Source organism: Pyrus communis, chromosome 7 (genome assembly GCF_041283825.1).
Source record: "Pyrus communis isolate YQ-2024b chromosome 7, ASM4128382v1, whole genome shotgun sequence".
Lineage (NCBI taxonomy): Eukaryota > Viridiplantae > Streptophyta > Magnoliopsida > Rosales > Rosaceae > Pyrus > Pyrus communis.
In genome coordinates, this window is record NC_142571.1 from 26,508,456 (window position 1) to 26,625,849 (window position 117,394).

The following is a 117,394-nucleotide window of genomic DNA, read 5'->3' on the forward strand; positions in this document are numbered from 1 at the left end:
AAAATATTTTGAGGATTCCAAAAACATTTGTTTCAAGATTAATTTACATTATTAATAAGGATTGATTTCGAAAATATTTTTTTTAAAACCACTTTCAATCATTTAAAATCATTTTTTCAAACGAATTAAAAGAATAAAAGCGAGTAATGTATTATGTGATTTATTGTATTCTAGATATAACTCAACCATAAAACCAGGATAAACTGAAGGATACAAAAGAATTAAGAGATCAATCAGATCACCCTAGCTAGCTATCTATAATTCGTGTAACAAGTATTTACATATCTAATTGGAAATTAAGAAAGAGCCAAAAATCTATGAAAAGAAAAGAAAAGAAAATAAGAATCTGCTAACAGATGAAAGGAACAAGAAACGCAGAGATACCAAATCTTCTTCGATCTGTATCACTTGAAGTGTTTAGTTCTTGAGGTCGTTGGTTCCTTTGCTGGGTCCAGAAGGCGGCTTTGTTCCCTTGGGAAGAAGATTCAAAAGCAGGGGTCCATACTTTGCAGCTGCTGCAGCACCAAATCTTGGAGTTTCAGCAGCAGAAGCTTGAATATTACTGTCGTATGTGTGGCATGGTAGCACTTGCTGTTTCTGTGACCGTGGAGGGTTTTCTGGCAATAACGTAAGGTGGCCGTTCAAGAGCCTAGCGGATGCAGAAGAAGTTAGCACCGATGCGAGCACCACGAGGAAAAGGAGCAACACCATTTTTGCCATTAAGGTTTCTGTGAAAGGTTTTGGAGGATATGAACTGGTTTGGAGGGAAGTAATGGGACTGGAAAAATGAGAAGCAGCGGGTGGTGTGAGTATGTAAGCCAAATGAAGCTGCTGGTTTGCTTTTGGGTGCAGTGTTGAAGAAGATGTGAGGTTTATGGGGATTTTATATGTGAAAGTTTGGCCGAAAGCGCGTGGAGAGGACGGGGAGTGGGAGAGGAGGTTCCCGCGATGACAGACCAGATGAGATGCGATCGGCAAAACGTCAGCTGGAGGGAGGTTTTGACCGCGTCAGAATTTGCCAGCTTTTGGTTCCGTCAAACAGTCCGCGTCCGAAGTAAGCGATTCTTCCCGCCCACGTTAGCCCCACAGTCATGAACTCACATCACACCAGCCTTTTCTTTTCTCTTCACAAATTGTATTTCTTGACATTTGGGCCGGAGGGTAGGTAGGGAAAACTGGTTGCCAGGCCTGCTTTGAAAATTTATTTCCCATGACCCAAGAGAAAATCTCAAAAATGTCCGCGAAGAAATGAGCGAATTCTTCTGACTAGCTGACCTAATTTTATGTGTGCATTCGAGTTCAAGACGAATGACATAGAAATTGTAAAAAGAAATTGAATTGCAATGGAAGGGGTTTGACCAATCAACAAGAAGTCTATAAATAATGGGTGTTGCTTAGAAGTGGCATTTGAGTCTTGTCACTACTTGATTGGATTCATATGGAGCATAAGTGTGACCCAATTGGAGATAACATTAGAGCAGAGACTTGCTTGACTCCATGACCCTCACCTTACCTAACCCATTAATTATTTCAATACGTTTTAGTTTGGAGGTAGGGATTGAAGGAATTAGACCGCGTTGATGTCACAAACAACATATTGAAATTTGAATCCAACTACTTTTTCAAAAGTGGAGACACTATGAAGGTTCAAGCTCAATTCCAATATATGTGCAAATTAGTCTCCGAGATGCATTCATTTATTTCCTAATTGAGCATCTCTAATGGGAGTCCCTATTTAGGGACTCCTACTACCATTTTTGAATACTTATTTAAGGACTTAAAAGAAATCTTTGTGTCCTTAAAGGAATATTGCCTCCAATGGGAGAGTCCTTATAGTATAATCCCTAAATTTGAGGGTTTTACAATTTTATGCTATAATTTGATCAGGTGCACTTTTTTTTTGTTTATGTTAACATTATGTTCTCGTAAAATATTTTTGTGAACATTTTAACTAAAAAAAATTCAAATTCTGACACTATTTGTTTTTTCTTCACAAAAACGTAACTAAAATGAGGGAATTAAGTATGAGTGAACTGAGTATAGGAGATGAAGTTGTGGTAAGTTTTGGTTAGATAGTTCGGTATTTATAGGGATGATTAGAGAACAAAATGAAAGTGTAACCCAAATTGAAAATATTAATATTTCAACGGGGGCATTATGAAAAGAGAAAACAAAAGAATTTGAAAACCAACATGAGAAAGTAACCTAAATTGAAACGGTTATTTAATTGGAACTGTTGATTTTTCAATAGTAAAAATATTTGAAAAACATGAATCAATATGGATCCTCCATTTTAACGGTTGAAAAAAAAAAAAAAAAAAAAAAAAAAAGACAAAGTCAAGTGACTGGGATCCATGCCTGCTTTTCCACTTAAATTTTCATATTGGGTCCACTATTTCAGTCCCTATATGTATATACACCAAGTATCCGGCGAGTCTCTATACTTTAGGGACTTACTTTCCGATCCATTAGAGATTCATTTTGTCCCTATGTTTGTTTTATAATCATTTAATATGATGGTTGTCCCTATATAAGAAATCCACTGAAGATGCTCTAATAATGTGACGAGCTTTCTTGGAGAGTGACGAGCTTCAGATCACTTCATCTTTACATGAGCTTTCTACAAATATACCTCATATTGGACGTATCTAGAAGATGCTAAGTTTTGCTGCATATGGTCGCTGAAGCTTCTTCTTCTCACATCTTCCTCCAAGCAAACTTTGTAGCAGGCTTGCATGTTTTGCTCTCCATTTGGGAGGTGATTTTACTTGGTTAGATGAACCTCCTACTCTAATTTGTGATCTTGTTGAGGAGAATATCTCTTTCCTTGTACTAAGTAGACTTTTTCTGGATTTGAATGAAATTTATGCCGTCTTTTATAAATAAATAAAACAATTTGACGATTTCATCACAAATATCAAAACTATGAAAACCTCCCAATTAATCGCTCACAAAATGGATACTCGATATATCATCAGTCATATTATTAGTATTATGTCAATATTACATTTATGTGGTTTCATTATAGATGCGCGTAGGCATATTTTGGCAACATGTTGTCAATAGTGTCTTGATATGTTCTCAATAGATGTTGTCGGTAATGTCCATCGATATGTTACTGAATTCTTCCGAGGAATTGTTATTGGCACTCCAAAAATCTCATTTTGCATTCCAAACTTTCTATAATTAGTAAGAAAATTACACTTGTGAGGAGTTATAATAAAATTTTTGGTGTTAATAACAGTTACCTTCTCCAGATAATCGACTTCTACACGGAGGAAGTGGTGTCAATTTATCTGAACCCATTTGGCAGATAATTAGCATCCATACCCGAATTGAACACATAATTTTGCCTACATGTCATTCCCACGCAGTTGTTGCGTCATATTCACGACAATCTTGGTCTTAATGTCTAGTGTACAAATGATATGTTAGGAAATTAAGGTTAGAAGTTATCACTATATTTTGGACGTTAATATGGAAAGAATGCGTAGCACATTCATTTCAAAGTAAACTATATATTATTTTATGTTAATTAATAATTGGAGATTAGGAAATTAAGTCTTCATCAATAAGTGATCAGTTTTCACGCTTAATGAGATTAATGAAACTTTTGTTGTTGCTGTTGTGTGAAGAATTTTCAATGTTTTCGAAATACGAGATAGAACGTCATGTTATTATATGAGTAGAGAAATTTTTTTTTTTCAAGAATTAATCTACTTGTATAATAACATGACATATATGTTTGTGTTTCAAACACATTAAAAATCCGTCGTTGTTGCGGTCAATGGCAGGGTTGGACTGGTAACCGAGAGTGCATGATTAGCTATTAATCAAAAAGTTGAAAACTATAGTAATTTCTAAAGGAAGAAGAAGGAGAATAACGGAGAGCTACCCAATGACTTGGAAAGTCATCCTGAGGGGACATTAAACTAACCTCAGTCCCCCACTCCCCCCTTTAAACCCCCTCCTAATCTTATCGATTTATTGTAAAGGATGAGAGGAATTTAGTCTAATCAATATTATTCTTTTGACAATCTTTAACTTTGTCCCCATCCACATCTTTATGTATACACGCAGACTATGGGCGACTGTCGTTTGAGATAAAACCTTATTGGTTGCGTGCTCAGATGAAGGTGTGCAAAATTACTATGGTGGTTTGGATTTCTGTATCTCCTCCTTTTGCAATTCTGATTGTGTTTTGTTTTTGCTTTGTTGGTATATAAATTATTTCGTTGCTGGTCATCGGGCGGTGGACATAGTTGGTGGGTTTGGTTGTTTCTTTCGTTGGCAGAGTATTTTTGAAGAAATTTAAATGAATTGTTTGTGGATCTTAGATGTTATGAAATTAAGATTTGTTTTTTTTTTTTTTTTTTTAATTTGGGGTTTGCATGTGGTTCAATTTCCTAGTAAATAAGGTGTTGTTGGGTTTCTACTCATGCGTCTTGGGTTCAAAACTCTCCCTTTATATATCTTGGGGCCTATGTTTTTTGTTGGTGCTAACAATGAATCCATTGACCTGAGCAATGGAATGGCAAGGTACACGGTGATTGTGGTGGTGACGATTTCTGTCAACGGACAAAGTCTGATTGGTCCTTTATGTGTTTTGCTTGGGTTTCTTTGTCTTTTGGCCTAATTACAATTTATTTTTATGTTTATTTCCTATAACTTTTTTTTCTATCAATAATGTTTTTGTTTGACAAAATAGTAGACTTAAATTGTGAGATTTGTTACATACCTAGAATTAGTGTTAGAATCGGTTCAGATTTTGAACCGACCTGCCCAAACCAAAATTGAATCGGAGGCAGATTGTCTGCTCACTTGTTTGGGTGCCCTTCCCATCCCCTCCTATTTGTGCGATCACGGTTAAGCCACGTCAACATTTTATATTCTTATTGCTTTTTGTCTTATTATCTCTATTAAAAAATTAATATAAAATGTTGACGTGGCTTAACCGTGACCGTACAAAATAGAAGGGGATGGAAATGACACCCAAACAGAAAGGCAAACAATCTGCCTCGAATCAACTATTGTCATATTGACTAAATTGAAACATTATGGCTAAACTAATGACAAGACATTGATGATGCTTTAGTGGTTTGTTGTCAAACGCTCATGAAAAGAGGTCTAGGGTTCAAATACTCATGGCTCTTACTTTTTAGAGCGTCTTCAGCAGTTACCTATTGCTCTCGCAATTGGGTTGAACTGCCTTGCTGTCCAAAGAAAATGGCTCCGCCGGTGAACAAAGGAGGGGCAATTGGGTGGAAGGTAGGAGCCCTTGTTGCTGTCTTGCCAACTGACGTCGAGGCTTACGCCCGTGTGAATTCCAGCAGAGCTAAACGGCTCAAATTTAATCCACTTACAACCGTTGGATTTTTAATCGTCTGTTGATCAGGACCGTTGAAAAAAAAAAATTGGAAAATTTTGATGTTGTGCCACTTGCCGCTTTGTGAAGCCTCTAATTCAAAAAAATTGAAAATTTTAACGGCTAGGATTAATCCAACTTTAAAAAATCCAAAAAATTATAAAATTATCAAAAAAATTATGTGTTAAAAAAAAAAAAAAAAAAAAAAAAAAACTTACAAAGTTCACACTTAAAAAATCTTACAAAATTCAACATACTTGCAAATTAAATAAAAAACTACGACGATAATGACATGTGGAGGATAAGCAAATAATACATTAATATATATATATATATATATATATATATATATATTTAGGTAGACCCTTTATACACAGGGATCCTCATTTTTTGAAAAAAAATGGAGATTAGGTGTGGGACCCACTCCACATCGAATTTCAACGATCCGAAGTGTCTATTTTGTTAGTCTCGATTCATAGATCATCCTTGCAAAAATTCAATTCAATCCGAAACCATTTGCCAATTTAATTATCAAGATCAAATTTCATTGTTTCTTATATAACAAAGTATTCGTTTATTTCTTTGAACTCAATTAGATGTCTTAAATATTTCTGATTTGGCTAATATTTTGCAAGGATGATCTATGAGGTACAACTTGAAACATAGACAGTTCGGATCATTAAAGTTCGATGTGGTGTGGACTCCACAACTAATCCCCATTTTTATAAAAAAAAATGGGGATCCCTTTCCTTAAAGACTTCCTATATTTAGGAATAGTAATCATCATTTCCCTTGCTCTTCCTCCTTCCAAACAGATAGAATTGTACAAAGGCAAATACTGTAAATAGTAAGGGCAACTTTATTGCCCTAACCTTCTACTAACGGGTGGAAATACTCTTAAGTTTTGACGTATTTTCTATAGTTTCTGTCAATTGGAATGAGTTGATGGCTCAAGGTATTGGATGTTGGTTCAATATGTTCGACCAAATTGGTTCAGTTACAAAATCGAATGAAATTGAGCGCTTACCAAATATACGACAAACTAAGTTGGTCAATATTGTCACTTAGTATTATGATCTAGTGGTATTTCTCTTCACTTGTAAGTGAGAGGTTTTATGTTCGATTCTCGCTAAAGGCGAATTTGAACCACATTATTGCCAGCCCATTGTGAGGCTAAGCTTACCCCTTCTTCCTTGTGTAGATAATATCGTTTGTTCAAAAAAAAAAAAAATCGGTCAATATTTTTTATTTTATTTTTTGAAAAACCTAGATGGTATGTGAAAAAATAGGTCAATACGCTCAATTTAGTAAATTTTCAATTCAAAATTCCAGCACTACCTTCAAATACATTTCTTTTTCAACACAAACTAATTATGCAATACTTAAATCAATAGTTGTACATACAACCAATTAATATTTACGTTACCCAAATTAAGATCGACCTGAAGCAACCATGAAAATCAGTTCCCAATTTCATAATTCTCACAAGATCCCACGTTACGTATATTTATTGGAGTCATGCACTTACTCTTTACACTGAAATAAATTTCAACTGAAGTAATAGTTCAAAGAATTAAATAACAATTTACCCATGTACTAAAACCCTAATACATATGATTATGTCAGTGCAAATTGAAATTTAATTAATTTATAAGAGTGCAATTATATCATCATGCTGAGTAATGAGCACTGTTTGGCGCACAGACAAAAATCTTAACAAAGGTTTTCCTTTCTGTATAAGCCATCAAATTAAATAACATCTATCTTCTCTGCATGAGCTATCTCATGGTCCCCAGTAATAATTAACATACTGTGGTCAAAGGCATAACAAATTTTATCAAATCATACTTTTAAACCATTTTTCTGTTTACCAAAGAATAAAGAATTTAAAAGGAGCCGATTTACAAACGAGCTGATCTGAGCCAAGTTCGAGCATGAAAAAATCATTAATACTGAACTCAAGTATAATATTATGAGCCTTTTTCGAATAATATCACCTAACTTGAGCTTGAGCACTTCGCTACTCGATTCAGCTCGACTCGGCTCAGCTCGGCTCGATTCGTTTGCATCTTTACTAGTGCATGTCTCTACATCAACCTTATATGCGTTGGTCCGCAGGCCAACTTTTTTATGAAGCTTTATCTCTGTCCAGATTGGATGACATGACATTGACACCATGATGGTTCATGCACTAAATTAATAAATCAAAATCATGAGCATATGGCCTCACCACCTATTAAAGCGGTGCATGTCTCGCTTGTTCTTCTCCCTTTTCGACTCTCAATTGCCATCGATTCGTTGAAAAATGGGGATGAGGAAGTTGTTCAATCTTCTGTTCATTTTTCTTGTTCTTCTTCTGCCTATGGTTGCAACGATCAGGCACAGTAATAGCAAATATCAACCTCCGGGCGCCATGATTCTAAAAGCGTCGCGAAAGCGTTTGATTATGGAAGATTTTCCCGCAGAAGCTGATGATTATAATGGAAATGGTGGAGATAACGACTATTATAGACGGTACGGCGATGTTCCGAGCCCCGGTGTCGGTCACTGATCGATCGTGATGTGAGTTTGCTCTGATGTGCGTTTTAAATTTCTTTCAAGGGTTTTGTTTTCCTATATATATGTACCACCTTTTTTTAGTACACAGTGACATGTATATTTTCCCACTAGGAGGAGCTCCACATGAAGGATCTTGCTCTTTTATCGTGATAGGATAGTGACCTCGTATACGAGTTCAATATGAGGACATTACTTATCCCGCTCCATAAACTGTAGAGCGAGATCCCTCTTAAGAAGGGTCTTGTGTATACATATACGAATTGCTTATTCTTTTCTAGTTAGGCTTGATTTTCTTCTTCTTCCCCTCTATATGTTTTGTAATATATCGTCTGCGAGTTCTTGGTGTCAAATAATGAACATGATGTCACAGATGTATATCCCAAATATGTTGTATATGTAAGAAATACATTATTTTGTAATAAGAGAGTTTCTCGTGGAGCCTTGGAGTTTGTTGAAGCAACAATTTGTCTTACTTTAATTAGCTTATTCGATTATAACCAAACAAATTAAGGCTACATAGCCTTGGAGCTGCAATAACGATCTTGGATTTGTGTCCGTTGGATCTTTGACGCCATATTTTTTTTCGAGGTTACATAATTTTACCTTGAAGACCATAGTTTTAACGACCAAAGAAAAAAAAAAAATCTGTTATCCCACATCGGCCAGTGGAGATAGGAATGTTCTGTTATTCCAACGATGATCAAATCGATTACAGTAGAACATGTAGGTTCAATTCAGTGTACAAAAACGCACTCACAATATTAAAGTAAACCAAACCATTGTTAAACGGGTTGGATTGGACAGTTAATTATAATACTTGAGTGAACACTCATTATATACTTGTTATCTATGTTTTTAATATGTTTTAATACTTTACAATATATATGTCGTTATGTTGTGCAATTTATATATCTCAATACAATTATGTATTTTTATAAGTATAAGTAAACATTTATTTAGATGTTGTCTACCCCCTAGCGGTTTTTTTTTTTTTTTTGTAACAAATGATATTATTTATACTAAAGGAGAGGAGGTGGGCTTAGCCTCACAATAGGCTAACAATAATGTGATTTGAATATTTAGAACATTGGTTAAAAAAAAATAATAATAATAACCACTAGGGGGTAGACAACATCTAAATACTACTTATACTTAAAAAAATATATAATTACATTGAGATACATAAATTGCAAAACAGCGACCAATACTTTTAATTTTTTTACTTATACTTTAATTACATAAAGAGATAAGTTTTTCAATGACGAGTTTGACGTAGTTTTTTAGTCATCTATACATATCATAATAATAAATAACAACACTTTTTAGAACATTGATTATAATATGAGTGCCAATAAAGCGAATATTTCAAAAATGTAAAATATAAAATTAATATATATATATATATACACAAATTACAACAAGAATAAATTATTGATGCTACGTGTCGAGCATATTGCATTGAAGAATGAGGATCCCCTGCATGTTTTTTATCATGCAGCAATACCATACAAGGTTTTTTAATTTAACTTATCAAATAATTCGAATAGTCAAATTAAGATTTCAAAGATTTTAAAAGAGTTTAGAAGATTGCTCCAATATTTTAAATCCTGTATGTAATTTTCTAGAAACAACTACGTCAAACTGGTCATTGAAAAACTTATCTATTTTCTAAAACCCATAACTTTGTAGATTAAAAAAAGTTTAAGACTCACTAAACCAGACGTTGATTCCCATTTTTAATGTCTCATGTAGGACACGACCAATACTTTAGTTTCCTTAAACAATTCTTAATTTCTTGGAACGGAATCAATCTTATCCACGTTCCACTTTGTATAATTTTAATCATGTACATACATCATATAATATTGTCGCTTTACTGTTGAGTGAATAATATTGAGAGAAAAACATTCGAAATGGTCAGTTGGTCGACACACTTTTAAAATAGTTAATACGTTTTTTGTGAAACTACTTTTGAAATTAATCTTTAACAAGAATGAAAGTGAATCTTAAAAAAACATATTTTTAAAACTCATAATTTTTTTTTTTTTTAACTTATACATACTACGATTTGATAATATTCTTTTTCGTTTAGAAGTGCGAGGTATCAAATTAGATTTTCTATTATTTTGCTTAACCAAACTCTTCTACTCCCTAATATAAACATATCTATGTACTAAAAACAAAAAAAACTCATAATTTTTTTTTTTAAATCACTTTCAATTATTTAAAAAACATTTTGAAACGGATCTTTGATATGTAATGCACCCAAATCTGCCACGACTCACGGTCACAAGCTTTTCATTCCACTCAAACACACATCAAATGCATCCCCTATCGAACCGAATAAACATTCAAATCTTTAATCCATCTGTGTACTGCTTCAGTTTACTTGACAAAGCCTGCTAAACACCCAGTTGCCAGTTGCTGTCACCCCACTCAGGAAAAGTGTGAGGCTCGGCTCCAGCGCTCTCAAGTATAAAACTCATGTTTTCGTGAAAGGATTTGTAGCTTAGTTGGTTAAGAGCGTTCAACCATGCACTGGAGGTCGTGAATTTGATTCCTGTTCTCTCGTTATGCTGTGTGAAAAGAAAGAAAAAAAAAAAAAAAAAGCTCATTTTTTGTTCTCTGTCTGCAGATCTATGCTGATTTGCTGGTGTGAAAATCTTAGGTAATTTTAGTTTGTAATCTGTTTGTGTAAATGCGAGCAATATCTCATTTTCGTTTTGTTATTGACTCCACTATTTTTCTCTGAGTCCTCGATATTCTAAACTACTGTAATTTACGAGATAGAAGTTCGAACTTGAGTTAGATACATTGACTGCTAACTGCATAACTGCTAGATTTAAAGTTATTTAACTTATTCCTTGAATTTCAAGCTCAAATTTTGACTGTATTGGTGGGGGGTTATAGTTAGGAAGGCAGTCTTCCAGAAAATAGCTGATGCAACCAAAATGTTGTTTAGCTAAAATGGAAAAAGGTCAAAGTGGGTCAGAAAAGGGAAAAGTCCACAAAGGCCACTCCCAGTGGCTGATGGAAAATCTGAAATGACACAGCCTTTCAGCCCTTCATGTTGTATGTCTCTTCAAGGGTTGGGAAAAAGTTAGCTCCTTTGAGCTAGCATTAGCATGTTCAGAAGTACTTGATTTCACATGGGTTTGCCAATTGCCTGTAAATTTTGACAGTCCTTGTTTGCAAAGATCTCTTTTTTCTCTGGCATTTGGGCAAATCTTACAAGTCTCTGGAAATTAACTTTTGGTATGCTCTTGGTTTTGTTTGTTGTTTTCTTCCGTTAGCTGCAAACCCTTTTGTTTATTTATTGAAAGAGTGACAGTTTACCTGTATTTTTGGGGAAAATTTGTAAAGACACAAGCTTTCATGGTTTACAAGCAAAAGAAAATGAAGGGTTTTAGCACTTATAAATGAAATTCTTTAAATAATCGAAGGTTGAGAGTGAGAGAGAGAGAGAGAGAGAAAGAGAGAGAGAGAGAGGGAAGTGATGAGATAGTGGCTATGAATCTGAGATGAATGGTCCTTGAAATCAGCTTTATTTGCGTGGGCACCAGTTGCCTGATCTTTCTTTTCTTTTGGGTATATGCAACGCTTCTTTACTGATTCACGTGGCTATGCCTTTGTTTCCATTACTTTTATTTGGTCATCTGCTGATTTTCTCCAATTTCCATATGTTTTTCTTGTGACAAATGCAAAGTTTGTTCTATCAAAAAACAAAAAAAAAAATTAAAAAAAAAAAAAAAAAGGAAATGCAAAGTTTGATGTCACATGCACCACAGTTAAATTCAAGTTCATCTTTGCCCTATAGAATGTTGACAGCAAGGTCTCACTGTTTTTTTTCCTAACCCTACCAACCATGGAAGGTTGAGAAGGGTAAGACAACAGTGACAGCACCTGCATATAGAATGAATGAGGGTCCCTTACATTAATGTGACCTTTATCTGAAGAATTCTAGTGCAGCTGATCACCAATTCTTTTTTATTTTTTGGCTTTTGGGTTTTCATCCCTTTTGAGATTTCGTTCCTATCCTGGAAATTTGCAAAAGATTTCTCTGTCAGCTTTCAAAAATTTGGTGGGAATGTGATTGCAGGTATGAATGCCATGTGGGTTTATTGGAAAGTGTGTGAATATCTTCTTGAAAGTGTGATTGTTCATCCCATGAAATCTATAAAGCTGTGGATTTTAAATATTTGGATTTTGCAGAATCTGCACTTTGAGTTAACCAATGAAACCTGTACTGTTTCAATGCAGATCTGCAAATAACTGCTTCCAACTGAAGAAATCTAGCACTCAAAGTTGAAATTTTACCAGAGCCATGGATCTTGAGAGAATTAAGTGTTGGGACGCTTCAAAGGTTAGTGCTGTATCTTCATTGTGCTTATGTTCATCAACCCTTTCGATGTTTCTGGCTGGTTGTGATGGTATAAGTCTATAAGCAAAACAATTTATGTTTTATAAAGTCGGTGAGTGATTTTACTTTAGCAGTTTGGTATGTTGAATGTTCCTAGAATCGACCCGAATTCTCAGAAGTTTGTATGGTGGACTGAATTTTCAGAAGGATTCTTGGAAGAATGTTATGCTCTTGGCCTACCAGAGCCTTGGAGTAGTGTATGGTGACCTGAGCATTTCCCCTCTCTATGTTTACAAGAGCGCATTTGCAGAAGACATTCAACATTCGGATACGAATGAAGAGATTTATGGTGTACTTTCTTTTGTCTTCTGGACTCTTACTTTAGTTCCGCTGGTCAAGTATGTCTTTATAGTCCTTCGAGCTGATGATAATGGAGAGGGTAAGTACTAAACAAGCAGTGTACAATGCGTATATCTTGTATAATTGTATTTAGGTTGTAACATTTGGTGCATGATTTTCTGCAGGTGGTACATTTGCACTGTATTCGCTGATATGTAGGCACGCCAAAGTAAGCCTTCTCCCCAACCGCCAGCTTGCTGATGAGGCACTTTCTACTTATAAATTGGAGCACCACCCAGAGAAGGAAAAAAGTTCGAGGGTGAAAGTTGTACTCGAGAAGTGCAAGACCTTGCACACTGCCTTGCTAATTCTTGTTCTTCTTGGAACTTGTATGGTAATTGGCGATGGAGTGCTCACTCCAGCAATTTCAGGTAGAAGGCATTTCGTTTTGAAGAATCAAAGATGTAGGAATCCCTTCTGGTTTGATGACTAATTCATGTCTATGCTTTATTTTAGTCTTTTCTGCGGTGTCTGGCCTGGAATTATCCATGTCCAAGGAGCATCACCAGTGTAAGCAGTCTCACTCCTACTCGATTTTCCATTTCCAGTCGATAGGAGCGTAGGATTAATCAATTATTGTTTTCTTAAGGTTTGTATATGGTGAAATGTCAACTTTACTTTGATTATACTGATGTACATAAATTTCACTTGCCAATTTTCAGATGCTGTGGTTCCAATTACTTGTTTCATATTGTTGTGTTTATTTGCACTTCAACACTATGGCACCCATCGAATCGGATTCCTTTTTGCACCAGTGGTGTTGGCATGGCTTCTGTGCATCAGTGCTCTTGGCTTGTATAATATAATCCACTGGAACCGGTATGTCTATCATGCTCTGTCTCCGTATTACATGTTCAAGTTCTTGAGGAAGACAAGGATAAGTGGCTGGATGTCTTTGGGTGGAATATTGCTGTGCATAACAGGTAACATCGGAAAATAATTATCATATTCCCCTATATACATCTTGTCATGTTGCTTGTCCTGCATATTGATGAGTTGTGGAAAATGTATTGCATAAAGCATAAGTATGCCAGTGCGTGTCAGATCCAATACGGTAGAAGGCATTGAACATGGAATTCCAGAAAACCTGAACTGAAAATTTCACAGAACTGACATTCACATCCTGAAATGATTTGACGGTAAATGAATGCAGACGAAAAGAGAGAAACCAAGTAAATGCTAATGGTATGTGTGACTATGTGTGCAGGCTCAGAGGCAATGTTTGCTGATCTTGGCCACTTCTCATATAATGCCATTCAGGTAATTCATACCGTCCTAGTAATATCTTCTCTATGCATCGCCAATGCTGATTTGCACACTGATAATGGAAGTTGCAAACCCCTTCATTGTGCAGGTTGCTTTTACCTTTTTGGTTTATCCAGCTCTTATATTGGCATATATGGGGCAGGCTGCTTACTTATCGCAGCATCACCACAGCAGTCACCAGATCAGCTTTTATGTCTCGGTTCCAGGTACGTGTCATTATTGTTCTAAAGGCAGGAATATATCCAGCATCTGTAGAAATAGAATCAGATATGCTGCTACTTGAGAATTGGATGATTTAGTTTGCACTGTACTACGAGGAGTTCTAGGATTCATACAGCGGTGGTTTTCTAGGATTCATGCCGTAATCTTTTAGGATAGCTATTATACTGTAATTGTCTACTTTATATATTTGTTATGGAAGATGTATCAGCTCTTCATTTTTTGGGACAGAAACTGTGAGATGGCCTGTGCTTGTACTAGCCATTCTTGCTTCTGTTGTGGGAAGCCAAGCAATCATCAGCGGAACATTTTCTATCATAAACCAGAGCCAATCATTAAGTTGTTTTCCGAGAGTCAAGGTCGTCCACACTTCTGACAAGGTACATGGGCAGATATACATCCCCGAGATCAATTGGATGCTCATGATCCTCTGCATTGCAGTGACCATTGGATTTAGAGACACAAAACACCTAGGAAATGCTTCTGGTAAGTTACCCTTACATATTTTGCTAGCTAGGACTATAAATTTGATCTTAAAGCCTGCTAAATTTCAAGACACGAATGCATCCAAGAGGAAGATAATTAATCACTTTTGTTGCTTGAAGTACAAAGCGGTTGTTATTTTTTATTGCAGGGCTAGCAGTGATGACGGTTATGTTGGTTACCACATGCCTCACCTCCTTGGTGATTGTCATTTGTTGGCACAAGCCACCTATTGTAGCCCTTTGCTTCCTAATCTTCTTTGGCTCCATTGAATTGCTCTACTTCTCAGCTTCGCTCACCAAGTTCCGAGAGGGTGCCTGGCTTCCCATCCTTCTTGCGCTGTTCCTCATGACTATCATGTTTGTATGGCACTATGCAACCATCAAGAAGTATGAATATGACCTCCACAACAAGGTTTCATTAGACTGGCTTCTAGCTTTGGGTCCAAGCCTGGGAATCGCTCGGGTCCCTGGCATTGGCCTAGTGTTCACAGATCTCACCTCCGGCATTCCTGCTAACTTCTCCCGCTTTGTAACCAACCTCCCTGCTTTCCACCGCGTCTTAGTTTTCGTGTGTGTAAAATCAGTCCCTGTCCCTTATGTGCCACCTGCTGAGCGATACTTGGTGGGTCGCGTTGGTCCTGCAGCTCATCGGTCCTACAGGTGCATTGTTCGTTATGGATACCGTGATGTCCATCAAGATGTTGACTCCTTTGAGACAGAACTAGTTGAAAGGCTGGGTGATTTCATCCGATATGACTGGTGTCGAACACAGAGAACTAGCTCCTGCACTGAGGATAATGCATCAAGGTCTACTGACACAAGCGAGTGTAGACTAGCTGTCATTGGAACAGTAGCATTTTCTGGTGCATCAGCTTATGAGATGGAGGAGACTCTACCAGCAAGTGTATCTGTTGGTTTCCCAACTGTAGAAAGCATAACAGACGTTATTGAGATGGAACTGGTTGAACGAAGAGTGAGGTTTGCCATCGACGAGGAGTCTCAGCCTGACACCCAGCCTGAGAATACAACGCTGATACGCGAAGAGCTTGGGGATCTCTACGCAGCTCAAGAGGCTGGGACTGCATTTATACTGGGGCACTCACACGTTAAAGCGAAGCAAGGCTCGTCATTTATGAAGAGATTCGCCATTAACTTCGGTTATAACTGCCTGAGGAGGAATTGCCGGGGCCCAGACGTGGCGCTGAAGGTCCCGCCGGTGTCTCTTCTCGAGGTTGGCATGGTTTATATTGTGTAGACCAGACGGACATGTTACCTACCGAAATAGCTTTGTCTTTGTTTCACTCATGTCATAGTCTCATTGATGAAATTGGCTACCAGAAAATTGTAAAGGTTACTCTTTTCTTGAGTGGATATGAGGCTTGACCCGTTATGATTTTGTGCCATTTCTAATTTTTATCAACATGAAAGTGTTTTGTCTGAAGCGTTTTTATTAGAAACACGTTAAGCTTATTTGCTTGTATGCCCCTTTTTTATGAAATTTTACTTTTATCCCGAACTTGTAACTGTATGACTATGGCTCTTGTGGTTTATATCTTGACCTACGTAACCTCCTCGTCAAGTTGATTGGAAAAAATTGTAAACGAATGTATAACTGACCCAAAACCGATGCCCTTGTTCCACATCATTCTACATAAGTATAGAAATTACAAACTTAATTATATTCTTAGCACAAAGCCCTATATATACAAATACAATCATGTATACTTGGCAGACAAGTAAGGATCTTTACAAATCAGGAATACAATCAAAATTAGATTACAATATTAATTCATAAACCTTAGGATAGAAGGTTTTCTTGGACAAGAATGACTCGACCACTAACTCAACAGGTAATACAAGATTGAAGATGGATGCGAAGAATATTTGAAAACGCTCCACAAGGCAAGAAGTTTGGCCCGAAAACACATTTGTCGAATGAAAGAGACTGATAACATGATTGCCAAGTCACTTGATACAGACTCATTTGTAAGATCTAAGAAAGCCTTTTGAGAGGCGACAAGTTTGGATTGTAGAAGAAGATACTGTTGTTTAGATAGACTCTTTGTCAAGAGATCTGCAAGTTGATCCAATGATAGAATAAAATGAACTTTGTGACTTACGAGTGCCAAACTTAACACGTTCACGAACAAAATGATAATCGAACTCAATATGCTTTCTGCGAACATGAAACATCGGGTTGACTGTAATGTACATAGTATTGAAATTATCACAGAAAATTTAAGTGGGCAAAATTAATGAGTTTCTTGTTTTACTTTATAAAATAAGATAACGTTGATCACGAAATGAAAGCACCAAAAGTAAAATCACACAGTAACCGAAGTTGTAAGTTATGGGAGGAAAGTGAGACTTTCTTTAAAGCAAGGGGCACATAAACAAAACCTTAGTTTTTTATTGGCCATCAGTTTAAGATTCTATAAGATACTTCATGTTTGGATAGAATGACTGCTATGACAAATAGCCACGTAGTATTATACAAACCACCAGGACTTTTGAGTGGCATTCATGCCATGCGTTCACCACAACTAGCCATTATTTAATCCTCCAAACGGGCAAAATGTTTCAATCATTCACAAAAAACCCTCCAACCAAACGGAGAACAACCAATTAATCCAGACATGGGAGTACTAATAAGAACACTTCCTCTGAGCTCTCCGCATAGAAATTTTGCTTCTAATTTTGGAGCTGCAGAGAGATTGCCTAACGGTGGATTCATCAGCAGGAGCTCCTCCTTTCAGTTTAGAGTGCTGGCCAAAACAGAGAAGGGGGAGAAGGAGGAAGAACCAAAGAAGGAAACCAAACAGTCTTTCTTCAGCAGTGTGACAGAAGCACTTGATTTTTCTCAGACCAGGTCTGCAGAGGATGCTATGCTTATTGAAGAAGCTAGGGATGCCACTAAATCCGGAGAGAGAATGTCCAGACAACAGGTATAAATTAATCACCTTGAATTCATGACCTCCTTCAATTTCCATCTCAACTTTCAATTTGGTTTTGAGCTTTTTAATTTTTTGTAACTTGCCAATTTGCCCCTACCGTCACATTTATCACATTTAATATTAATTTCTATCATTTGAACGGCAAATTGACGCATTCAACGAAATTAAAAAGCTCATTACCAAATTGAAAAATCAGCGGGCAAATTCGAATAACACATTAAGTTTAGAATGGATTTTTATTTTTTATTTATTAATTAAACCAGAATGCTTATGTGAGATTGCTGATAGATTTTTCTTATTTTCATGCAGTATGGGGCTTTGAGAAGGAAAATTGGAGGGACATACAAGGATTTCTTCAAAGACTATGTTGAGGGTATGTAGCATTAGCAATTTCAAACATTCATATATTTTCTGCAAAGAAATTTAGAAATATACGCACAAATAAAACAGATTACAAGCTTTTGATTAGACGAGAACTAGATGGACAATAAATAGATAATAAAACTACTATAAACTTTAGTCTATATACAACTTATTGTGTGTTTAGCGTGTCTAAATTCTACTTTTATTAAAAGGTTGTAGCCAGTTCATATGTGTGTTTCATCATATTTTTTGTTTTCGGTGATGTTTTTTTTGTTTTTCTCTTCATGGGTTTTGGCTTCGTCCTCGCATTTGTATTCTTTTATTTTTGTTTTTCTTTATTTAATAAATTTTGGAGATAGGGGACTGGGTCGTTATATTAGGGAGTTAGCCAATTTTAATTGCTCTTAGTAGAAGAAAAAAAAAGTAGTCTACTTGTAGTTGATGACTAATCCTAGGACCTTGGTCCTCTCTTTCCACCTTGTGCGGGTTTAGAGAGTAAGACTTCTATTATTGTAGTCCGACGACCGAACCCTTAGGTAGTTCGACTTGCCTCTCCATTATCATTCTTTCAATAAAAAAAAAATGTGTATTTAAAAAAATTATTGAAATGATTTTCCTAATTTGGATAATTGTTCTTGACTTGGTACCAGTGGATGGGCAATATGTGGAGGATGGCTGGGTGGACAAGACTTGCAAGGTTTGCAAGAAAGACACGGGTGGCGAGGCCAGGCAAGTGGACAAGCTTGGAAGATATGTTCATGTAGCCTGTTTGGAGAAATCAAAATCCGGCAATTTTTTCACCAGACTTTTCTCCGGATGATTTATTAAGGGATAATTAGGCTCAGCACTTTGCTCTGTACATCTCAGAGATATGCCAGAGAACGCCTAAACTGGCGATGTGGTGTCGTTTTCAGATACGAAAATATATTATTTCAGTGCTGGATACATAGACGATTTGAGGACTTCTGTTTCAATTTGTTTAGCTGTGATTTATGGCCATTTATAAATGAAATTATGCAGCTATGTAACAGTTTAAGAACCAAATGGATACGTATACGATGCGGGTAGCACGACCAACCAAACCTATATATGTACGTTCGACAAAGAAAACCCAAATAGGTATATATATTACCTACGTTTTACATTCGTTCCTTCTTGGATTTAACCGCGGCTTAGGCCATGCATAGTGGGACTGTCGGAACTCTAGGTTTCTGAGGTGCATGATTTAGGGCCTCAAAAATACATTTGAAGATTTAGGGAAGTTTTAGGCTTTTAGTAGTTTAGGTTTTCCTGGTTTGAGTTGGAAAAACTAAACTACTAAAAACTAATAAGGAAAACTTTTACCCACTACTATAAAAGGGGATATCATTGGCGGTTTAAAACCGACAAGAAACACCAGTTACTGTCGGATATTTGGTAAAAATCCGACATTAGATCGTACAATGTCGGATAGAGTAACGACACCAATACTACCGTCACCAAAAGGGTAATGAAAAATTCGGTCTCAACAAAAATGGAAAAGTTTTCGGTTTTTAGTAGTCCTCAATATTTTGTCAACTCGGTCTCAATATTACAGTACGAAACTTTCCCGTTTTTGTTAGTAAGGTTTGATATTATATAATGTGTAGTTTAGAGTTGTCTTTGCAAATTGTTGGTAAGGTTTGATGTCATATTTTCATTCAATCTTTGCAATGGCCAGTAACTTTCCACTGCTTTGTCTCGTCTTCTTCGTGGCGCTTTCGACAGCATTCGGTTCTCCAATTGGAGTATGCTACGGAATGCTAGGCAATGACTTGCCACCACCAAAGGAAGTAATTTCCGTGTACAAATCCAACAAAATCTAAAGAATGAGACGACGTATGATCCTAACCAGGAAGCGCTCCAGGCCCTTCTTAATTCTGACGTTGAAGTCCTAGTCGGAGTTGGTAATGAGGAACTTCAACAACTTGCAAGTACTGAATCCGCTGCTGAGGACTGGGTAGAAACGTACATTAGGCCTTATTCACCGCAAATCAATTTTCTATACATAGCCGTAGGCAACGAGGTCGTCCCGGAAGAGGTTGCAAAATACGTCCTCCCAGCAATGCCAAACTTGCACAATGCATCGAGCTCCGGGGGTCTTGACTCTATTTAGCAAATAAAGGTCTCGATGGCAGTTGCATCGTCAGTACTGGGTGAGTCTTACCCTCCCTCGGCTGCAAAGTTTTCTCAAGACACCGCGGAGTACATGGTTCCGATTGCACAATACTTGAACAGCTTTGGGGCACCATTGCTAGCCAATGTGTACCCTTACTTTACCTACATTGAGAAACCCTAGCGACGTTTCACTGCCTTATGGCTTATGCATTGTTCGCTTCAGAAAGCGTTGTTGTTACGGATGATGGTCTGAGTTATGACTGTTGAATAATTGGCCAAGTGGCCAAGTGGACAAGTCCAAGAAAACTTTAGATTAAACAAACCAAAAGTGAGGAACACCTTCCTTGTTTTAGGGAGGAAAATAAGGGAAATGTTTGGTTGCTTTTGAAAAAGGTTTTGAAACAACACCCGTGAGTTTTGGTTTTTTTCATAATAAAGGGTTTGGTTGCTTTTCCATTCGGTTGTGTGGAAACAAGAGAGAAGGGAGATTTGCAGAGAGTTTTGCAGAGAGAAAGAGGGCAGAGAACAAGGGGTGCCACATCCCCCATTTGAAAAGAGCTCCTCTCTTCGGTTAATAATCATTCACCAAAGTAGTTGTTGTTGTAATAGCTTTGAGCTATATGTATAGAGAAGAAATTATTCATTATATTTCTTTCTCTATTTGTTTCTTTGGTGTGTGAGAGTTATTGGGTGTATTGGGCTTTTGGGGTTGTGAGATTGCCAACACTTTGTAAACTCCCATTTGGTTGATAGTGGATTATTGGGTGAGCTCCTACTGCTCCGAGGACGTACTCCAGTTACACTGACTGTGGAGGAACCTCGTTAAAATCTTGGTGTTATCTTTTATATTTTGTTCTTGCATTTTATTTGATATATTTCCTGTGGGTTAGCTTGAGTTGGTTCCAAAATAGATTTGGTGCTATCCTAGCACAACAATTGGTATCAGAGCACTGGTTGCTCTTGGGTACTGTCTAGTTGCCAAAGATGTCAGACGGGCAAGATGAGAATCCTTTTGGAAGCAGCTCCGGGTTTGCAAGAACTACGGTGCAAAATGCAAAATTCGAAGTGGAAAAGTTTGATGGCACAAACAACTTCGGGATGTGGCAATGTGAGGTTAAAGATGTGTTGGCTCAACAAGATCTTCTTGCCGCCTTGGGAGAGAAGCCTGAAGCTATGTCGAAACTGGAATGGGAGAAATTAAATTTGTGGGCTTGCTCTTCAATTCGGTTGTGCCTTGCAAAAACTCAGAAGTATTTTGTGATGCGGGAGACTTTGGCAAGTGTGTTGTGGCAAAAATTGGAAGACAAGTATATGACGAAGAGTGCAGAGAACCGGCTACACTTGAAGAAAAAGCTCTACCGCTTCCAATACAAAGAAGGTACAAAAATGATTAGACACCTTGATGCTTTTAATAAGTTGATTGCCGACTTGTTAAATTTAGATGAGGATATTAAGGATGAAGATAAGGCCTTAATATTGTTGAATTCCTTGCCAGACTCTTATGAGCATTTTGTTACCACTATTATGCATGGTAAAGAAACTGTGAAATTTGAAGATGTGTCAAATGCCTTGATGAATTATGAAATGAGGCATAGAGATAAAAATCATGATAGTACCTCTGAAGCTTTATTTGTTAGAGGTAGATCATCGGAGAGGAGATCCTCTTCTAGCAGGAAAAAATCACAGTCTCGACCTAGAGGAAACTCTAAAGGTAGAAAACCTTTGGAAAGGGATGAATGTGCCTTTTGTCGTAATAAGGGCCATTGGAAGAAAGATTGTCCTAGATTGAAGACCAAAGGCAAAGAAAGTTCTGAAGCTAATGTTGCTGAGGTTGAAACAGATTTTTCTGATTTTGCTTTAACCACTTCCTCATCATTTGATTGTGCTACTAAGTGGGTTTTGGATACGGGTTGTACTCATCATATGACTCCTCACAAGGATTGGTTTTCAAGCTTGAAAGAGTTTGATGGCGGTGTTGTGTTCATGGGAGATGACAATCCTTGCACAACAAAAGGGATTGGTACAGTTCGTTTGAAGTTGCATGATGGCATGGTTAAAGAGTTGACAGGTGTTCGGTATGTACCGAATTTGAAGAAAAATCTTATTTCTTTGGGAACTTTGGAAGCCAAGGGCTTCAGGTTTCATTCAGATGGGCAGACATTGAAGGTGACTTATGGTGCACTTGTTGTGATGAAAGCTCCTCGATGTGGCCATTTGTATTTATTACAAGGAAGCACTGTGACAGGTGAAGCATCTGTAGTCTCAGAAAATATGGGCACATCCGATTCTGATACTACTAGACTGTGGCATATGAGATTAGGCCATGCCGGTGAGAAAGCTCTACAAGGGCTTGTGAAACAAGGTCTTCTAAAAGGTGCCACGACTTGTAAGCTTGATTTCTGTGAGCATTGTGTCTTGGGGAAGCAAACTAGAGTGAAGTTTGGTACTGCTGTACATCAGACGAAGGGCATTCTTGATTATGTGCATTCAGATGTTTGGGGTCCTACAAAGACTCCCTCTTTGAGTGGTAGACATTGGTTCGTGACCTTTGTTGATGATTATTCAAGAAGGTCTTGGGTCTACACTATGAAGCACAAGAGTGAGGTGTTGAGCATTTTCTTGGGTTGGAAGAAAATGGTTGAGAACCAGACTGGGAGAAAGATTAAGATTTTGAGATCGGATAATGGTGGTGAATACACATCCGACCCTTTCTTTAAAGTTTGCAAAGAGGAAGGGATTGTGAGACATTTTAGTGTCCGGGGAACTCCACAACAAAATGGAGTTGCAGAAAGATTGAATCGAACCTTGCTTGAGAAGGTTAGATGCATGTTGTCTCAGTCGGGTTTGAGCAAGTCGTTTTGGGCAGAGGCAGTTACTTATGCATGTCATATCATCAACCGATTACCCTCAGCTGCTGTTCAGGGTAAGACGCCAATGGAGGTATGGTTTGGAAAACCCTCTTCTGATTATGACTATATTCGTATTTTTGGTTCACCTGCTTATTTTCATGTAACTGAAAATAAACTTGATCCTAGAGCCAAAAAGGCTATCTTTCTTGGTTTTAGTAGTGGTGTCAAAGGTTACAGGTTGTGGTGCCCAGAGATGAAAAAACTTGTAATCAGCAGAGATGTGACATTTGATGAAGAAAATATGTTTAGAGACTCTGAAAAGAATGTGAAAGATGTCCAACAGGTGGAGCTTGAGAAAGTTGCCTCTAGTACTTCAAATCCTATTTCCGCTGATGTCGAAGCCACTACAAGTGAAGAAGTGGGAGACCATGAGGATGTTGAAGAAGTTGAACTTGTAGATTCTATTCAAGTTGAAGAGCAAGTTTCACCTCAAGAGTCTATTGCTAAGAACAGAGGAAAGAGAAATATTACCAAGCCAGCTCGGTATAGTGACTATGTTGCTTTTGCTCTTCCTATTATCACTGATGAGATTCCATCCAATTTTGAGGAAGCCATTGAAAGTGAGGAAAAGGAGAAGTGGTGCAATGCCATGGGTGATGAGATGAATTCTCTCTTGAAGAACAAGACTTGGGAGTTAGCTAAATTGCCTAAGGGTAAGAAAGCTATTGGTTGCAAATGGGTGTATGCCAAGAAGGAAGATGCTGATGAGAAAAGCAATGTGAGATTCAAAGCAAGATTAGTTGCTAAAGGGTATGCACAAAAGGAGGGCATTGACTACAACGAAATATTTTCTCCAGTTGTGAAGCACTCCTCAATTCGCATTATGTTAGCTCTTGTTGCACAATATGATCTTGAGCTTGTGCAACTCGATGTGAAGACGGCTTTCCTACATGGTGATTTGAATGAAGAGATCTATATGTGTCAACCGGATGGGTATAAAGTGAAAGGGAAAGAAAATTTGTTTTGCAAGTTGAAGAAATCACTTTATGGCTTGAAGCAATCTCCAAGACAATGGTATTTGAGGTTTGATAAATTTATGAGAGGCCAAAATTATTCTAGAAGTCAATATGATCATTGTGTGTACTTCAAGAAGTTACAAGATGGGTCTTTCATTTATTTATTGATATATGTTGATGATATGTTGATTGCCTCAAAGAATGTCGAAGAGATTGAGAAATTGAAGAAGCAAATGAAGAATGAGTTTGAGATGAAGGATCTTGGTGAAGCAAAGAAGATCCTTGGCATGGAGATCACTAGAGACAGAGAGAAGGGTTTGGTTTGTTTGAATCAAAGACAATACCTTGAGAAGTTGATTCGGAAGTTTGGAGTTCATGATTCAACTAAACCGGTTAGTACCCCTTTGGCTCCTCATTTTAAATTGAGTTCTCTACAATGTCCTAAAACTGATCAAGAGAAGCTACAAATGAAAAATATACCATATGCAAATTTGGTTGGTAGTTTGATGTATGCAATGGTATGCTCTAGACCGGATATTGCTCATGCAGTTGGCATGGTGAGTCGATATATGCATAATCCTGGTAAAGAGCATTGGAATGCAGCTAAGTGGATATTGAGGTATCTCCATGGTACTCGAGATGTTGGTTTATGCTTTGAGAGGGATGACTCTGGTATTGGTCATTTTGCTGTTGGTTATGTTGATTCAGATTATGCAGGTGATCTGGATGGAAGAAAGTCTACTACAGGCTATGTGTTTACTATGGCTAAAGGGCCAGTTTGTTGGAGGTCCATTTTGCAGTCGTCTGTTGCTTTGTCTACTACAGAGGCTGAATATATGGCAGTTGCTGAAGCTATAAAGGAGGCCATTTGGATACATGGGCTGATTAGAGATTTGGGGGTTGATCAGAAGCAGGTGGAGGTGCATTGTGATAGTCAGAGTGCCATTTATTTGGCTAAGTATCAGGTTCATCATGCGAGGACCAAGCACATAGATGTGCGTTATCACTTTGTTCGTGAAGTAGTTGGTGAAGGGGAGATCATTCTCCAGAAGATTCCAACTAAAGACAACCCCGCTGATATGTTGACTAAGGTTGTTGGTGTAGCCAAGTTTGTTCATTGCTTGAACTTGGCTCACATTTTGCCTATATAAAGAAGGCGTTGAGCAGTAGGAGTTTTGGAGCATTTGGCTCGGCATGAGTTGTTCTCTTGCTAGTGATTGGGAGTGTTTTTTGTGTTGATTGTGTTGGTTGGCTTATCATGGCGTTTTCGGAACTTGGCCAAGGTGGAGATTGTTGAATAATTGGCCAAGTGGCCAAGTGGACAAGTCCAAGAAAACTTTAGATTAAACAAACCAAAAGTGAGGAACACCTTCCTTGTTTTAGGGAGGAAAATAAGGGAAATGTTTGGTTGCTTTTGAAAAAGGTTTTGAAACAACACCCGTGAGTTTTGGTTTTTTTCATAATAAAGGGTTTGGTTGCTTTTCCATTCGGTTGTGTGGAAACAAGAGAGAAGGGAGATTTGCAGAGAGTTTTGCAGAGAGAAAGAGGGCAGAGAACAAGGGGTGCCACATCCCCCATTTGAAAAGAGCTCCTCTCTTCGGTTAATAATCATTCACCAAAGTAGTTGTTGTTGTAATAGCTTTGAGCTATATGTATAGAGAAGAAATTATTCATTATATTTCTTTCTCTATTTGTTTCTTTGGTGTGTGAGAGTTATTGGGTGTATTGGGCTTTTGGGGTTGTGAGATTGCCAACACTTTGTAAACTCCCATTTGGTTGATAGTGGATTATTGGGTGAGCTCCTACTGCTCCGAGGACGTACTCCAGTTACACTGACTGTGGAGGAACCTCGTTAAAATCTTGGTGTTATCTTTTATATTTTGTTCTTGCATTTTATTTGATATATTTCCTGTGGGTTAGCTTGAGTTGGTTCCAAAATAGATTTGGTGCTATCCTAGCACAACAATGACCTGTTTGATGCCATGGTGGATCGTTTTACATCCTTGCAGGAAGCAGGGGCACCCCAAGTTCGAGTGGTGGTGTCCGAGAGGGGCTGCCCCTCCGACGGGAATGGGAACGTGACAACGCCAAGCATTGCGCAAAAATACGACTCTAACCTAATGAGGCACGTGCTGTCGTCACATGGCACTCCAAGGCGGGCGGAAAAGTCCATCGAGACTTACTTGTTTGCCATGTTTAACGAGAACATGAAACCTGGTGAAGCAGTGGAGCGACAATGGGGTCTGTTTTATCCGAACAAGAGAAATGCTTATAGCTCTCTCCCACCGTCCCACGTTCTCTCTTACGCTCTTACTCTCTTTCTCTTTCCTTCAATTTTAACAACAAAGTGAAAAATTTCACACGTGTGTGGGCATATACTAGTCTTATTAATTTGAAGAACAAAGGATGGAGCTGGTAACGGGAAGTACACAGCTCAAACTGCAGTCAGATTGTGTTCTGTTTAATTTATTTTTTCATAATTCGAATGTGATTAGTCTCCAAATAATGCAACATTCTCAGATTTTTTTTAAATTTTTTTATACACACTTTGTTTGATTTATGTGTTTATCCAATTTTATGAACCGATGATGATGGAACTAAGAACAATATTTGGCTACTCAAATATGAGTAGGAACTCCTACTCAAACTTTTTTGTTGTCAATTTATAGAACTTCATGTTTATAATCAGAACCGTTCATATTATAAATCACCCTATAAAGATCACCTCTGCAAAAAATCAATTAAAATTAAGGTCGTTTAGTCATCAAACTGTTTAAAAACAAATGAACGGTATTTGTAGAAGCATTACGACCCGTCTATGTATTTGCTACAATAAATTGACTAAACGACCTTAGTTTTAATTTATTTTTTTTGCAGAGATGATCTTTTACAGTGTGATTCATAGTATGAACGATTTTTATCATAAATACAAAGCTCTGTGATTAAAATATTAAGAGTTTTGAGTAGGAGTTCGTACTTATCCTGAAGTAATCAACTATTGTTCTGGAACTAATCAAGGCTTTTGCGAATTGCTAAGCACCACATTAAATTATTAATCATACATTGCTCTTTCTATACATCAATTAAGTTCGAAGATTTCAACAACAAAATGGCAATAAAAACTAGATTTTATCGTCACGGAATAATTAGCCAATAAAATTAAATTTAACCTTGATGTAACCAAGTTAAGTTAAAATAATATATAGACTTTGATCTACTTCCAAATCCTCTTATCATACTTATATTAAATCTCAAATAAAAAGAAAAAAAACCAAAATATGCTAAGCTCACCCGAACTAAGGAGATAGATCCTCGTTCCTTTTTGTAAGGATCCTAGGGATCCTTTAATTCTGTTTTTATTGTACTTCGTACAATTATAAATTATTTTAAAATATATTATTTAAAATTAAATTTAAACAGTATCTGAAAAAAAACTAACCACACGATATACGATAAACGGACAAGATTAAAGGATCTCAAATCCTGCAAGGATCCTTATCTCCAAACTAAGACGAGCAAAAGCCAAACACAAATTAGCTTTCCCGCATCCAACGATCCAAAAGTCGTCTACGACATCCGACGATCTAAAACTCATTACACCATACTCTTTGTAAGTTGTAAGAAGATGGAGCCAGTAAACCTAGGACCAAAATGGCGGGAACAAGCACTTCTTAGCGGGAAAAACCCAACGACCTCACTTAAAAGTGCGGGAAGCCGATCCCAACCGCCACATCGAGAGAGTGACTAAGGGAGAACTCAGAGAGAGAGAGAGAGAGAGAGAGAGAATCAGATATGGTGGGAGTAGCGTACGACTGTCTGGCGAACCCTCTCGGAGCGGTCCGGTCCACTTTCGAGAAAGCGATTGCGTCGGGATCCGACCCAGCCTCCTTTGATGGCCGGGACTGGGGAGCGGTCGATCTCTTCCGCAACTTCCTCTACGATGACGGCGGCCTCTCTCAGGTCCGAACCCAAACCCTACACACTCAATTTCTATGCTTTTTGATTTGGGCTCATTTAATTGCCCTTGACAACCCTAATTGTGTATCATTTTCCCCCTTTTAATCTCTTGATTTTAGCTTCTCTGTGAAATGTCAATTAAAATTTGAAAATTTGTTCCTTGTCAAAATTTAGGTACCAATTTTGAATTCTGCAAGCATAAGATGGGTTCAGCCCAACACACTCGTTCGATTTCGGGGAATGATACAAGACATGTTGGGAAATGAATTCTATGTCGGTGCTTATAAGGTAGCTGTCTTTATCTTATGCCATCTGAGCATTTTTCTGTTTGTGCAACATAGGATTGTTAATTTATTTAGTTGCCACGAAAATAATGCGTTGTTGGTATTGAAGGATGGCTCTGTTTGGAGGACCAACAAGTTCACGGATGTTCCTCAATTCCCGGTGGATTCCACGCCGGATATGCGGTTATGGGAACGCCGAATGCTCTACTGCACCCCGGTGAGTGAGCCTATAATCAAACTCTTAGCACATACTTATATGCTTAGTGTTGGTGGCTGTGTTTGAATCTTTATTTTGTTAGGGTAATGACATTCCTTGAATTTTGCTAGAATTTTCAGTTTGGATGCGTGGAATTAACATTGTGGCTCGTTCGGTGATCTGAGTTTTCTTGTGTTGTTATCTTGTATTTGTGTTTAGGTGCCGGGACAGAATTCATGGGCTGAATCTTCTGACGGGGTGATGTTTACAAGTATGGAATCAGCAACCCAACAAAGAGAAAAGCGCCCGAGGGTGGATGTTGAAGCTACTGATGACATGGATGTAATTTCCATTCTCATAATCTGTGTAGTGAAAGGTTAATCGTGTTTTAAGTAGAAAAAGCAAACTGCATTACAATGCAAACCGCCTTATTATTGCCATCTTTGTGCTTAACTTAGTTGTATAAATTTAGGAAGTTTTTGTTAGCAATTGAGTAGGTAGATCTTTGCAAGGGTCAGGTTTCGGATGATTGGATTGTCATAATTTACTTGATAGGTTTTTTTATCGTGCTTGGTTTATTTTGTGACTTCATGAGTTGACAATTTTTGGTTCTTTACATCTGTAACATCTCATCTCTCAAGTGAAGTTTCCTTCAGCTTTGTATTGGAAAGATGGCATCTTGTTTGTGTACCTGACATAGTGCATTGAATGACAGGTCTCAGATAATGGGATTGAAGGTTCTCCTTCTACCAAAAAGCTCGTAAGTAGAACCAATTTTATTAATTAAATAAAAACATTAGTTTCCGATTCTGATGAAACAAAAACTCATCCTTCCTAATTTTCTTCATCTTTTCCAGAAAGAAAACGGACATTCTTCTCAGCAGTCAATTACTGAGGGCACCAGCTCTAGTATGATTACAGCGCTTGATGTCAACAGTGATTCGCTTCCTTGTCTTATTAAGGTACATTGGACAATTTATTATACCAATAGAAAAATTATGAACCGAGATTTGTTCTCTCTTTTAGTGAAAGCTGATGAAACTCTTGTATCCTATCAGATGTATGATTGTTTAGAATCTGACTTAAAGCTAAACGAGGTTTTTGAGTTTGTTGGAGTCTTCACTTTCGATTCAGAGTTTAAAGAGGACAAAGATGAATCAGATGATTTAACGAATGGTTTTAGTGAAGATGTGTTGGTTCACTTGCCCCCAAATAAGGTACTAGTTCTGTCTTCCATATGAAATTGTAGGTCTTCATATATAAGAAAAGACTAATTCTTGCATGTGTTGTTCTGTACTGCTTGTTAGTACTCGGTGTTGGACTGTAAGTACATTCAATTTTATACTTTTTTCACAATTTTCTCTTGTTGTAGGTACCACGTCTCCACTGTTTTATTCACAGGAAACTTGCAGTTCACGACTTCCTTCCACGTTCCCCTACAATCGAGGTGATTTTGTGCTCATTATTATCTCATATTTCCTCAAAGGACTTGTATAGTCTGTGTGTTTCTGCTATCCTGGGAACTCTAAATTTCCCCCTTTCACGTTCTTCCCTTAATTACTTTTGATATTGTGCTGACAATGCTATTACTGTCTATCTTATAGCCAAAGCCGAACTTGGTGAAAGAGATCAGGGAAGCTCTCTTGAGGCATCTTACAGCTGTTCTTGGCAATGATGGTATAGCTGCTAATTTCATGCTGTTGCATCTCTTATCCATGGTAAACGGTCCTTATCATATCTAAATATTCTGTGTTGGATACACATGATGATACTTTTACGTTATTTTTGTGCATCGTGTCTTATCTCAATCTCTTAAAACCTCTCTCCTCATCTCCTTTACATATGAGGTATATGATTTGATCTTGCTTTTCACAGGTGTATTCAAGAGTTGGAACTGTTGCTGTGGGGAAGCTTTCACTAAATCTTACTTGTTTAAGCAGAGAAAGTGCGCCTGTGTTTGGCACCCAGCTTGGCCTTGCTCTCAAGAATCTTTTACCTTTCACACAATGCATATCCCTAACAGTGGATTATCTCAACACTGCTTCTCTTGCGCCAAGAAAGGATTATGAGACGAGCAGGTAACGAGATTTTCGATTCTGTACCATAGTGTCAATTTTGTAATAGTTTTTAACTTTTCACATTGCTCCAGGCTGATAACCGGAGCCCTGCAGCTGGCTGAGGGTTCACACGTGATATTTGATGAGACCCGGCTGGAAGCTGGCATTCTTAACTCTGTCGGGGTTGAAAATGCAAGATTGCTTAAAACTTTAATAGAGTTGCAAAAGGTGATTTATCTATTCTACTATACATACTTCTATGTGTTTCTTTATGTATTACTGTTTAATGCACTAAGATTGGCAACCTGTGTATTTTGGTAGATTTGTGCCTTATGAGATTATTATTACGTCAGAGTTTATAGCACCGAAATGCACACTAAGGCATGATAACTTTTAATTTGTCCTTTTCAGGTGGAATATGATTTCAAGTTCTATAAACTGGACATGCCAGCAGACATCCAAATGCTTGTTCTTTCAGAAGGCAAATCAAACATTTTGCCAGCTGATGTTGTGTTACCTTTCCACCCTTCTTCAGTGGCTTCCACTGAAGTCACCGCAGAAGCACTAGAGGCGTGGAGATGGTACTTGGCTACTCTTAGATCATTGCCACATTCTATTGACTCAGAATTACAGAAGGTAAGAGTTGCTTTGGACAGCTTGTTACCCTGAAATTGCTCACTCCAATAGAGTTGGGAACTTAGGATTACAAATTTAGTTCAGAAGTGTTGTTCTCCATGTCTGATAAATTAATCAATCTGCCTCTGGCTGATGTCGTCGTCTGAAACCTTACAGGTGATAGAAAATGACTTGGTTGCAGCAAGGCAGGAAGATAGGACACTGGGAACCCAAGATTTCAGCAGGTTAGAGACTGAAAGATTTGCGAATTGTTCTTTCTTCTTCGAGATTCGTTAGTCATTCATTATATTCTTGCTTGTGCTTACAGATTGCTGACAATGGGTCGATTGATGTCGATGAGTTTTGGTGAAACCTCCCTATCATTGGAACACTGGCAGATGGTCAAGGAACTCGAGAGGCTACGAAGAGAGAGGCTCAAGTGAATGTATTATTTACTACTAAGATTTGTTTTTTGTTAATTTCAAGGGTTGATTAACTTGGGTAAATTGTAGCCCATGGCTGTTACCAGCCACCGGTGCAGATGTTTTTGTAAGAAAATATTGTGCCGTTAATGTTAAAATGCTGCCAATTTACATCAATTTTCAGACTTTTCAAACTCTGGAGTGGGAACACTTTCTGTTTGGTTTACTGAATCGTGAATGCCTCTTTAGGTTTTCTGATCGAATGACGAAAACACAAACTTTTATTCAAACCTAATGTGTTTAAAATTGGATCAACGAAAAGGTTGCACCTATTTGATCGGAAGGTCACAAGTTTGAGTCATAGAAATAGTTTTTTTGTAAAGCAACAGTAAAACTGCATACAATAGACGTTCTTCCCGACCCTTGCAAATTGAAGAGCCTTGATGCTTTGGGGCTGTCCTTACAAAATTGGATGTCAAAACAGCCAAACACAAGTGTTAATGTCGTTCACCCAACACTATTCAAGTTCCGGCCACAAATGAATTATATTAGTCTTATTGCAAAACGTCTTGAGAGCCATTCTACCATACAACAATATAGGTAATGTCAAATTATTTAAGAGACGAGTCAAAGGCTCACTTCAACAACATCGATATTGTTCTCAACTTAGTAATTACCATATACACTATCCGTCAAGTGTGAGATGTTATCACAAAAAAACCTCGTATTAATTAAAGTGAATATTTAAACTATTATTTCTCTTTTCCTGTGGTCAATGTGGGATTCAACAGGTAGATTGCAGTAGAGAGATGTCACGGGCGAGGCATCTTATTTCTCATGTCGGTCACTTAGATTTCAAGCACGTTGAATGCCTCTTTATTTATTCCAAGGCCAAAGCTCTTGTATTTGAATATTGTAATAGCATTAATTTACCTGGAAAATAGTAGCTGGTCACATGAGAAACTCATCTTCTCAGAGAAAGGTTCCCTGCTAATACTTTAGTCGACCAAAAATATATACTTTGAAAAAAATATCATTAATACTCGAAAGTCATTTTATAAGAGTCGAGATTTTCCTTAGATTTTTGTATTCAAAGGCGAAGAATCTTGAGATTCGGGTTGTTGAATAGAGGGAGATCTGAAATTTGATTTGTGTGAGATAGGTCAATAAAATAAGCTAATGAGAGCAATATGATTTAAAATAAATGGTCTGAATCTTCGGACCCGTTAGTTCCGAACAAAGAAATTTAAAAATTATCTCTATTCATTTTACAAGTCACATGAAGAATCCACCAAACCAAAGTATATATAATGAAGGTGGAAGTACAAATTTGCTCCATCTGGGTTCTGTACCTACTCGGGGTATGAGTAATAAAATCTGCATACCACATCCAACGGTACAAAATGCATCATCATCAAATCAAACGGACACAATCTCCTCATTGTGTGTGTATATATATATATATATATATATATAATATTATATTATAGATAGGCCTAGCGGGTGCCAATTAGCCACCTCAGCAATCAGTTGCCTCCTAAAAAAAAAAAAAACCTCCACTCTCCTCTTCCCATCCGCATACAAGGTTGTACCCTTCACCGTTCACCAGACTTTGACCGTTTTACTGCCGGAGGAGTCTTAGAATTGACTGCCCTCATATGTCTGGCCAAACTGCCAGTTCCCCGGCGCAACATTGTTGGCGGTGAGAGTTCTGCCGTCGCTGGTAGTGACTTGGAAGGAGAGGCTCTGGCCGTTGAGGTAAGAGTTGCTCTGCCAGTTCTGGCCCCAGTTCCTCGACATGGCTTGCCACCCTGTGTTGGAGCCCTTGATCGACACTGAGTGCACATCTCCTGCTCCTCCCACGTTTGTGATCAAAACCAAGTTGAAGTATGAGTGGCCGTTGATTGTGAATCTTACTCCTCCCTTCTTCACACATGAAACCCTACAAATTACCGAACAAAAGCATGTTAATTTCACTGTCTCACAAATTATACAAACTTTCAACGACAAAAATAAATAAATTTTGGGATGTGACCGTCACGTGAGACTTTTTTTCATGTCGCACTTTATATAATCAAGTGAAAAATGTCACTATGTAACGGGTGTATATCGCATTTTTTTTTGCCTCACTCGTTACGTGACCTGGTCAGTAGATGAGTGAGATAAAAAGAATGAGATCTACACCTCTATAAGTCAATCACACAGTGTCATACAGAAAAAGTTAAACTACATGGCATTGTGGTGATTGGCTTCGTATAATTTCATAGTAACGTTTCTGTTGTAAGTAAGTTTCCAGGTCACGTGTAAAAATTACTGAGGCAGTTTAAGTAAATGTTTGTTTTTTACCTTCTGAAGGAGACGGGGACAATTCCAGCTCGGTACTGAGCGATTTTCTCGAAAGCAGGCTCAGCCAAATCGAAGTGCTGGAGAGGAGGATTGCACCAGCCACCATTGTCGTTGGACTGAGCAAAGTTAGGAGGGCAGAAGTTGGTGGCGGTGACGATGATGCTGCCGGGGAGGCACCATTTGGGGTCACTATCACATTTCATCTCATAACACGACCCGCAGCTCAAGCCATCGTTGAAGAGAGCTGTGCTCAGTGCTGCAGTGTTGGTTCCGTACCCTTGACTATACAAGTTTCCATATCCACAAGCACCTCCTGCAATATCCAAATACACAACCCGATCAATATTCATGGTTAAAAATATTTACCATCTCCATCTTGGGTTTTCGGTTTTTTGTCTACAAGTGATATTCTACTTTGAACTAATCTAAACTGCAATAAGACAAATTTAAAGTTGGATCAATGTGCATCTGCTCTGGCCGGTGTGACTGCATCCACGAGTTTGGGTTTTACACATTCAAACTCAAGTTACTTCAACTTTACCACATAAAGTTACCCTAAAGTGAAAAAGTAGTGAGTTAGACTTACCCATTGTGCCAGAAGCATCACCACCACCATAAAATGTGGCATGGCCACCTTCCCATCCACCTCCATAGTCACCAAAAGTACCTTGAAGACATATATTGAGGACAAAGAACAGAAGAGCAATGGTGGAGTGAGAAAGAGTAAAAGCCATTGTTTATGTGTTTAGAGAGAGAGAGAGAGAGAGAGAGAGAGAGAGAGAGAGAGAGGAGGAGGAGGAGGAGGAGGAGGAAGTACTGAGTGCAAAGTGAGAGGTGAGTGGTTGCATTGTGATGAATTGGGGGTTTGCTTATATAGGAGAGTTGAAGGCAGTGTGAACAGAAAGAGACAAGTTTAGGCTTTGGCACCATGTTGATTACCTTTTAGAGAGAGAGAGAGAGAGAGAGAGAGAGAGAGAGAGAGAGGTAACCACATATAAACAGAGATTCATATTTTCAGGTCATATCACAAGAATCCATGTGCACATGGAAATGTTCCAGTTAGACTCACCAACTGCTATTCCCCATGACCCTACCTCCACATGCATTTCTCAACCGTTTTCGTTATTTTAGAAATACTTTTTCTACTAGTCTACGATTACTTGTGGAAACTGGTAATTTGTTGATTTTCTTCTGAATTTGCCTTGAGTTACGGAAATTAAGTCCTTCCATGTGAAAACTGGTAATTTGTTGATTTTCTTCTGAATTTGCCTTGAGTTACGGAAATTAAGTCCTTCAATTTGGGATGTTTAGGTTCGATCACAAGTCCAATTTGGTGGCTATAATTTGGGGAGAATCTTAGTTTTCCTAAGTTAAGTTCTTGTGTTTATCTCCAATCGAGCCTTGTAGCTTAGACATGTAACTAAATAGGAGTCTTAAAGTGATTTATTGTGTGAATGTTAAGTCGAGTGAGTAAGAGATTCATTGTCACCTCTTGTTGAGGTCAAATTAAACACATCATAATCTCTCATGCTCGTAGAACGAACTCACCGTCAATAAGTGATTAACAAACAGTTTAAACACCAGTTGTAAGACAGATTTTCTTGTTGGACATATGAATATCAGTATGCAGTCTTTGAAAAGTTCAACGTGTTTTGCCCTTGATCCATTAACTGCTAAAAATGCTCAAGAAATGAAGTCAACTCATTGCTACCTTTTTCCTTTGATTTGCTTAATAACTTTCTGAAAAAATCCGAAAAGATAAAATAAAAGAATCATTTGGAGAATGCAATGAACCAATGCAGAGGATCCACTGGAAAATCCGACATAAAAATCATTACCACCTTTGCGAGAAGCTCGAACTACATCAGTTCCCACGTGTGTTGATGATTTGATTTCCTCATACAGTTGCATATAAATTATCTAATTAAGGGCTTCTCTCATCTTCATTTGTTTGGCATGCCACTCCTATAAAGATTCTTCCTTTTCTGCAATCAGATTTCTCGGGCATCTCAGCATTCAAGTTTGTCTCTCCTTCTTGATGTGTGATTTCCTTTTTTACCTAATGTTTTTGGATTTTCTTTTTCGTTTGCAACTTATCTTGCAGGTTCTTACTTTTTAGGTTTTATTTTAGAAAGGTTTGGCTTTTGGAACTTAAAATCTCACCAAAAGCGGTTTCAGTTATTTTAAAAGTACTTTCAAATGAGGCCTAAGTATTAATGTGCTTGATTTGTTAGACATTAGCCAAGTTAATTAAACAACAAAATCTACTAATCTAGTTTCTTTCATTAAAACTTTAAATCATTAGAGGTGATTCATCGAATCATTCGGAAAAACCAAAGAGTATATAGATTTCTTGAACAATTTGTCGGTTGAGATTATGAAATAGAAAAGCATTGTTAAGAAAAGTGAAAATATTATAAAATTAAGAAGAAAAAAATGGCAGCTGTGTATGGGTGGAGTAATTGTCAACCCAAATAACGCACCCCAATTTGATTTAGGGTTCATCACATATAAAATCATCAACCACACACGTTGTTGCCTTCAATGCGACGAAATTAAGAAAATAAAATAAGATTAGCATGTTACTTGTTGACAATATAATCTAATCATCTCAAGATTAGAGTGCCTGGATGATAATCATTTTAAAGTAAATGCCTTTTGGTATGTCATGGTGAAAATGGTGGGAGAAGTTCAGTATGGCCGGCATACATTATTCTATTACCAGACATAATTGAGAGAAACTCATCCAAAACTAGAGCTAAAAACGCCTTATTTCGTTTGTTCTCCTTCTTCACTTCCTTCTTCTTGCATACAAGGGCGACATGTCATATTTAGAACCGCTATGCAGCGTGCTTTGTTTACTATTCTTTGGTACTTTGTTTCAGATTCTAATAATAATCAGGTGCAACAATTTATGAAGAATGTTGTGTTATTTCGTAAGTGTAGGTGATTTCAACGTTACTGCATGTGCATGTAAATGAAAAGGCTCTTAATAAATCTTTTTTTTTTCCGAAGAAAATGTTTTTCTCACTCATTTTATTATTTTGTGTTGACGGTGGAAGCAAATATTCTTCCTTTTATAATCGAGAATCTAATTATAAAAAAAATAATTATAATTTTTTTAATTAAAATTTTGAATTGTATTTGGATGATGAGCCCTACCATGTTACGAGCACATGCAATTCCCGGGCTTGGCGGTCCATTAAATTCATACATCATTTTCAGATGATTTCGGTGATCCTTTTCGGTTTTCTAAGATAATGATAAATAAGTAAAACATAGATGAAACTATTAGAGAATTTAAAAGTAAAAAAATTTGACTACGGCTTGTGGAAGATAAAAGAGAGAATAATTTTGAGCTTTACAAAAAAATAAAATAACGGGATATGCGGATTCAAATTTGAACGTTGGGGATCTCAATGTTAAAGATTCAAGTTTTTTTTAGATAAAAACATAGCACGAACATTTGATAAGCTTGTCTTCAACCAAATCATATCTCGCATATGTTAATGAATGTCGATATTTGCCGAAACAATTTGATAAGTGTTATCGACAATATTTGTTGAGTGTTGTGAACGCAACCTGACGAGTACTACCGAAAATGCTAGCATGCATTACACCTAACACTTAATAGACACTAAAAAAATATAGTGCAAAATATTCAAAGCGTTTCCAAAAACCTTCACATACTTATTTTCCAAACTTCGAATAGTTTTGGGGCCAACTTGGTACCAATAGTGCATCTGCCACATGAGATAACATCTACTAATGCTCGATAAGAATATTCCCCTCAACAAAATCATCAAACTTGTCTCTTGTGTAAAGGAATATTATGGGGATAGATTTGTCGCATCAAAATCTCTAGGATTTGTTATGTCACGTACATTTTTTTCACATATACATTTCCTATTTTTTGTGCATTAAAGTATTGTGTCTACCTTTTTTTTTTTTTTTTAAAGTATTCTTTTTGACAAATGAGATTTTATTAGATTAGATATTTGATTAGTGATCGGCAAATGCTTAACTCCTTTCTGCCATTATGTCTGCCTTTTTTAAACTCAACTTAAGTTTCTCTTCTCATAATAAAAGTAGTTTAAAATAAAATATTATTGTACCGCTAAACTTATCATGTTCCGACTCTAAAATATATTTGGAACCTATATGTTGCCGTCGGGACATCATAACATGAGGAAAAGTAAACTTGATCAAGTGGAAACCACTCCCACAAATACATGAGGAATAGAATTACAACACAACAAAATTCGTCACACAAGAGAAATCACGTCCGGTACACACAAGATAAGCACAAAATATAGTATATACATGAATAAACCCTAAAAGCTCGAATACTCAGCCCAATACCGTGACACACGAAAATCTAATAGTTAAAAGATGTTTGATCACCACCTAAATCAAACCTCTACACCATGCAAGTCAATAATATATACATTGTATAATTCATGAGCATTGTTTTTTCCTTTTGGAATACTTGAAAAATAAGTGAATAAATGGCAATAGTCCAAAGAGAGTGATGCTACACCGAATTCGGTGCAAAGTCAAAGTTTATGGCCTCAATGTTAAATATATTTACAAGTTTTTGGTTTTTGGTTTTTGGGTTTTGGTGTAGCCATGGACTTTGAGGAAGAGAGTTTCTGTAGCTGTGGACTTTGAAAAGGGAGAATATTTTGCAAGCTTTCATTTATTGTATGTGTTTGCCATGCCACTATAACATTTGAGCAATCTATTAAATAGTATTGAGGTAGATGTTTCTTTCTTCCTCTTTATTAACAATCAAAATGAAAAGAGATCATTTGTATATTATATTCTGCAACTTCAAAAACGTCATTCTGCACATTAAATATTGTCCACGATGTTCTGCATAACCAACGACTCATAAATATTATCTTACATTTTGTTTTTGTAAAAATATGGAGGAAAGTTCTATTATAAAACCAATTGGTAGTACAAAGACTAACCCAGCTTACTTATAAATTCATGCAATGTCTCTCTTCCCATCAATGTAGAATTCATTCTCAATACGCCGCCTCACGTGTAGCGAATTTTCAAGTCTAATACATGGACAACACAAACATGGAGCACATGTAGCCATTGGGTTTCACACATAGGACAACCTGCTCTGATACCATGAAGAAAGTTGAGGTTCCACTATGAAACCAATTGACAACAAGGAAATAGCCCAACTTATTTATAATTTTATGCAAATTCATACTCAAATAGTCAAATTGCTAAATAATGACTCTTTTGCAGTGTCAATAACCCTGTCTTTTAATAATTCATATACCTTTTATCCTTGTTTTCTCTTCTGGACAAAGGTAGAAGGCGCTTGAATTGAGATCTCACACAAAGGCATGTGGATATTATCCAAATGTTGAGTGTGGAGGACCCATGAAAAGTGCACTTGGGGATGTCTAATAATTTAGTCCCAACTATCCCAATTGCATAAAACTAAGCATCCCAAAAGAAAACAAAGGACCCATTTGCTTATTGGCAACAAGGATTTGAGTGGTCAATTTTTTAGGGTAGTTACTAACATGGTCTGTCATGGCAGCCACAACTAGTCCCACATGTGTTGCCAACTTCCAATATAGTGCTAAGATTGTTCAAACTAAAAGTCTCCTCCACACCAGGCATGTGCATTTATGTGGATAACTTGTAGTGTAGGCCATTGCAAACCTGGTGACATGTTACCTGTGTCTGGTATTATAAGCTCTGTTTCTTTTTGTTATATAGATTAATGAACTGATAGAATGACAATGACAGGTGACTAGGACTTGGTCTAGTGATGCTTCTTTTTCCAATACCGAATAAGGTTCAAAGTTCAAATTTCTCGTCTCCGTTTGCATAGCTCACCATAGGAAAAAGATTGGAAGTCCTTATCCTCTTCGGGTTGCGCTGTTTTTTATAACTAATCGTAGGCTAATAAGGCCTATAAATCATTTGTTAGAGGAGGGGGAGGTTGGGGAGAAAATCTTGCGTCCGACAGCAAATATGACGCCACACAAAGGGGTGGGACCATTGATCACATAGACCGGCGTTGGTCCTTTACACCCGAAAAAGGGGTCGGAATGGATCCTTCCAATTGACATTGATAATTACTTGGACTACACTTCACAATTTCGACGTGGGAGTTAAAAATCCAAAATTTAAAATTTAAAATTGTTCCGAATCAAGGTAATGTTTCATACCGTTGCGATATATCGGAAGTTAAAAATCAGATTGCATTTATCACCAGGAAAGGAAGAAGAACAAGAAGCATCAATTGTATGTTACATCAAAGCAAGTTAATTTAATTTGAGTGACAAGGGATGGACATAACAACATGGATTCCACAGCACGTCAAATTATCTACGGTTACAAACGAATACACAACACATGGGGAGAAGGGGGTTCCCCCGGCACGAAGAGCTGCATCTCTTAAAATCACATGAGCAACCCAAACAAATGACTTTAGAACTCGATAAGCATTCATGAATAACTCACGACCTAAAGCAGCTACCAAAAATTTTGGGAGCAATCAATTCAAAGAATCAAAGTCCGATAAAACAAGTTTAAACCATACCTTTGGCTGAGGTCAGTCTATGAACAATCCAACAAATAAGGTGGACCTGGGGTAGGTTAGGTTTTAAAATCTCCTGTTGCTTTCGCCGGAAGATATTGAGGGCCCTTCAGGCCTCACTAGATGAGAACCTCTGTTATTGATGTCAAGCCCCTGAAATCGGCCAATAGGATCCTGCGGCGACATGTCTGAGCAGGCATGTGACTGGGATGATGCAAGCATATGCTGATGGGGAGCTGACATATTAGGCTGGAATTGATGGAACTGTGGCATGTGAATGTTCTGGGAATCCCGTGACCCGGGCTGTGACTGATTGGGATAGAACAGGGACTGGGAATATGGAAAATGGTGCATACCCAGATTGTATGAATCAGTGTGCGTTAATTGTTCTCCAGTTGCAACCTTGAGCCTCTCAAGTTCTTTCTTCAGTGCATCATTGAGAGCTGTATTATGAGAAAAGTAGCACAAGAGTATCGGTGGTAAGCAATTGTGGTAGTACAATTGGGAAACTTAGTTTAAGAACATGGGTAAGACAACCACACTTGAAAGTACAGTTACCAGACTCAAGCAAAGGGAGATAACCAAGAACTTAAAAAGCAAATCAGTGAATTGATTGTACTCATGTTTCTGAGAGACCACATCATTAAGCGTACAACAGACGCAAAGGCAGCAGTTACTCTTGAATTTTCAATACCTCAGAGACTCAAAGAGGAGGGTGCTATACTAGATTTTCTAAATGTTGATAGCAATCGACTTAGTGCCTTTTAACTGGTATTAACCACAGAAATAGTGTTGAACCAGCCTGGACCAATCAGATGATGATCCATTGTCCACATGCATAAGAAGTAAAATGAGAAAAAAAAAGACTGAAACTGAGATCTACAATGAAAATTTGAAAGCAATTGCAAAAAATGGGTTGATGACACATACCATCACGTAATTGAGCTTGTTGTTCCATAGCTTGCACTCGAAGCTTAAGCTCTGTGTTCTCAGAAGATAAGCCTGATGTATCTCTCTAGAAAATAACACAAGAAAACAAATAAAAACTTCTCAGAGCGCAGTCAGTGAGAACAAGCAACATGCAGGTACTGAGTAAAACGTCAAACATCTCCTAACTACAAGTCCTGTTAAACGTCAAAATAATCTCTTTGAGCTGGCATGAAGCTAGAGCGTGCCACTCAACTGTATTTGTATGAACTACATTAGTATAATCAGATACGGCAAGCCATATCAGCATTTCAGTAAGAACCTGGAACAGAGTCAGCTGTGCTGATAGAGTAGTAGCTTCCGTTTGTAGCGTCTGAACTTTTCTTTCAAGTTCTGATATGTACCGGGCCTTCCTCTCTTTTGACCGAGCAGCAGACTGCCGATTTGCCAAAATCCTGAAACAATATGTACATGGTGAACTTTCTTTGAAAACACCACCACGAACTTCACTCAAATAATTAACTTTATAATTATCCAATATATTACAGATACGTGTGTCCATCTCGCCGAGTACTTGAACAAGATACATGCTATATGGCATATGCTAAGTTGTATAATGAAGACCCAAGTGTGAAGTATATCAACCCGGATACACACAACATTTTAAGATTTACATGCTCAAAGCCTTGTCAACTATTAGGATAACACTAATCATTTATTTGAGATTTCTCTTTTTCCAAAAGTATTTGAGATAGACCTTGGCCCTTTGTCTCCTCATACTTCGAATCTAGGTTTTCTTGACGAGTCAGAAGACATGAAAACTACAATGTTCCTACTAAATATCCTAACATGTTTGAAAAGCATCTTGGACATTTGTTGTAAACTTGGGAATAATGAAAGCAATTATCTTTAGGAACCATTTTTTTCGATCATTTCGGTATTACTATTGAACAACCAGCTCATAAATGGTTGTCGAACGTCTCGGTTGAGAAAGATGATAAATTCACAATGCTTCCCCAGCATTTTTGATAAAGAATGCTTCTTTAGCATTTACAATTAGGGAAATGATTTCCGCAAATCGCAGATTACGCAGTTTCAGCATCTGTATCAGTTATTTCTTTCTTATTAGCTTAATTATGATGAAGAAAACACAAAACCCTCCAAAGATTTGTTCTTTATTTCTAATCATTATTTCTAAGCTGATCATATCCAACTAAAAACGTGAACAATTTTGAGATACACAAAAATTAGGAACAAACAACGTAAGAGAAACGCAATGTCGATAGAAACAGGTTCAAGAAATACCTCTTAGCTCGCTTGGGATCGACGGTCCAGAGCTCAGCGAGCTTATCGGGAGCCATGGCCTTCTTCGCCTCTATGCTATCCAAAGACGCGTCGACAGAGTTGCTATGGCGGTGCCTCGGCCTCGCGCTCATCTCTCCACCAAATCCGCCGCCTCCCTCCGCCTGCATGGAACCGCCGGCATTCTCGGGTTTCACGTCGGAGGGTCCGTCATCGAGTTTGGATCCGAGCTTCTCCATGTCCATGTAGGTGCCGAAGATGTCGTCCTCGGAGCCGCCCAGCTCCTCAAAGCTACCGGATGGGCCGTCGAACGGGTCCTGGAGCAGATCCAGGTCGTCGGGGATCCGGAAATGGACCTCGGATTGGGTTCGACGGTGGTAGGAGCCCCGGAACGGGGCGCTCGGAGTCGTGTCTGGAAACGGCGGCCCCATGCGTGGGTGGTGAGAGTCCTGAGAGCTGGAGCTCGGATCCGGTTTCGGGTTGGCCGGATCTTGCATTTTGTCGAGTCCGGCGCTCAGAGCTCTCTCTCTCTCTCTCTCTTCTCTCTCTCCTCGCGACCGTACTAGATGTGTTGACAGTGAGTGTTCTTCACTCGAGATCAAGTTGGAGGGACATTTCGGAGCGAAACTGAGAAACGAATGAAACGGCGTCGTAGTCATGTGGATAAGACTGAAGATCAAGATAGTACATTTATGATTGTAGCCCAATGGACTCTTAAATATCACCAAACCCAACGGCTATTGTTATGTCGGACTGGATTGAACAAACTTAAATATGCTTTTTTTTAAAGAAGTTTTAACGAAAAGTCCACGGTACTGTTCACTTTAACGAAAAATCATATTTTTACATTAAAAAGTCAATTTTGATACTATTCACTTTACTCTTTATTTTGTCTTTATCATTAAAACTCAAAGTTTTCAAGTCTTTTTCATTAGTTCATTAGTTTTTTTTTTTTAAATGTCTGTATATTTCTCGTAAACTGAGTCTGGAAAGATAACATTATGGAATTCATGTCTAAATCGCATTGATTTAAAAAAAAATGATTGCTTTATTAATGAGCATAAGATAATAGATAGCGTAAAGTTATAAATATCAACGTGAATATAAAAAATTAGAGCATCATCTTTAATAAAAATCATACGGTTTGATTATCGACAAGGTTCAATTGTTTGAAATTTGGTGTGAGATGCTTGAGAAAAAGCACGAGACAAGCGATAGTGATACTACTACTACTTGTACTACACAGTGAGGCCTTTATGAGTTGCCTCCTCCTACATAACCAATATGTAAATGTTTCTTCTTCTTTTTTTCGGAAAAAGAGAAAATTCATTACAAAGAGGAACCAGTATAAAAGTTTAAAAAGGAAGTACAAAAATAAAGGGCTAAAGCAAATGGTAAGCAACAACCAAATACAATTAGGGAGGCTCAGACAAGCTTAAGGCCAGTAAAAGAAACAAAGCAACAAAAGAAAACCATCATTTCCAACACTTAATAGCAGCCCGCCGCACCCGCTTTGCACACCATGCTTGCACCAAATCCCAAACCACACACAAACCATATCTTGAAACACCAAACCAAATCTAACCCTCAACATCCAAACCGCCGACAACAACACCTGCAAAGAGAACCAAAGAATGATTTGGGTTCTTTTTATCAGTCCATTTCATATGCAAAGTCCTTCATCCTATCAACGTGAGATTCAATCTCAACAACAAACAACAATTTGGGTTTTTTTATCAATCACTTTCATATGTTTCTCTATTTTTCTCGTCATACACGACACTAGAATTGAAAATAAATACAGACGAGTGTTGATGTGTGAGGAGATAAACTTTGATAAAGCTTATTTAGGACAGTTATTACATTGCATGAAATTAAAATACAAAAGGTCGTATTTATGCGAAAAATATTCTCCAAATAACGTGGTCAGGCATTCTTCTTCTCATGCATGAGAAGTTGGATAGTTTGTTTGGTTAAAGCTCCTCCACATGTTCACCTAATCAACGAAGATGTGAAGAATTGGGTTGGGGGTGGGGGGTTGGGAAAGTCTGTGTGGTCGTTTAACATGTGTGCATGGAATGATGGAAGTTGATGGAAGTCGTATGGGTTTAATCAATCCGGGCATATACATACAGGTGTACAGCCCTAGAATTTTGAGGGCCCATTTGGACACATGGACTAGACCTGTGTGGACCCATCCCCTTCCCCAATCCTCCCAAGTCCTTTGTACGACAGTATGAATCATGAGCCACATGATTTTCACGTGCCTCTCACATGCACTTCTCCTGGTCACAAAAATCTTGGCAAAATAAATATGTCATTGTCAAAATATGGAAAGAAGAATGGGAATCCAACCCTTCATTTTTTTGGAGAAGATTTCCCTAAATTTGGACTTGACTGAAGAGACTAGAGAATGATTAATGTTTAATTTTTTATGATTTACCAATTGAAAAATATTGAGGAGAGTATCTTAAAAGTAAAACTGTCTATGAATTTTCTATCATGTCATGTTTTTTACACAATATTTTATAATATTGATATGATAATTAAAGTTAAATTATGAGGTAACAGAAAGTTCCACTTTGAGAGAGTTTCCTTAGCATTTGTCTAACCAATTACTGTGATGACATTTACTAGATGGCTAAAGAAGCCAATTACTTGGTCAAATTTGATGACAATGAGAAGTGATCATATGTCAATGGTTATAATTTGAGTTCCAAATTTTTTTCAATGCAAATAAGAGTTAACGATATTCGGTTTTCACTTACTGAAGAAGAGGATGAGTTTAAATTTTTCATGGATGACAATTGTTAATAGAGAATACGTAATTTAGTCTACAATGAATCATATGAGAATTGCCAAAAAATTATCTGTTTCTAATCCACGAACAATGAGAGAGATAATATTGTACCAACTTAACATTAATTAATTAGAAGTGGGGGTTAACTTCTTTGAGTATTATTACACAACAAATTGATTATTAATCGTCCGACAATATGCAACTTGCAAGCAAATGTCGACATTAGCACTAACATTATCTCAACAATTGCTTGTTAACATCGGCTAAGTATAGAAACAATGATTGGACTTTTCAATAAAAGGAAGAGGAGTGAAGGAGTGGGAGAAGGACTTGGTGCTTGGAATAAGAGCTTTTCTTTCTTTTTAAACCCACAATTAAATTAAGATTCGGTGGGATCGAACACTTTGGATTTTCTCCGGACCTTAGTATCTGTAGTCTAAGAATCAGAAATTTTGAGCATGTGGTTTGTGTCATAGAGGAATCATAATCCTTGATTTACATGAAGAGAACCAACAGAATGAATTAATAAAGATCATCAGATTCAATTTAAATAGTCCGAGCTGTTTGGCCTTTCGACTCTAAAGTAATCAAATATTTTAACTTTATATTTTGAATACTTTTGCTAAATAAAGCACCACCCTTTCCCCCTCCTTATTCAGCACTTTTATCCTCTGCACTGCATGTCATTTCTCTAACCACAATAATGCACGCACTGGAATTTGAAAGGACAACCATCTGAATCTCATTTGGCATCCTCCTATCTGTAATCCCCTCAGCCACATACAATCCAAATACTACAAAAACGTCTCTATAACTCCTACAAATCTGTAGAAAACACCAAACTCTCTCTCTCCCTCTCATACAATCCAAATACTACAAAAACGTCTCTATAACTCATACAAATCTGCAGAAAACACCACACACACATACTCTCTCTCTCTCTAGAAATGAGAAGGGAAAGGAGAACAAGCTTCAACTTTTGAGCTTCTGAGTTTTCTTAATCTTCATCCATGTCCTTTTAGAGTTTTGGGGTGGTTATTCTGAGGAAAAAAGGGTTATCGGGTTGTTAGTAAAAGAGATAATTTACCTTAAAGTTTCAGCCTTTTTAATATTCACCACCTCTTCCCTCATCAGTCTCACAGACACCATCTATATATGCTTTCTTGAAAGTCCTTTTATCTAATTGGAATCCTTACAGAAATTACTAGTGACCCTAAAGGCCTCTCTCTCTCTCTCAGCTAGGTAGAGTGGAGCAGAAAATAAGAGAAAGCTTTGCCCTGTACATGGGGAAGATGAATTCCCTCCTCTCAGTCTCCTTTGTCGTTCGATTTGGCGCCAAAATTCCATGGAGACGTCAAACTCCAAGCTTATTTGCCTAGTTTCACCAAAAAGGTACCATCTTTTGCCTTATCTTCAAGTAGAGGAAATTGGGTTCTCTTAGTTTCGGTGAACTGATACAAGCGATATTAGGGGAGGAGCGAAAATTGAACTCATAATTTTGTGTTGCCTGAGTTTAATGCTCTCAATCAATTAAATTGTACGTTTTAATTGACATAAGTGATATTGAAGAGGAGAAAATCGAGCTTCAAACTTCAATAGTACAAAGTAAATTTTGTTAATCAACTGAGCTACAAGTCGCTCTGGTAATTTTGGTGAATTGAAGCAACCCTTAAAAATTCATCAATCAATGGCATCTCTTCATCACCACCGTCCACGCCGCCTACTTCTAGACCCAATATCAACTACACCACCATCACCAGCCAATGGAGGCAGGACACGTGATAATCACCCCAATGAATCCAATGGGAACGGGACACGTGGCACGTACGCCAATGAAGCCAATTTTGACAGCAACATGGTCATCATCCTGGCAGCCTTGCTGTGCGCTCTGATATTTGCATTGGGACTAAACTCAATAGTCCGGTGTGCGCTGAGATGCAGCAGAAGGTTCTCTTCTGAGACACCAGACGAGACGGCGGCGCGGTTGGCGGTCACCGGGCTTAAAAAAAGCATATTGCGTCAGATTCCCATCGTGATATATGGGACTGGACCAAATATAGCTGCCACGGATTGTCCAATTTGCCTTGGAGAATTTATGGACGGGCAGAAAGTCAGGCTGCTGCCGAAATGCAACCATGGATTTCATGCCAGGTGCATTGACACATGGTTTTTGTCACATTCGTCGTGCCCGACTTGCCGCCATTCGTTGCTTGAGCCGCCGGCTGCGGGCAGTTCGGATTCGGCCGAAAATGTTGGTGACGGTGGTGCCAGACATGCTGGAAATGTATCCTCAGGTGGACAAGGTGATGTGATAATCTCTGTTGATGAGGCTGGCTAGCTTGTAGAATGCTATATTTTTGTATTTTATTTGTGGACTACATTTTAGTTGTATGAGATGCTAGGCAATGTACTTTCATGTAACGTGATATACTTGTTGTAGTATTATAAGCTAATCATATTGTAATATGATTAAGTTAATATGAATAGCAGTGTATGATTGGTTAATCAGATACCGTAATAATTGTATTCTCGTAAGGTTCTCTATTGTACAGGGGAGTGTCATATTATAATTAATAATTGATGTGGCAATCTAAAGTCTTATGTCAAATTTTGTGTTTCTCCAACCATATTTTCAAATATTATTTTTTTCATTAACGAAGAGTTTTAAATGGTTGTATTTATTAAAAATAATTGTTGAAACAAAATTTTTATTTGATGAAATTTTAGTGAAATAAGGGATTCACCGTTAAACTAACACAAAATAAATTTAGCGTTGATGTCAAATTTAATTCCTAATTACAAAGACTTCAAATCCAATCAACAAATAACATTTCGGTTTGAAAGATTTTTGAAACATGCATAGTGGCATCTCTGCCTAAGATTTGACAACACCTTCACAAATGCTCTAAGGGTGTAAATTCTATTCTTGGGCAAGTCCCATGAAAAGGTTTCCATATCAAATCACAACCCAAATTTTATTTTTAGAACTGGCCTGGTGTTATTTATTCTATATTTCAATGTGATTAGTCTAGTGTTAGTCCTCCTCATGATGTTAAAAAACATCTCAAGTGTAAATCTCCCTCCTAAGCTTAGGAGGCTGAGCCTCCTAAGCAAAGCACACGGGCCATTGGATTTTGATTTAACGGTTACAAACAGGGGACCCTTTAAAAATTATAATAATTGTAGCCGTTAGATCAAAATCCAACAGCCCATATGCTTTGCTCAGGAGGCTGAGCCTCCTAAGCTCAGGAGAAGATCCAAATCTGCTAATGAAAACGAGCTCAGGAGAAAATCCAAATCCGCTAATGAAAACGTATGCATGTTTCCTTAGCTACATTTCCCCGTTTGATTTGATGGGCAATTGTATATGGAACACAAGGAAAAGGCATCATCATTTTTGTGCTCACAGAATGGAATCACAAAATCTCTTTTTCCCCTCCTTTCTTCACCTTTTCTTGGCCCACAAGTCAGCAGTTCGATTCCTGCACTACCTCATTTCAAACCCTTGTTTTCAAGCAATGGGGAGTTGAGGGCATTTTCTTAAGCATCATTTTATCACTGGACCATCATCCCCTCTTCTTTCGAACCCGATTGATATCAAATATACCTATCTCCAAAGATTACTTTACCCTTCCCCTCACGCGATACGTCTCATGTTGGGCCTATTGTGAAGGACCTCAAAGCGTTAATGACTAGGATCACTGGAGCTTTTCTTACTCATATGTGTCGCCAACCCTATGAGATTGTTCACTGCTTAGTTTGTACTACCCTCTTCAGTGGTTCACTTTGTTCATGGTTTGAGGAACCACCAGACCTCATTACTGATCTTCTTCTTGAAGAGTGTATTGGTTTGTTTGGCTGATATCGGGTGTTTATATGTCATAAATTGTTAAATTTAACGATAAAATGTCCTTAAATAATATAACAAAGTTAAGCAGGTGAATCAAAGTCACTTTAAAAACAATGTATATTATAGACTCGGGCTTCAATCCTTTGTGGCAATTTCTTTTAGGTGTGCACTAAAAGTGTGCAATACTATGTTTATGTGTAGTGATCCACTAGCCATATATGATTAGTACATTGAATAAAGGACATGAAACGTACCGATAAGGTACATATAAAGCTCGTCACGTATGACCAATTGGATCCTTGTTCGTATGGTAGTGGACTTAGTGAGTTGTGTTGTCATGGACGATTTGTATTCTTTTATTTAGGAAGAGGGAATTGGTGAGAATGAGTATTTTTTCAAGATTTTTTTAGTCAAAATGGTTTCAGGTTTATCCACCATCAATTATTTTGGATTTTATGTAAAAAAAAAAAAAAAATTCATTAAATAAAATAAATGAAAATAATACTCTCTATTTTTGTCAAATCATTTTAGCTCATTACTTAATAAATTGAGGTTATTTTTGTCATTTTGATCATTATTTAACTAACTTTTTACGAAATGACCAAAATGATTAATGGTGGACAAACTCAGATACTATTTTTATCGGTTTCAAACATTAAAGACCAAAGTGAATAATTATATTAATTTCATGCACCATTTTGACTAAAAAAACCTTTTTAGAAATAAGTTTATAAATTACTTGTTTTAATTTTGAAATTTATATTAGGAATTTATTTTGTCACTTTAGACCAATTATATTTTCTGGTCCGATCGTATTAGGAATTGGCAGGAGGTGGCTTATCTTTTGCATGTGGTTGCATGACTACGAGGTGTTCCATTAAGTTCCAGGAGGAACCTCGTCGATCCTATTTGTGAGGATCTTTTAATCACATCCGTTCATTATATATCGTACGGTTAAAAATTATTGTAATTTTTTTTATTTAAAATTGAATATAAACAGTACTTGACAAAAACTAACCGTACAATGTACGATGAACAGATGTAATTGAAGGATCTGGCGAGGATCCTCACTCCATTAAGTTTAGTTTCTATCTTCCTAGCTTTAGTGCCGCATCAACCTACCAATTAGAGACAACCTAGTTTTGCTGGCTCCTTACTACTATGGGACAATACTTGTGTATTCACTGGGATGTGCTCAATTTACTTACTATCCGATAATGAATTAAATCTTGTCATTAGTATTACGCGATGTAGTGACATTTTTCTATATTCGTAGGCCGATTTTTATTCAAGTCTTGAAGATCATATGGATATGGTTGATAATGAATTAAATCTTGTCATTAGTACTGTGATATAGTGATATTGTTCTACATTCGTAGGTGGAAGACTGGAAAGTATCAAGTTTGCCTTTGAACACCGAGTTTAATACCTAATTATCGTTGACTCTTGGCTTTAGCCAATCATCCTTCACAATCATTGTATTAAAAAAACAATAAAATTAATTCTTGGGCTCACGTGTCGGACTTGGTCCAAGGTCCAACTCGGCCCGTATAAGGCAGGTGGGGCTGAGACTTTGAAACTGAAGTCGGCTCGGCCCAAAATAGTCCAACTCGAGCCCGACCCGAACATGGATTTAGGCCCAGAAGACCGGCCCATTTCCTAATCAACAATGTTATATTCATATAAGTTATCATATTAGTCGACCTCCATAAGCAAGATGATCAACAATGTGCTACCAATAAGTTTTCTTGATATTAATCATCAGATTTTAAGAGGTTTGAGGGCAATCAAAGGATGGAGTAGTCATTTTCAATGGTGAAGATCTTGTTCTCCTTCACGAGAGAGACTTACCTATATTAGGTACGTCACTGTGACAGTATTTCAAACTAATAACTCATTTTCATGTATGATTTTTATGAATTGAGATCTCCTCTAGATCTCACACTCCAAAGCCCACGAATCAGGCAATCTGGAGCATTCAAAAGAGAGAGAGATTGTGTGTTAGGTGAGCCAGTTAGATGACTAATGAGAACTGCAAAACTTAAATTGAACGGTCTGGATTGCTTGGTTCGGAGGCTTCAGAGTATGAGATCCAGAGAGGATCTCAATCCGTTTTCCATAAGCAAAAGACATTTGAACAGCCAGAACTCTACATATAATTGATTTTATTACATAAAACAGCACAAGAAACAGCAGGTTTTTCCACTTCACAAACTTCAAAAAGAGCCTTGCAATTGCAAATCCCCAGAACTACAGATTCAGTTAGTCTACTCACTTGGTCAACTCAGCCGAGAGAGCGTTCGCCAAGAAGGAGATGGTCGAAGGAGACACCCCTCTCGTCCCTCCCAAATACCATTTCTTGATATTCTCCACCACATTTGCATTCTCCACTTTGATCTTCGACTCTTCCTTCCCTTCAGTGCTAAACGCAATCTGCATCCACACAAAAGTACCAAGTACAAATTAAACAACAGTTAGGAACGATTTTTAACCACCGCAATTTATATCGGGAGTTTTAACGAAATACTTCCGGTGTTGTTCACTTTTAACGAAAAAAAACATTTTTATCTTTTCTAGTACTATTCACTTACACCTATTGATCGTTTTTTATTAAAACTGAAGTTTTTGAGAACTTTTCGTTAGTTTTCATATATCATATATTATTTTGTCAAGTTTCCGATGGAAGATGATTCTGTACCTCAGCAGTGTTAGAAGTTGCAGGAAAATGGAATGTGATGACGGAGTCCTTCTTGAAGTACTTTGATTGGAAGAACTCAACAACTTTCTCCAAGGCTTCCTCCTCCTCTTCCTCATATTTGTCATCAGCTGCCAATCTGTCCCTCACTGCACTCTCAAGCTGCACTCCATATTGTGACCCTTTGATCTCCTTGATGACCACAACCCTAATGAATTTCTCGACAGGAGCTACATGCAATGCACAGTTTGATCAAGGGACGAATTGGGTTGACTTAAAACTCGACAGATATTTTAAACTACTTTAATTTAGAGCGGCACGACACACTACCTGACCGACTATCACGACAGATATTTTAAACTACTCTAACTTAGAGCGGCATGGCACGCTACCTTGACCAACTAGCACGACGCACGTTTATCAAATTGGTATCAGCCAAATTAATTATGAAAAGTAAAGATTGAAACTTTACCAGAAACAAGAGCATCAAAGAAGTCATCATATTCTGCGAGTTCACTTGCCTTCTTGGCCTTCCATTGTTGAAGATGTGAAACAATTTCAGCATCCAGGTAAACCCCAATTGCTGTGAACTTAATTTGAAGAAAGTGAATCTCTATGTCGGTAATTCCTGCAAAAATCCCAATTTACCCATCAGTAATTTTTTGACTTACTTAACTTAATAAACCCAGATATGTAATTAATTAGCATGTATAAGATGAAGGCTTTACCTTGACCCAGCAGAGATAAAGGCTTGGTGGTTGTGACCTGAGGAGGAAAAGGGACCTCATCCACCATTACAACTTCAGTGCCCACTGCAAAACGCAAAGATTAAAAATTTAGCCATGAAAGATCCAAAAAAAATATATAAAAAATAAATTAAAAATAAATGGGATAATAAGCATTAGAGGGGGTATGATTAGCAATTTAGCAGAGAGGCAGGGAGCTCTTACTGTTACTGGCTTTGTGATTTGGGGGTATGATTAGCAGGAAGCTGGGGAGATGGAGGGAGGAGGTGGAAATGTTTGTCTGAAAAAACAATGAGAATGCATGTAACTGATGTTTGAAGGCTGTATATATCTTGGGGTGTGAGATTTTCAGCTGACAATTGCCTTCAAGTCTTGGCCAAGTGGTAGGTGGTACTTTTGTGGAGGTTGTTAAAGCTTGTGATCACATCTCACCTTCTCCAACTTAACTTTGCAATTGAGAAAATGATGGTGTCATCCGCGTCTTTATTTTACTTCTCACACACATCTTTTAATTTTCGATTGTCGGATTGAATAAATTGAAGAAAAAAATAATGGACAAAAATTAACAAAGATGTGTAGAAAGTGAAAAACAGTGTATAGATAACACTACTCTTATAAAAATTTCCATGTCGACCCCAAATTTGATTAGAAACTTAGATAATTTAAGATCTTTTGTATGGTAGTGGAATACGAACATGTGACATAACCAATTCACTCGTATTAAAACACATAAATTGCTTATTTATGTTATACGTCAAAGCAAATCTAATAGTTATACTTTATGATTCTGTTTAGTATTATATGACAAACTTTCCATGATTCGGATTACTTATGACAATAAATGAGTTGGTAAGGAGCTTGCAGCTAAGTTGGTTAAAAACATTCATCTTTGTACCCTATGTTCCGAGTTCATATCCCCCTCTACTTTTATACTTTTAAAAGAAGACATAAAATGAGTTCAAACTATTCAAAATGTACTTGATGAGAAATGGATCGTGAGAATTATCCTCCCAAATTCCATAGCATGCTTGGAAACATTAACACAAAGAGTGTGTCACTTGGTTTGCAAGGTACCAAGATAGCCACTTTTCATAGTCCATATTCTTTTCCAAAATTTGCTAACAAGTCCTCAATATTTACTACCTTTTCAATTAAGAATTTAGTTGGAGGGCCTCCAGCTACCCACGTGTGCTGTTCAAGTTTTACGTCCACCGTTCCTTCTACTTACCCGTCCTTATGAATCAACATCAAATATACCCGTCCACCTTCCTGTGAACAGAAGGGGCAAATAGGATATAAAATATATTTGGTTTCGTCTCGAAGTATTTTAAAATAATTAAAAGTTTTTTTGATGAAAATATTTTTGCAACCGATTTTTAGTAAAAACGTAAATGAATTCTGAAACAACATTTGAAGTGTTTCCTGAAAGAAGCATATAAGTTCCTTTAAAATGTTTTCTGTCATTTTAAAAGTACTTTCAAACGTACCCTTTATTTTTATTTTTTTTCTATTTTTTTTTTGCACACGGATTAGAATTTGATTTTTTTTTTTCCATGCACCTACGACCTACCAACTGCAACAATATTGTTGGGTGCGATTTTATGGTAGCCCACGCTTCAAGATAAATGTTTCTGCATTAGGCCCATCCTTAGGGCTAGTTTGGTATCCCAAACTAACCCTTCGATAGGCCTCCACATTGTTACAGAAGCCCAATAGCATTGCCAAATGGCGGGCTGATTCGGCTGATCCCTAACAATACCAACGAAGCAACTTATTTGGAGTGAAAAATTCAGATATGATACATTACAAGAATTGAAATTATCTGATTATAAAATGATTATCTGACTAATGATTAGTTTGAGGTTACTTAAATTTTATTAAAAGTAGCTTCTTAAAAAAGTTGGGCTCTTAATTGTATTTGGTAAATTAAAAAAAAAAATGTTCTTTTTTTTTTTCTTTCAAATTCATGGGTCCAAAACAGCAGAAAGCATAAACAGTTCTACGCATGCTTCTAATAAAAACGATTTTTTTAAGAGGCAGGTGAACAACACGAGTTAATAAAACTTTCACATTGATAATCCTACCCTCATCATTTTTTGCTAAAAGCACTTTACCAAACACTTACTTGTTTTTTTTTTTTTACAGCTATTTATTCTTACAGCAAAACATAAACAATTTTGAAAAAAAAACACAGCAACCCCAATCGAGTCCTAACTCTATTCAAACAATAATAATATTGTTTAACATGATTTCAAATGTACATGATCAAACGTTGTTTTCACCAATGATCATCGGTGATGTAAACAAAGTAGTGCCATATGATCGTGAAAATCATCATCGATGGCAGACAAGAGAAATGGACAATATTATTGGATCATTTGCATTGGTATCTCTGGCCAAAGCATGAGATTTCCAACTTTATTCCTTGGCAAATTTACGTACAATACAAGCAAAAGGCTCTTTTAGTTTCTATCTTTTATGCTTGGACGACCTTCTCATATATTAACATGCACATTTGTGCTTATTAAAAATTCAACCTTAACGCAACTTACTTGGAGCGTAGTGTTAAGCACTCTTAACTGCTTGAACTGCAAAGGTTTACGGAACTAATTAGCCCTATATATTCCATCATGTACTTAACCATCTTCTTCAATTCAGTAAACATTAATAATGGAACTCTCTTTATTACAATTTATCACAGTTTCAGCATTAACCCTAATAGCCATTTTTGCTGGATATTTCAAGTTTAAAACTTCATCTTCTTCCCTGGGCAAGAAGCTTCCACCAGGGTCATTTGGTCTTCCTCTCATTGGTGAGTCCATAAGCTTCATTAGGGCACAAAACCAGGACAAAACTAGTGAGTGGATCCAAACCCGAATCCGCAAGCATGGACCCGTCTTCAAAACCTCACTCATGGGCTCCAAAACAGTGGTTTTAACTGGCCAAGCCGGAAACCGGTTTGTGTTCAGCGGAAGTGACAATGGTATTGCAGGCAACCAAGTCGCAACTGTAGCCAAGGTTTTGGGAAAGCACAGCATCTTTGAGCTTTCGGGGTCCAGGCACAAACTTGTCAGGAATGCACTGATGAGCTTCTTAAAACCAGAAAGCGTTCAGAGATTTGTGGGTGAAATCGATTCTCTAGTCCAAAAACAGTTGTTTCAGGTAACATATGTGTTAGCTAGCTTGATACACTATTTTGTTTAAAATTAACATAAAGGAATATTCAAACTCGAAACCTCTTTCAAAATAGATGCAATCAAACGCTAGTTAACTAGATATGCATTGTTGCTTCTAATTGCAACGTCATGGACTAACGCAGTTTGCTTGATTTTCTTTTAATTATTATTGCTAAGGAGAGGGGATAGAGTTCGAAACTATTATACAATATTAGGTAATGAATAGTTTCAAACCCAAGATGCATGACGGAAATACAACACCCTATTTATTATATATTGGACAACATATATATGCACGCAATTTACTTAATAACTTTTGACTTATCATTACACAGGAGCTCGATGGCAAGGATCTGGCACAAATGGTGGGTTTGATGAAGAAAATAACATTCAAGGTGACTTGCAGTTTGTTTTTTGGATTACCAGAAGGGCCGGAGAAAGATGCATTGCTTGAAGATTTTACCATTGCCACCAAGGGTTTGTGGGCGATTCCACTGAACGTTCCGGGGACCATATTTTACAGAGCCATGCAGGCACGTGCCAGGATATCACAGGTCCTCACAAAACTCATGCAAAATCGACAAAAAGAAGAGAATAGCAAGCCCTCCCAAATGAATGACATCATCTCTGTCTTCCTCCGTTTGCGAGATGAAGATGGTGAGTCTCTCCAAGAGGAGGAGATTCTTGACAATTTCATCACTCTGATATTTGCTAGTCATGACACCACCACAATTCTCCTCAGCCTTTTTATAAGACATCTTTCCACAGACCCCAAGACTCGTAGTGAGGTGCTTCAAGGTAATGCAAACTTTGCAATCTAATTAATTATTTCATGCATCATGAAATTACATATCAAATTAAATGCCCTTAACTACTTGAATTTTAAGCTAGAAATCAGTTGTCGAACAAAATTATAATAAACTGAGGATAACACGTGTTCCCTCGTGGGGGACTTACTTGTCCCCTACTTATGATCAACGGATTTTTACTATCCCAACATCATAATCGGAGCCGTTCATTCTCTTTATTATCTTCTGAAAATTATATCCTCCAAAAATCATTCAATTTGGAGATCGTTTTGTCATCCATACTTGTTAAACCAATCAACAGCTTTGGTAACAAGTAGCATCATCATGATGAACCGTCTATTTGTTTTATGGATATGAATGACTAAAAAATCTCCAATTTGAATGATTTTTTGTGTATATGATTTTTAGATGATGATAAAGAGAATGAATAGTTCCAATTATGATGTGTGGACGATAAACGTTCGTTAATCTAAGTGGAGAGGCAAGTAATTAAGTTCCCCCATGCGGAGGGACACAAGCATTATCCTTAAACTGAATGATTTTTTGTTGTTGGAACTGAATGCTCTTAACTACATGAATTATTAAGCAATGACAAGTTGTTACATAATATTACAAATCAGGCAAAATTTTCTTAACTTATTAAACTATTAACATTATAAATCAGTTGCTATAAATCAATTGCCATATAATTACATATGAGGTTGAATACTCTTGACTACTTGAAAGAACTGGAGTACGACGGTTATCACTTATTTATAAATATTTGGCATGATCAAATAGGTTTAGTAATTTGATGTGCACGTTATATACCATGACAGAGCAAGAGGAAGTAGTGAAGGCTGTGGAAGAAAGGGATGATGGAAAGCTTAGATGGAGTGAAATCCAAATGATGAAGCACACATGGAGAGTGGCCCACGAGCTCATGAGATTGAACCCTCCAGTTTTCGGCAACTTCAAATGTGCTTCCAGAGACACATCCTTTGATGGCTTTGATATCCCCAAGGGATGGAAGGTACTATACAAGAGCTAAGAACTTCCTTGATATATATCATATGTGATACATCGTCTCGTATCAGTTTTGAACTCAGAACTTCGTCGAACAAAAGTTTATCGCACGTTATGATCCCAGGTTTTTTGGGTGGCATCTGCAACACACATGGACGACAAGATATTTGAAGATCCAAACAAGTTTGATCCATCACGATTCGCGAGTTCATCAAAATCATCATATCCACCGTACACGTACATTCCATTTGGCGCAGGTCCACGGATATGCCCCGGGCTAGAATTTGCAAGAATTGAAGTGTTGCTCATCATTCATCATCTAACTAAGAATTATTCTTGGACACCAATGATCAAGGACGAACCCATAAGACGTGAACCACTGCCCTACCCAGCCATGGGACTTCCAGTTAAGCTTCATAAAAAATAACCATATAGAGTTCCGAGCCAAGAGACGCAACCTTAAGAGTCAAGTGATTAAGAGAATTCACTTTTAACTTATCACACGCCATTTTTTATCTTACCACATACTCCTATCTATTTATGAACATCAAGTTGAATGAGCCAGAAGTAAACTACAAACATAATTAAATAAAAGTGTGTTGAAGGATAAAAAGAATGTATTTATCGTTTCCCTTTTTTATATATAAAAGGCACCATGCATGTGCTAATGCCATAATTTAGAGCTTTGATTTGTGCAAAGTCTTAGTCAATAGTCCATCATATGGGTCTTATTTGAGGGGATTGACCAAGTAAGCACCCACCCACATGCGGCCTTCCTTCAAGTGTCAACTTTCAACTACTATATCAATATTAGAGTACTGTTTTTAATTTTGTCATGATTTTCTTGTGTTGTAATTATTTAACGTATGGGGACTTTATATGTCATGTCCAAAATCAAGATATTAAAGAGGTAGACACACAACGTGATGCAATCACTAGCATATACGTTGTTACTTTCGTAATTTAATAACTTCCAACCTACGTTATATATACGTTATATATCTTTACGATTAAATTAGAATTCAGCGATAGATCAAACTAAGAGATTGAATTTTCTTTATCAATATGTTGAACCATAAGCTACTTTTCAGATGAATTTTTTTAGTATCCTTGTTAAATTGTCACAGTGTTACATCTTTCAATGATAGAAAACGTATACGAAGAAAGAGTTGGGTTCCACTTTAAAATCAATTAGCAATATAAGGAGTAATCAAATCTCTTATAAGCTCATACAGGTCCCACCTTTCATCAATGGGGGATTCATATCAACAGTGTAAACTCATCATTTATATATATCACAACATATATGGACTCGTTTAGATGTGATTTTCAAATGACCGAAACTAGTTTTAGCAAAAATATTTTTGAATTTTAAAAACACTTTAAGTATTTTTTTAATAAGCACTTTTTTTTATTTTTTTTCTCCAAAATCTACTTAAATTTTTATTACAAATTAGTTCAAAAAAATATTTTTACCATAAGAACTTCAATCATTTTAAAAACGGTTTAAAGTGAGTTCTATATTAGTAACAACATGCGACAAATACAACGTAACACTACGAAGCCTAACATATGCTATGACGGAGACACCCAATGATCCCAATTTAATGGGACACGACCTTAAATCAGCCATAGAAATATGTTGGGGTCGTACGGTCTGAGGCCAATGGAAAAAGCACAGGCCCCGTAATTCCAGGTGGATTTATTCTGTCTACGTGGATATATAAATCCCAAGAGCTATGCCAACGTGTCAATTCTCTCTGGATTCATTGGCCGAGCTTTCCACGGAGAGGATGTCCGGACTGTGCCAGCGTCCGAACTCCATGCACTTTCAACGCGCCACGTCCTCCCAGTCGCCAGGTGGGACCCTTCCACTCCTCCCTTTTATTACAAAAAGGTCCAGCACCCTTGATCTGACAAGAAGTCATCACAGCCAACGGCCCAGATCAAAAGAATGCGGTCCACGCCAAGAATTCAAACCCCGCGTCCACGTGCACCGCGCGGGGACGGAGCATCCGAGCACGCGCCCGCTCGTGCCGAACGAAATACCATTGGGAAATTCCGAATCGTCCCCCTTTTAACCGACTCTCCTGACTCTTTTGAGTCCAATTCGGACTCGGAAACGTGAAAATTATTTTCCAAACGTCAGTTTTGGATTTGGAATCCAACTTCGCCGCTCTTGGCCGCGTATATAAGAGAAACAGCTCGAGCTTCCACCATAGCAACAACCTGACTCGGATTCAAAGACGTCGGCGGCAAGAAAACGTTTTGGAAAACGTTTTCAGAAAACACTGGTTTTTGATCGGACGACGCAGTTTCTTCTGTGATTGCGAATGGCATCGGTTGGAATCCAATTCGGAGGAAATAACAGCGCCGTTCTTGATCACCGCCGTCAGAACGGTCTTTGCGTTTGCAGCCCTTCTTCCAATCGGAGCGTGTCGATGATCCGTGGATCCCGGGGGAAAAGAGGAAATTCGGTAGTGGCCATGGCGCGGGTGGGATTGGAGGCGGTGGGGCGGGAGCGGAGGGGCGGCGGTGGAAAAGGGAGCGAGGCTGCGGCGACGGCGTATGAGAAGTTGGACGCGTGGATGAGGGAGTCGGTGGTGGAGATAGTCCAGAATCTCCGGGAAGCGCCGCTGTTGGTCAATGTGTACGGGAGGAGTAGTACGGACGGTAGGCCGAGGCTGGAGACGGAGAAGCGGGTGGAGGAGGAGAATTGGGACGGGCTCAGACGTAAATGGGAGGCGGGAGTGGCGCCGTTTCCCGACGGCGTTATCTTCGTCGAAGAACTGGACGACAATGATAACGGTGGCGGTGAGGGTAACGGTAAAGATGACGGAGGGGATGCGATCACGAAGGCGTGGGGGTTAGTGGTGCAGGGGAAGGGGAAGGAGAGTGGGCCCGCCTGTTACTTGTTGAAGACGAGTAAAGTGAATAACGGATCGGGCTTCGGGCTCGGTATGGGCTTGGGCTGCACCCATTTCTGTTTGGTTCCGGTGAGCAGTTTCAGGGAGAAGGCCCAATCGCAGCTGAAGAATTGTTGGTTGTTGCAGGCCTAGGCCCAATAATGCTAATTCACATCCCCTTCCCACTCATTTGTAAATTTATACCAAATTGATTGATCTCCTCCTAGAAGAAAGCAAGAAAAAAGGGAGAATAATTCATTTAAGTTGAAACATTTAGTTCATGATTTATACAACTTATCAAGAAGAGGGAAGCAATTTACTAGAATCTCGTTTTATTTGTTTGTTTGTTTGTTTATAAGTTTAATTATATTTGAATTTACGGGTTTATTCAATTAAGATTTAGGTTTTTTGAATTACTTTTTCTGAAGTGGCACTTTGATTTTTTTTTAAGTTTTGTTCTTCACCTAAGATGCTAAATTAAACTATTCAAAGTTGGCAACAACTATATTTGTTGCCAATTCACGTTATGCCATGTAAAAATTGACATATCAGTTGGAAAATATTAATATTGTTATTGCTAATATGGACATTTTGACATTTGCGTTGGAGATACTCTAAGCATTATTTGTGCTACAAGATTGGAATTATCTTGCATTTTTGCAAGTAGTTTAAGGTCGACTAGACATGACCAATAGGATCCTCTCCGGATCCTTTTGGTGAGAATGTCAAGTATTATTTGTTTTTAATTTTGTCAAGTACTATTTGTTTTTAATTTTAGGGCAGTGATATTCCAAAAATTTCATTTGTACAAAGTATGGAGTGTATAATGAAATTTTTAGAGTGGCAATAACAAATCCCTAATTTTAAATAAAAATATTTAAAATAATTTTATACCATATGATGTACGACGAACGGATATGATTCCAGGATCCTCACAAAGAGAATCGGGATTCTGGACATGACTTGTGTTGTTTGCGACTTTACTTGCTGCAATTGGTGATGGGTTGTACAAATATTTGATAACTATGGAATGCTTTTGAGATATTGTGGATCATATCGCTAGCCCTTTCCCTTATCCGAACATTAATGTATTATTTTTTATACAAAAAAAAAAATATATTATATTGTCTTTTCTTGTGTGTTTATACAGATCTCTAGATTTTCCCGTAATCAACAATGTAATTTTTGCCATTATTTGTTGAACAACACATGTTTCTGTATAATTTTGGGTTTTAATTCTTGAGATTGGGTGGTCAATTTGAATTTTTCGCAATCAATCAATTTTAGTATTTTGTACTTTATAAATTTGGATTTTTGTATTTATTGGTAACCCGGATAGAGAAGTTTCATCATAAAATGATGAATTATTGATCAATTTGTCTTTTATAAGGAATGATGAATTATTCTAAATTACTATAATTTATTGGGAGAATATTCGAATTTGAGTTCAATTTGACAGATATATTGACTTTACCAACTGATCTAACTCACAAATATATTTGTTTTGAGAATTATTTAATACACTCTAATTAAGGTTGCTAAATACATAATTTGAGGTAAAATTATAAAGTTGTGATGCAAATAGTCCTAATTATTACAATCCACATAACCCCAACACTAAGTGAGAGGCCCTTGAGATTGAGATCGATTATTGAAGATACTCGATGGATGGCTTCCTCATTCCACTGTGTTAAGTAGAATCATATCTACCAGGAGGCTAATTTCGTTGCAGATTCCATTGCTAATGTCAACCTATCCATTTCTAACATGCATGATGCACCTTTGGGATAGGTTTATCCTTCTTGTTGCTTCTCGTGCTTCGTTATTTGATTGTAATGACACTGGTTGTAGTAGATGTTTGTCTCTTTGAATGAAGTTTTATTTATTAAAGAAAAACCAAACATTACCCCAACACAAAAAACAATCCCCAATCTGAAACGCGTGGCGAAATCATGATGATTCCCCCTTTTGGGCCCAAACCAAAAAGAGATCCCTTCGCTTCCAAAACCTTTTGTTTGAATTTGAAAACGCCCCACATTGTTTGTAGAAATTGATAATCTCTGAATCTCTTTTTCCTAATCCACTAAATTAGAAAATATGTGCCGTTAAAATTTGATCCAACAACTACAAATAGGAGTTCCCTTTAAGTTATAGTAACTTTAGCCGTTGGAATCCCTATTTGTAACTGTTAAATCAAATTTCAACTCACGGATTCTTTGGTGGATTGTTGTTTTTCGTTGTTTAATCTTAAAAGCTTCGTCCCTAATCACAATTTAAAACAAACGACATTTGTGTCGCCGCAGCCAGCAGCGAGAGAGGGCGCGCTCTTCTCTGCAAAAATTCAAATTTGATAATTATCGAAATCGAATTAATAATAAAAATACCCACCAGAGATCTGTCCTCCTACGCGCCCCCAATCAAAAACCCTAACCCCACCAACCCCTCTTCCCTCCCAATCCGAATTTCTTGATTTCTCATCAGAAGAACGAAGACTGGTCGTTTTGGGATAAACCCTTTTTGTTTAGGGTTGGAAAGTTTTCAAATTTCGCGCCCATGTGATAAATTTTCCAGTTCTTGCAAAGGGGTCGGTCTGAAAGTTTCGTTTTTGAATTGGGTTCGAAGGTTATGGAGAATCCATGCGATTCGGGAAGAGTTTCGGACGGGTCGGCCCCGATTCCCAGATTCGATTCAAAGGTTTTATTTTTATTTATTTTTTTAATCCTGCGCTCAGTTTAAATTTTTAGAATTTATGTTCTCCGTTTGATTCATTTTATTGGGTTTTTAATATCTGGGTCGTTTTAGATTGCTGGGGAGAAGCGAATCAGTACTGAGATGGGACAAGAACGTGAGCTGGGTCCTCGCAAACGGGCGAAAATGCGAGATCTTATGGCGGTGTCCCGGTCCGAAGGTAAGTTATTTTAAATTTTTTAAATTTCTTGTTGCTGTATCGATTTTCTTGGTGTTGAATGTTGTCTCCCTTTTCATGTATGTTTTTTTTTTTTTTTTTTTGCAAAAATTGGCGCTTAAAATGTTATTTCGTGAATCTATTAAGTTTTTATGTTTCGTGTGCTTTGATTGTGCTGTACAAATTGTTAAATTACAAGTAGTTGTGCAAATTGCACTCAGTTTACAGGTCAGAGTTTAATGCATTTGAAACCCAATGAAAGGTATTATTTATCTGAGCTGTCCAAGGATTTAAGTTGTAAGTAGCTTCATTGGATTTGCATTTGGATTGTATTTGAAAATCATTTGTGAATTTGTTACTTCATGAGGTTGTTTTGGCTTGCGATTTGGAGTGGTTTTGGGGGTTCAGTGCTTAACTCTTACCCTTTATGCCACAGGAATTCATACCGATAATTCAACATTGTTGGAAAACATGGAATCAATTGATCAATTTCGATCTGCTGATGAAAAGATGTCTCAAGTTACCGAAGTTCCTATAACTTTGGGTGTTGATGCATCCCAAGCAGGAAAATCTTGGAGTAAAACATTGTCAGTACCAGTCAATCCTGCATCTACACTTGATCTCAATACTGATGCGTGCATTGCCAAAAGTAGGGTTCTGGACAACAGTCAGCAATGCACCGAGAGTTTTGAGAAGTCCACCTTGCTTAGGGATTGGAGTAAATGTGAAAAGGCGAAAGGTATTGGATTGGATCTCAACGCAGAAGATGTTACGATTTTAGAAAAGCAAGATCCATTTTATCCTTATAAAAGCACCAATTCCTTGAAGGCAAGAGCTGCCTCTGAATGTGGGAGTTGCACTGGCCCATTGGAAGAGAAAGATCCAATGAAAGTGTGGAAGGAGATGAAGCAAAATGGTTTCCTATCATCCACTCATGGAGGCATACCGGTGCCAAAACCGCGTCCGAAGAAGACTACAAAAGATGAGGTCAAGAAGAAGATGGAACGCGCAAAGAGGGAACAAGTGGACAGGTTTGCGAAAATTGCTGCTCCAAGTGGACTGCTCAATGACCTGAACCCTGGGATTATCAACCATGTCAGGAACAGAAAACAGGTTCGTTCAATAATAGAGTCGCTTGTAAAATTAGAAAGACTGGAGAATGACCGCCTGGGAAACAAGCAAACAAACAATCCAAAAAGTGGAACTAGTGAAATTTGCAACAGGAAGGACATTGAAAATATGAATGATTCCAGGATACATTTCTCTCACGAATATCAGCTTCCAGATACTGCCTATGATGGCAGGCAGCATACAAGAGGGGATGTTGAACGAACCACAATAGAGAGGCTTAGTGGTAAAAATCTTGCGTCACACTCCATTCCTGAAAGAGAGGAAGATTCTCTAGCATTGAAGTTGGCATCATCAATGCAGGCACCCGAGGATGACAGCCCATTGTCTAACGAGGAAACATCATCCTATCTCTCTATTAAAGGTCAGTTTTTAACTCTTTATCTCGAATGTTTAGTACTATAAGTGATCTAAGTAGTTGTTAATCAATAATTAAGTGTTGTGATAGCTGATATTATTTATTTCCTCTTTCTTTTGCAGCTGCTACCATTGCTTCTCAGTGGTTGGGACTTATTCTTCTTGACGTCAAAGGACGTCTTGCAGGTAATGCTCTATCTGTAATATCAATAGTAGATCTTGTTGATGGGGCCTGTTTTTATAAGTAATTTATTTTGTAAACTGCAGCATTGCGACGCAGTAGGAAGAGAGTACGAGATGTTATAACTACAGATTTGCCATCATTGCTGGCAAAAGAATTTTCATCTGATCAGGAGAACGATCCTCAGATCGCGAAAAATTCTGCCTGTGGATTTTCCAGATGTGCTATTGCAGACATGCATCGAGCAAGATGGATTCCACTGTTTGAACAAATGGATAAAGCACTTTCTGAAGAAGAGGAACAGCTTGTGAGTGTTAAAAAGAAACCTTGAATTCATTTCATTGTTTGTTTATCTCTCGCTTTTTCTTATAGAACATACTGGTTTTAAATTTCAGGAAGGTTGGTCAAACCAAGTAAAAGAAATGCAGCTTCACTGTGACCAGGGCCTGCAACTTGTCCAATGGAACGCTGCTTCTGGCATTCAACATTTCGGAACATCTGAAAATAATTCCAGGTATACGTTTGCTTTCACAAATCTAAGTCGAGTTCTTCGAAAAATTGCTTAGAAGTTAGATTGTAACTCATGATTCTAAACTAAAGCAAATTTGGTTTTTCTCATCATTTATCTTTTTGTTTGTCTTGCAGACCACTGATATTGGATAACTCAGAGAGGGCACTAGCGGTTAGGGCTGCTGCAGCTTCAATTTACTCGACTTGCAACTTCCTGTTGTCGACAAATGTACCATGTTTCTGACCTTTGCTGTACTGCAGTTTTTCCTCCCTTCAATCTTTGTCTAATTAAGTTGATTAGGTTCGCGAGGCTATGTTCATCGAATATTTGGGTCTGTAACATTAGAATGGAGGTCGTATGTCATCTGCCGGCTGTTATCTAGAGTTGCAGAATACTTACAAGTCTTGAGATTTTTCGTTTGGTTTTCAGATTACGACTAGTTGTCTAATATCAGGTTATTTTGAATTCACTCCTTGTTGGCTGAATTCCGCATCAATCTGTAAATTCTTACAGTTTGTTGCCAATGATATGAATTGTACTCATTCCACATTTGACAACAGCTTTGTTTAACAACACTTGTAAATCATAGGGGGTGCCCTTGCAGACGTTGATTAGCCCAATTGGCCAAAACAGTATGCTCGCCCGTTGCACCAAAGCTTGAATTCCCGTCCCCGTATTTTAGTACCTTCAAATTTCATTTACAAATAAGATGTAACAATACGATCAATTATACAACCTCTCTTGTTCAGATGCCCTTGTGCTTTAATTTCATGTCTCAAGTAATTTATTTCGCAGAGTTGGTCAGAAAAATCGTTAACTTGGTTGTTATGGAACTAAAGCCAAAAATAAGAAAAAGCCGAGTTTCGAGCAAAAGATAGCCTAGTCAACGATTTTTCTAACCAATTTGACAGAACGAGGTAACATCGGACACGAAACGAAATGCTAATTTTATCTTCCAAATCCTCGGACGGGCTGTACCTACGTCGAGTTTAGAATGCAAAACATAAACATCGGATGTCACCGGGATCCCACAGACCAAAAATGATTTATATGAACCTTCAAAGTTTTACACAGGATTCAAATACAACATTGCTCAACATAAAGAAAAATGGATTCATATATTTACAATCTAAATTCACAATTCTAGAGCTTCCCTCGGAGCAGTTGTGACAAGGCTTCTATAATTTACAACGCCGGAAACAGAGGCAAAAATTTAAACAACAAAGTTGTGTTATAACGTGGTATATTGCCAACGAAGTATTTCGGCCTAGAGCCAGTTAGGTGCCATCTTGCTCGACATTGGCTTGGATGTTGGGTCGTCGGATACCTTGGCAAGGGAGCGATACTGCAATTTTACGCTCTCTGCATTATCCAATGTCTTTACCACATACCTGTTGATGCAATTTGTATAAATCAAAACAAATCTAAGCCAGAATCTCATTTGACAAAGGCATGTAAGGCAAGCAAATATATACCATTTAGGTGGAACGTTTCTTGATATAGGTTCAAATGGAATAAAACTAGAAATATGACTAACCATCCGTTTAAGCATTGCGTTGTCACAACAGCCTCACGTCCGACAAAGCGTTGTGGTGTCCTCTTATTCCCCTGTGACAATATCACTCCAATTATTCGATAGAACAAACAATGGAATAAGAACCAGAGCCAAGATTGGGACTTTAGTCTGCTAACCTTTATAATAACTCTGTCAGTCACAGCAAACGGAAATTGAACACCTCTACCCCTTGGAGAATCCATGAAAACTAAATCACCACAGCCACCCTTTTCCTACATGAACAAATAAAGGACTTAGTTTCGAGGTCTTGATAATATTTTCCTCAGTATTTGAAAAACCTAATGATGCAACCGTTTCTGAATCATGAAAAAGACGAACCTGGTCAAACCTTTCTCTTCTTCTTTTGGTTGAGCGATAAAACTGCAACTCTTCTTCCCGTTGGAATGCCTGCACAGCAGCTCGAAGAGCTGCACATGTAAGACAAAACTGTCATACTAGAATGTTTTCTGAAACAAATAAATGTTGTACGTTTGTCATCGGACACCAATTCTTTCATCCCTTTTATGTATTTTGAAATAGTAAGTGATTATAAATCATTAATGACAAACTTTTACTTACAAAGATTCGGAGCAATTGAGTCTTCTGAAATCGACAGAGAACAACTGTAGCAAGCTTTCTGGAAATTATGGAAGAAAATAAAACTTCAACTTGACAATCAAACGAAACAAGAATCTGCAAGTGATAGGGCATAACTTCTTATTGGTTCACAGAATCCCACATGCATGTACCAGATATACTTTGCAGGCAATAGGTTCAAAATAGTGATCTCTCTTCACTGAGTGACAGCCACGGGAAACAGTTAATGACATGCATATATAATAACTTGTTTGCACCCGGAAGAAATGGAAGCAATCAAAGCAATGACAATACCGTGTATTATCAACAAAATAATAATTCGACTGTGGACCATTACTATCTTTGTTTCAAAGTTTTAATCTGAGATTGTAACTATGCATGTTGATAGATTTGATGTAGAACCATATGCACATACACAGCCAAATGACAGCAGAGAACACATGTTAGCATGGTCTAGCTTTAGAGATTGTGACAGAAGTTCACGTTCCTATGAGATTATAAAATGCACAAAGCTTGCAAGATTACACTATACTAGCAAGAAAGCGATGATGTTTTAGATATATACATCTTTTGATGTAGGATCGCCCAAATTTCTTGAAGATAAACAGAAACGATTACATCTGTAAGAGAAAAATCTGTGTTTCACTCTGAGGCACTCACCATTCTAATAACATGCTGAATTCCACCACCTCCAAAGGAATGTCCACAAGGCAATATCACCGCGTCATCCATCAGAGATCCCCTAAAATTCAACACACGTCAAAGGACTCAGTCACCAATTCCAAAAATCGATAAATCAATTGCAAAACCAGCATATGAAAAAACAAAACTCACGTCACGGGATCAGAGAGAATGGCCCTCAAAGAGTCTCCCGACTCGCTCGAGTACATAACATCCTTTCTTCCACTAAACCCACAACCATTTTCCACAACCAAATCCTTTGGAGCAGAACCAGACCCCTCAGAGCCCTGCAAATACTGAGAGTAATACATGTCACCGTCCGGCTCGGCGACCGTGACGGCATTGTGATAATTCCCAAGCCTTCCTTGCTGAGCATTACTGTGATTATCACTGGGACTAGCCCTTGTGTTGATGTTCACTATTTGCTGCCCAGTACTATGTTCTTTCACCAACACTTGTCTACTTGATCCTACTATCAGTGTCCCACCTTAAAATATACAGAAAAAAAAACAACATTCGACAAAGGTTTCCAAAATTAGAAGCGAATTTATGAAACGATCAAAACTTTCCTCAAAGATCTCTTCTCTTACCAAAAGAAGAATGGTGTTGTTGCTGGTGATGCTTAACTTTCCCATTTCCCATTTTGTCCTCCCCATTACTCCCATTATTACCAGCAATGCCCTTGTTTCTGCTCTCCACTCCGACAAGCCCGCCATCTCCTTCATCATCGTCTTCGTCGTCATCGTCGTCCTCATCCGATCCTTCGGCACTCGGCGTCGTATCAGCTCCGTTCGAGTTCCAGTTTCGCGGCTCGGGCTGGTCCCGCCGGTCCGGGTTCTCGCTATACATACTTCGCCGGAAGTCCGAGCTCTGTGGCGCGAAGAACCGGTCGTCGATGAAGCCGGTGAGCTCTCTGGTCTTTGGACCCGCGTCCACGACCCGGCGCTGCTGCGGAGCTCCGCAATTGAAGCGCAAGTTCTCGTCTTGGAACACGAGCGGAGAGTTGAGCCCGTTCTGGGTCCGAACCAGACCCAATTCTTCGGAGGACATGATTGGAAGCCGCAAAAACCCTAATTTAGGGAATTGTGCATGATTTGGCGATCGAAAATTAGGGGAAATTAAGAAGCTTTTGGAGGGTTTGGGGAATTAGGGTTTTAGGGAGTGATTTGGGTGAGAAAAAGACACTCTTGAGAGTGCTCACACGGAATTTTGGGGAAAGTGAAAAAGTGTAAGGTTTTGAGATTTTCGGGACCTCGGTTGGAAATTAAGAAAGATAAAGGACTTAAAGGCTTAAACTTTTAATTGCAATTGGGCCATGTAAAATTGGGAAATTACAGAATCACCTGAATATTTTTCAGAGATTAGAATTCTCCTCCCCGGAGAGAGTTGAACATTCGGAGCAGCTGGCCATGTGTCGAATGATTGAGGAAGATGGACAAGACAAGGAGGCCGACATACATAAAAACCACACAAGTACATAAAATCCACATTGACGTTGTCGTTGACGTTGAAATGAATGAGCTAGGAAATTTGACGCGTAACGGCGATATATTCCATACTCTTCATCGGTTCATCCCTCTCATCACGTGAATTTAGCCAGTGAACTTTTCAACGATTTTCATTTTTCATTTCTTTCGCTTTCCTCGTCAACGAATGTGGTAATATTGCTAGACAAAGGTGAAAAGAAATGCAATTGCTTTTTGGTGTTAATTTGTGGTTTTACTGTAGTTCTGTTTGCTGCAATTCAGCCTCAGTTTCCATGGTTAAGATGCAATGGTCATTGACTCTACAATCTCTTTGCTTTTCGACGTCGGACAATTCTTCGCATTCTCGCATTGGTTTCTCTTCATTTACGTTGGTTTCAATTTTCTGCTAAGCCTTTAGTTCGGGATCAATCCGTACATGCTGTGAAAAATGAGTGCAACGCTTGTTCATTTAGAAGTTACTAGATCAAACCTGATTAACCAAATTTCTCCAATCGACGAAAATCAAAGAGTAGCTGACGGCAATCTTGTGAATGAAAGTTTTCTTCAACTGCATTGCCAATGTTTAATCTCAACAACGTTTCTTGTTCACCTCGGTAAAGCACGTTGAGCAGAGTTTCGAGAATTCAAGCTTCTGAGCTCGAACTAACCACATTTGAAGCATTTGGTCTGACATACTTCTTAGCTTCTCTTGTTTAATTTACTTGGGATATCCTGCACTGGTTTTTCATTTAGTCACCTACTGAGGACTGAAGCTCTTATTTCTGAAGAAGAATTGCATCCTACTTTGTTTGGGTACGCCAGTTTTTCTTCGGTACGTGTTTGCACTATATGCAAACACATTGCGATAAAAAGTGATAATGTTAGACCATCTCCAACTGAATGGTCAAGAGAATCAGAGGGCCGAAAATAGCCCGAAAATCGTTACCAACCGAATGCTAGGTCAAATGGCTCATGAGCTTCACGGGACTAAAAAAAGGTCAAAGGGCCAACCGGCTGGCCCTCTTTAGCCAGCCTGCTGGCTAGCCCAACTTTTTTGTTTTTGTTCTTTTCCATTTGCCCAACCCACTTTAGGCTTTAGTGTTTAAGTTTTTTTTTGTCCTGGCCCACTTTTTTTTTTTTTTTTTTTAATTTCTAATTTTTTTTTCTTAGACCATTTTTCACAATTTCATACTATCTTACCTTATTTTATTTCGATTCTTCACGTTCCATACTATAGCCCTTTGACCATCGATTGGAGATGGTTTGTTGTCACAAGGTTATGTTTGGCCTATGACCCTCTGATCCCTAGGTTAGAGATGGTAAGAAATATGATCATGTACTATTCATTAAAATATTAATTTATCGGAGAATCAGATGACTTAAAACGAGACATCTGGTCCTGCTTCGGTTGGAGATGATCTTAATGTTTAAAGTGATGGTGTCAATGCTTCGAGTGGTAATATTGTGTTGGTGTGTAATGCACAGTTCCGAAAAGGCAATGTACGACTCCAAGCGAGTAATGTACCACATCGACGATGTGAAAAATTGAATCATAGCATCAAACTGTTAGTGGGCATGTGTTGGTAGGTGATAGGCAGCGCCCCCACCTGCAAGGCAAGGCAACCCAACAGCAACATGCTCCCCCCAGTTCCAACTGCTGTGAGACCAAAAGCAAGTTTTATGAAGGCATCATGTTGTTACCCCTCAGCAAAGCAAAAGCATGAAGAAAGCCACATAGCCGAAAAAGCAGATTTCTTTACTCTTTTCTGTCAAATCTCAATAATACTGCTTTTGGTTGTTCCAATAATTTTAGACTCATTTGAAAGTATTTTTAAAATGACTGAAAGCGTTTTTTATAAAACTATTTCTTGAACCAATTTTTAGTAAAAATATGAATTGTAAAAATGCATAAGTTAAAAGCACTTGCAGAAGTTGTGTGCTTCTTGTACGAAGCATTTCAAATACTTTTGAAACTCAAAAACCTTTTCCCTAAATATTTCAATAATTAAAAAAATACTTTTAAATGAGCTATTTATTATTATTCATTTTATATTTTCTCCAAAGAATAGAAGCAGCTTTTTTATACAGCTTTTCGTTTCGGTGATTTCCCCCCAATTTGTAATTTGATTAGTCCTCCTAAACATTGATTAGGAGTTAATTGTGAAAGCAGAGTCTTCACCTTAACTGACTGCCCATACCAATGCATATTTTCGTTTATTTCTAATTACGAGTTAATTGTGAAACCAAAGTCTTTACCTTGACTGACTGCCCATACCAATGCATATTTTTGTTTATTTCTAAGCTCGGAGCTTCCATGCATCTTGGCTCATGTTTTGGTCCTATCAAAGGTAGTGGGGTTCTCGACTTTTAAGGAGGTTACATGGAAATAAACTTTGTGAGAATTATCAAGGGGGAGATGTTTAGTTATCTCCGATTTTATACTTGATATGTACAACCGGTCACAACGAAGATTGTCTCTTGAATAAGCATGTAGGAATGTAAGAATCTCTCTAGTTTTATTATGATAATGAAACTATCAAAAAGATAGACATAAGAGGATATACAACCAATTACAACGCAAATTCCTTCTCAAACAAGCATTTAAAAGTTGGTGGCCTTACTACGACAATCCATTATTTCGAGGATAAAAAGGAAAGAAAGAGGGGGATTTGTTTGTTTCTTTCACCCGCATGAATCCTCCACGTCCAAAGAGAATCATGTATTTATAAAGGAACCCAAATCCTCTCCGGATCTAATAATCCGAGCCGTTGAAATTTGATTAAACGATTACAATTATTATAACCTTAGGCTCAGGATCTGGGTTCTTTATGAAGGAGCCATGTGCAAGGTGATAATGCAAATACCAATGTATTAATAATTTAGCATTGTGCTATTCAGAAATGATAAATAGATTCTCTCAAAGTGCAATTCTTAATGGATTCTTTGTTACCTTATAATTTAACATTAATTTATGTGCTAATATTAAAAAACATTGTGTAAAAAATATGAGATGATAGAGAGTCCACAGAGAATTCCACATTTAAGAGTCTTCTTAGCATTTCTTGGTGCGATTTATACACTTCTTTTACTTTCTATACACGTTTGAGAAATGCTAAGGCGACTTTTTTAAAGTGGAATTCTCTGTCACATCACAATTTATCGTTAATTCTCGTGTCAACATTGTATCAAAAACATAAGGTGACAAAACATTCATAGAGAGTTCCACTTTTGAAACACTCATAGCATTTCTCTACGCTTTGTTAATTTTGGTTTGATACTCTTCAATTCATTCGATTCGACAATAAAAATTTAAGAGTGAACGTGAAAATACAAAAAATTGTGTTGGAATAACACCAACCTAATTAATGTTCTCTTGGGCCCCAAACCATATATTTATTTTCCTCATGGCTGAAAGCGCTAGCTAGGGACAACTCATTGTCATTGCTCAAAATCAATGCACATGACTATGCAAATTTATTATATTATTTCACCACCCTTTACAGATACGGCCGTGTTCTTTTCTCTGCGTTGCAGCTTGTAGTTGTTCGGAGTGCCACATTTTTTAAAAACGTGTTGCACATCTTTTTTACTGCTCATACATGTCATATTAATTTTTATCATTTGATTTTTTTTTAATTTGTTTTATCTAACAGTCAATAATTAACAAAAATGTTGAGAAAGTTTAAAGATTTGTGGATAGCACCACTTATTGTTATTGTGACTTGCTGTTGGCTAGAGAGGTATCAAGGAGAAGAGAGAAACATGGGTCAAACTGTCTGACAAGTAACTATTTCGACCATTTAATATCGAAAAACATATCAATTACGTTATCAACCATCAATACATTTTTCATAAAAAAATCTTCACAACAAATTACTTACAACAAACTCTTATTTTATTGAATGATTCGATCAGTCTACTAATCAAGTGGTCGAGCTCAAATTTTACCCAAGAGGAGGGGAAATCTATGCAAGTCACCATCAATAGTCTTTGGGAAAAAAACATTGGAGAGGGGTTTAAAGAGGAATAAACAAATAGTTACTGTAGTTGAGACAGTTGAAAATTGAGGAGTAAGATTCTCTCTCCCTTTAATTCCTCTCATCTTCTCTCCGCCTCTTATTTTATTATTTTTTTATTTTTATTTTTTTTTCTCTATAAAAAATTTAATATAAAATGTTAACGTAATTTAATTGTAGTTGTATAAATAAGAGAGAAAAAAAAAAAGGGAATGAAGTAAGTGATGATTTGCCACAGTGAAATGAAAGGTGTTGAATCTGAAAATTGAACATATAGAAATGGGTGGTAGAATATAAAAAGACAGCTTCTATTCCGACAGGTAGCTCCCTAATCTATATATATATATATAATATTACGTATAATTGTATATGCCCTACCACTTTGGTTTCTTCTTCTTATACACACACACACACACACACATACATATAATATTACGTATAATTGTATATGCCCTACCACTTTGGTTTCTTCTTCCTTTTGCATTATTCTACTCAGCTCTTTAGATGTATTTGCCTTAAAGTAGGCACTAAGATTCTGTGGTTTCCTGAGCCCTCTCAGCTCACTTTTGACTTCCACTAATTGTATTTTACTTTCCATCGTTGGGACACATGGGGGCAAGAATAACCACCAACCCTTTCCCATACATGCCTTTAAAGGTCAATTTTGCCCTTAACGGGTGTCACTGTAACGGCATTTCAAAACAATCGCATTATGTTATCCGTTTGAATTTTCTCACGTAGTTATACGTGATTTGATTGAAGCTTAAAATACTGTTACACTGACATTCACGTCAATTCAGTTGGAGCTACATTTTTTTTTAAGAAGAGTTGGAGCTACATTAAGGAGATAGCAATCAAACAAACTAAAATGTAGGATCAGTGAAATGTTGCAAAACTTTCCAAACGTTTAGAAGTTGACAAATGGAATCATCTCTTGGGAAGAAACATGATCAAAGACATAAATTAAAAGAGTTCAGAAGATTAGTCGTGACAATTTCTGAACGGGACTCTAAATCGGAACCCGGCAAAGGAGAATCTGGTGACCTAGCTACTTGTAGCATGGTGGAGAAACTACAGAAATATAACACAAGAAATCCACAATAGAAGGATAACAAATACAACAATGCAGAAAAACAAAAACCTTCCAACAATTGAAACTTTCTTCTCCCTCGACGAACGAACAAACTGGATTCTTCTTTGCCGGATAACTTGTTGCGAATCCCTTCACTGAATACCTGTTAAGATTAGTTTAATTCATGATCATCACAACTCCTCTTGGCCTTCTGAAGGACATCGGATCAGCTCCAAAATGTTGACAACCTCCCCCATGTCTGGTCTGTTTGACGGCACTTGTGATGTGCATATCAAGCCTAGTTTCATCACAGGTATAGCCTCTTCTGCTGGGAAAATTCCTTGGAGCCGAGCATCAACGCATTCTTCTACCCTGCCTTCTTCCAGTGCTCCTCTCACCATGTCACAGAGCACCACAACATCATCTTCCATGTACTCGACTGGTCTTTTCCCGGTGACAATCTCTAGAACCAAAACCCCAAATCCGTACACATCACATTTCTCAGTTATCTTTACTGTTTTGCAAGCAAACTCAGGTGCCATGTAGCCGAGTGCACTCTGGATCTTGCTGCTCAAAACATATCGGTCAAGCATTGGCAACAACCTCGCTAGACCAAAGTCCCCCACTTTCGGTTCGCCTGAGCAGCCAATCAGGACATTACTGGACTTTATATTGTAGTGAATTATGTTCATCTGATGCAAGTGAGCCAAACCTTTTGCAGTTCCAAGAATTATATTGAACCGATCATTCCACGACAGGAAGTTTCCACCTGCTTCATCATGAAGATGCTTATATAAACTACCACCGGCAACATAATCGTATATGATGAGCTGTAATGATGGAGTCCAGTAATAGCCTTCGATCTCCACAAGATTATCGTGCCTCACTTTCCCCAATTTATTCACTTCCCTTTCGAATTCTTCTTGAGACTTGACAAGACTAGAAACAGTGAGCTTCTTGATTGCAACTGGCCGTCCATCTTGAAGAAGTGTCCGGTAGACTGCTCCAAACCCGCCACGACCAAGCTCACAGTCCTTGTTGAGCAGAGCATGTGCACCAGTGCTGAAATCAGGCTCACCTGAAAACATGACAAGCTTGCCAGAGTTGCCATCTGTTGTTGGGGAACGGCTGAAGTCATCCCCACCTGAAAATGCGAGGGCTGGCGCCGATTGAGTTGTGGGAGATCGGACACGGAGATTAAGCACAGTAATGGCAATTACACCAATGACAATGACAGCAGCTGCAGCAATGGCAATAAGCGAAGAAATACTGAGTAAGATTCTTCTATGACCAAGATTTGATGAGATTTCTCCTGTGGTGGAGTCGGAAGAGGAATTGGGATTGAGGACAATGGGTTTGGGAAGGACTCCTGGGCAAGACTTATTAACTGCAGAGCCACAGAGAGATGGATTTCCAGAGACGGAGGAAGGGGAGATGGTATTGAAAAAGGCACCCGTAGGTAGTTCACCCTGGAGGTTGTTGTGGGAAATGTTGAAGGAAAGTAGGTTGGGAAGATTGGCTAACTGCTTCGGCAGGCCTCCCGTGAGGTTATTGAAAGACAAGTCCACAATTTGTAAGTTGGTAAGTTTGGACATTGCTGCAGGTAATGGACCAGTCAGTCTGTTCTGTGATACAGTTCTGTAGATTCCAACCAAAACAACATATCAAAAACCTAGAAAAAATTGTCAAACAAAGAAAAATCAAGTAGAATTTTGTTTTTCCCAAACAAAATTAGTGAAAAGGAGTCCCATATTGCTATACTTCATGATTCTACAACCACATACAGCTCACCAAAACAACGAATCCATTTCGACAATGAGCCAAACACAATTTGTGTGTAAAATCACTCATATCTAGATTTACGTAAGCGCAATGGATTTCTAATAACAAGTTACTACCCTTAAGATTAAGAAAAATTAGGGTACCAAAAATGAAATGTAAGGGAGCTAAGAGAACATACAAAGTGGTCAGAGAAGAACAATGCTCAATTGAAGTTGGAATTTTTCCCGTGAGGAAGTTCTTATCCAATCTCAATTCCTTCAAAGAAAAAGCCCCTCCAATTTCCTGAGGGATGCTTCCATTGAGCCGATTCTCGCTCAAGTCGAGATTGTTCAGGACCTTCAACTCTCCAATAGCCACAGGAATAGGACCAGCAAGAGAGTTACCAGAAAGGTTCAAAGTATGCAAGCTGCTTAAGGCCCCAATGTCGGACGCAATTTCACCCGAAAAATGATTAAGGGATAAATCCAAGACTTGGAGATTCTGAAGTGCATTTCCAGCTGATAAAGATTGATTGATGTTCTTGCTTCCGCTTAGTTTTTTATCTGAAAGTGAAACTTCATCTGCACCCGCCTCGAATATCCACACCGGAAGTTCACCCGCCATCGAATTCTTACTAAAATCTAGAGCCAGAAGGTTCGTGCAATAAGCCATAGACTTTGGCAAGCTCCCAGTGAACCCATTTGCAGAAAAATTCAATACCTTCAAAGCCTCAAGATTGCCTATTGAGCTTGGAACTTCACCCGTAAACCGGTTGCTAGAAAGGTCCAAAGTCTCCAGGCTTTTCATCTCGCCAATCCACTCCGGAACCTCACCAGAAAATGCGTTCTGGTGCAGATTCAGATAGCTGCACAGGCCAAGTTTCTGCATTGTCTGAGGGAGGTTACCCGAGAACGAATTCTCACTCAGATCAATGGACCTCAAGAGCGAACAGCTTCCAATTCCATCCGGAAGTTGCCCGGTAAACCGATTCCTGGCCAAATTAACTCCTCGCAAATTATTCAATTCAATCCCCTTTGGAATTTCACCCTTCAACAAGTTATCAGACAAATCCAGGGATCTAAGCCCACTCAAGGACCAAACCCCAGCTGGAACCGAACCCGAAAACTGGTTCAACGAAAAGTTAACAGCTGCTAGACTCGCACAAGAGCCCAAACTCTCCGGAATTTTCCCGGAAAACTTGTTTTTCGCCAGAGAAATCACTCTCAGCGACCCACATTGCCGAAATAACTCATCAGGAACGCCACCGGAGAAGCTGTTCTCGCTCAAATCAAGGACTCGGAGGTTGTCGATGTGAGTAAAGTTAGGGGTTAAGCTTCCGGTGAGATTGTTCTTCGAAAGAGAGAGCTTCCGAAGAGCTTGCAATTGCAGAAGGCCTCGGCCGATGTGACCCGAAAGCGAGAAGTCGTCGAGGCTGAGCTCAATGACCCGGTTGGATCTCGGGTGGCATTTCACCCCGACCCAATTGCAAGGACTGCTGTCGACTTCGCTCCAGGACGCTAACTTCCCCTTCGGATCTTGGATATCGGCCTTAAGAACTATCAGACCCAACACGTCGTCGTTTAGAGACGGGTTCAGAGATCTCGCGAGAACCGGAGCCAAAACGACGACGGCGAAGATGAGGAGCAGCGGTTTCATGCTTGAAAACGGTCGCATTGTTCGGTGCTCAAGGGCCCCACTACTAGGCCATAAAAACCAGAGAGCTCAAAGAAGGCAACTTTTAACAAAGGCCAGATTTGGAGGTGCGGAAACAACAAAATGGGGGGAGGTAGAGAGTCGAATGATCCAGGAAACCGCGCCGTCGCAACCGAGAAGCCCGAGAAACCAAAAGGGGCGCGTTATATCACAGAGATTTACAAAAACCCTAGAAATTAATCGCTCCCCAGTGAGAAACAGTCGAGCTACAGAGCTCCATCAGTCAACGAAAAGTCAAAGAAGAAGCTCCGAGCTGGTTCGATCTGAGAACCGCCAAATGCCGAGGCTGGAGTTTTCAAATTTCAGCCAGGATTACTGCTATGGCCGGGAAATCCGACAGGATTTGCAGCGGGAAGAAGCTCCGGCGACGGAGGAGGTAAACTAGGGTTTTGAGAAAGCCGAAGGTTTTGAGTATCGCAGAATTTTCTCGAAAGCTGCACCCCCTCTCCTCTCTCTCTCTCTCTCTCTCCCCCTTCTGTGTGCGTCTGTGATTGTTTGTAGTCTTTTTAAGTCTGATGAGCTTCTGAAACGAGAAAATTAAATTAAAGTTTCTTATTAACGGCGGAGAAGGATGTAGTATATTATTTGTATTTTAATTACAATAAAAAAATAAATTTTTAGTATGATCGGCATATCAGGTATTATTACACAAATTATATGATATATGTGTTAAAAAATTAATAACTTAAAAAATAAAATTTCTTATCATTTAATGATTGTGCTTCTGTCATAGGAAAAAAAATTTCGTAGGGGCCTATTAATTAAGTGTTGGACACGTGTCGGGATCCGAAGGGTGCAGGGTGTCCGACGTGGGACACGCCCAGTGGTCGTTACCGGTTACGCTTTTTGACTTGGATGGCACAAGTGACGGTAACCGGGGACTGAACGTTTTGGAATGTGACTGAAGGAACTTTCGAAGTTCCCTGAGTTGACGAAATTACGTTTTTAACATGCAGCTTCTAAATTTTTTTCAAAAGAATGATTTTCGTAGATCATTTTTCTCTTTCTTGAATTTCTTTTGCTCTATATTTTCGATTTAAAGACAAAATAAATAAAGCATGCGTTAGGAAAAAAAAGAAGATGTGTACTCAAATTTTTGACTTACTGCATAAATTGAAGTAAAAAAATTGGGTTAGTTGTAAAAGATCTAAGCTTTCATACTTCCACTACCGTCAAACTCACCGCCTTTAGCCCCACAGAAGATTCTTAGCATGAGGCGGAGCTGGATACAACTGAATATCTGTAAATTTGATTACGATTTTAGTATCTTGAACTCAATTTGATTTAAGCAGTAATGCAAATATACCCTAAATCAAATGTTTTAGTCTTTTAGACTCGCAGTTGTTTATTAGGTTCCTTTTGGACTTTGTACTAGTTTTTCATGTAATGAAAGTTCTATTGACCCAAAAAAAAAGAGTTAAGGAAATAAAACCTGCCTTGTACATCAGCATTTATGTTTTTTTTTTTTAGTACATCGATATTTTTACACTAAGGGGATGAAGAGTTGGGCAAAGCCACACAATGGGCAGCCTAATTTGGTATCAAATTCGCCACCCATGAGATTCGAACCTAAGACCTCTCATTTCAAAATGAAGAGAAAGACCACTAGATCATAATACTAAGTGACACATCGGCATTTATGTTTATTTGCCATTTTATCTATCTAATAGGAAATTGATGGCATGGGGGTATAATTGTAATTTTGCAAAGTTGCCTTGCTACCGTAAACGGAAGGCATGGGTGAGCTGAGTGAACGAGTGAGTTCAGAGTTGGGTGTGGATGGTGGATAAACAGAAAAAGTGGAGGCAAAAAGCAACAAAGGCAATTAAATAAGTGGTGGGGAAAGGTGGGTGGTGTAATAAATAAAGAAAATGTGACAGAAGTGGTGTGGTGCAGATCGCAGGGTTGTGACAAGGATTCAACTTTCTTTGCCTTTTATTTTTCCTGTTGGATAGAGATGTTTCGTCGGAAATTTAAGGTGAATTCGTTTTATATAAATTGTTCCTTTGTTTTAGAGAATGAACTTACCATTTACCAACACTTGGTATGCTGCCACATATCGTATCAGGAGGTGTGAAGAGGTTTTTCTCGTTTTTTTAGAAGAGATGGTGTAACTAGGAAAATATTAGGGAAATCATGTTTTTTTATTACATTTTGTAGATTTCATGATGTGACGGTTGATTGTTTGATACCTACTTTAACAATTTAAACAAACAATTCAATCATTAACGCCACATCATATGGACGTCTCTAGCATCACCCTTATGACGAATATTTCACTGTAACGGTGATAAGATATATTGTTGAGTAAGAACGTTAAATACATGGTATTGTATAGATGATTTGAATTACTCCATAATAACGTTAAATACATGGTATTGTATAGATGATTTGAATTACTCCATAATAACGTATCCAGTGTATGTAAATTCTTCATGCTTTATTCCTTACCCTAGCTCTGTCCTTGTACTTTGAGTCACTTAAATGATAAAAGGCTTTTTAGCCAAAATGGTTAATGATATTTACATAACTGACTTTGGTCCATGAGATTTAAACTTGACAAATTGGTCCCAAAGTTTGTCCAACGCCAATCATTTGGGTCATCTCGTGAAAAATTTCTGTTAAATAAGGAGAAAATAACAAAAGTTCCCTCAACTTTTGTTAAATCATTTTGGCCTATTGTTTGTTAAATTGACAGTATTTTTGTCATTTTGGTCCTTATTTAACAAAGATTTTTCACAAAAGTATCAAAATGATTGATGGTTTAGGATTTAGGGGCCACTTCTATTGATTTCAAATTTCGTTGACCAAAGTAAAAAGTTATATAAATCTCAAATACTGTTTTAAGCTAAAATGCCAATAATAAATAATGCACCTCTACACAATGTCCCTTGCATTTTGCAGACTTTGAATACTTTGCAGGTTGTTGAATCAAAACATGGCATTCCCTTGATTCCTAATTTCTGATGTGAAGGCTTCATAATTTTGGGAAAATCATCGCATTGGGTCCAATTGGACTTGTCTTTTTTTAATATGCTTCCATGTTAAGGCATGGGAAATTGCCAATTCCAACTACCAAGCAACATAAATAAGAAGAGAACTTCTACGTCACAGATTTTATTTATTAATTTATAGTTGAGACTTCAAATTATGTCAATTTCATCTCATCAAAACCATATTTCATACTCACTTCAATAAATAATATTTTTGTGAAAGCAAGTCATATCCACTCTTAAATGTACCTTTGATTGATGATATATTTCTAGAATTGAGATGCTTTTCGATTTCTATGTCTAAAATCGACGGATTCAGAGATCTAGATCACTCATTTTAAATCATAGGATCTTCATTTGTTTGTTCTACTGATCCACCTCATATAAACTAAGAATCCATATATCTCTCTTTTCCCTTTGAACGACCCAAATTTTTGGGTTTGCCAGTTGCGAACTTGAAGATCCGGAGGGGATTTTAATCCGTATTTCTAAAGCGATATGATTTAACATTTCTATACATATTGATCGCATGAGACTTCGACTGCATATATATTATGTTGTTAACTACTTGAACTACAAACCTCTTGCTCACTTCTTGAGTTGTACTAATCTTTACACACGCAACATTAGAGCATCCCTAATGGGTGCTTTATCATCTATGAGGCTACTACATTTCAAGCTTTAGTGAGAAATTTCATCCCTGATGAGCTGAAAAATGGAGTTAGATCCACCGCTTGGGCTAGCAACTTTATTTCTTGGGTAGTATAAAATTAGGTTACATCTAACCCCAAAAAACAGTGGGTCTCACAAAAAAGTAGCAGCTCATGTGAGCAAAATTCTATCACTCTCCCTCCACTTATGAATACAATTATATTCTACTTTATTCTTTTTTTTTTAATTCTTTTTTCTTACATATTTTTTCTTGCAATTTGTCTAATGAATGGTTGTTTTAAATTTTACAAGAATCAAAATTTCAAATTGATTTAATGTTCATGGGCATTGGTGGGTGAAGTTTTCAAATAATTTTTTTTTCAAAATTGTTTGATACTAATTTATCAATTGATGCTAGGTTAATTGTTGTGTTGTACACGAAAATCAAATTATTTTAGAGGGCGAAGTCAGGGTTTGTATCTTTCAACAGATGAGATTGAGTTGTCATAAGTGATGGAATGTAACTTTGTCACAATTTGAATATTTTAGGTTGAAAGGTTCATAAAATTTTTGAAGATAACACGTCCAAAAATCAACTTAAGAAAAATTAACAAAAAAAAAAAAATTATTGCATAATTAAATTACTACATAAATAAATATATATAGCCCCATATACAACCCGAAAGAAATAGACCTCATTGGGAGAGATTATTTTATAAAGCCCCAAAAATTCCTCAGAACTCTAAAATGGGCTATTCCATCATTTTTCCAGCCCCATATAGAATCCTTCATTGGGATGCTCTTATTGACATTCAAAATTCTATTTGAAAGGGGATGGACTATGGATCGATAGGGTTGTGAAGTTTTGGGATTGGAGTAGCATTTTGTGTTGTCTTTATGCATTGAGGCTTATTGCTCACCATTTTATGGTAGTGACAGTTTGGAGGTTACCATAGTACCAAAAGAATGAGTCCATTCTGCACTACAAATTTCATGCTGTCAAGCACTTTCCCCAGCAGCTGCTGCTGTCTCCACTCACTGCTACACCAAACTGTAAATTGATCTTTGTTCCTCTCCTCATCAACAAACCCTAATTTTTTTTATTAATGCAATGATTTATTTATTAGTAATTTAGTACACATAATTAAATCCCAATACTTCTGTGGGTAAATACATGTATGTAATGACAGTTAAACTGACCATTTTCCAGTTATAAATTGCTAGAAAAAATATTTAAGGTAAGAAATGAACATGTGGTGATTAAATGGCAAGCACTATTGCCCAAAAACCCTAACCCTAAAGCTCACTAGGGCATTTTTTGTTTTAGTGGTTGTGAATTTCTCAAAAAGGAAAAAAGAGGGGAAGGACGATTTTCACGGGATCCACTTCAGATTTTTGTGTTTAAAACTTGTAATCCGAGAAATTTGAACCGCTCAATTTCAATCATATGTCCTCTATTAGCCTATTACACTAATCCACTTTATAGAAATCCAAAACTTGAATGGACGGAAATACGTTCTCTCTCTTAAACGGTTCATATTTCTCGATATATGGACACACAGATCTAAAAGGGATCCAAATTCCTCTCACTGTGCCAGTTGCATATCCATTCTCGTTATCTGACTTTATTATTTGATATTTTTATTTTTATTTTTTGACCTTTTTCTCACAGTAAAACGACATGGTCCAGGTTATGCGTCTTCTGCAATTTACATTCGAGTTTTTAACTTGCTATTTCTGTGATGTGCTTTTATGTTTATTGGCCAACCAGTATGTGCCCTACTCGACACAAATTTTCGACCAGAAAAATACCGGCGGCCTTGGATGGAGGAGGGAAAAACTAACAAGAACAAGACAATGCACGAATGGGATCAGTGTTTTTGAAATTTTTAGTTGACGGACTCTCTACATTCCATAGTCGAGAAATTTTTTATTGTGATTAAAACACGGATGATACATCGCGTATTTTGATATAAGTGGTGGAAAATTGTATTTTTAAATTATTAACTTTTTAACGTACATATCATATTATTTGTATAGCGACACATAGTGTACCATCTTGTGTTCTGATCACATTGAAAAATCTCTTACATAATTGATTATTGTTTGAATCTTTTCTATACGAACTTGGGATGAGTACCGTCGGGTTCAGTTTGATTGGCTCTTAAAAACGAAAGTTGAGTCAAGTAATATAACCGGTTTGATTTGTTCAATTTAGTAAGAGAGAGAGAGAAAAAAAGAGACGAAGAAACGGACCGGTCTAGACGAAAACTAACATATAGTTGTGATTAGTGTGTTTACATGCAAATGTCAATTATGTCATTATCAAAGAAAATGTTACTTGCAAAGTCATGCACGTTCATCACAATTATGCGACTTTAGAGGATATAGGTCCTCATTTTTCAATCCAAATGTCCATATTATACTAACATCTAAGTTCTAGATTATTCTTTTTTTTTTTTTGCAGTAAATTCGAGGGAAAAGGATCTTCGGTGAATTTTTTTTTTGGGATCTCGTGATCATAATCGTTCATCGTATATCGTGCGATCAGAAATCATTTTCAATTTAAAATTTAAAATTAAATATAAATAATAGCTAACGAAAAATGACCTTATGATATACGATGAACGGTCATCATCATGGGATCCTTGGAATCTCCATGAAAAGGATCCGACGATGATCCTTTTCCAAATCCAAGAAAGGAAAAGTGTTACTAAATTTATACCATCCACTATTTCGTATATGATTACGGGTCGAACAAAAACAAAATACATTTTCTTCATGAATGTGATCTATTGGACATAAATCCAAATTTTCAATTTTTTTTTTGTTCTTTAGAATTTTTTTTACGGTTCTCGGTGCTATCAAAATGCCACTACAAGACCAATAGCTCAATAATTTTCAAATAATCATGTGCGGTGGATCAAGATTATAAAACTGCATGATATAACATAGACGAATGATATGATTAACATTTTAGCTTTTCAGGCCTCCATTAAGACATGCATACATACACACACATTTATAATATAAGCGGATTAATAACATGACCAATCATTGTGACAGTCAACTAAAAAATTCCTCTAGCTAATTAAATAAGGGCTAGTTTGAAAGTGCATTTAAAATTACTGAAAATTTTTTTGGTGAAAATGTTTTTAGAATCAATTCTTAATAAAAATTTAAGTGAATTTTGAAAAAACGCTTGAAGTGTCTCCTGCAAGAAGAATATAACTGGCTCTTTTACAGGAAGCACTTCAAGTACTTTTGGAGCCCAAAAACATATTCTTTAAAAGTGTTTTCAGTCATGGGCTGTTTGGGCTTCATTTTTCTCCAAAAAGCCCAAATCATGCAAAAAACCAAAAACCCTACGTCTTCCAATTGAACTGCCCACTCATCTCTGAACTGAGAAACTGTGGAGCTCTGGTTTCTGAAGGAAAGAGATGGCACCCAAGGGAAGTACCAGCGTAAGCAGAAAGCAATTGATTCTATCAGCTCTCTGCAAACACTTCTCTGTTGATCCTGTAAGAAACTTCATCTCTCTCAAAATTTTCATATTTTATCTTTCCTTCCACTTCGATTGCTCAAATTTTGAGCTCGATATCTGCAGAAATCGTTGCCGGAAAACTTCGCTGGCGATGAAGTCACGAGCTTGTACTCAACGGTACTGAAAGCAGCCAAAAACGGCGTCGCAGCGCAAGTGAACGATGGGGTAAGGTTCTACAGTTTTATTGCCTCAAAACTTAGTTGAATTGGATTCCTGGTAACTTTTATGTAACTAAAATTTTGTGTTCTGGGGGTTGTAGGTGGTGAATTGGGTGAGATATGCAGAGGGTTTTCCTACAGATTCCCAGCCATGCTCTGCAGCTCTCGAAGGGTTGAACGAAACCTTGGCTGACGTTTCAGTGCTTTTGGGCAATGGGTTCACACCCTCTGAAGCTGATGCTGTTGTGTTTTCTGCAGTGCATTCTTCTGTGGTATGGATTCTTCTGCATGCACGATTTCGATCGTGTTTCGCATTTCTCATACTTTGCAATTTGTAATTCTCTTGATATTTTCGCTTTAGAACTGCAATATTTTCATGTTAGTTTTTCTTGGATTGTTTTTGAATTCGGACATGAACATTTTGATGCAATGTGGTAGAAATGGCGCTTGAAATTGTGGTCATTTGTTGAGTGGTTTGTCTGCAGATTGGTCTTTCAAATACAGATAGGCAAAAGTTGCCACATTTGTTGAGATGGGTGGATTACATCCAGGTACGCCTCCATGTTCTGAGTATTGCTGTTATCTTTAATTCACAGGTTTAGTAAAGGTTCAATCTTGGAATGAAGTACCATGTGGTTACAAACTTGTATCATTGGATGTAGAAACATGAGCTACTTGTTATTATTGTTTCCACGTGTAGCTTTCAGAAATGTCATAGTTACTAATGCTCACAACTTTCTTCTCCAGAACAAGGTGGATTTCGGAGACGTACTTGAGAAGATAGTGGTAGAGAAGGATATATTTGATTTTCGAGTAAGTAAAATCTACTATTTTATTTTGAATCTCAATTTCAGTTATGCATCTCTGAACCTGCTATTGCAATAGAAGGGAAATATTAAATGTTGAAACGATAGTAAAAAAATGTTTTCTTGTGAATCACAAAGTGGACTTATGTTACACTGTATCCCTTGATCATTATGTATGCAGGAGTTGGATGATTTGCTGGGAGCAAAAAGTGCGGGTAAGATGGAAATTGATTCAAATGCAAAGAAGACTGTCCAAAGCACAAAAACCGCAGACAAACCAGGGGCAGACCTGAACACAAAGAACAGTGATGCTGGGGTACATCCTTTTAAATTTACACCTGTTCTTTCAGTACAAATTAAATAATCTTACTGAGATACAAGTTAGTTATAAATTTTACGGCTGTACCTACATGCATATATTCGTATAATGCTGAATTCATTTGATAAGATAATTTGAATAGTTATCTAACTTATATAACAAGACTTCCCTTTTGTTATGATATCATTATGCTTTGGATTTCTGACAATGCTCAATTCATGTAATTTCTTCCTAGAAAAAAGCATAGAATTGTAGAATGATTGACAGTACCAAACAGTGTAGTAGAGTAGGCTCATGCACTGACTTCCAAGTTTAAATCACCATAAGCTGTTCCTCATCTGAATGCCAAGTAGCTAGTTATATAATTATGGCTATCCACCGCCTCAGTTCTTTAACCTATTTTACGAACAGTTCCCATACTGCTTTGTTAGATATCTGCACAAAACTACTTGAGCTGTATTATATAGACATCTCTCTACTGTTTCTTTTGCTCTATTTCCAATATAACCAGGAATAACCATATTGCGCTTAATCAACTAGTTGACCAACATTATATCTGGTCAACCTCCTTAGTGAATCGATAGTTGGATTTGTGCTGTAAACTACTACAGTCCGAACAAAGCTTCTACTTTTAGATTTCCTTCCTATACTGTTCTTTTCTGATGACTTTTTTTCATTGGAATTGTTAGGTAAAGGCTGCAGGGGAAGAGAAAGTTATGTTGGATAAGAAAGCAGATAAAAAAGCTACTAATGAGAAGACAAAATCACCAGAAACAGAGGCAGTTGAGAAAGACAAAGAAGTTAGTGTCAGTTTATTGAATATACAGGTTGGCCTCGTGCGCAAAGCTTGGAAGCATCCGTCTGCTGATAGGTGTGCGGGCAACATTTTTCTCTTTCTTTTCCTCTATGTGCCCATTGATTCATTAGAAAACCGATTGAACTGCTGGCTGTCTTGCCTTGAAGTTTGAACTCTGAATGCTATTGTATATTTGGAGGATGTGAAATCATTCATAACCTTGTTTTCATTCTTGATACAGTTTACTGGTCGAGGAGATAGATGTCGGAGAAGCTAAATTACGGCAAGTGGTCAGCGGCTTGGCAAAATATATCAGTCCAGAGGAGTTAACAGTATGATTACTCCTTGATATTTGGAACTAGATAGTTTTTTCACATAATCTTTTGCATGTCTATTTTTGTTATTTTCATGGTTGTTACACGGATGAACATTCACACTTAAAACTCTGATGTATCTGTTTGGTGCATGCAACTACGCAGAACCGTCATGTTGTGCTGATTACGAATGTGAAACCTGGGAAATTACGGGATGTGATGTCACAAGGACTGGTATGTGTTTCTTGTCATTTAACTCATTATTCTCACTGATGAGTTAGTTAGGTCTTGTTGAGTCCTTCACTGCTTAGCTAGTAATCAAATTTTTGTTTTTGTTTTCCTCTCTTGTGCTCAAAATATTTAATTTTCCATCCATTCCTTAGGAAACATTAATAATCCCACTGTTCTCTAGTATAAGCTTCCAAATTTGTTCTATATGATCAAAGCTTATGGAGAGTCCTTTTTTAGTGAAAGCTAAGTTTTTCTAAAATTAACTTCTGGTAAACAAACATACAATGTATGAGTTTTATTTGTGTGCATGTGGGCAGGTGCTATGTGCTTCTAGTGAAGATCACACCCTAGTAGAGCCCTTGCTACCTCCACAAGGAGCCAAACCGGGGGAACGTGTATCATTTTCTGGGTGAGTTACCTGAAACTACTTGGAGCTTAAACCAGACATTTTCATTAGTAAACTTATCTTGACATCCGCTTCTTCCTATCCAGGGTTGATGGAAAGCCAGAAGATGTGCTGAACCCAAAAAAGAAACAGCTGGACAAGATCACACCGGTATGCTCTGTTTTTTTCTCGGTTTGTGGATCTTCTTAGTGCATTCGGGGAAAACCATACATGTGCTGCCTAATTTATTCGTTCATAACTTAAATGCAAACTTGTACTTCACAAGTTACTGCTTGGCTAACCATTAAAAAGTTCACATGAAAATTGTGAGGCACTGGCCCTACTGGGGGGAGTAGGATTCTCACTCCTCTTTTTTTCCCTCCCCTTCTCTCCCATACTATTTGAACGGTCACGGTTAAGCTACATCAACATCTTATATTAATTTTTTATAGAAAGAGAAAGACAAAATAAAGAATGTGAGAGGAAGAGATGGAAGGGATGGACCCTACTGGGGGTGGTTGGGGTTGTCCCAATCCTTATCGGAACCAATTGGTTGATAGGCCTCTATCGATTGTGAATCTGTGCTTGTGTTTCTTTATGTATTGGCAATTATGATATAGTTTTACGGAGGCATTGACAGTTATTACAGTTGTGGCGATTTGACCAGAACAGTCACTATCTCATCAATTATGCATTAACTGTCTATACGGCATTGCATTTATGATGCTCCAAGTTGAAGTTAGGCACATAAATCTTGTGGGTGTTTCATCGTTGCAGAATCTTTTCACTGACGATAAGGGTGTGGCTACCTTCAGGGGTATCCCGTTTATGACCTCGGCCGGGCCTTGTACATCATCCATCCCCAAGGGAACTATCAAATGATCGTATCTTGCCCTTACAACCAATGTAACTCTCACTTTTCAAGGAAGGATCTCGCTCACCATGTAGTTCAACTTATTTGATGTCAAGATATATTATGGAATTACAGTTTCGTATTTCGTTTTTGGTAAAGAAAATTGTTTAGGGTCGCTTATACTATTATGTCAAATGGTTTGACATGATCAATTTGAATTCGAAGATTAGGATGAGGATCCTCCTTTTTTTGGGGATCCCAAGAATCCTCATATTTTAGCCGTTCATCGTATATCGTGCTGTCAGTTTTCGTTAGTTACTATTTGTGTTTAGTTTTAAATAATAAAATTTAAATGATTTCTAACCTTACGATGTAAGATAAATAGTTAAAATATGAGATCCTTAGGATTCCTACCATTTGAATCCAAATGGGATCCAAATCTCGAAGATTAACTACCAATGTGCCATTTTAAAATTTGTTGGCGAGATAACAAGAAAAACTTAAATGCATTTGTTTTCAGTTTGCTAGCACATAAGCGTATGTGTGGGGGACTGTTTTATGAAACAGAAGCAGAAAAAAGTGTAGGCAAGTTTTACCCTCATTAGGACAAGAGGAATGTGATTCTATCTGAATCTCACAGTTTGAAGTTGATAAACTAAGCAATTTAGACCGCTTATTTCAAATCTTACAATTCTCATTAGTCCATTATACTAACTTATCTAATGAAAATTAAGAATCGGGATCTCTTTGCCTTCTCTCTTGAACGGTCTGAAATTCTGAATTATGCAGTCCATGAGCTTAGGACCACAATATCCGGAGAGGATTTGAATTAAGATACGAGGGTACTAATGACACTGAGGTAGTTAATAGTCACGCTTTTCCATAAAGCCAGCCAGCATAACAAAGTTGACCAAACAGTAAAGGATAAGTCAACCTCAATACCCCAGCAAGTTGTCCGAGATAGATACAGATATACCAGTCTTGTCTGTAATCTTGTTCTTGAAATTGTACTGTATGCTTTCTTCACCAAGAAAAAAATGCTACCGTATGCTTTGTAAATTGTAATTTTCCGGTTCAAACTCTTTATCCTCGTCCACCAAATAATTTTGAAAGCAAGTCTACGTTGATGGTTAAAAAAACTACGATGAATTCATTTTACATAATATTTACGTTGTTCATTGATCTTACAGTTCAAACAAGAACACTTAACTAACGATTCAGATAATAGTTGTATGAGTTGGAAATGAGCAAAACATGATTGTAACGTACTGAAGTCTCACTATTTGGTCCGTGAAAATTATCTGTTGTTGTTCGGGTATTTAGTAGAAAAAAACAAAGAAAGTGACTCAGAGAAGAAGACATGACAAAGATTCTGTGGATTTATGTTTGTTCTTTGTATTGTTTAGCATTACGTATGTACTATGTATGTATTGGATTTGGATGTATGGATTCTGCGCCAAGAGATTCTAATTAGGTCTTTTCCCACTGTCAGAAAACAGATGGGATTCGGATCTCTTAGACGTGTGGTGATGGTGTTGTGGTAACTCCACTCCTCCCCACTTTGACCATATTTTTTCAACCACCACTTTTGGTGTATTTCAATCCAATCCATGATATTCTAATCGTGAAAGTAGATTTAAATTTGAATGCAAAGACGGACGTCGCTGGATTACATTCACTTAAGTTTGTTCAATTCTTATTGAGCATAGTTAATAACTTAACATTAACACATATTTGATCGAACAATCTTGTATTACTCAATTCAAACTATTAAATTCTTTTTAAAACCACATGAAAACCACTCATTGAAGTTTTCATAGAGCATTAGTTGATGTTTTTTCCTAAATAGAATTTAGTATTTAGAATAGATAACATGAAAATCACGATTTAGAAATACAAAAGATGAAACTCATTTTTTATAAATATATAGTTGAGTACTACAGAAAATGAGTGAATGACATATGAAATGAGTGAATGACATTAAAAATAAAAGATGTACTAATTGTAAAATATAACAGTTAAAACATTAAAAGTTACGTAATATTTAAGCTATATCCGTAACTTCATAATTTTAAAATTGTTAAAGGGAGGGGTTTGGGGTTTTGAATATATGTCATAAGGTTGAAAAAAAGTAATAATGAGGTAATGGTTATTATTGTATCAGCAGCTGCTACAAAATGAATAAAATGACGTAATTCAGCAGCAGTATCCATGCAGATTTCTGAATTCTGATACCTACAAATTTTCTCTGCACACGGAGAGAGAAGATAATAAATATCCCAAGTCACAGATATATCGTGATCTTCTTTGGGTTTCTACCTTTGATTTGATTCAGTTCTCTCTCTTAGATTTACTAGCAGCTTATCTGCCTATGCATTTACTCGGCAGCATATCTCTATTGTCTATATATAAATACAAAAATCCGGCCTTCCAGAATCCACACTACATCTTGTTCATTCATTTTCCATGAGTTTGTTTTGTTTTATGTTTTACTGTATGGATTGAATCCCCATATGCTAAATTGTTACTGTCGGACTCAGACAAGTCGTTTATCTTGTGAAATTAAATCGTGTCTTTTACTGCAACTGCGTTTATTACAAGTCTCTTTCTCTCTCTCTTTCTTTTTCTTTCCTTTTCTTTCCTTTTCTTTCTGCACTTGCGTCTTTGCGTTCATTTGGCTATTATTATTCGAAGTTGGTGGGTGAGAGAGGGAGAGGGTTATTATTTCTAGGGTTTTAAGAAATATGGAGGCTGCTTCTTCTTCCTCCTCAAAGGGTTTCATGGCAAATGTGGAGCAACCCCATGTTTTAGCCGTCGATGACAGTCTCGTCGACCGAAAACTGATTGAAAAGCTGCTCACAAATTTGTCTTGCAAAGGTAACAATCTGTCTGCTCGAATCCTCCACAACCCTCTTCTTTTTTTCTTTTTCTTATTTTGCTCTATATTCTCATGCTAATTTACATGAAAATAAATGGTAGTGATTTTTACAATCTCATTTTTGCTGAAACGCTATATTTAGTGCTTAAAATAAAGATTAAGAAGACTTTATCATGGTGAATTAAATTAATAGAAAGCTGTTTAATGGAAATAAAGTATGTGGAAAGCATTCTATTTTGGCTTGGTAAAATAATACAGTTAAAAAAATGATAATTATTACTCCCATTTGGTGCAGTGACAACTGCAGAAAATGGGGCAAGTGCATTGGAGTTTTTGGGCTTGGGAGATCAACACAAAAGCTTGGAGAGTAATGTGAGTAACTAATTAGTAATTACCACTGATCCATCGTATTAATTCAACATTTAAGCTTTATACTGAGAAGGGAGAAGGGTCTTGTTCTTACCTGCAGGTCTCAAACTCAAAGGTAAATCTGGTAATTACTGACTATTGTATGCCAGGAATGACAGGCTATGAACTGCTCAAGAAAATCAAGGTTGTGCAGATTTTTTGATAATTTTTTACCATTTAATATGGTTAAATATATAATCGTGCTTTTTAATTTTTTTACCCTTCTGCAAGCAGGAATCATCAATCATGAAGGAAGTTCCAGTGGTGATTATGTCGTCTGAAAACATACCGAATCGGATTAACAAGTAAATATGAACTGATTATTATGTGTTAATTTCCTTTGGTTTTTTTATTTTTTATTTATGGTTTTAATTTTTGATTAAAAACAGGTGCTTGGAGGAAGGAGCTCAAATGTTCATGCTAAAGCCACTCAAACAGTCAGACATGAAGAAATTGAGATATCATTTGCTGAACTGCAGCCGCTAGAAAAACAATTACCTTTTCCATTTTTCTGGAGGAAATTGGAAATAGCCTAAGAACTAGTTTACTAAGTTTTTGTATGCAACGTAGCATGGTATGCACCGGAGATTTAGACTATTAGATTTTTTTTTAGTTTTTCTCGTCAAGACATAGGAATTTCCTTCAATGCTAATATTTAATTTTTGGGTTTTGTTTTGCTCATAACTTCGTAGATTAAATCGTAGTTATGGTTTCGTAACTTTAATTTAATTGGAACAATAGTCTATTAACTAAAAATTTATTATCATTGGTCTTTTAATTCATCAAAACATGAATCTATGATTTTTTTTGTCAACTTCTTTAGGACTTCTGTTAAAATGAGTCACGTGATTGCTATGCACATGAGGCTAAATCAATGAGCAAATATGGAAAATCAAATTAGAAAAATTGTATCAATTATCTTTTAATTTTAATTGAATTGGAGAATTAGTCTATCAATTTTAACTCAATTGAAGTAATGGTCGCTTAATTTTAATCCGATTGTAGTAAGGGTTATTTCAACAATTTTTTTTGATAAAATTTTGATGAAATGGATAAAAATGATTATAACTACACATTTTGATGAATTGAGAGATTAATAATACTGAAATTTTAATTAAAAGACCATTACTATAATTTATTCTAACTTGTTATTTCCGCCGTTAAATTATTGTACGAGGCACAAATACTTCCAATTAATATTCATCTTGTTTGGGAATTAAGAATCAAATTGACTTGAAGAAAAAATGAAGGGATATTATTCTTTTGCTTCTCTTTGATGCTTTTCGTATTGTTTTAACTTTTGAAAAGAATTTATGCACATTATATATCACCTTCACACATCTTGTCTTCGTTTCAACCATTAATTTGAACAAATCAAAGGAAATTCAACGGTTAAAACTAAGACGAGTGTGCAGAAGTAGTAATCACTCACCAATTCATGCAAGTTCCTTTTTTATTTGATAGGAATGTCATGCAAGTTCCTAAAATGACTATATACACAAATTGTATATAATGATTAAAAAGAAAAGAAAAATGGACGGTTAGATTAATCTAAGTTCAATGAACTATATCATTCTTGGATAATTTGCTTCTTCAACTTGAAGAGAAAAAGCTAAAGAACCATTAGATGTACAATCAAAATCAATCATATTCAAATCAAAACTCCTAACTGCAACATCTAAATTGATGGAATTTGGATTTTTGTATACTTTTGACATATGCCAAATCCCAAACTTTCTATATATCTAAATGTGTTCTTCTCCCCAAGGACCCCAAACCTTCATCTTCAGCAGGATAACAGGGAAAACATCGCGATTCACTTCCTCATCGGAGACAAGGCCTCGAAAGTAAACCTCAGATACGCGCAATCACCCGTGTAAGCTTTTGTCCAACCCTTGATCTTTCCTTGACATGTATATTTATTTACACAAGGATCCGGGACGTACTAAATAAAAAAAGATGCAGCAAAACCTCAAACATTTCCACCAGTCACACAATTGAGGTCATGAAAACTCATGGAAATGTCTGTGGTGGTGATGGTGGTGGTGGCGGTGGCGGCACTCATCTAATCCAAAGCACTGCATGACAGGAAAACATGTCACGAACACGCATCTCCCTATCCCTCTAAATATCGAGGACAATGCAATACAACGGCACGTCCTCTTTGGATTTCGTGGGCTCTTCTTTCTGCCATTGTTAGAGTGATCTTGTCCATCACAACGAGCACCGCGACGTTGACGCTTTCCCATCACCAACTAGCAGTCACCTGTGAAAAAAGATCCACAATTCATGCATGTATATCCAAAAACTGACGATCCAATTGCTTAAAAACAGAAAACCAAATCAAAGTTCATAGCTTTTTTCAATTTTTGTTTTCGCATACCTTGAGAAACTCTTGGTGTCGGTGATGGGGAGCTTCAATTCTCTCTTGGTTTGACAAGAGAGGAGAGAGAGAGAGAGAGAGAGAGAGAGAGAGAGAGAGAGAGAGAGAGAGAGAGAGAGGAAAAAGATTTAATCACAACATGTTTAGCAATGCAATTAGATTTAGAAGGTCTTGAAATGGAAGCTGCTCAAAGTTAAAGGATGGATTTAATTAATTAATGAATATTTTTAATTATGGATGGGATGGATGTGATTAATTAGAAGCCAAAAGAATATGCTGGTTTGATTTTTGTACAAGAAGGTGCCAACTTCTTCTTGCGCGTTGCTTGCGTGGTTGGCATTCCTCAATCTTTTGCTATTAATTTTAGCAAATTGGTGATGTAATTTTCTTTTCATTTATTTTCCATTAAAATTGGAATACTATTACAGCAAGCACTTTCTGGGGGAAGAAATCAATTGGAGAAGGGTAAATGCTTTGTCGAGTTAAACATCCTTATTGGACTAAATGTTTAGAAGTCTAAATTAAGAAACTACATCTGTATTCTATGGCAACAGATTGTTATGGTTTTCACACATTAGGTGTCATTAGGTGCAAAAGGAAACTCAGGAAAGATAAAGTTAGAAATTAATTATTATTTTTTTTTAATTTTTATTATTGTTAAGGGGAGGCGGAAGAGTTCAAAACTTTTACAATATTTAGGGGAGGGAGAGTTTCTAATCCGGGACGTATAGGTAGAAACCCAACAACCTGTCCGCCCTATCCATTATGCAGAGAGATTTTTAAGGTCTTACCACAAGTGCCATTAGGTGCAAAAGGAAACTCAGGAAAGGTTAAGCTAGAGATTAAACATTTTTTTTTATTTTTTATTTTATTATTAAGAGGAATGAGAAAGATTTGAAACTAGTACAATAATTTAAGAGATACGGAAGTTTCGAATTGAGGACGCACGCATGGGTGCAAAACCCAACACCCTGTCCACTATGAAGAGAAAATGTTTAGATCTTAGCACATTAGGTGTCATTAGGTGCAATAGGAAACTCAGGAAAGATTAAGTTAGAGATTAAACATTTTTTTTTTAATTTTTACCATTATTGAGGGGAGGCAGAAGAATTCGAAGCCATACAATAATTTAAGGGAGGGGGAGTTTCGAATCTGGAACGCATGCTTGAAACCATACTCTATCCACTTGGATATTGGACCACGCACAAGTTAGAGACTAAACATGATAAAGGAAGTTCTGTATGAGAAATAAATTCACTTTGAGGTTTATAATTAAGGTTAATTGTAATATTGGTCCCTAAATTAATAACTGAGATTCGTTTAAGTTGTTAATGCTCAAAATTTGCAAGTTAAGAAATTAAGAAAATAAGCCCTTAAAAGGTTCTAAGAATGGAATGAAATGATTTGGACTTAGAGATATAAGTGGTTCACTCCTCGAAACTAGGCTACTTCCACTGTGATACTTGAATTTTTATTGATATCAAGACTAAAATAGCGCTCGGCAAATACGAACATACTCTCTCCCTTTTAGTTGTTTGACCCTCGTTTAGGAGGCCTTCACTCCTTTATTTAGGCATTCAATGAACCCCCTTAGTCTCAAGCCACCCCACTTGACATTTAATGCGCACCTATGTAGCCTAGGGTGCTGACAACATTTCTCTCACACAATTTTGACATTCAGTGGTGAAGTGACAAGCGCTCAGTTTGGATAGCATGTCCTGTCAGAATATTATGAACCGAGCACCTGCTCGGCCTCGGTTATCCAATCTCGCCGACCTAAGCATCATTCTGACTGCCTTTATGTCTTATCCTAAGCTTCTCTGCCACTGAAAGGTGGTCGTCGAGTGGCATGATTGGCATCTAAACATATATGTCACTGGGAATTCGTGTCTTAAATTGTCAATCTGCCCATGCGCTTGCGGTGGTTGTATTCCTTCTTGTGTTCCCCGGTCGGCTAGGTTTAGGGACAGTTGATCGTTGCGCTCGAGCTTGTCCTCTTTTAAGCCCCTTAGGCTTTGGGCTTTGCGATCTCTTATTAGGCTTCATGGGATTCCTTTCTTGGCCAACTCCACTGTTTAGGCCTAAAAATGCTTAGCATTAACATAAGTCCCTCAATTTAATGGTAATTATGCACTCCTCAGATTTAATACTTATTGCATATTTTGTCAATCGTGTCTCTTTTCTCGCATATTTTAAGAGAAAATTGATTTTTCACGTTCACTCCAAAAATTGTTACTAATAACACACCACACCCCTTCCTAACCACCCCAAACCCTACTCCTCCGATCCCACCCTCAATTGGCGTCGACTTCCCCTCCGCACCTACCTTCTCCTCAGTTCACCTCATATCTCCGCCACACCTCAAAACGACCTAAAACCCCATTTTACCCTTTGAAAAGACGGAACATTCCAAAAATACAGTTTATCCGCGAATAATAATATAATAAAAAGAAAAAAAGGACTGCGGATATATTTCACTCTCTCCGCGTAACAATGGCGGCGCTGTTAGAGCCACCACCGCCGTTTCTGAACCAGCTCCTTCCTCCCAACTCAAACTCCACACGTCCCCTTCCGTACAATCTCAGACTCGGAAGACCAACAAACCCTCTTAACCACCCCACACTCCTCGCCGCCACAACTCCTTGTTGCTCTGCTGCCACTTCCAAACAACCCATACCCAAATTACCCGACCCGGTTCCGGAGGCTGCTTTGGTACGGACCAGGGACCGCCGCCGGGTGGTCCGGTTGGCCTGGGAGAAGCTGGTCCGCTGGTCCAGGACCTGGCGCTCCAAGACCAAGACCGATGTTCTTGAACGCACTAACAAGGTGTGCCCGCCCTTTTCCCCCAATTTTTGCATTTTGCTTCCCAGAATTGCAAAAGCTTCTGTTTTTCACTTTATATTGAAAGTGCTTCTGGGTTAGAAGCACTTCTTTCAGGAAGCCTTTCAAATGCTTTTTTAGGAAGCACCTGAATTTTTATTAGGAATTTCGCTAAAGTGCTTTCTAGAGAAGCATTTCATAAACGCACACTTAGTATTGTAACTTTGAATTTTTAGGTGGTGGTGCTTGGAGGTGGGTCTTTCGCTACGGCAATGGCCTCCCATGTTGCAAATAGAAAATCCCAGATGGAAGTTAGCATACTGGTTCGTGATGCTCAAGTTTGCCAATCGATTAACAGCAACCAGTGTAATCGGTAAGACATTTACATCCGCCATTAACTTTTATGCATATGTCTTATGGAGCTGTAATTTATTCTGAAATGTAATTGGTTTTTGCTTCTTTTTCACATAGCAAGTACTTTCCAGAACACAAGCTACCAGAAAATATAATTGCAACAACTGATGCCAAAGCTGCTTTGCTGGGTGCCGATTATTGCTTTCATGCAGTCCCTGTGCAGGTTTTTCAGCCACCATTCTTATTCTGGTATTGTATTAACTAACTTAGAGCATGTCTAGAGGTTAAAAGCACTTTTTGGTAACCAGAAGCGCTTCTAATTATGTTTGGCAGAAAAACCTAAAATTGCTTATAGGTCGTACAAGTTCGCTTCAAAGTGTGTAGTCCCAAATGGTCCCTTCAAGCTTTTCTCAATGGATATCTGTTTTCGTATGAATCCTAGTCCACAATAAGTTAGACTAAGTTCTTTGCTATCAGAAAATGGAAGATTGGTATGAGGCAGGTACCTGAATCATTGTCTGACATGATATCACAGTTCAGCTCGTCGTTTCTTGAAGGGATTGCAGAACATGTTTATCCAGGCTTGCCGTTCATATCAGTCAGCAAGGGTTTAGAGCTCAATACGCTGAGGACCATGTCTCAGATCATTCCTCAAGCATTGAAGAATCCCCGGCAACCTTTCATCGCACTATCAGGGCCTTCTTTTGCGCTGGAGCTGATGAATAAATTACCAACAGGTATGTGGAAAAAAGAGACAATATTGTTGAATCAACGTTCTGCTAAATCATGTTTTGCTCCTTTTTGCTTTTGTAGCAATGGTTGTAGCGTCAAAGGACAAAAAATTGGCAAATGCAGCTCAGCAGCTTCTGGCTTGTGACTATCTGAGAATCAGCACTTCAAGGTTGTGAATTTATAGCTATATCAAGGACAATTAAGTTCTGTCTATGTATATAATTTGATCTTGAAATGCCCTTGTTAGCTTGGATATCTACAAGTTTCAAATTTCACCGAGCATGAATTGTCATCATATTCAAATATTCATAGATTTAAGTGGACGGACCCAGCTCATAACCTCTGATAAATTCCAGCGATGTCGTAGGGGTAGAAGTTGCAGGTGCTCTCAAGAATGTGCTCGCAATAGCTGCAGGGATTGTGGACGGGATGAATCTTGGTAATAATTGCAAGACAGCTCTTGTTGCACAAGGATGCTCTGAGATACGGTGGCTGGCAATGAAGGTAAACTTACTTTGATACTAGGTGTTTTTTGTGTAATCCCAGGTGGTTGTACAACATTTGTTTGCTTTTGGCTGCTGTTGTCTCACTACTTTTCCCTCCAATTTATCTCCTGAAGATGGGCGCGAAGCCGGCAACAATCACCGGTCTATCAGGAATTGGGGACATCATGCTTACATGTTTTGTGAACCTTTCCAGAAACAGAACAGTTGGGGTTCGTCTTGGATCGGGGGAGCAACTTGACGATATACTAAGTTCTATGAATCAGGTGCTTAAGCTTGATAATGTTTGGAACAACTCAGAAGTTTGAAATGATCGCTCATTGATATGGTAATACTATGTTGGTTTACTAGGTGGCAGAGGGTGTGTCAACAGCAGGAGCAGTGATTGCACTAGCGCAGAAGTACAAGGTGAAGATGCCGGTTTTGACAGCAGTAGCTCGGATTATTGACAACGAATTGACCCCGAAGAAAGCTGTTCTTGAGCTAATGAGCCTCCCTCAGGTCCTTCTATACTCCTTCCCCCCATTGCATAAGTAACAAGAAAATAAGTTATGGTTTTTGGTGGTTGATGAGGGTTTTAAATCTCCAATTGTAGGTTGAAGAAGTCTGAACCTGTTCGGAATTTCTGCAGAGGTTTTACATTCAACAGAATTCATCTCATCATATACTCAGATTCATATCTCCTCCGAAATTCTGACGGGAGATCGATTTTGTGAACCATTGATTATACCTGATCCAGAATTTTTTGTGAAATTAAGGAATTTAAAAGAAGGGTATTAATCTCCTCGATCATCTTCTTTCGTATCGATTTCCAGATTGGTAAAATGTTACAAGTTAAATTCAGAATTGATTTGTTGCATCTCATAACTTTTAGCTTCCGTTGACGTTGGCTGGTTATTGCCCGCCGATCCAATCGCTTGAGTCGGAAAGGTCGGGTTGGTCGTCTGTTTGAGGCGGTTCGATCCGATTAGGCGGTTCGACCCACTTCGCCCATCTGACCCAGTTCGTTCAGTTCGACTCAGTTTGCCCATCAAACCCGGTTCGTTTGGTCTGATCGGGTTTGTGCGGTCCGACCTGGTTCACCCGGTTAGACCTGGTTCAGCGAAGCAGCAGAAACGGTTTGACTTGGTCCAACCGGTCCAATGATGCAACAAAAAAGGTCCGACCAGGTCCAGCCGGTCCAACTTGATCTAACTGGTCTGAGCCGAAATGCAGAAAACTCACCGGTTTCTTCAGATTGTTGCCGAAATCCTTTGCGACTCTCAGTAGCTTGCCGTTTGGTATGAAAAAACTCGTCGAAAAATGGCCAAGAAGTCGTGGACTTTCCAAGCTTTGATCTCGACGATTGGGAAGGATGTTCGAGGCGAGGCTGGGTGTTCTCGACTAGCTGGCGGTGGGTTTGGGCCATGGTGGGCGGGAAAATTGTGCACAATGAGAGCGTGAGGGAGGAATGAGGAGAGAAAGAAAACGCGAGGAGAGGGGGGGAGGGAGTGTGTGACTCTCACATCGATTCTAGCCAGCATTTCAGGTTAAAAACATCTCTTTCATAGCACGACGTACCTCTCATCACATGATAAGAAATAGAAATAGGAAGAGATGTATTGCAGATCACCGAAAATTCTGCCCATTTTACATGAGAGCCTACTTTCCGTCTAATTTTCAGGTTTAATTTACTTTCTCTTATACAAACCTCACACCACCTCCCCCCTCTTCAAACCTTAAAGCTTTCAACTAGACATTGACACTGACAGTATGGTGAAGACATATATTCCTGCAAATGGTTGCTGATATCCAGAGAGACTCAAATGGAATATAGGAAGAAAAGCCGGTCCTTATTCTCTCTTGTCCTCCTCTACATCTTCCCCAAGCCCAAACACATGATGTTCTGCCGCACTCGACGCCTTCCTTTCCTTTCTTTCTAGCTTGGTTGCCAAGTCTCCGCCCGCCACCTTGACTCCACTTCCCGTGAGCGAGATACCCTCGTCATCAAAGTCATCCACAGTCTCCTCCGAGTACGCATATCTGCAGAAGCTCGTATTAAGTAACATTTAGTATCCTCACCAGGTGTATTAGAAATTTCTAACAAAGCTGAAGCTAGCGCATTCTATACAAAGGAAAAAATTCGGCACTTAATCGTTTTGGATATGTTTGTACAGTTGAAACTTGGAACATTAAGTCACGAACTCTAATGAAAATGAATTGATACGATATCTAGTAGATTTTCTATTCTGGTCTGTTCCTATGCTCGCTCATCTCCGGAATGGCTCATAAACGTCACTCAGATAGCATTTTAATGCATGATTAGGAGAATTTATTAAGACATTCAATCGAATAATGTTAGCTGGTTTACAAATGCCATGGGAGCAAAAGCCAGCTGAAGAAAACACAGAAACTTGCAGCATGCATTCAAAAGGAGGCAAGGATTTAGAGCATACCCGGTTGGGTTATGAGATGGAGCCCAAAGAACACATATCACCACCAACAGCAAATAAGCAAGCAAAGTCCAGAAAGCTGGGATGACCCAGGCTCTTCGCCACAGCTCACTCAACGGGTCAGTGGCATTGAAATACAACTGAAAGACAAAGGTCAGTAGTTTAATTCTTAATCATACGAATCTTACCATTGTACACAGAAGTAAAGGAATAGAAAGGAGTATGCGAGACATACATACGAAAAATTCAGACAGGCGGTAAATAGAGCAATTTTGTGGCTAGTTAAAAAAGCTATAAAATTGTCTAGCCAAATGCAGTCACTAATAAATCAAATACTTGTGACCTTTTCTTACAAAAAGATTGAAGCGAAATCACTATTAAATTGACAGCCCGGTAGAAGAAGAAAGAAATAACGGACCAAGGAAAAGAAACAAAACAAAGCCAACCTCATAGCCAATCCAAGCAACAGAGAGCAGCACTGATACTGCAAGAGAATTCGTAAACTTTCGGTACAGCTCAAGTTTGGCCATGCTTCTTCGAATCTGTGCGCACAGTAGACAAAGGGCCATATTCACTTAGTTTCCTCAAGCTACATACAGAGTGTTCCATTCAAGCGCATGCTAATAAATCATTCCATGTATGTAACAGAAGCATAACGAACAATACATATTCCGGTCTACATTCTCATATACATAGATGGTACCGTGTTCCTAAGCACTAAAATATTTTTTCAGCGGCAGTCATACAGTAAAACACAGAATGGATTCAATTGTGCACCTTGAATTGAAAAACTGTTGGTTTGATTTCTATGATGCTCAAACATCCAAGATAGGAAATATCAATGCCAGTTAGTTAACGAATGTGCAGACAAAAGTAAGCCAACAACTATATTCATGTACCTGATAAGGTTTCTTAATTTGATTAATTATTCAATATTTACCAACATGTAGCACATACTGTGTTTGATGTCCATATATCACCTGCATAACTCTTCAACCTTAATGATAAGCGGAATAACTTATTTCCTTCCCTTAGCAATTGTTAACTAAGTAAGCGATGTCAATGTATCGATGGACATGAAAAATAAGGTTACCTGAAGCTTCTCCAAAGTTTTAGATAACGAGGAAAAGATCCAAAGAATAAAACAGGCATCCAAAAGAGCAACAGGCAGCACCAGAAAAAGCCTTGCTTTTCCAGAAAAGTCGTTGATATTCCCCAAATGCTCAACAAGCTCAAGTGCTTCTGATGCTACAAAATATATCACACCAAGGAGAAGTACTTTCGAGGTTATACCACCGAGAGTTGGCCGCACAACACCATAGCCCATTGAAACCACCAGAAGAAGAAGCCGGGAGACAGTTTTTTTAACGGCGCTGAAGGTTACTGCCCATATGGTAATTCCCATTGGTCTGCTTCCAGTGGAATTGAAATTTGCATATTCAAAATACCAAAGGGCCATTTCACACATTCCAAGTCCAATTACAGCACTGATGTGGTAGTGCAACTGTATTATGTCTTTCCAATACTGTAAAAAGCGGAGAAACCAGAAAAGACCGAGGACTAGGTAAGCTAAAGACATTAGGCCAAAAAATGTCATCAATGGGGACATCTTTCCAGGTAAATAACCATCAGGGTTCCTCCAAACAGTTCTTCCACTGATTAATGTGCCAACAAGTTCTGGATCACAGAACATAAAATAGAGATAGTACATTCCAGTGCTATTGATTTCAATAGTTTGTATATCCATATTAGCCTCTTCATTTTTCCCCTCGAAGAAGGTCTGAATCCTTTTTGGCCCATCAGGATTGTCTGGGTTTTGTTGGATGATAACCTCTCCCACCTTGCAGGAACCGTCCTTGGATAGCTCTGGGGTGCAGCATATTGCATTGGAGTTCAAATAAGAACCCCCAATCTTCTCCCTGTCCCTAACCTCAAGAACAATAGCCTCGACTAAGCCAGTCCTCTGCTGCATCTCATTCTTCTTTTCAGCAGATTCCTTGGTTCTTCGAAAGATGATTGATTCGAACCTGCATTAACATATGGCAAGGATAGACAAACCCCTTTGAAATGTTTTGTTTATACACAAAAACCTACAAATACTTCTGATTGAAAATGGTTAACTAAAGAATTTCCCATAGAACAGCCATATGTGACATTCTCTCATTATATTCATTCTAAGTTGTTTTCAAGTTTTAATTTTTCGTATAATCTCCTTCATTTCTCTCTCCTCCCTCCCACCACATCCTTCCCTCCTTCTCCATCCCTCATTCTCCTATATACTTTCCCTCTATCTCTAGCACAAAAAAATGATAAACAAAAGCTAAAAACGAAATGGTTGTCAAACGGGACCTAGATTAGCAATATAAGTGGCATCCTCTCTACTATATTCATTATTTTTTCCCCAGATTTCAACTCTATGGCATCAAGAACTGGCATGTCAATAGTCAACCCTCATTTAAACAAATCAATCACTGGATAATAAATTGCACATAAACCGCAGCTTTCAACAGACACCAACACAAAGCCAATTCAATTTTCACTAAAAAAATTCAACTTTTCCCAATCAGTTTACCAACCAGCAAAGGCGGATTAGTTGGCTATGGCAATTTGTCCACCCCCTTGCACCCAAGTTTTAACCCACGTCCCCGTAAATTAGATTAGTTTAGAATATCGTCTTCTCAAACAAAACAAAAAACCAATCGCAATCAGGAAAAAACAAAGAACCCATCAATTATTTCCCCCCAAAAAACAGATCAAGAACAAAAAGGCGGAAACTTTATCAATTTACCTGATGAATGACTTGCCATTGAGGGGCTTATCCTCAGAGCTGGACTTGTCATTGCCAGAGTCGAGCTTGGAAGCGTAAAGGCCTTCACTTCCGCCATGGAAGAAGAAGGAATTGGAACGACGGATGAAGGACTCGTCTTGGTAGTCATGGATCGAAGCTCGGGCTAAAATAATCAAGTGCATCAGCATCAAGATTATAAAATATCCATTTGAATTTGGAGAAGGCAGATCTCTGTGACCCATTTTGTCTTTGTCTCTGTGTGTCACTTTCTCTGACAACGTTGTTTATCAATCACAAGGAATGATGTAGAATCATAGGATTTTAGGATTTTTCAGCACTCTTTGGGATTTGGCTTAACCGGGTTAACAGACACCATTGACATTCCAGTTTACCCTCCAAACTCTAATTTTAGAAACAAAATTAAAAGGGGCTTTTATATGCTGTGGTGGAAATACCTTTTTTTTTTTTTTTTTTTTTTTTTTTTTTTTAAGGTAAAGTACAAAAAATTACCTCAACTATTAGTGTCACGACATTTTCATATCTTATCCTACGAATTTGTGCCAATGTTATACCTTGCGTTAGCCTGCCGTTAATTTATCAGTTAAATGCTGACGTGGCCAGAGACAGGATCCACTCACTAATCCAACTAGATTAAAAAATAATTAAATATTCAAAAAATTAAAAATTAAAAAACTAAAAAAATAAAAAATGGCCTAAGGGATCCGGCCTTCCCTTTCGTCCACCCGCACAACCCTTTTTCTTCTTTTCTTCAACAACCATCAAACCCTTCCCCGTCCCCCAACCTTCCTCCACCACCCTCTCTCTATCCTCTCTCTCTCTCCGCAACCTGCAATGTGCAACCCCCAACCTTCCTCGCTGCCAAAGCTCGAGCAGCTTGACACCTCAGCGCGAATCGATTGGAAGGCGAAATCCCAACCCAAATCGGCAACCTCACCAGGTTGAAATGACTGGTTCTTTACGACAACCAGCTCAACATGCTAGACAATAACCATATCTCTCGTTCGATACCGATGGAGTTTGGAAACTTGTCGAATCTTTATCTTCTCTTCTTGTGGCAGAACAAGCTCGAAGGAAACGTTTTACCATTGATTTCCAACTGTGTGAATCTCGAGGCCATTGATTTGTCACATAACAGCTCGACAGGGCCGATTCCCGGAGTGTTCTTCAATCTCCAGAATCTCACGAAGTTGCTGCTGCTATCTAACAACTTCTCCGCTGAAATTCCGCCGGAGATCAGAAACTGCTCGTCGTTGATTCGGTTTCAGGCCAGCGGCAACAAACTCGCGGGATGGATTTTGCCCCAGAAAGAGAGGAGAGAGAAAGGGTGGTGGAGGAAGGTTGGGGGGACGGGGAAGGGTTTAGTGGCTGTCGAAGAGAAGAAGAAAAAGGGTTGGTGTGGGTAAAGGAAAGGGAAGGCCGGATCCTTAGGCTATTTTTTATTTTTTTTAGTTTTTTATTTTTTTAATATTAATTATTAAAAATTATTTAATGATTTTTTTAATCCAGTTGGATTAGTGAGTGAGTGAGTCTCTGGCCACGTCAGCATTTAACTGACAAATTAACGGCAGTCTAACAAAAGGTATATCATTGGTACAAATTCGTAAGATGAGGTATGACATTGTCAATTTTAAAAGATGAGGTATGAAAGTGTCGTGACACCAATAGTTGAGGTAATTTTTTGTACTTTACCCTTTTTGTTATCATTGATTTGCATCAGTTTCTCTTGCATTAGTAGAGGTTCAGTGTTTGCTCCAACTATCGTTTGTATAAAAAATAAACAGAATGTTAATTACAATTTTATTTAAAAAATATTTTAATAATATGCCCTTTTGATATGGAGAGTAGTCCAACTCTCCCTCAAGAGTTGGACCAACTCTGTATAAGCTTTTGCATGGTTTGGTTCCTCATCGATGACTGTCCTCACATTCTCACAATGACAAGGCTGAGAAGCAAGGTGATATGGCCGGTGACCTATTTTCCTCGAACATCATTGTTGTCGAGTAGGAGTTTGATTAGGCCTTGCGGGAAGAAGAATGGAGGGAAGATTGATGTGTTCAAGAGAGTGCTTACAAGGCATAGTTTCCCCATTAGGCTAGCACTTCTTATGCTTTATTAAGTTACAAGAGGCAATGCAGGCTATTGATAGAAAAGCCGCTCGGATTCAAGAATGGCTTCCAGATGAAGAACAATGCATGATTAGTATATTTTTGTGGATTACAAGTAGTTTTACATTTCCTTTCTCTAATTGGCATGAATGATGAGATGATTTGAGCATAATATTGTAACGTAACGAAAAATTAATATTAACTACATTTCTTGTTTATTAAGCCAGTGATTTTCTGGTGTTGTGGACATTGCATGTTCTGCAGCAAGGGGAATCACAAAGGAAAGTTCAAGCAAAATATCGGAAACAAATGAAAACATTTCTTATGCCACCAAACTAAATTGGAAGCGTTAACGATCATATTGCTTTGAATGATATATTTATTCTTCTCAAGAAGAGGTATAATATACAATCTTAATCCTAATCAAATAGGGAAGAATAATTATAGGAGATTACAAAGAGATTTCTCCAGATTACACAGGATCCATCCTAAACTAGGAAATCCTAAATTATAGAAAACTATATAAGTCAACACTCACTCTCAAGTTGGTGCATATATATTACACATGCCCAACTTGTCTAGAAACTTAGAGAAATTTTCACTAGAAATTGCTTTGGTGACAATGTCAACTATTTGATTTTCCATTCTGATTGGAGGCACTTCAATTATTTTACCTTCTAGCTTTTCTTTAATAAAGAACCTGTCAACCTCTACATGTTTAGTTCTATCATGTTGCACCAGATTATGAGCAATATCGCAAGCAGCCTTATTATCACAAAACAACTTCATCGGTTGACTATGTTTGACACCCAAATCTTGTAGTAACAGTTTAAGCCATAAAATCTCACAAATACCAAGGGCCATACTTCTGTATTCTGCTTCTGCACTCGACCTTGCTACTACTCCCTACTTCTTGCTTCTCCAAGCAACCAGATTTCCACCAACAAAGGTGAAGTAACCTAATGTTGAACGCATATCATCACTCGAATCAGCCCAGTCAGCATTCGTATAACCTTCAATACTAAAATGACCACTTTTCTTAAATAAAATCACTTTCCCCATACTTCCTTTCAAATAACTCAATATTCTTATAACTGTATTCATGTATGACACTCAAGGAATGAGTAAGGTTTGGTCTAGTATGTGCCAAATACATTAATCTTCCCACTAACTGTTGATACCTTCCTTTATCTACCGGTACTTGGTTTAGATCAATGCTTAGCTTCATTCCTTCTGCCAATGGAGTAGTCACGGGTTTGTATGCTGACATGCCAGTTTCTTTTAACAGGTTAAGAATATACTTTCTCTGTGACAGTAAGATTCCTGACTTGCTCCTTGATACCTCAATCTTGAGAAAATAGTTTAGAGACCCAAGATCCTTCATCTCGAATTCTGTACTTAAATATTTTTGTAAGGCTGCATGCTCATCTGGATCATTACCGGTAACTACCATGTTATCCACATATACAATGAGTGCTATAAGATTTCCATTCCGACGTTTCAAGAACAACCTATGATCATAGTTACTTTGCTTATATCCAAATGCTCTCATAAACTTGGTAAATCTACCAAACCACGCTATTTGGGACTACTTTAACCCATACAATGATTTTCGAAGCCTGCACACCTTTTTTCTATGCATATTTGGAACGTTACTCCCTGGTGGGAGTTCCATGTAAATCTCTTCTGTCAAATCCCCATGCAAGAAGACATTCTTCACATCGAACTGCTGTAATGGTCAATTAAAATTTGCAGCCAAGGACAACAAAACATAGACTGTATTGATCTTAGCCACATGGGCAAATGTATTTGTATAGTCAATTCCATATTTTTGAGTGTATCCTTTTGCTACTAGTCTTGCCTTGAAACGATCCATCATCCCATCAGCTTTGTACTTCACCGTATAGAGCCATTTGCATCCTACAGTTTTCTTGCCAGCTGGCAAGTCTTTGATCTCCCAGGTAGCATTCTTCTTCAAAGACTTCAACTCTTCATTCATTGTTGCTTGCCAACATGGATCAACTAAAGCCTCTTGCACACTGTTAGGAATAGATACAGTAGATAATTGATGCACAAATAACTTATTTGATTCTGACAGATGACTGGTAGACACATAATTACTTATCGGGTATAACACATTAGACTTAGGGTTGGGCTTACTCACCGGATACCTAGTTTTGTATTTAGGGTCGGCTTCATAAGTAAGTTTAGGAATACCTCGATTGATGCGATCAGGGAGACGACGTGGTGGTGGTGCATGAGGGATCGAAGATGATTGATTAAGGTTATTGGGACTCAAGATCGACTGTGAGGTAGCTGGCGACACATGAATGTCCGATGGTGAGGAAACTAGTAGTGAGTTATCTGGCGATGTCGGTTTTCAACATTGTTTCCATGTGAATGATCACCACTTGTCTCCACGACATTACCACTTAGTTCTAATTCATTCACATCATTGTTTTCATATGAATGATCACCACTTATTTCCAAGACATCACCACTTAAATCCAAATCATTCACACTATCTATATCTGGAATGGTATAATCAAGAGTTTGAACTTTTGTCTAATTCTCCCCTTGAAGTGCAGACTCGGGATTGGCAAAGTACATATCATTTTCATGAAACACAACATCCATAGTGACAAACAGTTTTTTCATCGGAGGGTGATAACAACGATACCCTTTTTGATTTGAGGCATACCCTACAAACACACACTGTAAGGCCCGAGGTTCAAGCTTACTTCTTTGCTGTTTGTGAAGATGAACGAATGCCACATAACCAAACACGTGAGGTGAAAGATTAGGAACTGTAGAAGCATCAACAAATGAAGAGAGAGTCTGGAGTGGTGTCTGAAAGTTAACTGATCGGGATGGAACATGATTCATGAGATACGCAACTGAGGTGAGAGTTTCTCCCCAAAAGGATAAATAGAGATGTGCCTCAAGCAAAGAAGCACGAACAATCTCTAGAAGCTAACAATTCTTGCATTCTGCAACATCATTTTGTTGTGGAGTATATGGATGTGTAATTTGATGAACAATACCATGATGATTAAGAAAGACACGAAGTTCAGAGTTTACATATTCACCCCCATTATCACTCCTGAGAACCTGTATTTATGACTTATATTGTACTTGTACCATTTTGTAAAACTGCTAAAACAAAGAAGTATCCTCACTTTTGGACTTCATCAAACGAACCCAAGTCATACGTGTGCAGTCATCAATAGAAGTAACAAATCAATGAGCACCACCAACTGTAGCAGTTTTAGATGGTCCCTAAACATCAGAATGAATTATCATAAACGGGATTGAACTTTTAGTCAAACTAGGCGGAAATGAAGTACGATGACTTTTAGCCATTTCACAAACACCACATTTAAAGTTAGAAATATCATGCTTAACAAATAAGCTAGGAAACAACCTCTGCAGATAGCTGAACGAAGCATGTCCAAGTTGAAGATGCCATAACCAAATCTCTGAAGCTTTATTCATATCCCCCTGATTTCCTTCCATTGCAAGAGCTTGAGTCAACATTCAAGAACTGTTCAATGTCAGCTCTAAGTAGTAGAGCCTCCCTTTCCTAACACCATAACCAATCGTCTTGCGAGTCCGAATGTCCTTAAAAACACAAAAAGAAGGTCAAAAAATCACAAGACAATGTAGGGCAACAATTATTTGAGCAATAGATAATAAATTATAGTCAAGAGAAGGAACAACGAGTACATAATCAAGATTCAAGGTATCAGAAAGTAAGACATTGTCTTCTCCGATAATGGGGGCAACATTTCCATTGGCAACGCTCACGACAGTTTTGGGGGGAGTGTATTAGGGTTTATACCTGTCTAGAATCACAAGTCATATGTTTAATAGTACCATAATCAATTATCTATGTATTATTCATAACAGATATAGAAACCTTTAAAGCCTTACCATTATTACATTTATCATTAAGAAAGACCGACACTTTTTTGGCTATATGTTTAGAATCTACCTTCACTTCGGCAATGGAGGTACAACAAGAAAAATCTGAAGAACAATTGGACCGATCACTATTGATCCTACTTTCCTGCCCGATACGATCAGATCGATTCGGAGTGGTACGACCCCATACTGCTATATTCCCAAGCAACTTTAATTAGTACGTCAATTGGTGATGGATAAAGCCCAAATTTTGACCAAGTAGCTTCAAATAGATTATTATTATTATTATTATTATTTACTTTTTCTCTCCTTTTTCTTTTATTATCCTTCTAGAACGCACAAAACATGTACGAACATAGCAGCGACAAAAGTGTGTCGGCGGGTACAGTTGTTGCAGGTTCGTCAAGAAGGAATATGTGTGGGTCATGATGGACACACAAATCTGGGCTAGGATTTCAAACTAGCAAGACGCAATCGGTGTGATGTGTTATAGAATTCTAGGGTTTGTCAGGTAGCAGCAGGAGGTACGGTTTTATACGAGTTCTGAGTTCGTGTGCACATGATGCAGCAGCAAATCTTGGTGAGCGGATGATGGGATCGTTGGTGAATTTGGGTCAGCAACGATGACGTCGCTCGCTGCATGAAGGGGACACTGCACAACTGGTTGCGCGGTTGGTGATTCTCAGTGGATTTTGAGTCAGCAACGACAACGTCGCTCACTGGTCCTATGAAATTCCGTCCTCGAATTTCACTATTTAAAACTATGTATTTAGTATTCTTAATTGTAGTTTCGACACGTTTTTATTTACGGCGTATAGTTTTTTCGATAAGTAAAAGGACTAAAACGCCTTAGTGGATTAAACGGAATTCTACGAGGTTGTATTTGATCCCTATGTATTTTTCCACTTGTCTTTATATATTTGGATGGTACTAGTCGATACGAATGCGTAGGCGCAAGTGGAATTGAATTTGGAACTAAAACGAAGCTTCTACGGAATTTTAAACGCAAGGGTATTGTGGTAATTTCACAAGTGGAGATTTTTACACCATTGGACCACTCGCAGGCTGCCACGTGGCAGATTTTCCCCCCATTTTCTGGAGGATTCCATTTTGGTCCGTGACCCTTATTCCCTGCTTATTTATTTTCTATCATTTAAACACACACACACACACATCACACATTTCCCCTTGTAGCCGACATCACCTCACCCTCTATCTCCCTCATCATCTTCTTTTCTGCCGTGACCATCCCCTCACCCCAGCTCTCATTCCTCTTTCTCTGTGCAGCCAAAACAAACACATAAAACCACCTTCTCATCAGCTCTCATTTCTCTCTCCCCGTGCAACCATTAACCACCACCACAACCACCTTATCACTTTGGAGAGCACACCCTCAAGCAACCATCATTCTAGGTCCTAAAATAAGCAAGGTAAATTCTTCTTCTCCTTCACATAGCACGGTACAGTTACTGTGCATCCATTTCTAACGATGTATTGCCGTCTTCGACGAAGGTGAGCTTCGAAACTCCTTCTATCTTCCTTCCCCGTAGGCTAGATCACTTTATTGACGATTAAAAGTGACTTTGGTGAAGGTTTTAACATGAAAATCAACTCGGAGAACATCTTCCAGAAATCTGGTAATTCAAAACCGTGACTATTTGGCTATATTCTAGACACTTTTCCGACCAACCCCGTATTTTGTCGAGCCATCCAAGGGCAGCGAGAGTTTGTGACGCCTCGATAATCGTGCTAGGGTGCGGTAGTGCGGACTATTGGTGAGTGACTTTAATATATGTGATATTAGTGATTACCCTGTTTTCGTAATTGTTATCTTGTGTGGATATGACTTGGTTTATAAATATGTTTTCTATTGAATTGTTATTTTTAATACTTAGCCATCGATTTATGTTTATGAAATGAGATTTAACGTGCATATTTGAAATATGGTTTGATTTGTATGATTGGCATATTGTGATGAAAAGTGAGGGCTAGTAGTGGACCGTTAATCCGATTAATTGCTTTGTTGATTCTTCATATTAAGTTTGAATTGAGATAGCTTCAGAGATGTAGGCTTCGGTCAAACTGTGTCGTTCTAACCCTACTTTTCATTGTGTTGTATAAGTTTCTAATTGTGAGTTTTTGTGATTTGTTTTAGACGAGCTGTTGGATGTATGGGTGACTCATTCGGAGGTTTCAGTGACTTGACTTTGATTTCATAAAATATAATTTTATATTTGACGTTTATAAACCAAATCGATGGTTGGTTTTTATTAGTATCACATACATAGAATTATTGTCACTCACACAAGCTTCGCGACTTATCCAGATTGTTGTCTACTTGGTGCACCATTCCCATGGTGTAGGGGCGACTGTGCAAGTTTTAGTAGATACGAGGAACTTTGGGGTAGCAGACAAAGTTTAGAGAGCTTGGAGTGTTAGGTTACCCTTATACTTTCCTTAAACATATGTGCTTATTGTGATTTTCAGTTCAGTATTTCAGTTTGTATTTCCTGGCATCCCCTTATAGCCTACTGTTGCACGTCGATCCTGGACGTATGTAGGGATCAGGGAGTGACAAGTCCGACGGTGCGGAACACAACTAGCTATGCAGTTAGTGGTTCCGGATTCTGTGCACAATGTGGTTTTTTTTTTTTTTTTAAACTTAAGCTATGGTGTCAAGAAGAGAATGCTTTGAATGATATGTTTATTCTTCTAAGGAAGAGGTATAATATACAATCTTAATCCTAATCAAATAGGGAAGAATAATTACAGGAGATTTCTCCTAGATTACACGAGATCCATCCTAAACTAGGAAATCCTAAATTATAGAAAACTATACAAGTCAACAGTACCTGTCTCAACCTGCAAGCAAGGCTCAGACATCATGTCGAGGTATCACCTCCGTTGTGGCCATTATTTCACAGTATGATGGTTCATGGTTAATGGTCATCGAGTTGAGCAGCTATCGTTTGCCGGAAGATCAAACGATCCGAGTCATTGATTCTCGAAAAATCACAAGCAAGGTGAGGACCTCCATGTAGGATCACGCCTACTAGCTACAATCATCTATATGTTCAACACAAAATGTACAATGTTAAAAATGTGAAACATTTGCAGTCGTGGGTCGATGACCAAGGCAGTGTGCATGCATCATCCCCATGCAACAAAGTTTTCTTGAAAACTAGTTAATTTTAAAGAGAATCGATTTCCATGATTGAATGTACCTCAATGAAGTCCCGATTTTTGGCATCAAGCAGATTCCAGTGCAAAAGTTCAAATAAAATTATAATCCCTAAGAAATTCAATTTGTTATTTTGGTAAGCAGTAAGCTGAAGTTTTTTCGTCTCCTTTTCTCGATATAAAATAAATTAGTTTGTCAGTGTTTCTAAATTACTGAGCTTGAAGTGTTTTTCTAAATATAATTTTATCGATGTCTTAAAAATAAATAATTTTTTTATATGAAGTGAGGGCACATTTTTTGGTGTCGCCTCAGATCTCAAAAATCTCTGAACCATCCCTGCTTCTTACACTGTGCATGAGGCAAGAGCTCAAATGATCCCAATAATAGCTGTGTTTTTCTTCACTAATCTTAATTTTAATGTTCAATCTTTATGTAAATATTCGGTGTTAACTTTTCATGAAATGACTTCAGAGATAAATCACATCTTTCAAATTGAACAAAGAGAAATATATATTGGGAGATAATTTTTATACTCTCCCTCTATCTTTCACCCGACTCCTTTCAGTTTATCCTTTATTGTCTAATGCGTCTTTATCTTCCTTTACTGTCTAATGCGTCTTTATCTTCTGGAAGAAAAATGAGCAAGGACAAAATGGAAAAGCATGGAAGTTTTCAACGGATTTGGATCGTATTCGGATTTAAATTGTGAAAATTTTAGGAATTATGACATTTTAGTCATTCATCGTGCATCATACAGTCAGAAATCATTGAATCTTTTTTAATTTAAAATTAAACACAAATAGTACCGACGAAAGTTGACCACACAATGTACGATGAACCGTTAGGATGTGAAGATCCCTAGGATCCCCACAAATGGATCCGGAAAGAATCCTCTTCCGTTTTTAACAACCTTAGGGGTGTTTTTTCTTTTCTTTTTAAAGTAACTTTTATTGCATTAAGAAAAAACAAGGGTTGTGATTGGACCAGCATATATCACGGAGTCGACACAAAGGATGGCAAGCAACCGAAAAATTTGAGAAAACTCAAGTACAAAATAAACCCAACTCAACCAAAACAAACAAACATAACAGCAACCCTATTCTCTATATATATTCCAAATGATGAGCGTCGCCGTCAGGCTAAACACCATCATCAATCACTAAAGTAGTCGTGATGAAGAAAATAACCGAGTGGTCAATTCAACCATGACATCGTAACACAAAAACTATAACCCGGGACCGGGAGTTACACCCCAACTCCATTTCGTCACCCGAGTCCAACAACCTGAGTGTTTAATTAAATATAATATATTTTTAGGTGTAATAGAAGCAGCGTGTGTACACTTGGCCTTTGTCCAATACTATTTCATGGAAATGAGGGTGCCATAGGACCCATGGATTCTTGACTCACTGTGGTTGGTTAGTGTAGATCTTCAGTGGAGAACCATCTTCCCTTCAACACAAACTAGACGTAGAGCCGGGGCAAGGGTTTCAAACACAAATTTACCATACCAAAACTAAATGGTTGAATGACATCTCCCTTCAACACACCTAGAATATGCTATGGTGAATGTCTAGAAATTGCTCACTATGGTGAATTCATTGCATTATATTCGGAATAAAATGTCCATATGTTCGACTCTTTATTTAAATAAATAAAAATATATATATTAGACGTACAAGTATTTTATTCACCAGTGTATGTGGATCTTTTCACGTTGTAGATAAATAGACAACTCATTAAGATGAGTTAATTATTTCAAACATAGAACCCTAAATCATCATTTCATGCAATTAGAGATTATTCAATTGATAAGAGTGAGATGTTGATTTCTATTAAGTTTGAATATTGATTGTTAAATTATGCATGAATATGTTGCCCAAAGTTTCTTTCTATAGAAGGAGAACCTTTTTATTAAATTCACACAGGGCCTTCAAAATGTTAGAGACGATCCTGGTACTCTTATCATATATTTTCGAGACGTTTTGATATAGGCGCCTTGTTTTTAAATGTCATAGACTAAACATCTATTCCTTTTGCAAATTTGATTAAACATTTTGTAACATTCCAAATCGCCCAGGGAGTGGATCCTATAAGTCTTATATGTATATTCTCATCTCTACCTAGCACGAGGCCTTTTGGGAGTGGCTTCGGGTTCCATCGGAACTCTGAAGTTAAGCGAGTTCGGGCGAGAGCATTCCCAGGATGGGTGACCCACTGGGAAGTTCTCGTGTCAATTCCCAGAAACAAAACTATGAGGGTGTGGTCGGGGCCCAAAACAGACAATATCGTGTTACGGTGGTGTCAAACCCGGGATATGGTGGGGGCCTGGGCCGGGATGTGACACATTTTCCCTACAATTTTGGTACTTGAATTTTATTTCATTAGAAGTCTATTCACGTTAGCATTCCTTTTTTTTTTCTCCTATTTTTATGCATCTCTTATTATAATGATTTAAGATTTTTTTATATTTTTTATTAAAATATTTATTTTAGTAAATTAAATAGAATGTAACAAAACTCATTATTAGGTCCGTTTGGTTATATCGGTACGTTTGATTATAATGGTACATTTGAATTTTTGGTCCATTTAACTTATTGGTACATTTGAATTTTTGGTACGTTTGTTTTCGAAACATAAGTTTTATTACTTTTTGTCCTAATATTGAGGAATTACTTTAATTATTATTATTTTTTTTTATAGAAATAGTCGTTAACAATGTAAAAGTTTAAATTACTTTAATTAATTTTTTTCTTATAGAAATAGTCATTAATCAACGAACAATAGCCTTTTTATTAATTCAAAATTATATGATTTATCATTATTATTTAGCATTATCTACAATAATAAGGATTTATCTCTGATCAACTAAAAGTTGTTCCAGAGACTTATATACCAAAAAATAAGACTATCTAGTGCATTGTGTATGAATCAAACATATTTTTAAACATTCCAAAAAGATGAATATTCATTTTAATATAGTTTATAATCGGGTACGTTTTAATTCGGGGTTGGTACGTTTTCATTTGACTTTGGTACGTTTTCATTTAATGTTGGTACGTTTCCATTTTGCGTGGGTGTATATTTAGACTTGAAAAGTTTAAATTTTTAGACTTAAATATAGTTGAAATTATTTAAAATATATAGCAGATATTTAAATGTAAATTAATTTCAATTAATCTGAAGTATTTTAAGTCTGATTATCTTAATCAAATGTTTCAAAAGCTTAAT

General features: G+C 37.7%; 15 protein-coding genes, 1 long non-coding RNA gene and 2 pseudogenes across 24 annotated transcripts; 12 read left to right on the forward strand and 6 right to left on the reverse strand.

Annotated features, from left to right (window-relative positions):
- The first annotated feature begins 10,207 nt into the window (after nt 1–10,207).
- Nucleotides 10,208–16,094, forward strand: LOC137733438 (potassium transporter 2). Of its 5 annotated transcripts, XM_088696746.1 has the most exons (11): nt 10,208–10,468; nt 10,560–10,592; nt 12,185–12,287; nt 12,489–12,723; nt 12,809–13,054; nt 13,140–13,193; nt 13,346–13,606; nt 13,891–13,943; nt 14,038–14,155; nt 14,400–14,654; nt 14,803–16,094. In XM_088696746.1, exons 3-11 carry the CDS (start codon nt 12,249–12,251, stop codon nt 15,906–15,908), a joined length of 2,367 nt encoding a protein of 788 aa, XP_088552872.1. In that variant the 5' UTR covers nt 10,208–10,468; nt 10,560–10,592; nt 12,185–12,248; the 3' UTR covers nt 15,909–16,094. The 5 variants fall into 5 exon arrangements, with proteins under 5 accessions (XP_088552872.1, XP_068328689.2, XP_088552873.1 ...); XM_068472588.2 differs by lacking the exons at nt 10,208–10,468; nt 10,560–10,592 and adding an exon at nt 10,918–11,179; XM_088696747.1 differs by lacking the exons at nt 10,208–10,468; nt 10,560–10,592 and adding an exon at nt 11,089–11,512.
- Nucleotides 16,095–17,197: 1,103 nt separating this feature from the next.
- Nucleotides 17,198–18,993, forward strand: LOC137733439 (uncharacterized). The gene is made up of 3 exons (XM_068472589.2): nt 17,198–17,598; nt 17,917–17,980; nt 18,621–18,993. The coding sequence occupies exons 1-3, from the start codon at nt 17,290–17,292 to the stop codon at nt 18,788–18,790; spliced, it is 543 nt and encodes a 180-aa protein (XP_068328690.2). The 5' UTR covers nt 17,198–17,289; the 3' UTR covers nt 18,791–18,993.
- Nucleotides 18,994–19,635: 642 nt separating this feature from the next.
- Nucleotides 19,636–26,322, forward strand: LOC137734478 (glucan endo-1,3-beta-glucosidase pseudogene; annotated as a pseudogene).
- Nucleotides 26,323–27,585: 1,263 nt separating this feature from the next.
- Nucleotides 27,586–31,679, forward strand: LOC137735202 (mini-chromosome maintenance complex-binding protein). Its single transcript, XM_068474605.2, has 14 exons — nt 27,586–27,931; nt 28,103–28,216; nt 28,322–28,429; nt 28,628–28,750; nt 29,124–29,168; nt 29,266–29,370; nt 29,467–29,625; nt 29,781–29,855; nt 30,013–30,126; nt 30,284–30,486; nt 30,558–30,693; nt 30,877–31,101; nt 31,258–31,325; nt 31,409–31,679. Exons 1-14 carry the CDS (start codon nt 27,764–27,766, stop codon nt 31,521–31,523), a joined length of 1,758 nt encoding a protein of 585 aa, XP_068330706.2. The 5' UTR covers nt 27,586–27,763; the 3' UTR covers nt 31,524–31,679.
- A 1,068-nt stretch (nt 31,680–32,747) lies between these two features.
- EXPA8 (expansin A8) lies at nt 32,748–34,700 on the reverse strand. The gene is made up of 3 exons (XM_068473832.2): nt 34,435–34,700; nt 33,849–34,161; nt 32,748–33,444 (listed from the first exon to the last, which is right to left on the reverse strand). Exons 1-3 carry the CDS (start codon nt 34,580–34,582, stop codon nt 33,141–33,143), a joined length of 765 nt encoding a protein of 254 aa, XP_068329933.2. The 5' UTR covers nt 34,583–34,700; the 3' UTR covers nt 32,748–33,140.
- A 5,369-nt stretch (nt 34,701–40,069) lies between these two features.
- LOC137735113 (transcription factor RF2b) lies at nt 40,070–43,347 on the reverse strand. Its single transcript, XM_068474489.2, has 4 exons — nt 42,658–43,347; nt 41,675–41,807; nt 41,356–41,440; nt 40,070–40,868 (listed from the first exon to the last, which is right to left on the reverse strand). Exons 1-4 carry the CDS (start codon nt 43,311–43,313, stop codon nt 40,492–40,494), a joined length of 1,251 nt encoding a protein of 416 aa, XP_068330590.2. The 5' UTR covers nt 43,314–43,347; the 3' UTR covers nt 40,070–40,491.
- A 2,922-nt stretch (nt 43,348–46,269) lies between these two features.
- On the forward strand, nt 46,270–47,959 carry LOC137734890 (RING-H2 finger protein ATL74). Its single transcript, XM_068474206.2, has one exon. It carries the CDS (start codon nt 47,142–47,144, stop codon nt 47,790–47,792), a length of 651 nt encoding a protein of 216 aa, XP_068330307.2. The 5' UTR covers nt 46,270–47,141; the 3' UTR covers nt 47,793–47,959.
- Nucleotides 47,960–51,436: 3,477 nt separating this feature from the next.
- Nucleotides 51,437–53,083, reverse strand: LOC137735456 (chalcone isomerase-like protein 2). 2 transcript variants are annotated; one of them, XM_068474881.2, is made up of 5 exons: nt 52,950–53,083; nt 52,728–52,811; nt 52,472–52,627; nt 52,003–52,229; nt 51,437–51,737 (listed from the first exon to the last, which is right to left on the reverse strand). In XM_068474881.2, coding segments are annotated over exons 1-5 (630 nt in total). In that variant the 5' UTR covers nt 52,951–53,083; the 3' UTR covers nt 51,437–51,575. The 2 variants fall into 2 exon arrangements, with proteins under 2 accessions (XP_068330982.2, XP_088552874.1); XM_088696748.1 differs by having other exon boundaries at nt 52,956–53,055.
- Nucleotides 53,084–55,415: 2,332 nt separating this feature from the next.
- Nucleotides 55,416–57,760, forward strand: LOC137734479 (taxadiene 5-alpha-hydroxylase pseudogene; annotated as a pseudogene).
- Nucleotides 57,761–59,825: 2,065 nt separating this feature from the next.
- LOC137734826 (uncharacterized) lies at nt 59,826–60,966 on the forward strand. Its single transcript, XM_068474116.2, has one exon. It carries the CDS (start codon nt 60,069–60,071, stop codon nt 60,792–60,794), a length of 726 nt encoding a protein of 241 aa, XP_068330217.2. The 5' UTR covers nt 59,826–60,068; the 3' UTR covers nt 60,795–60,966.
- A 1,945-nt stretch (nt 60,967–62,911) lies between these two features.
- Nucleotides 62,912–66,471, forward strand: LOC137734864 (uncharacterized). Of its 2 annotated transcripts, XM_088696749.1 has the most exons (8): nt 62,917–63,335; nt 63,444–63,549; nt 63,983–65,038; nt 65,155–65,217; nt 65,299–65,519; nt 65,608–65,726; nt 65,858–65,951; nt 66,328–66,471. In XM_088696749.1, exons 1-8 carry the CDS (start codon nt 63,267–63,269, stop codon nt 66,382–66,384), a joined length of 1,785 nt encoding a protein of 594 aa, XP_088552875.1. In that variant the 5' UTR covers nt 62,917–63,266; the 3' UTR covers nt 66,385–66,471. The 2 variants fall into 2 exon arrangements, with proteins under 2 accessions (XP_068330275.2, XP_088552875.1); XM_068474174.2 differs by lacking the exon at nt 66,328–66,471 and having other exon boundaries at nt 62,912–63,335; nt 65,858–66,272.
- Nucleotides 66,472–66,740: 269 nt separating this feature from the next.
- On the reverse strand, nt 66,741–70,074 carry LOC137734865 (U-box domain-containing protein 62). The gene is made up of 8 exons (XM_068474175.2): nt 69,147–70,074; nt 68,710–69,043; nt 68,536–68,617; nt 67,858–67,915; nt 67,618–67,706; nt 67,416–67,511; nt 67,261–67,331; nt 66,741–67,114 (listed from the first exon to the last, which is right to left on the reverse strand). The coding sequence occupies exons 1-8, from the start codon at nt 69,604–69,606 to the stop codon at nt 66,991–66,993; spliced, it is 1,314 nt and encodes a 437-aa protein (XP_068330276.2). The 5' UTR covers nt 69,607–70,074; the 3' UTR covers nt 66,741–66,990.
- Nucleotides 70,075–74,972: 4,898 nt separating this feature from the next.
- LOC137733961 (uncharacterized) lies at nt 74,973–79,147 on the reverse strand. The gene is made up of 2 exons (XM_068473185.2): nt 77,071–79,147; nt 74,973–76,748 (listed from the first exon to the last, which is right to left on the reverse strand). The coding sequence occupies exons 1-2, from the start codon at nt 78,543–78,545 to the stop codon at nt 75,302–75,304; spliced, it is 2,922 nt and encodes a 973-aa protein (XP_068329286.2). The 5' UTR covers nt 78,546–79,147; the 3' UTR covers nt 74,973–75,301.
- Nucleotides 79,148–85,530: 6,383 nt separating this feature from the next.
- Nucleotides 85,531–89,925, forward strand: LOC137734123 (Nucleic acid-binding, OB-fold-like protein). Its single transcript, XM_068473411.2, has 12 exons — nt 85,531–85,749; nt 85,836–85,937; nt 86,032–86,202; nt 86,416–86,481; nt 86,678–86,743; nt 86,918–87,052; nt 87,745–87,926; nt 88,093–88,183; nt 88,331–88,399; nt 88,714–88,805; nt 88,889–88,952; nt 89,559–89,925. Exons 1-12 carry the CDS (start codon nt 85,669–85,671, stop codon nt 89,661–89,663), a joined length of 1,224 nt encoding a protein of 407 aa, XP_068329512.2. The 5' UTR covers nt 85,531–85,668; the 3' UTR covers nt 89,664–89,925.
- Nucleotides 89,926–91,899: 1,974 nt separating this feature from the next.
- On the forward strand, nt 91,900–93,590 carry LOC137735166 (two-component response regulator ARR17). Its single transcript, XM_068474561.2, has 5 exons — nt 91,900–92,511; nt 92,808–92,884; nt 92,982–93,065; nt 93,155–93,225; nt 93,310–93,590. Exons 1-5 carry the CDS (start codon nt 92,379–92,381, stop codon nt 93,404–93,406), a joined length of 462 nt encoding a protein of 153 aa, XP_068330662.2. The 5' UTR covers nt 91,900–92,378; the 3' UTR covers nt 93,407–93,590.
- Nucleotides 93,591–97,484: 3,894 nt separating this feature from the next.
- GLY1 (NAD-dependent glycerol-3-phosphate dehydrogenase family protein) lies at nt 97,485–100,516 on the forward strand. The gene is made up of 9 exons (XM_068473031.2): nt 97,485–98,129; nt 98,360–98,496; nt 98,595–98,700; nt 99,013–99,214; nt 99,291–99,378; nt 99,566–99,713; nt 99,829–99,978; nt 100,064–100,213; nt 100,308–100,516. The coding sequence occupies exons 1-9, from the start codon at nt 97,797–97,799 to the stop codon at nt 100,320–100,322; spliced, it is 1,329 nt and encodes a 442-aa protein (XP_068329132.2). The 5' UTR covers nt 97,485–97,796; the 3' UTR covers nt 100,323–100,516.
- A 777-nt stretch (nt 100,517–101,293) lies between these two features.
- On the reverse strand, nt 101,294–105,341 carry LOC137733837 (uncharacterized). The gene is made up of 5 exons (XM_068473030.2): nt 104,933–105,341; nt 103,238–104,171; nt 102,591–102,686; nt 102,148–102,284; nt 101,294–101,734 (listed from the first exon to the last, which is right to left on the reverse strand). Exons 1-5 carry the CDS (start codon nt 105,172–105,174, stop codon nt 101,545–101,547), a joined length of 1,599 nt encoding a protein of 532 aa, XP_068329131.2. The 5' UTR covers nt 105,175–105,341; the 3' UTR covers nt 101,294–101,544.
- Nucleotides 105,342–112,149: 6,808 nt separating this feature from the next.
- Nucleotides 112,150–114,238, forward strand: LOC148695973 (uncharacterized). 3 transcript variants are annotated; one of them, XR_015964149.1, is made up of 3 exons: nt 112,150–112,494; nt 112,575–112,757; nt 113,138–114,238. It is a non-coding gene; the product is annotated as an uncharacterized LOC148695973 (long non-coding RNA). The 3 variants fall into 3 exon arrangements; XR_015964148.1 differs by having other exon boundaries at nt 112,575–114,238; XR_015964150.1 differs by having other exon boundaries at nt 112,157–112,412; nt 112,575–114,238.
- The last annotated feature ends 3,156 nt before the right edge of the window (nt 114,239–117,394 follow it).

What these genes read in the sequence shown, in the direction of transcription:
- LOC137733837 (XM_068473030.2), bottom strand. Translation starts at nt 105,174, where the DNA reads ATGGGTCACAGAGATCTGCCTTCTCCAAATTCAAATGGATATTTTATA. An exon ending in AATGGCAAGTCATTCATCAG is followed by an intron (nt 104,172 to 104,932) that starts GTAAATTGATAA and finishes ATGTTAATGCAG; the next exon opens with GTTCGAATCAATCATCTTTC. An exon ending in AAACTTTGGAGAAGCTTCAG is followed by an intron (nt 102,687 to 103,237) that starts GTAACCTTATTT and finishes CTGTGCGCACAG; the next exon opens with ATTCGAAGAAGCATGGCCAA.
- LOC137735456 (XM_068474881.2), bottom strand. An exon ending in TTTATCTCTGCTGGGTCAAG is followed by an intron (nt 52,628 to 52,727) that starts GTAAAGCCTTCA and finishes GGATTTTTGCAG; the next exon opens with GAATTACCGACATAGAGATT. An exon ending in CAACTTCTAACACTGCTGAG is followed by an intron (nt 51,738 to 52,002) that starts GTACAGAATCAT and finishes GTGTGGATGCAG; the next exon opens with ATTGCGTTTAGCACTGAAGG.
- LOC137734123 (XM_068473411.2), top strand. Translation starts at nt 85,669, where the DNA reads ATGGCACCCAAGGGAAGTACCAGCGTAAGCAGAAAGCAATTGATTCTA. An exon ending in AACACTTCTCTGTTGATCCT is followed by an intron (nt 85,750 to 85,835) that starts GTAAGAAACTTC and finishes CGATATCTGCAG; the next exon opens with AAATCGTTGCCGGAAAACTT. An exon ending in AAGCATCCGTCTGCTGATAG is followed by an intron (nt 87,927 to 88,092) that starts GTGTGCGGGCAA and finishes TTCTTGATACAG; the next exon opens with TTTACTGGTCGAGGAGATAG.
- EXPA8 (XM_068473832.2), bottom strand. Translation starts at nt 34,582, where the DNA reads ATGGCTTTTACTCTTTCTCACTCCACCATTGCTCTTCTGTTCTTTGTC. An exon ending in TGATGCTTCTGGCACAATGG is followed by an intron (nt 34,162 to 34,434) that starts GTAAGTCTAACT and finishes TGGATATTGCAG; the next exon opens with GAGGTGCTTGTGGATATGGA. An exon ending in GTCCCCGTCTCCTTCAGAAG is followed by an intron (nt 33,445 to 33,848) that starts GTAAAAAACAAA and finishes GGTAATTTGTAG; the next exon opens with GGTTTCATGTGTGAAGAAGG.
- LOC137734865 (XM_068474175.2), bottom strand. Translation starts at nt 69,606, where the DNA reads ATGTCCTCCGAAGAATTGGGTCTGGTTCGGACCCAGAACGGGCTCAAC. An exon ending in GAAGAGAAAGGTTTGACCAG is followed by an intron (nt 67,512 to 67,617) that starts GTTCGTCTTTTT and finishes TTGTTCATGTAG; the next exon opens with GAAAAGGGTGGCTGTGGTGA. An exon ending in ACGCAATGCTTAAACGGATG is followed by an intron (nt 67,115 to 67,260) that starts GTTAGTCATATT and finishes TTGCATCAACAG; the next exon opens with GTATGTGGTAAAGACATTGG.
- LOC137735202 (XM_068474605.2), top strand. Translation starts at nt 27,764, where the DNA reads ATGGTGGGAGTAGCGTACGACTGTCTGGCGAACCCTCTCGGAGCGGTC. An exon ending in GAATGCTCTACTGCACCCCG is followed by an intron (nt 28,430 to 28,627) that starts GTGAGTGAGCCT and finishes ATTTGTGTTTAG; the next exon opens with GTGCCGGGACAGAATTCATG. An exon ending in TGTTGCATCTCTTATCCATG is followed by an intron (nt 30,127 to 30,283) that starts GTAAACGGTCCT and finishes TGCTTTTCACAG; the next exon opens with GTGTATTCAAGAGTTGGAAC.
- GLY1 (XM_068473031.2), top strand. Translation starts at nt 97,797, where the DNA reads ATGGCGGCGCTGTTAGAGCCACCACCGCCGTTTCTGAACCAGCTCCTT. An exon ending in CTGAGAATCAGCACTTCAAG is followed by an intron (nt 99,379 to 99,565) that starts GTTGTGAATTTA and finishes GATAAATTCCAG; the next exon opens with CGATGTCGTAGGGGTAGAAG. An exon ending in TACTAAGTTCTATGAATCAG is followed by an intron (nt 99,979 to 100,063) that starts GTGCTTAAGCTT and finishes TTGGTTTACTAG; the next exon opens with GTGGCAGAGGGTGTGTCAAC.
- LOC137734826 (XM_068474116.2), top strand. Translation starts at nt 60,069, where the DNA reads ATGGCATCGGTTGGAATCCAATTCGGAGGAAATAACAGCGCCGTTCTT.
- LOC137733961 (XM_068473185.2), bottom strand. Translation starts at nt 78,545, where the DNA reads ATGCGACCGTTTTCAAGCATGAAACCGCTGCTCCTCATCTTCGCCGTC. An exon ending in TGTTCTTCTCTGACCACTTT is followed by an intron (nt 76,749 to 77,070) that starts GTATGTTCTCTT and finishes TGGAATCTACAG; the next exon opens with AACTGTATCACAGAACAGAC.
- LOC137734890 (XM_068474206.2), top strand. Translation starts at nt 47,142, where the DNA reads ATGGCATCTCTTCATCACCACCGTCCACGCCGCCTACTTCTAGACCCA.
- LOC137734864 (XM_088696749.1), top strand. Translation starts at nt 63,267, where the DNA reads ATGGAGAATCCATGCGATTCGGGAAGAGTTTCGGACGGGTCGGCCCCG. An exon ending in ATCCTATCTCTCTATTAAAG is followed by an intron (nt 65,039 to 65,154) that starts GTCAGTTTTTAA and finishes TTTCTTTTGCAG; the next exon opens with CTGCTACCATTGCTTCTCAG. An exon ending in ACATCTGAAAATAATTCCAG is followed by an intron (nt 65,727 to 65,857) that starts GTATACGTTTGC and finishes TTTGTCTTGCAG; the next exon opens with ACCACTGATATTGGATAACT.
- LOC137733439 (XM_068472589.2), top strand. Translation starts at nt 17,290, where the DNA reads ATGGGAGTACTAATAAGAACACTTCCTCTGAGCTCTCCGCATAGAAAT. An exon ending in AGAGAATGTCCAGACAACAG is followed by an intron (nt 17,599 to 17,916) that starts GTATAAATTAAT and finishes ATTTTCATGCAG; the next exon opens with TATGGGGCTTTGAGAAGGAA. An exon ending in CTTCAAAGACTATGTTGAGG is followed by an intron (nt 17,981 to 18,620) that starts GTATGTAGCATT and finishes ACTTGGTACCAG; the next exon opens with TGGATGGGCAATATGTGGAG.
- LOC137733438 (XM_088696745.1), top strand. Translation starts at nt 12,432, where the DNA reads ATGTTCCTAGAATCGACCCGAATTCTCAGAAGTTTGTATGGTGGACTG. An exon ending in GCTCACTCCAGCAATTTCAG is followed by an intron (nt 13,055 to 13,139) that starts GTAGAAGGCATT and finishes GCTTTATTTTAG; the next exon opens with TCTTTTCTGCGGTGTCTGGC. An exon ending in TCTCATATAATGCCATTCAG is followed by an intron (nt 13,944 to 14,037) that starts GTAATTCATACC and finishes TTCATTGTGCAG; the next exon opens with GTTGCTTTTACCTTTTTGGT.
- LOC137735113 (XM_068474489.2), bottom strand. Translation starts at nt 43,313, where the DNA reads ATGACTACGACGCCGTTTCATTCGTTTCTCAGTTTCGCTCCGAAATGT. An exon ending in GATCCCAAGCGAGCTAAGAG is followed by an intron (nt 41,808 to 42,657) that starts GTATTTCTTGAA and finishes ATATTGTTTCAG; the next exon opens with GATTTTGGCAAATCGGCAGT. An exon ending in CACAGCTGACTCTGTTCCAG is followed by an intron (nt 41,441 to 41,674) that starts GTTCTTACTGAA and finishes GTTATTTTCTAG; the next exon opens with AGAGATACATCAGGCTTATC.
- LOC137735166 (XM_068474561.2), top strand. Translation starts at nt 92,379, where the DNA reads ATGGAGGCTGCTTCTTCTTCCTCCTCAAAGGGTTTCATGGCAAATGTG. An exon ending in CACAAATTTGTCTTGCAAAG is followed by an intron (nt 92,512 to 92,807) that starts GTAACAATCTGT and finishes CATTTGGTGCAG; the next exon opens with TGACAACTGCAGAAAATGGG. An exon ending in ATACCGAATCGGATTAACAA is followed by an intron (nt 93,226 to 93,309) that starts GTAAATATGAAC and finishes GATTAAAAACAG; the next exon opens with GTGCTTGGAGGAAGGAGCTC.